Source organism: Phoxinus phoxinus (assembly GCF_949152265.1).
Source record: "Phoxinus phoxinus genome assembly, chromosome: 24".
Lineage (NCBI taxonomy): Eukaryota > Metazoa > Chordata > Actinopteri > Cypriniformes > Leuciscidae > Phoxinus > Phoxinus phoxinus.
The window spans coordinates 5,433,232-5,549,997 of NC_136899.1; the positions used below are offsets into that span (position 1 = coordinate 5,433,232).

Below are 116,766 nucleotides of genomic sequence, written 5' to 3' on the forward strand. Positions count from 1 at the left end.
TTTTTTTGGGGGGTGGGGGGGGGGGGGTGAACTGTTCCTAATTAAAGATCATTAAAGAATATATAAACTTGAGATTTCATATATCTTTACACCTCAAATCACATCAACATGATATTTTTCCTTGTGATTTATTAAAGGTGCACTTGCATTGCATTATCCAGAAGATGGCGATGTTGTGTTTCCAAATTTCCTGCAATTGTCTACATGTACATGCCATACAGATGTTTGATATAAGCAGATTTACAGAAAATGCATGAGTCTACATTACAATTTAGAGTGATCTGTTATCAGAGATGACCGTGTCCAACTCCAAGATAATGTCCATATATCAGAAATGTACAGTTCTAAGATAATGCAAATCATGCAGTTAGCTAACATCATGTATTCATTTTAGGCAGAAACAATGAGCTCATTATATATATATAAGCGCATTAATTGGTCATGTTTAAAGTAGGTCAGGATATGCAGATATTGCCAGCATTGTTCTGGTATCTTTCTCAGTCGGATCGTGAAAAGTACAGTTTCGATGCTATTTTGGTCAGAAACAACCCACACACTGATAGCCATGCACTCACTGACAGCTAACTGAATACATCACACATTATTAGAAGTGTAGGACTGTGCATTTTCTCTCTCCGTCTCCTTAACAACACAGTCCTTTGCAGCAGAAAACAGAACAATATGATCATAATCAAGATCGTGGTTCACAGAGATGAAAATTGTGGGGTGTTTTTTTAAGGAAAATCATGATTGCATCTCATTTGGTCCCAGCATCTAACCTGAGGGTTTTATGTAACTCTATGCAAATGTTTGGATCATATTAATAATCATGAATGTGAGGAGAGAGTGATGTCAGTTTGTAATGAAATTGGATGCTGGCAGCTTTTCTTTCTGTGGCATGCTGGCACATTTTGAATATTGTATCACACTTTTTAGTTTTTGGAGAAGAAGCTCGCATCTCACATGTGTAATGATGACGCAGTATGCTTATTTCTGACTCTATTTTTGTTGTTGTTGTTGTTGAAATGTAAAACATTACAAATTGTACTCATGAATATTAAATTAATTGATTTTTTTTTTTAAGTTCTTATGAAAGAAGTTGTAGAATATAGGGAATCCCAAAACTGAGAGATTCTGGGAAGTCTAACACATTTATAAATGAGGAAAAATGTAAAGAGATGTAAGTTAGATAATAATTAAGTCTATTCTTTTAAATTATTATTATTGTTTTGCATAAATAAAATGCCTACTTTATTGGCGTATAATAATATTTGTCATGTAGGACTGTTATTACTTTAGTTTATTAAATAGGTGCATACAATTATTACTGATCGGCGTTGAAAATTAATAAATGATGGTAACATGCGAGTTCATTGGATGATCTAGATCTGTTCAAGTTACAAATCCTACCATAGCGAAGGTTCATGAATATTAATGAGAACGTGCTTACGTTCCATAGTAACCTTCCAATGAGGAAGACTGGATCTTGAATATTAATCGCCAGTGTTGACGTCGCGTGCTTGCGTCCAATCCTAAATGACTGTATCATGGATATCATTAAACAAGCCTTCTTCACCGTTGTTGGAGCCGCCTCTTGTCTAGATATAAAGAGAGAAGCACCCCTTTCTAGACCACGGTAATGGTAGCGTCTGTTGGTTCGTTGCTCTCGTTTTCTTACCTTTAGAAAAAGCAGATCTGTTTTTGTTGGTTCAAAATCGCAGTTGAGGTCAGTCTAATCTTCCCGAGCGCGAGCAGGATTTTCAAGCCGTCAAACTGGAGCCGTTCAGAATGACCATGTTTAAAGGGAAACGTCGAAATCACCGGTGTGAGTTTACGACCATCAGCGTAACTTTGTTGTTTTGCATTCAGTGCATGTCTCTTTATTAGCATAAACTCGCAACTAGTCATGGAAAGCTTAATATTGGTAAACAACGGCATGTATATGTATTTCTTCCACGTAATTCTCACCTGTTCAGTTCAGTTGCATGTTGGTAAAATTTTAGTGCATGAATAATAGAGATGCGCATGTCACATCAGAAAGATAAGAAACATTCTCACAAACAATGCTCATGTTAGGTTCAGTTGAATCCATTGGTGCGTTCAATTCGACCGTAAGTGCACTGCGAAGTGGACTTCACAGGGTAGGCTACTCCGCCATCTTAAAGGGACAGTTCACCCAAAAATCATCGTTGTCATTGTTTAGTCATCCTCATGCTGTTCCAAACCTGTATGAGTTTCTTTCTTTTGTTGAACACAAAAGAAGACATTTTGAAGGATGTCGGTTACCAGACAGTTAATGGTAGCCATTGACTTCCATATTTCCATAATATAGTTTTCCTATTATGAAGTCAATGAGTGCCATTGACTGTTTGATTACCAACATTCTTTAAAATATTTTAGTTTGTGTTCAGCAGAAAAAATAAATTCATACAGGTTTGCAACAAATTGAGGTTGAGTAAATGATGACAATGTTAATTTTCTCCAACCTGAAGGGAGTGAACATGTTCAGTTCGAAGGGCTTTTTATTGAAAATAAATGCCTTTCTGAGAGAAAAGGAAGTTAAGCAAGTTAAGCAAAAGGCGAATTCGAACACTGGTTGATTTGCGTCAAAGCTTTCTGCCACTCGCCTTACCCCAACACCATTGCTTCTGTGGACAACATAGCTTCTTCGGTCATTTTGTCTGGCCCAACCAGACTTCAGTGGGCGGAGTTAGTGTAAACGGCCTCTGCCAACAAGACAGGCTATCTGCATTTATTTGACTTTATTTACCTCAGGAATGTTTACTATGCAGCTGTGCGTGGGAAAGAAAATACACAAGATGAGACCGCTACAATTATTAAGACCATTAATGAAGAACCCGTTTACACATAGTTAATCAAATACATTTATTTTCATAATGAATGACAATTACAGTACAGCTTGAAATCTGTTAATAGTGATTTAACAGCTGCAATAGTCAATTAAATATACAATAAACATGTTTAGGAGTAGGGAGCAATGAACACTGCGTACTAGTAGGGACCCTGTCTATCGGGATGTTTTAAGTGATTGCATATGTGATTGTGTTACCTATTGAAACCCTTGTCAACTGTATTGTATATTATTATTGAAGCATTATGGATGGTTGTGTTTTGGTATTTTTGGCCATTCGGGAGCTGAAACGATCCATCTTGAGTAAATGGACTGTCATTGTTCTCCTCTAATGTTACATTGAGCCAGGATCAATTGAGCAATTTAGTGTCATAAAAAAATCTCTTAATAATTCCTTTCATGACCATTCATTCATTGTCCTCCTCTTTCTCCTCCTCCTCCTCCTCATAATCACGTCATCACCATTATCGTCGTGACCGATCAATGCAGATCATCTATTATCAGTAACTAAACCTCTTCAGATTCATGTTAAACAGTGGCTTTGTGCACATAATAATGTGTGTTATGAGGATAGTCTGCTGATATTGTGGTTATTAAAAAAGTGCTAATTACTTTTCTGTTCATTTTAGGTTAGATGGTTATGCAGTCATTTGTATGCATGCTGATTTAATGAGCTCATCTTGATCTTGTGGTGATTACTCAAATTTTATAGAGCATTATTTATATATATTTGTATTATTTATAGTGCAGCATTTTTTTTTAAGTTGTCAGTTTGTTTATTAAATGTGGTGGTCACTCTTTAATACCTAAACACATCTTAAAACAGAGTCAACCATATATTCGGCTGCTGTGTGAACGCAACCGTGCATCATCATCTATGCAAATTGTTATATTAAACAGCAGCTATATCTGTATCTTTGACACACATAAGACTCCTAAAACTAGCACGTTCTATAAGTAGAGATTTCTATATTTATGAACAGCCCCACACTCCTTTGTATCCCTCCTGACATTCAGATGTGGATTAGGAGGCGACGGCTTATACAAATGATCTAAATAGAATGCTAGAGCTGTTTTTACTGCTCAGTTACTACTAATAAAGATATTTAATTGCACCATTTTTTAAATAAAAATAAATCTTTATGAAATCTCCCAGTTCATAATAGCTGTTCTCACTGGGCCTAGCTGTTCTCACTGCCGTGTGGTAACCCTGTCAGTGCGTTATATAGATCTCAGGGTCACAATGCACATCTGACGGATGGATTTGACCTGGTCATCCCGCTGGGCTGTGAGGCTGATGAGTGTGGACTCGCTCCCAACAGCCGTTTACATATAATAAATAAGTACGTATAGATGCATGACCTCTGGCCTCAAACAAAATGTATATTCATAGGCAGCCAAAATGGCTTTTCCATTGAGAGAATGCTAATATATAACGCTCATGTTTTTGTACTTGCGCAAGCTTTATTGATATTCATACTAGAGTATAGTTTGTTTAATCCTAAACTCCTGTTATTGAGATGTTCTTGTTAGTTAATTGATTTTATTTAATCTAAGCGCACAGCTCCATCATAAATATATTAGTCGCATTAGATCTGTCAACATCACTTAATTTAGTAATTAATTGCTTCCTGCGCTGATCACGTAAACTCACACAGGCCAGCTGTTGTACCTGTTGGTAGAGTTCAATTCCAGCTATAGGTCTTACTGGTGCTATATCAGACGGATTATTTCAGCAGTGACATGAGAACAAAGACACGGAACGAGTGGAAATGCTGTATGAGACATCCAGTCAAAAAATAAAGTGTCCTTGGGTTGTGAATGGGAAAAAGAATGAGCTTCCCCAAGACTAAAACGTGAGCTTTCTGTCACTGTGTGCGTCCCGTTCTTAATTTTTGTGGAAACCCCAGTCAAGCAGAATGCAGGCTAATTAAAGCAACAGGCCCAATGCAAGGGCACTTGATCGGTTTTCTGGTTCAAATACTTCAGTTTATGAACTAAATTCCTCCATTATAAAATGGTGTGCACTTCCACAAAATTCAGTTAAATTTAGAGTAAAAATTGGCGGCTGTGGTTGACAGAAATGGGCAATTGTGGCAATACCTTGTATTTCTGTACTTATTATAGGGTTAGGATAAAGGTTTGGTTTGGTGTTAGGGTTAGTTGTATGTAATTATGCATAATTGTGAGTGACCCTGGATCACAAAAATAGTCACAAGTTGCACGAGTTTATTTGTGGCAATAGCCAACAATGCATTGTATGGGTCAAAATTATTAATTTTTCTTTTATGCCAAAAATCATTAGGATATTAAGTGAAGATCATGTTCCATGAAGATATTTAGTAAATTTCCTACCGTAAATATATAAAACATTTATTTTTTTGAGTGAATGCAGCACAATCGTGAACATAAATGCACAACTTTAAAGGAGATTTTCTCAATGTTTCGATTTTTTTTGCACCCTCAGATTCTAGATTTTCAATAGTTGTATCTCGGCCAAATATTGTCATCATAACAAACCATACATCAGTGGAAAGCCTTTTTATTCAACTTTCAGATGATGTATAAATCTCAATTTCAAAAAATGTATCCATGTGACATTGGTTTTGTCGTCCAGGGTCACACTTTACACAATGACAATGTAACAATGACACATTTTTTTACGTAAAAGTACATGTATTGTCTCTAGCCTATATATATTATACATTTTATAGTAATATAATGAACAGTAAGGCTGTAAACGATTAATCGTGATTAATCAAATCCAAAATAAAAGTTTGTGTTTACATAATATATGTGTGTATTGTGTATAATTATTTTGTATATATATAAAAATACACACACATGCATGTATATAGTTGAGAAATATTAGCATTTATATACTGCATATATTTTTTTTATGATTTATATGATACATATAACTATTTTATAAATAAATAAAAATTCTTAAATATATATATGCATGTGTGTGTATTTATATATACAAAATAATTATACACAACACACACATATATTGTGTAAACACAAACTTTTATTTTGGATTCGATTAATCGCGATTACAGCCCTATAATGAATAGGTTTTTTTACTGTAACATTTGTTTTTCATTATTTTCTTTTTTCCCCTCCTTTATTTTACAGCATTGCTACTCATCAGATCACGATCCTAACTTCAAAATCTTTAAATCCTAGCTGGACGATGAATACTGTGGTTTCGTTGTAAAATCTCTCGCTGATCTGTGGTTCAAAAAGCATGGTAACAGGATTTTGTTAGGATGAGTACTTTGCTGTAACTGATTTAGTGCAAAGGAAAATTCCTCAGCCCGATTATCATCAAAAGGCATGATCGTTTCATACGGCTGGATTATCAGAGAATCCGCGCGGGAGATGTTTATGTGCTTTAGCTGCTCGCATCTCGCCGTATGCGTCTGATCACCGGCTATAAGCCCGTTAACACCCAAACCCTCAGGCGCCGGCTGTGCTTCATTATTTACTCATTTAAAGTTTGTGCAGCAGAGTTGTTACAGAGGTCCCTTCAGATTTAGGGCTGGATGACTTGGTCATACTGTATAGATGCAACTTCAACTTCAAGAAATAAAGCAGTCCTTGTTTGAGAGGTCTGTGCGGATGAGTGTTGCCAGACGTGGAACATTTAATTAGGTCAGTAAAGGAATTTTAAATGAATGCATAAGTAAGCCACGTTCAACTCTGCGGAAAATCTCTACGTAGACCCTTTCGTGGTCGCTACGTTTTCTTTTAAAGGAATCGTTCATCCAAAAAATTTATATTATCATGATTTACTCACTTTCATGTTGTTTCAAAACCATTCGACTTGCTTTCATCCGTAGAAGACAAAACAAGATGTTCGCAGCATGCTGCCTTTTTAATCAGGGGTTGTCAGTTTCTAAATGGCTCCTTAAAAGTAGACGAGATTAGATGCTGTGTTTTGCTTGACAGTGAGAAAGATTAACATAAACTACATTTTGAGACACAGTATCAAATGCATCAACTTAATTATAGGTATACCTCCTGGTGTGTGTGTGTGTGTGTGTGTGCGTCTGTGTGTGTGTGTGTGTGTGTGTGTGTGTGTGTTACTTTCACTGTGACTTTCAGATGTGACAGTGCTAAGTGGAAGAAAATGAAGGTTTGGCTGTAAGTGGCAGTCTGCTTGCTCTTCTCTTTAGCAAGCAGTAAAACAGATGGCAACTCAGGATAAATCAGCACCCAGCTGGGGGATAGATAGATAGATAGATAGATAGATAGATAGATAGATAGATAGATAGATAGATAGATAGATAGATAGATAGATAGATAGATAGATAGATAGATAGATAGATAGATAGAATAAAATGAAGATTAGAATTTTATTTTACTAGTGTATTACATTGCATTGTAAGTGGTATGATGCACAGTCATATTTTTCATATCTTCACGTGTTTTTGTCAGTTGTGTATTTCCTCCACTACATTCCAGTTTAGAACAGAATGCACAAGCGTCACTTTAAATTAAGTTTGATTCCATTCACTTCTCATTCATTCTGCACATATTTCAGTTTCACCAGTCACCCCTTCTCTCTCCTTTTCTAAGAAACCATTTAAAGTTCCCCAGTAGTCAAACATTTTATCCTTTAAAACTCAACTTTGATCACCAAAATGACATTTAAATGTTTTTTACTTGAAAATAAATTTCTTCATGCCTTAAAATAGCTTGAATGTAACTACACCCTTGCCTTAATTAGTATACCGGTACGCGGTTCTATGAATATGCATATGCCTCCACTCACACAGATTTGTTGTCGATCACAGGTTGACCTGATTGGTTACAAGGTAGTTTGTGACGTCAGTTTTGAGACTGTCTTTGGTTCACTGCAGTTTAAGGAGAAAATACTCAGCAGTGGTTGAATTATGAATTTGCACATGGTTTGTCTTAAAGCATATTAAAAACACCACATAGACATATAAACAACATTAAAAGCTTGATTTTCACCACAGGGGACTTTAATATTTTGATCTCAGAAATGCCTGCATCTTAATACAGTGGTTCTCAAATTGTTTTACAATGGACGTCAAGGGGTGACCATGAATTGCATATTATAGTGAACTGTTCATTCCCCCCAGTATGCAGAGTTACATGACATTGGCTGAATAGGAAAATTACCATTTTGTAAATACATAACCATGTATAGAAGTGTGATTTACTGAACACACACTGGGACAAAAATTGCAGTAGTATTAGAGTTTGATTAGATGCACAACTGAAGGTGTTTCTCCTATTTTTAAAAGCCTATATTGCTATCCAACTGTGTATTGGTATATATATATGGTTAGTTGCATAATTTTCAGTTTCCCTGATGTCCACGACCATACCAGAACAAACCTGTTAAAGTGCTGTTTTAAAGCTTCCTAATTTTGTTTTGGAGGTCTTCTATAGCTTTAGGTGCATCTGATGTCAAAAACACTTTAATTTTCTTATAATATACATTGCTCCTCTTTTCTCACAGTGTCTGAAATGGTTCGATAATTCGGTCTCTCTATGCCCCTCCTTTCTGAGAGCCTACTCCGCTCTGATTGGTCAGATGTCCAGTCTGTTGTGATTAATCTACCGCTTACAGTGTGTGTTGGAAACTTCTCATTCACAGCGATAAGAACATTTACTATGGTGTCGGTTTTATGGTAATATCCGAATATGGTGATATATGGAAAGGTAACATCCGGAAAAGCATGATGGGGCACTTTAATAAACCAGATATTCAGAGGAGACACTGACCTCATCATTTCCTCTCAGTGAAACCTCTGTATTTATTTTTTTGCACAGTATGCCACAGTAATTGCAAGATTTTTGTGCTTAATGGTTGTACACAGCTGTGTTTGTAAGGTCAAACTGAGAAGAGATCAGACGAGGTGGTGGAAGATGCAAGTTGTTCTTCATAGAGAAGGGAAAAAAGCATGATGATATACAGAGAGAACCAACACAACAAATTAAAAGCATCATCAAAAAGATTGGCTCCAAATGATTAAAAAAAATATCCTTTTTTAAAAATAATTTGGAGCCAATCTTTTTGTGAAATGCCTGAAAAGTGTGCTTGTGCTTTCTTGAAAATAAATACCGCTCAGTTTGCTCATTTTATCTAATGCAGTGACATTCATGTCATTCGTATTTTTTTATTGTACTTTTTTGAACCGCTCTAAACACTGCTTATGTTAAATAAAAAAAATGTTTGTGAATAAGACCTTGGTATCTCCATTGAAAATAGGGCTTGTTTCAGATGCTGCGGATGTCTCTTTGTGAGTGCCCGTCTCAATGGAAAGCTTTCATGATGCTTCGATCCTAACAGTGCGAGAGAGCCACTCCCCCCTCAGCCAGCCCAGGGTTCAGGACCACGGAGAGCTCCTCTCGGCTCGGCCTGTCTCCAGGCAACCATTACAAAGTCCAATGAGCGGATGCAGATGAATGAGAAATGTCCCTCGTGTCCACAGCTATGACCCTTTTGTGACTACCATCAATCAGCATAAAAATGAAAAATAGATGTCACTCTGCTGCATCTCTCTCCTTTATTGGACAGATACCCTTGCACAGGCGACGCATACATCTGAAGCAAGCAAACAGATGCTTTATTAAATGTAAATCGGATCCTGATTTCTGCTAAAAGCATGATGCTTATGCTGCTGTTTGGCTAGACCGCGCATGAGTCAGTCCGTGAGCCGGTGTGCTTGAGCATTTACAACAGATCAGCATATATAACAGGATTTCTGCAAGAAGATGCCTTCTGAAAAGGCTTCATGTTTTCTGTCATCTTTTATCCTCTCGTTTTGATCCTATAACACCAGTCGCAACAGGCTTTGTAAACATGGCAACAAATATATCCTTGTTTATATTCAATGAACTTGTTAATGTATTTTGCTGCTATCATTTTAAAATTGAAAAGCGAATGTGACTGGAATCTTAAAACGCCATACTACATTTCTATTTAAATTGTAGATAGTATGCATTAAGCAGTATGAGTGTTGTTTTGTTTTTTTACATTGCCATTGTGTTTATTATTATTATTATTATTAGACATGTATTTTATAAAATAAATAAGGTAACACTAAAGGTCTCATTTATTATCACTATTTAATGCATGAACTAACAATAACATAAGCAATATATTTGTACCACATATTGACCTTTGTTAATGCTAGTTAATAAAATAACTAATATCGATAGATTTTAATAATGTATTAGTAAATGTTGATTATCATTAACTAAGATTAATACATTTTGCAGAAGTATTGTTTGTTTTTAGGTTATGTTAAATTAATGTAATATAAATAACAAATGTTAACAAGTGAAACCTTATTGTAAAGTGTTACCGAAAATATTCATAATATTTAAATACAAATTTATTCACATGCTTGTTTTTCATATTATAGTAGTTATTTATTTTATTTGATCAATGTTTAAGGAACAGGAAATCTGCCTGCATAATGTTCACAGCTGAAAGTACTAGCACTATCAGTGTGATATTTCAGAGCTACACAAGATGTGAATGCAACCGTATCGCATTGATCTTAAAGCATTGCTATGGCAGTTTCCCCCTGAATCCCTGTGTATCGCGGCGCCGGTGTGTTTTTGTGCTGGAGGAGTGCTGGGTATGAGGGTCAGATGCTGGAGATAGTTCTCACAGATGTTCTGTGCTTTGTGCTGTCGTTTAAGGATGATGGTTTGATAAGGAATGCTTTATTGTACATATAGATGCACCAATGTCAAGTGCTTCATCATTCCTCCTCTTCCTATTCATCCGTTCGTTCTTTTACTGCAGAAGGGAAATGAAGTTGTTTTAGTATCTACAGCTCCTTTAGATGAGCTCTGTGGATTACATATTGCACAACATTGACTGAAATATGTTGGTGTCACACTTTACCCTGCAGATGTGAGCATGCACAACACAAAAAAATGTATGAATGTCATTGCATTAGTTAACAGAATACCAAACCATGCACTTATTTTAGAGATACAAGAAAGCCAAAGCATACTTTTCAAGCAGGATATTTTGAATTATGTAAAGGAATATGGTGTGAATGAACCACTGCTATTTGCATGAAATGCATATGCACAAAATGTTCCTTTATAAGAAAGTTCTGCTTGCCTGCTATATGTGAGTTGTATTACTAATGGATTGCATTTCTCATAGAAATCTCATTCAAGAGGTATATATATTGCACACAATTTTAGAGATTTATATATTGGGAAAACAAAGTTTTGCTGTATTTTTAGAATACAGGATATATATTTTCTTGTTTTACAATCCCATGGTACCAATTATTTACTAAACCTCAAACAGGCACCACATTGTTCTGCCCACCATGCTTGAGTCATTAAAGGCTGCATGGATTTATTTGCCGACAACCTTAACTTTAATCAGCTGGGGAAAAAATCGTTTTGAAAGCGGTTCCGACGGTGTCATTCCTCTTTGTCGTTATCATTATAGTTGTGGTGTAGACTCTGCTGTTCTTTTACATTTACAACTATCTTTATCGTTACAGTTAACGTCCTTTGTGTGAACCAGTTTTTTTTTTTTTTTTTTTTTTTTTTTTTTGGTTTAATATTTTGAATCGGCTTTTATTTATGCGTTTAGTTTTCATGCTAATTTTAGTTAAATTTGTAGAAATTTTTATGCCTTTTTGTTATTTTATTAGTTATTAGTTTGTTTATATATATATATATATATATATATATATATATATATATATATATATATATAAATATGCTATTTTATTTCAGTTTTAGATTATAGTTTCCAGTTAATAATTTTAGTGCTTCAACTGGTTACACTTTATTTGAATGTGTCCTTGTTAGTGTAATCATACATTTTTAAGTTCTGAATAATAATAATTAACAACAATACTTACCTTAGGGTTTGGTTTAGGCTTAGTAATACTCAAGTAAGTACATGTAACAAGGACACTGTAAAATAAAGTGCTACCCTTCAACATATTTCAGTTTATTACCGAGGCAACATTTCTAATTTTCATTTAGTTTAAGTTTTTCAACTAATATTTATATTTAATTTCTGTTTAAATTAACAAAAATGTTATTGGTAGCACTTTATTTTACAGTCCTGTTCCCCATGTATATACTATGTACTTTAAGTATTAACTGGGTACTAACCCTAAACCTAACCTTAACCCATGGATTGACCTGATATTAACCAGCACTTGGTACGTAGGCCTACTGTAAAATAAAGTGCAACCATGTCTAATTTTGGGTAACGGTTATAATCCTGGCGTGAACGGGCCTTAAGTATGCAAAGAGAACTCATTTCTACAGGTGTTTGACTTTTTGAATTCTTCTGTTTCTGCAGATATTAATATGGCCGGAGAGCCCAAACCCTACAGGCCTAAAGCGGGATCCAAACGACCCCTAACTGCTGTCTACAGGTGGGTGTTTTTTATATTAAAGTAGAGCAACATATGACTATACTTGTATAAAACTCCTTCTGACTGTGAATTTGACTTCAGATAACACTGCAGTGTAAATGAAATCCCTTCGCCGTTCTTGCATGCGCCCTTGTTAGGAGAGCTGAGGTAGACTGGATTAAAGTGAGCTTGGTGTGGCTGAATGAAGCGGTCAGCACATTTGTCATGTTATCAGGTTGAGATAACAGAACAACCCGTGGTCTTATCGGCACGTTCATTCAATTGCTGAAGTTGCAGTTGTGTCTCACAGGTTCGGTTAGCTTGTTGAACTCCTATAGGAAGCGAAAAGCTCCAGACACATCAGTGAAAACTAACCAAGCAGGAAATTAGTGAAAAATCAATGCTTGAAAAGGTATTAGGCATTTAGTCCTTTATTGGCAAGCTTTTATGGGGATTCAGAGCATTTTATTGCAAACAATAAATACTAATGCTAAATAAATAGTGACTGGACCATGAAACAATTACTGAATTAGCAATGTTTCTGTTTGCAGTCATGAATGTAATGGAAATGTTTTTTTTTTCTTTAATTTGCACATAAAATAATAGAATCATAGTAATGAAACCTTAATTAGTTTAGGAATCTTTGGCAATTCAGTTACTTATGAGCCCATAAGAGTGTCCTTTCATGGACTTTAGCTTATTTTGGTTCTCTTTTGTTACATTTTATTTTACTTTAGCTGATTCAGGGTTTTTAATTCTTTATTTCTTGCTCTCATTGTATTTTTAAAAATTCATTAAGCCTTGATTTGCATTTCAAATTGACTAATGCAACCCATCCATTATTTAATCAGAGGTATAGGCTTAATTAGGAGAGTACGACAGGAGCAAACCAACAAAGAATAGCTTTGAATGTTAATTAGTTTGGAATGAAATGGTCAAAAGAACGGAGAGATGCCAATAATGGAATATAATGAGGTTGCGTTTTGGAAATGGTCCCAAAATCATCCTTACTCCACTTTCTATAGTTGACAGGATATTCATAATATGCATGACATGTATTTAAATGCTCAATTGCATTAAGTTTGACCTTGTTCGCTTCCGTAATAGTTGTCCTGATGTTACGTGCACAAGTAATCATTAGATATGTTTCCACCCAGCAATTTTTACGTGCATTTTTGGGATCTTGCATTTAAAAGAACGCTGAATGGAACCGCAAAGATGCACATAAGTTGCGCATAAGAAAAGTATGCGCTCAATTGAGGTGGATAAGAAGACACATAAACTACGATGGAAACACATTTACCAAATAAATCCATTGATCAGCAAGTGATCAATCTCAACAGTGGATGTGATTGGATAACGGGACTAACCTGCGGAAGAGTGTCATCAACATGATCTCAAATGTTGGTTGGTTGTTGTCTTGCATTAGAATGATTTGGTTTAATTTGACACGTGATTTCATGGTTAATCACAGCTGCACAGACCCAAAAAACTGAACTTTTTCAGTTCCTCTACTACTCTCTAAGAGGTATTTAAATGTACATTTATGAATTTGGCAGACACTTTTTTCCCAAAGGAATGTGCACGCGTTGAAGGCGTATCAGTTCAAGAACGTTAATTACACTGGGAAACGAATGCATGATTTCGCCGTTACCAGCGCCATGCTCAACTGTTTGAGCTTCAGGAAAGCACACACAAATAAAACCAAATCAAAATTTTAAATGATTAAAAAAAAGTTACAATACTGTTTTAATATTATAAAATATTTCTTAAATACCTTTTTAAAAATAATTTTGTTCTCATGTTTATTGTTTTTGTTGTTGTATTGAATCCAGTTAGGGTAAATTTGACCCACAACATAAGTCAACCCAGAATTCGAATGTAATACAAGGGTTAAAAGGCCAATTTAAAGCACAAGATGCCTTTTTTAACATGCAGATTGCTTGATAACATGCTTGATTATCAGATTTTATTGACAGAGTACAGTACCAAGACATTCTGAAATTCATATTTAATTTCAGTTGAACTATTCACTCTAATTTTCATGCTGAAAGTTTGTTGAAAAATAATTCAAAATGGCGTTTTCATACTCTATTTCACTGCACTGTACATGAAATAAACACGACTGAAGAAGAATCCCTGTTGCTTGCCTTGTCAGTTGACATTATAAGTCTTCAGAAGAGAAGTGCTTCTACTCTAAAGGGTTCACACAAAGTTTACTGGATAAAATCCAAGTAGGGGTCACACACAACCTGGAGAATGTCTCTCGCTAACAGGAGATTTCTCACTAATTAATAAGCTAAGCCGCTTCGATTGCTGCCGTTTCTGAAGAGTTACTGTGTTCGGGAGCTCTGCATGATTTATGATGGCTGAAGATGTCTGTCAGCAAGATGTTTAAAGGACGCGTAGATGGATGGGGATTATTGGACTTCAACACATCTTTGATTAGTGTCTACACATTTAAATCTTGGGTATAAATTGATTCGCGTTCGAAGTGTAAAATCTTCCTGCGTCACACACATCTGTCAGTGTCAGTTTAGCTGTGAATACAAGTCTAAATCAAGGGGATAATTCCATCAGTTTCTTTAGGCCTAAACCATTTTTGTCATGTTCTTGTCATCGTGAATCACACTTTACATTGTGCCTTTGTTTTGTCTCTTTCAGTGGTTATGAATTTGATTATGATTACTACAGAGATGATTTCTACAATAGGTATGTATGCATTTATTTACAGTTGTTGAAACCCTTAATCTGATTGCACACAATTTGAAATATTTGAGGATATTTGTCGAGTATCCTCGTAAGCAGAGTCTTAAATGACCATAAAGTGTTGTGTCCATGGGATGTGTGTCAGATCTCCATCATGTGCTTCAGATCTTAAAGTGTCATTAATGTAAATCAAAGAACAAAAGACAAAGAGAAAATCACTCGCTGCTCTTGACTTAACAACTTTTGTAGATTTTAATAAGGATGAATCTATATTTCAAATGTATGCAGTGAAGACTGAAGTGTTTGATAACTTTATTAGATTTCTGTATATTCCCCGGTTAGATCAAACAAGATGCCTTTGTTGTGTCTACATTCATTTGGAGATTAACTGTAACATTTAAGACATTTTTATATTGTAATAATTTCAATGTTAGGTGCAATTAATTGCAATTACGTGGTTATGAATTTAATTATGATTAATCGAGATGATTTCTACAATAGATATGTATGCATTTATTTGCAGTTGTTGAAACCCTTAATCTGATTGCGCACGTTTTGAAACGCTCAAGTCTTTCAAACCTACAAAAAGATGCACGCACAAAAATTAAAGTGATTAAATATGACATTCACAGAAAATCAATAATCGTATTTATCGTAAACGCCTACAGTTTGTCCTTTTGAAAAGAATTAAGAGAAAAGAAATCCAGGAAATCCATTAGTGTTAAGTGTGGAGCTCCTCTTTAATTTCTAAAAAGCCCCGTTTTATTTGTTCGCTCGTTTCCTCCTTATGATCTCGTCTTTTATTAGCGGAGACATTTGCTAAATGTCAGCTGGGTGGAGAGCTGTGAATATCCAGGAGAGATTGATGGGCGAGCAAGGGCATGTGCCTTTGTTTGACATTTTCCTGTACCTCCTTTCTTTTCTGTGAATTCTTTTGAAAAATTCGACTGCCTTTATGACGAATTTCAAAAGTAGCTCTGCTAATTGCAGGGAAACCAGGAACCAGGAGTCAGAAATGTTCAGGGGTGAAAAACCTTTAAGATGCCATATAATTGTGAATCTAAAGGCTGGTTTTGAGTGGTAATGATGATGTTATGCCGTCTTTTGTAAACTCTGCACATCTTCTTTGGTTCTTGTAACCGGCTAGGCTCTTTGACTATCACGGACGGGTGGCTCCTCCTCCGAGGGCAGTGATCCCGCTGAAGCGGTCGCGAGTGGTACTTCCATCCACTCGACGCGGGAAGAGCTCCTTCCCTATTAAAACCTCCTCCGCTTCTTCCTCAAGACCTCCATCATCATCATCGTCCTTCTCCTCTGGCCTGAAATGTAAGCCATTGAAAAATCTCACACCATTGTCCAGAAAATGTATTAATTTATCAATGCATTTTTTTTTTTTTACAAAATAATGCAACCTGGGCTGTCCATATAATTAAATATTTAACTGCAATTTATTTAATTTAGTAAACACTAGAGGTGTGACGAGATCTCAAATATTTTTCCTAAATGCCACTTGACTTGGTATTTTGTTGTCTAATGCAATGACACTCATCCATTTTGATACTTCTACAGCAAAAAGACATTAGTAATACAGTGCATGATGCAGAAATCGCTCCCACAGATCCACAATGTGCTTTACACCATTAAATCACTGACCCCTGGCATTGGCAGTCTGTGGCACACTGTATGAAGTCCATGAGCTTTATTCTTCATTGCTGGTTTACAGTCTGGAACATGCTGGTCTGTAGCTCTCCCTTACAGGTTACACAAAGTGAAACAGAGACTTTTTCTTATTTCATGGGAGCAGAAATCAAGAACGTATTGATTTTTGTAACCAACGTGCGTTTGAGACTGGATCTGAAATACTGCTTTAATTCTGACTGGGATACGAGCCAAACGGCAAGACAGAAGATCATGCATTTGTGTTTGTAAATTAGAATTCATAACACTAATTCAGATTTTATCTCTAACCCACAAGTAGCAGCTTTCACAGCATCTGTCAGCGTCCCGCCTTCTCCTCGGAGCGCGCTGCTCAGAAGTCCAGATTAGCTGTGGTGCGTGACACTAATGCTCTTAGCTGTAGTGCTGCGGTCTCCGGGGGCTTTTCTTATATCAGTGCAATTCACGGCCAGAAATATCCATAGCATGCACACAAAAGTGCCACTGTTTACCTTAATCTGCATTTCACCGGAGCTCTCGCTTCTCTTCACAGCACAGACTGGAGATTAGCTGTATACGACACCAAAATAGCATTTCATTTGGCTCGAAAAGTTTACTTTGCTCAAAACAACTGCTGATGAAAATGCAGTCTTTAAGATCAGAATTGTGACTCTTTTTTCCCCCCTTTTTTTTCAAATTTTTTTTTCATTCTGTCACCAGAAAACACTTCTATATAGTAGAGGATCTGAAAATGCTGCAAACACAACTACTGCAATTTTCATCACCCATAACCTAGTGGCATGAATAGCAGAACCTGCTTCATCTGCCTGTCAAATAATTTTGGGAAATTTAACTTTAACTGTAACTATTTAATTTTAACTGTGACTTGCTGTACTCTAAATATTTTAAACAGGATTAACTAATTCTATTATGCATTAAGCTTTTGTGGCCTCCTATTAATACCACTAGCCTTTTTACTTTATAATTTGTCACTCTATAAGGACCATTTAAAATGAACTCATGGCAAAAAGGTGATTTAAAATAAATAAATTAAAAAAAAACTTGGTGACCAGTTACACAATCTAAGATATAGGGAAGATATTATAGGTCATGAAAAGTCCTTTCTGCTCATCAAAGCTGAGTTTATTTGATTAAAAATACAGTAAAGACAGTAATATTGTGAAATATTATTACAATTTGAAAATAAGTTTTCTATTTTAATACATTATCAAATGTAATCTTTTCCTGTGATGCAAAGCTGAATTTTCAGCAGCAATTAATCCAGTCTTCAGGGTCACATGATCCTTCAGAAATCTTTTTTCTTTTATTGTGTTCACTTATTTACCAGTAGCTATGGCATAGAACTTGTGACAACTAGCCCCGGTCTCCCTTTCCCTTACATTTATATACATTTTAATCTAGAATCTTGACGCATGTAATGTAGCCTACCGCACGCCACACATCCTCTAAAATATTCCAAAGTAAACCGCTTAAAACTTTTGCGATCTTAAAGGCAGTTTTTGGACATGTTGTATGTGGGGTTTTGAAACCGTTTAAATGGTTGCACGCAGACGCGTTCATTGAATTTCAGTAGATACGACGCTCCGTCAACTAAACACCTACACACGCAGAGCTTTCTGCCTCAGGCGGGGGATGGCAGGTGACACCATTTTGTGAGGTAGTGGAAAAGCTGGCAGCGGTGTGACAGCAGTGCTGGGTCACGCTGTTATCAGGGCTGAAGGCGGTGACGGCAAAGCGACAAGCTTCAGCTTTCTCAAGGAGAGGAACGGCTTGAAAAATACAGACTAATGAATTTTTCAACAAAGCATTTATATGTATCCTGGAGCTCCAATTATGATGAAGAAACAGGGTTTTCCGTGTCAAGAGGGGCCATTTAGCCCATGCTGCATTTTCTGGTGTCATTCAGTATATTAAAACAGTAACATATGTTTTAGAAACCAGATTGCAAGACACTTTTCATGAATGAAGCAACGTATTTGAACGGTTCCTTTGCATTGATTCATACTGACTCATACTTATTTAATTTTTTTCCGAATCATTCAGAGACTCACTCATTAAGACATTTCGTTTTTCCGTTCATTAATGAATCGGTGATTTTAACTAATCATATATTTTTCTGATCTTTCGGTCATGATTGAATTGGCGCTTTCAAACGAATCGCTTGAAAGATTCAATGACTCACTCATAAAAATGTTTCGTTTGTAAATGTAACTGGTTTAGTTCCTGAATGATTTACATTTTTGAATGAGTCACTTGATTGAATGATTCAAATGTAAGACATTCACTTTTAGTTCCTGAATTAATTGGGTTTTTTTTAACTAATCTGTTGGAATCATTATGGAAATGGTCCGGCTGCATCTGTGTTCTTGAATGTGCGTGTCGTCAGTAGATCACGCGCAGAACTTTCCTCTCCCATCGGTGCGTTCATTGCGCTCTCATTCTAATTTGCCCTGTTTAGTAAATCCGGCCCTCAGCATGTAAAACAGATCTACAGAAGGTGAGGTTTTGGGCTGATTTCTAACCGCATGAAAGCAGAACATTCCACCTAAATGTCTGAGGTTACACTAAGTAGCTTTGAAAGATGTCAAGAACCATTTCCATATTTTAAACTGATCCTCCATTGGATTCCATTTGCTCCCCTTTTTCTAGCCGATCTGGGCTTTCAGTTACCACCAAGTTCACTCTGGTTTGCTCAGAGCGGCCTGCTGATTTTAAATGTTTATTAGATTCCATGTGTGTTCAATGGTGTAGTCATCTGAGGGAGATTAATCTGACAGCTGCCAGATGAAAAAAAAAAAAAAAAGAGTACAGAAATTAACAGCATGAATTAAGCTAGCGGGCATTGAGCGGAGACTTTTCATCCCATATTAATTGTATAGAGAGTCTTTCAGGGTGACCAGGGGTTAATGTCTTTCTAGATTGTAAACTGTCTAGTTCATCTTTAGGACTGAACTACAACTTATGTGTTAGCAGACCAGATCTGCAGCCAGATGAAGACAAACATCCTTTTAGAATACTGCACTTTTGCAATATGTATATTTATGTATGCATGGAATGCCCTGGTGTTCTGTGTAATTATAGCCATTTAACCTCATTCTCAGTCTCATTAACACTTTTTTTTACACCATGTATGTAATGTATGAACATTACATACATGGAATGGAGTAACTATCACTTTAAGTAAATAAGCATAAAAAATGTAACGTAAAAGCGGGTGCAGCCATTTTTTTTATTGCCTTCCCCCCCCCCCCCATCACATATTTTAGTCATCATAAATTAAGTATCATTCGAACGCTTAAACGCTCCAAATTCATCCTACTAAACTCTTTTGAAACTGAACATTGCATTACCAGGGAAATGGTGTTTTAAAACGCCATCCAGTTTTGCGATACCAACTTCAAATTTGGAAAACAACTTGGATAGACACATGGCTTTGATTTTCTAGACATTTTAGAGTCCAAATTATTTTGTAAAATATCCATTTTGAATAAAATAACCTTGAATTTACTACATTTGCTTTACAGTAAACCTAAACGTCTATACATTTTCAAGCTGATAATCTACTGAGTGTCTTCAAAAATAGACCTGTGTTTTAAAGCATTCATGAATTACAACCATTCATGTTCAGATCTCAAAAGGGGATGACGGTTAACGGGTTTAAAGAAGCGAATATGCTATAAACCGCACGAGTTACTTTGCAATGCAATATTATCATGCTGAGTCAGCTAACAGAAGAAACAAGCATCACACTTGATTATTTGTATTTGCTTCAGGCTGCAAACAGTTCTTATGTTGTATTGACTGATAAAAGCAGTATCTATGAAAACACATGGAGAAACATGATCTTTCTTGTATTGGCCGATATTAACCAGCGTGTCTGAATGAGATAAGAGCTAAAGAGCTAAATTAAAGCCAGCAAGACAGGGAAATCTTTAAACTCTTAGTTTAGAACCAGCAGGCCTGAACAAGTTTTCTGACATTATCTGTAGTGATAAAAGCATGAACATGGTTGCACTGTTATCTCCTTAAATCATGTGTTTATTGCATTTCTCTTCTCCAGCAGTGAAAACTGACCAACTCCAGACCATCAAACGTGAGCTGACTCAGATCAAGACGAAGATCGACTCTCTTCTGGGCCGCCTGGAGAAGATCGAGAAGCAGCAGAGATCTGAGTGCGGTGAGTCAGAGCTGTAGGAGAGCAGAAATCAAACCCAGTCCTGCAGGACACGCTGGCAAACATCGGCTGTGCAGGGAGAAATATTGGGAGGGCATATACGCTATCTATCTCTGTGACAGGCGAGGAGACGGCAGCCGATTTGTCATAACTGTTATAAAGCCAATCTCGCACTGTTTTACTACAGCAAATCCCATTTCACCATGCTCACCAGTAGATGAGAGCGCTGTTTTCCACTGAGGAACGGCAGTCTCGCATTCAAGAGTCAGACTTTAGGTCTATTCCATGGGCTTGATTTAAGATTAAAGACACAATTCAACCAAAAATGACTATTCATTCATCATTTATTCACACTCATGTCATTTCAAACCCGTATCTCTGGCTTTCTTCTGTTTCTTCTACCATTATAAACCCTAAGGCCTCTAAATTATCACCGGAAAGAAAAAGGTATTTTAGGATAATTCATCCCTCTTCAGATTGTGGTAAATGTTGTTTTACTGTGAAATCTTTAATGGTTTTTATTAAAAAAATAACCTAAATTTGTTAGTAATATTTCAAGATGATCACTTACTGGACTGAAGCAACTTAAGTTGACTTGATTTGTCTAAAAATGAGGTATGGATAATCAAGTTAAAATGTATCAAATATTACGTTTAATGAAAGTTCATTTAAACTGCAGAGCTTTGATCATACAACTAAGCATTTAAATATCATCTTAAGACATATTATTGGAGAGATATAACTGAGATTTATATAAAATTGCCTTTTGTGCAAGTTGTCTGCTAAACTGCTATAAAGATCTAATTTACATTACAAGTTATCAGAATTTCATCGTACTTTTTAGCCATATAAATATTAACGATTTCACCAAATTGCATATGTTTGTGTATCTGAATAACTAGGGAGAAACTGGGGTGTTTTTTCTTCTTCCTCGAGTGTGCGTGCCATATTCTCTTATATCATATCTATATCTATATAGGCCATAAAAGCCTGATGTATCAAAAATATGAAACTCAACAAACATTTTTTTTTATATTTTGCCTAAAGGTTCAGTAAACTGTTCTATTTAAAATATATATATACCTGTATATATAAATAGTCAAATATTATATATATATATATAAAAAGCTTTACAGGGTTATTAATGCATCATATTTGCATGTAAATCAAACTAAGTCAAATGGGTTTAGAATGACATGAGGGTGGAAATTATTTATGTTTTTGCTCACAATATGACTGATATTTGTGATATAAATCATAATCGTCACAAATATCCGTGTCTTTTCTTCAGAGCCTCATAGGAAATACGAGGAGAACTGTGACTCTTTGCATGAGGAGTCGATATCGGAGACGGCGGATAACTCCGGAGAGGAGGGAGGAGAGGGAGCGCTGGATGCGGAGGCGGGAGAGATGACAGATGGTGGCGAGGATGACTACGATGAAGAAGGCAGCACTGATCTGGTACGTTCGCCCCCGCGGGCCTCGCTGGCAGCCGTGGCTCTGAAAAGCCCCGTTGAAGCTAATTCTGCAGATTTATTCATCGCTGCGGACATGAGAGACGCGGGGTTGGGAGAGCGGGAGCTGACAGGGTTCCGCTGGGCTGCTTCGAGCTCTCGTGACCCTCACCTGTCACGCTCCGTAATTAAAACAGAGTCAGAACCTCCGGAGACACTACGGTCCAGCAGCACCGCCACCAACAGCAAAGTCAATTTAAGACTTTGTGCTTCCCACTGAGGAGACAGGCAGACTGTATTTTAATGAGCTCTTCCATTTTCTTAAACTGTGGAAATGAGAGGGAAACCTCAAGGCGAACTCCGGCTGGAAAGATTCCCAACGGCATGTCGCTGAACCTCCAACGCCGCTGGATTTCGTAGATACCCAAACAATACAGATATAAATTCGCTAGACTTTTAAAAGAAGATCTAGAAATGTGATTTGGGGCCGTGGAGATTTTTCTGCAAAAGGGAACTTGAGGTCATAGGATTGTTTGAACGTTATGATGAATGCAAGTATTGAGCAAGTAAATCTCAAGGTCTTTTGAGAGCCGGAGCTGCTCTTTCTCAGTAGATCTGCTCTTCTGATACCAGGCAGCTTTTATTGATCTTCATTTGTGCGTCTGAAAAAGTATGGGATGATGTGAATGAGTTCGATATACTATCTAACAAAGAATAATTAGTGTTATACTTTTTAAAAGACTATAAAAGTGCATTTCTAATTTGAGAGTTGAGATTTTGCCGAGCTAATCGGTATTCCTGAACTGATTTTCTTTTTTATTCGTGTTTCAGATGGAGAATCACGTGTCTGATATTGACAATTGAAGGTAAGTTGATTGTGTCCTCTGTATTTTATTTCATAGATGTATGTAAATGCTTTTATACAGTAGATATTCCTAGTTTCATCAATGCATTTATTCATTTTCATGGTGATTGAATGAATCATATTGATCTCAGAATGCAGTGCAAATACTCTTGTTTTTAGAGTTCTGCATCCAGAGAGGAAATCAACTCCGCGTTGAGCAGAAGACATGAAACTCTGTGAAGACGGACGTCTCTTCTCTAGGAGGCCATGAAGACACTCGATTGGCTGATTAGACGCAGGGCACATATTTGGACAAGTTTAGCATCTGCTAGTCACAACTGCTGTTTTTCATTTAATAATGTTGGCACATTCAATCATATTTGACTTTTACAGGATATGTGCAAATCAAATCCGTTCATTTAAGTTCATCTTGCAAACTAGTTGAATTTTTTCTTTTTTTCTTTTCTTTTTCAAGGATACATTTCCTTGAGCAAAGATTTTTACAGTCTGTGTGTGGAAAATGAGCCTTAATGTCCGAAAAATGTAACATGGCATTTTTGAAACCTTCAGTTTTAACAGAGAATTTAATTAATTCTAGAATTTAAAAAATCTGGCAATTAACATGTTGCATTAGAACACCAGCCAAAACTTTTTTGTGTCTGCTTGATTTTATTTATTTATTTTACAACTTTATTTTATCTTTTATATATATTTTTTGTTTTGCATCTGCATTCCCACATTTTCTCTCACACACACTCATTCATACTTATTTCCTAGCCAATTTATGCTTTCTGAAAATGTTTTCTGTGTAAAATTTGATTGTGTAATTCTTCTCCATGGATCAAAATATATTTTTGATTCCCAGACCGAATCCACTAAAAGTCAAGTATTTGGTTTAATGAAAGTTTTAGCTCCGTACTGCCACATTAGTTTCATCAGACTCAAACTTATACACATCAGTGTGACTGAAATATTGTCAGAAACTCGAAAAAATGAATTATGTCTTAATGTGTCATAATTTGTAATGATACTGTAAAGATGATATTGTGTGTACATTGTCACTGTATTTTGTTTTTATCATGCCGTGTGTAATTCAGAGCAACATGTAGTAAGTCACACTGTTTCCGTTCTCTATGATGTCATTCGGTATGGAGTGTGTCATAATGAACTCTATTTTTGTATGGCAGATTTACAGAAAAAGCTTCAGAATATTCATATTTGTTCTGCTGACATTTGCATTCTGCTACTGTACATAATTTATTATTAAGAGTGTGGAACTGTATGTGTATAGCTTAAAAAAAAGAAAAAGATTGATGGAAAATGGATCCAATCCACTGGAAAAATGTGATGATTTTTTTCTATATTTTGAAATTGGTGTCATGTTTGGGAGAAAAACTATTCTATACCGGTCTAGGTCACTGATGACATCTCAGAGGCCTAGAAATATAATTGAATTAATTCATATTGTATAGAAATGTAAACTATTTGTAAAGATATTTTTATGATTGGCATGTTAATGTATTTTCAGTTCATTGTCTGGCTATAGGCTTTGTGGTATAGGAACAGACTGCCATTACAATCACTATATAAAAATTGCGAAAAATAATTTTCTTTCTATATTTGTTGTGGAGCAGAACTGAATGCAACATTTCAGCTATAAGGTCAGCCTAAAATGCACTGGTTTTAAGAATAAAAGAAAAACATTTATTGGCATTCTAAGGCTAATTCTAATTCATGTGACAATTAATTTGGCTGTGATTTTGTAGTCATAACAGACACTAAAATATTTATTAAAAAAGGATTGCTTACAGACTTGAACTTGAATTGCCACATTTGAGTAACATTAAAGGTGAAGTGTAAAGTTTCTGTGGCACCTAGTGGAATTATAAAAAATAAAGCATATTTTTCAAACGCCCCTTTCGCACATCGCACCTCCACCAAGGTCCAACATATTAGATCATAAGCTGATTACATCAGCATCAATCATGTTCTCACTGTTTTAATGGTGCCTGGGAAGCTCAATGTTCACACTTTTGGGGGAGAAAAACATATTTCTAGTATGGCATACTAATAGCATTCAATAAATTTGGTTAAGAGAATGTATTTTAACTAGTGCTGTCCAATTGATTAATCAAATTCAAGATAAAAAAAATGTTTTTTACTATGTGTGTAATATATATATATTTCCAAATGAATCGCTACTTTTTCAAAATGAATCGCTACTTTTTCAAAAAAGAATCGCTACTTTTTAAAAAGAATCAATACTTTAAAAAAAAGAATCGCTACTTTTTTCAAAAAGAATCGCTACTTTTCCAAAAAAGAATCGCTACTTTTTTCAAAAAGAATCGCTACTTTTTCAAAAAGAATCGCTACTTTTAAAAAATGAATCGCTACTTTTTTAAAAATGAATCGCTACTTTTCAAAAATGAATCGCTACTTTTCAAAAATGAATCGCTACTTTTTCAAAAAGAATCGCTACTTTCAAAAAAATTAATCGCTACTTTAAAAAAAAAGAATCGCTACTTTTAAAAAATGAATAAAAAGAATCGCTACTTTGCCAAAAAAAATCGCTACTTATCTAAAAATAGAACGTATAAAAAATAGTATTATTCTACATTTTTATACTATTATACATTCTAAAATGTATAATAACATTGTAATAAATGTATGATAACATTGTAATAAATGCTACTTTTAAAATGTATAATAACATTGTAATAAATATATGATAACATTGTAATAAATGTATTATAAAACTGAAACAAAAGTTTTATAACATTGTACATTGTTACATTGTAACAAACATATAATAAAAAGAATCGCTACTTTTCAAAAAAAGAATCGCTACTTTTCAAAAAAGAATCGCTACTTTTCAAAAAAAGAATCGCTACTTTTCAAAAAAAGAATCGCTACTTTTCAAAAAAGAATCGCTACTTTTAAAAAAGAATCGCTACTTTTTTCAAAAAGAATCGCTACTTTTAAAAAAGAATCGCTACTTTTTTCAAAAATGAATCGCTACTTTTAAAAAATGAATAAAAAGAATCGCTACTTTGCCAAAAAAAATCGCTACTTATCTAAAAATAGAAAGTATAAAAAATAGTATTATTCTACATTTTTATACTATTATACATTCTAAAATGTATAATAACATTGTAATAAATGTATTATAACACTGAAACAAATGTTTTATAACATTGTACATTGTTACATTGTAACAAACATATAATAAAAAGAATCGCTACTTTTCAAAAAAAGAATCGCTACTTTTAAAAAAAGAATCGCTACTTTTCAAAAATGAATCGCTACTTTTTCAAAAAGAATCGCTACTTTTTTCAAAAAGAATCGCTACTTTTTCAAAAAGAATCGCTACTTTTCAAAAATGAATCGCTACTTTTTTAAAAATGAATCGCTACTTTTTAAAAAATGAATCGCTACTTTTAAAAAATGAATAAAAAGAATCGCTACTTTGCCAAAAAAATCGCTACTTATCTAAAAATAGAAAGTATAAAAAATAGTATTATTCTACATTTTATACTATTATACATTCTAAAATGTATAATAACATTGTAATAAATATATGATAACATTGTAATAAATGTATTATAAAACTGAAACAAAAGTTTTATAACATTGTACATTGTTACATTGTAACAAACATATAATAAAAAGAATCGCTGCTTTTTCAAAAAGAATCGCTACTTTTCAAAAAAGAATCGCTACTTTTCCAAAAAGAATCGCTACTTTTCCAAAAAGAATCGCTACTTTTCAAAAAAAGAATCGCTACTTTTCCAAAAAAGAATCGCTACTTTTTCAAAAAGAATCGCTACTTTTCCAAAAAAGAATCGCTACTTTTCAAAAAAAGAATCGCTACTTTTCAAAAAAAGAATCGCTACTTTTTCAAAAAGAATCGCTATTTTTCCAAAAAAGAATCGCTACTTTTCAAAAAAAGAATCGCTACTTGAAAAAAAAGAATCGCTACTTGAAAAAAAACATTGTAATAAACATATATAATTATATTGTAATAAATGTATAATAACATTGTAACAAATGTTTTGTTACATTGTAATAAACGTATAATAACATTGTAATAAATGTATAATAACATTGTAATAAATGTATAATAACACTGTAATAATTGTATAATAATACTGTAACAAATGTATTATAACACTGTAACAAAAGTTTTTTGCTACTTTAAAAAAAAACAATCGCTACTTTTTCAAAAAGAATCGCTACTTTAAAAAAAAAGAATCGCTACTTTAAAAAAAAGAATCGCTACTTTTTTCAAAAAGAATCGCTACTTTTTCAAAAAGAATCGCTACTTTTCAAAAATGAATCGCTACTTTTTCAAAAAGAATCGCTACTTTTTTCAAAAAGAATCGCTACTTTTTCAAAAAGAATCGCTACTTTTCAAAAATGAATCGCTACTTTTTTTAAAATGAATCGCTACTTTTTAAAAAATGAATCGCTACTTTTAAAAAATGAATAAAAAGAATCGCTACTTTGCCAAAAAAAATCGCTACTTATCTAAAAATAGAAAGTATAAAAATAGTATTATTCTACATTTTATACTATTATACATTCTAAAATGTATAATAACATTGTAATAAATATATGATAACATTGTAATAAATGTATTATAAAACTGAAACAAAAGTTTTATAACATTGTACATTGTTACATTGTAACAAACATATAATAAAAAGAATCGCTACTTTTTGGAAAAGTAGCGATTCTTTTTGGAAAAGTAGCGATTCTTTTTTTGAAAAGTAGCGATTCTTTTCAAAAAAGAATCGCTACTTTTCAAAAAAAGAATCGCTACTTTTCCAAAAAAGAATCGCTACTTTTCAAAAAAAGAATCGCTACTTTTCCAAAAAGAATCGCTACTTTTCCAAAAAAGAATCGCTACTTTTCCAAAAAAGAATCGCTACTTTTCCAAAAAGAATCGCTACTTTTCCAAAAAGAATCGCTACTTTTCAAAAAAAGAATCGCTACTTGAAAAAAAAGAATCGCTACTTGAAAAAAAACATTGTAATAAACATATATAATTATATTGTAATAAATGTATAATAACATTGTAACAAATGTTTTGTTACATTGTAATAAACGTATAATAACATTGTAATAAATGTATAATAACATTGTAATAAATGTATAATAACACTGTAATAATTGTATAATAATACTGTAACAAATGTATTATAACACTGTAACAAAAGTTTTTTGCTACTTTAAAAAAAAAACAATCGCTACTTTTTCAAAAAGAATCGCTACTTTCAAAAAAAAGAATCGCTACTTTAAAAAAAAGAATCGCTACTTTTCAAAAAAAGAATCGCTACTTTTCCAAAAAAGAATCGCTACTTTTTTCAAAAAGAATCGCTACTTTTTTCAAAAAGAATCGCTACTTTTTTCAAAAAGAATCGCTACTTTTTCCAAAAAAGAATCGCTACTTTTCCAAAAAGAATCGCTACTTTTTCAAAAAGAATCGCTACTTGAAAAAAAACATTGTAATAAACATATATAATTATATTGTAATAAATGTATAATAACATTGTAACAAATGTTTTGTTACATTGTAATAAACGTATAATAACATTGTAATAAATGTATAATAACATTGTAATAAATGTATAATAACATTGTAATAAATGTATAATAACACTGTAACAAATGTATTATAACACTGCTACTTTGCTACTTTTAAAAAAAAGAATCGCTACTTTTTAAAAATGAATCGCTATTTTTTCAAAAAGAATCGCTACTTTAAAAAAAAGAATCGCTACTTTAAAAAAAATGAATCGCCACTTTAAAAAAAAGAATCGCTACTTTTAAAAAATGAATCGCTACTTTTTCAAAAAGAATCGCTACTTTCAAAAAAAAGAATCGCTACTTTAAAAAAAAGAATCACTACTTTTAAAAAATGAATCGCTACTTTAAAAAAAAGAATCGCTACTTTTTCAAAAAGAATCGCTACTTTCAAAAAAATGAATCGCTACTTTAAAAAAAACAATCGCTACTTTTAAAAAATGAATCGATACTTTTAAAAAAGAATCGCTACTTTAAAAAAAGAATCACTACTTTTCAAAAAATTAATCGATACTTTTTAAAAAAGAATCGCTACTTTAAAAAATTAATCGATACTTTTAAAAAATTAATCGCTACTTTTTCAAAATGAATCGCTACTTTTAAAAAAAGAATCGATACTTTCTTATCCATGTATATATTTAAGAATTTAAGAATATATTTTTATTTATATATCATATAAATTATATATATATATATATATATATGTGTGTGTGTGTGTGTGTGTGTATAATATAGCTATATATATATATATATACATACACATACATACACACACACACATACTGTTTACATATTATGTCAGATTCAATTAATCGATTTGACAGCACTTTTTAAAAAATGAATCACTACTTTTTAAAAAAAGAATCGCTACTTTTTAAAAAAGAATCGCTACTTTAAAAAAAAAGAATTGCTACTTTTTCAAAAATGAATCGCTGCTTTTTCAAAATTAATCACTACTTTTTAAAAAATTAATCACTACTTTTTAAAAAAAGAATCGCTACTTTTTAAAATTGAAACGCTACTTTTTAAAAAAGAATCGCTACTTTTAAAAAAAGAATCACTACTTTTAAAAAAAGAATCGCTACTTTTTCAAAAAAGAATCGCTACTTTTTCAAAAAGAATCGCTACTTTTTCAAAAAAGAATCGCTACTTTTTCAAAAAGAATTGCTACTTTTTCAAAAAGAATCGCTACTTTTTCAAAAATGAATCGCTACTTTTTCAAAATTAATCACTACTTTTTAAAAAATGAATCGCTACTTTTTCAAAATGAATCGCTACTTTTTAAAAATGAATCACTACTTTTTCAAAAAGAATCGCTATTTTAACTTTAATTTCTGCAACTGAATCGATACTTTTCTTATGCATGTATATGTTTAAGAAAAATGTGTTACAAATTTTTTATATTTATATATAATATAAATTATATATATATGTTTGTGTATAATATAGCTATAGATATGTGTATATATATATATATATATATATATACACATACAAACACACATACTGTTTACATATTATGTTAGATTTGATTAATCAATTTGACAGCACTAATTTTAACAAATAAAATCTTCACCTTTAAGCCAATAGAATATTTTTAAATGCAAAAAAAAGAGAGGACGCTGGCACTGTTATTGTATGTATGTGAGGTTGGTTCAGGGAGGAATCACAGCACCTGTCGTTGTTTTGGATGCACCTGAGTGCAGCTGTAGCAGATGGCAAATCAAATACTCTCAATTTATCAACATCAAAACCAAATGTCTGGGTTAATTAGGGCCACTGGGCACTTCACATGGAATCAGTTCATTGTATTAACTTCTTCCCCATTCCCATTTCACCATATTCATGAGACAATTACCACTAAAATGAAAGAAGCTGTTTAGAAATAACTAAATTAATATAAATGCAAAAAATAACCATTATGTCTTCATACTGACTTATGTGTATTTGACATCCATATTTGCATTTATTTTCAGTCAAGCCTAAAAAAATGGATAGCAACATTTGTATATGCAATGGCATGAAAATCAGTCACATGACATTTGTTGTTTACAAAATTATTTTCAAAATCCAATTATCATGATTTTATACATGGATGCATTATGAATGAGGGAAAACATTTGCATTTGGATGGACTCCAACTGCATTACCATTCCCAAATAAGACAGAAAACAATTATACAGGTTTCAAATTTCATATCAGCTTAAACTGATTGGAATTCACCAAATAGTCACATTTTTTCATTACTCATTCTTGGCCTAATTTATTTTACAGTCAGCTGTGTTACTATATCCTGCAAAGAAGGGAAAGACGGAATCCAATATCCAATTTCATATCCAAAATTAAAGTGGTTTTGCAGCATTATAAATACTCATCTCCTAGCTCACTGCACAAATCTTCATTAACATTTATATTATATTAGCTCAGGGCTGGATATGCACTTTTTTTTCCATGGCCATATTTGAAAAATATTCAAATGAAGTTGGTTGTTATGACAATAATCCGTGCAAAGTTTTCTAATGACTCACACTGCCATAAAAAAAATAGAAAGAGTTCTGATAGGTCATCTAGAGGTGACTACGAAACTTACTAAATGTAATCTTAGTTATGAGCAATAATAGCACTTGTTAAATTGTCTTTGAACCCTTGATAGAGGGTCAGGCGGGATATCATGATAACAGAATAGCAAAACAATCTCCTGATGTGAAGCAAACTGGATTCAAATATATATTGTCTGAAGAAAGACTGCATGAGTAAAAAAAAAAAAAAAAAATTCTGAAATCATATTACACTTTATGCAAGTCCCAATAGTTAACGTTAGTTAATGCTCATTGTTAAAAAAATAAGTATTTTATTAAAGTATAGGCCTATCAGTAAACGTCAATGTTAACATTTGACCCAAGCGTTTGACCGTTTTGCAGAAGAACATTGTTTTGGTTGTGCTTCGGCTCTGCGTGACGGTGCGGATGAATATGACCTTTCACAATAGATTAACTCTGTTATGGCAATTTATCTCTTCAATAAAATACCTTACTCACCTGTTTAGTAATAAAAACAGCCTCAGTTCTCACCATCTCCAAGCCAATGTTGATTCTGGTTTCATTACGAGCTCTGTCGTGTTTTCTTTTCTTGTCGCTTCTCTTTTTGCCAGCAGACAAAATATTACGATATGATATGTTGATATGTCCCATCCTTCCTACGAGACACGCACGGGCGAGTGACGCATGGACACAATTTCCCATGAAAACCATCCCAACAGGTCTACAATATAAATGCTTACCATAGTGAATCAGGGTAAGACAAAAACACGCTTTGGAAGAAGGATTGATGATTATAAATAATGACTCATTTTTTAAAAAGGTTAGGCTACTTAGTGTATCTTTAACTAGGATTAGTACATGCTTAAAAGCATTTTATAATGAACTGCTTGATTTTAGGACCAAAGCATTAGCACTTTTTATAAACCACACAACTCTTTCATTTTTAGGTCTTGCCAATTACCAGCTAAACCTCCATTTATTTAGATGTATTAATGCAACTCTTAAGTCATTAGTCTAAGTCTTCAGTCTGAGTAGTTTAACGGCTATCCTCTCTGGAACAAAAGCTGTTGACCAACTTGTTTCGGAAGCTCAGGTGGAAGGAATGGAAAATGGATTTTCTTCTTCTTCCAGCATCCAGTGCAGATCAGGGAGAAAATTGCATATTGATTTCCTTCAACATTGTTGAAGTGGGAAAGGCTTCCATGTCCTCATCAGCCCCTGTGATGTCTGGGGTTCGTATATCTCTCTGTAGACCGATGTTCCTTGAGTTTTGATTGAACAGACCGAACTGCTTCTGATGGGCAATGATTTGAAGAGGTCACGGGCCAGCGGTCGAAAATTATTATCTGGGATGATTTGCTTTCAAGACTTCAGATTTATGAGTTTCAGACAGATTTGTGCTTATTGATGAGTTTTGGGGGGAAAGATTATAAATTATATATATATATATATATATATATATATATATATATATATATATATATATATATATATTTGTATTCATTTAAAAATAATTTTTGAATAAAATTGGTTAAATTAAATTGGCCATTGCCATTTTGTATATATTAAAAATGTGATTTTTCTTCTAAAAGCTCACTTGTAATTGAATCAATTACTTCACATTTATATTTCTTTAATAATAAATACACCATTTTAAATTCACTAATTATAATAAATGATACTAATTTAAAATTAATTGTACTGCAAATTTCTTATGTCAATAGGCCCTATATTAAAAACTGACTAAGGGTATACGTGTACATTAAAACGATGTACTAAAAACTGAAAAGTTTTTCCTTCGTGATTTTCACATAGACGACAATGTTGTCAAAATGATCCCATTCACACGGATCCGCGAAAACGATTAAAAATGCTGTATTACATGCGAGGCCAGTAGTTGGCGATGTTACTTAAAGAAACACTACGCATCTATAGACTGAACACTTAATACACATGTGCATGACATCACAGTTTTCCCAAATTTGTGTTTTTGTACTTTACATGGAGACAATAACGGGATTGTTTTCAAAAATACGTTTTCAAACGTTTTCAGGCCCCTAAAACGCTGTTGAAGCGTAAATGAATGGCCAAAATGCATAAACAGTTTTCTGTTTTTAGTTGAAAGCGGTGTTGCGTAAAATGGCCTCTAAGAAGTCAAAAGAAAGGGATGGATGAAATAAATTAGCTACATTTTTCTTGATAATTAAAACCGAATTTATTACACATTTATTACACAAGAGTTTTCTTAACATAAAATGACCATGTAGACTCAAACACCTTGTGTAGTGGAAAACTAACAGAATTGAGCAACTCAATTGACAGCAATTCAATAGTCCATTAACATGCTACAACTTTTTTGTACTTCAATGTTTACACTTTTGGGGGAGAAAACCATATTTCTAGTATGGCATACTAATAGCATTCAATAAATTTGGTTAAGAGAATGTATTTTAACTAGTGCGTTCAATTGATTAATCAAATCCAAAATAATTTTTTTTAATGCATTGTGGGGTGGTAAAATGCCATTTTCACAAGATGTAAAATAAATCTCTGATGTCCCCAGAGTGTGTGTGTGTGAGTGTGTGTTAGCAGCTGGGATTAGCTCATGCAGACACACTAAAATGACAGAAACTGTTCTGCCTTGAATGTTAAAACGGAGTCAGACAAAGATGGAGAGACTCAAGAAGAAGTGACAACATGTAGAATGCAACAGGACGTCTCTGAATGGTTAGTTGATGAATTGATGTTGCTGATGTGGAGTTAACTATCTTCAATTAGCATATTCTGTCTCGATAATCTATATATCGCTCATATAGGAACTGATGCACACAGAGTGACTTTCTATTGCATGTGAAAAGATGGATGCTAAAGTTTGAGCCGACTCACAAATGTACTCTTGTACAACAACTCTTCCTCTTCTCAACATGGACTGGTGTTCCCGGGGGCGGGGTTTATGTAAATTTTAGGCTTGCTGACACCCCAGAGGAATGTCGTGTAGTCCCTACTAGCCGTTTGTTGTAGTCCTTTTCTTTAAAAGCAAATATCTTCCTTTGCTTTGAAATTTGAGCGTTGTAACTTTGCAGATGTTGTTTACGCTCAAACAGCAACACTACACACTAACTAAAGTTAGAAAAGTAAAATCATACTTTACCACCCCTTTAATGCAATGCTTGAAACAAGCAAGAGACAAGGTAGTACACAAGAGACTAGTGTACAGTAACTCATTACAACAACAGAACCTTCTTCAAACTAAGGACAAGCACCACTCTTCTTAACAACTCTCCCCAAAAACTTATAACAGAAACTCAATGGAATAAATCTTGAATAGTAATTCCTATTAAAAACAAGGTCGACACACTAGATAATAACCACAGTGAAGGGCAGGCTACAGCAGTGAGAGGAATCTCAGTGTCAGTCTCGTCCCTGAGCAGATACAGGATCAAACTTTCCTCTGGCTGTCTTCAGGCCATGAACCCAGACTTATCAAGGGTCTTTATGTAATCAATACTGCCGGAGGAAAGCGGCCTGAGGGAAGTAGCTGGTGAAGAGGAAGAAAACGCTGGAATAATGCGGCAGCACAACTCTCCTTGATTATTCTCAACAAGACTTGTACGAAAGCACAAAACTGAGATCTTCTATGATTACTCTGATTCCTGGTCAAATCAGCATCGACGTGCCTCAGTCCTTTCCTTCACAAATCCACATCAGCCTTTGACAGAAATGTCAATTTTCTGTCAAGCTGTGCAAAAGCAGAGAAAAGAGCTGTTCTCTCCAGACTAAGCTTGCATCGGTCATGCAAAAACTTTATAAAAATACGGGCTGTCAAATCAATCAAAAAAAAAATTTCACAGGAAACACGTTCAATTCCTTTGATCAAGAAAGTCAAGTAACTACATAATATAATTTTACAAAATATAACAATATGCAGTTTATTCGTGTATATTTCAGTGCAAGTTTTTTTTACCCTGAAGAAAAATACATATTTCTTTTTCTTTGTCACCATGACAACATCACGCTCATTAGTCAAATTTGCATTTGCACCCTAATTGATAATGGTCATAAAATCTCAAATCCTTAAAAGTCCAAAAACACTGTGCACAGTACAGGTTGTAATTCAGCTTCAGAAAGCGTCGGAGAACATGTAGTTCTCACTCACTGAAGGTCAGCCTTGGTCTAGATTAATGAGGCTTTTCTTTACGAGCTCTGGAGCAGCTAAATCAATTTGAGTCTTAATGTGAACAACAGGCAGCACCTTCTTCATCTTGGTGGCATTCAGGGCATAACGAGACTTGATGTGAGGACGTAGGGTTAATCATTAGATTGTCTATAATTATGAATGTCCGCGGTGAGCAGTGAGTCATTCGTGTGTGAAACGAGATCCGCTCAGACCTTTAAGAGCTTAAAACACACACACAGAGAGAGAGAGAGAGAGAGAGAGAGAGATCTGACTTTTCAAACAATCTTTAATTGGCCGGTTAAGATTAGTTTTGGAAACGTCTGTAGGCCTAGGTAAAGCATCGTAAAGCTCGAGGAAATCCTGTGTCTGTATTTTTGAGAACAGAGACTGAAATTGAAGAAACCTCACTTATTTTTTTTTTGGTAGTATAATTTTCAGACCCCAGATTGACCCGACATAAACTGCACGTATAACAAACGGTGGCTGGTCGCTTTACATAGCCTACGAGTCAGATGGTCGATTCCAAGAAAAAAACATGGGGTCTGAGCCAAAATAAACTGCAAAATGAAGCATATTTATGTCAATAATGCGACATACTAACCAGAAAAATCATGCTTATGCAAGTCATAATTAGGCTATGACATCGAAATCATGACATCGCTATAACCAAGACTACTTAAGACATAACTATGCATAGAAAGTCATTATTTAGATTTTTTTTATGACTAAAGTCAAAACTATGACTAGTATGTAATAATTTCGATTTTATTGCATACCAAGTAAGCTTAAATAGTCATAACTAAAGTCATCATTTCGATCAGCAGGAGCATCATTCATCATTTTTTCCTCATAATTATGACTTGGTATAACGCAAATCAAAACTACGACTAGTATGTCATAATTCTCATAAATATGGATATTCACCAATAGCCTGTCACAACCACTCATAGCACTGCAAAGCTTTGCTTCTTTCAAATGCGCCTTATGTATTTTATTGTTTAGCCTCTTAAAAATAAAGGTTAAATAAAGGATCCATTTTGTGTTTTCCAGCGATACCACAGAAGACACATTTCGTGTTTCTTTTTTTTTTAAACTTCTTTTAAGGGGCGGTTCACACAGAGGCGCTCAAGTTAAAAGTAGTTCAATGTTTAAATACATTCTGAATGTCCCACAGTATAATTGCTGTATCTTAGCCAATAACCAGCTGGATCACAACTGACCCGAGATAAATACGAGCATTTATTCTGCACACCAGAACGGAACATATAATTGCCAATCCAAAGCACAGCAAAGCACTGCTGAGGAATTAACATTGATTCGACTCTTTATCCAGCTCTGGTTTCCAGGGGACGGCGTCAATACCAGCTCAACCTCACAGTTTGTGGCTGATCTGACCTGTTTTGAAGAACTCTAGGAGGTTTTGCAGACGGCAACAGCAGCAGTGTGTGTGGAATTCTAAGTGCTTCCATCAGACAGTATCAGTAATGCTGAAATTACCAGAGAGACCCTGATAATACAGAGCTTCACCACACTAATGCAGTGCCAAATTGCTGACAGCTCCCTTCGGTTAGGGAAGTCTGTTGTAAAGATCCATTTATGCGAGCAGAAAAATCCCTTTCCCACATAAACAGGCGACTGGAAGGAGAAGTGATATCTGTGGGTTTGTGACAAATGAATGCGAGACAGAGCCAAAGAACAGTCCAAGATGGCATCGGCTGGCACATTAGTTCTGTGGAGAGTGTGTGCGTGTTCGAGTGTGTTAGACTCGAGTTTTATGCCGTGCACAGCTCAGAATCTCACCGCAAAGAAACATCAGGGAGATCAGAAGAAGAATGCTTGACAGCTGTAGAGAAAACGCTTATGTGTGGATTTTTTTTTCACCATCTCACACACAAACACACACACACCTAAATCCTGTCATAAACCTCGGAGCAAATTTCCATTTCCTGTTTGAGGAAGATTTGGACACCTAGTGCTCAACAACTGTTTGTTATAGTGCTTAGAAGGCACTCATGTTTCCTGCAGAACCGTAGTGAAGAGATGAGACTTACCAGATGAATTATATATTTATGCTTTTCACCGCCTTATGAAAGACCTCCAGCTGCTCTAAAAAAAAAAAACACAGTTTCACAAAAAAACAAGCACAGAATATGGATTCACATTATGAATATGAATAGCACTTTAAGGGCAAAAATAAATAAATGTATCAATGTCACAACGTTCTCAATTTTTTCATGTGAACATATTGCATTGGAATATCGACAGGTAAATTTGCACAAATCTCATATTGCTCGCACTTATTCATGAAAACTATGAAAATAGCATTTTTTTTTATAGGGGGTGGGGGGAACATACCATGTTTTCTATTGTTATATTAAACACTATCTGTCAATATTAAGCTAATTTATGGCTTAAATTTAAGTATTTCTCTACAGTGGATAATTATGAGAAAGATTATTTCATCCTTCCTAAAGATTTGCTGTATTCATGGGTCCGAGTTTTCAATGACGTAATGAATGAATTTCAACACCCAAATGTTCTGCTAAAAAAACAAACAGATATTATACACACCAGTAAACAGACAGATAAGTGTAAAGCTATCATGTTTGTGTCTCTTGAACACTGCATGCTTTATAATGTGTCCACTAGAGATGCACATTTCAGTTCAAAACACTTCCAGATTCAAATCCCTGTTTATTAATAAGTAATTATATGCTTGTTCAAACATAATTTAGTTATATTTTAAGTAAATGGGAGAAAAACAAGCAGCCGATCTGCAGTCTTGCGGTTAATGTAGTGCTTTTATAATAAATGTGTGGCCTCTAGTGGTCTGGAGCTGGTATCACACCACATTAGGAAATGAGTCTCTCTCACACACAAAAACTTAAAATAAAACACACTAATGTTCAAATATTTGGGGTCAAGTTTTTTTGTAATTTTTGAAAAAAGTATTTTATGCTCACCAAGGCCGCATTTTTTTTTTTATAAAATACAGTAAAAAGGGCAATATCATGAAATATTATTACAATTCAAAATAGCTGTTTTCTATTTAATATATATTTTACAATTTATTCCTATGCTCAAAGCTGAATGCATCCTCCAGTCTTCAGTGTCACATTATCCTTCAGAAATCATTACAATATGCTGATTTGCTGCTCAAGAAACACTTCTTATTATTATCTATGTTGAGAACAGTTGTGCTGCTTAATATTTTTTGTGGAAACCGTGATACATTTTTGTAAGGATTCTTTCAAGACTAGAGAGTTCAAAAGAACAGCACTTATTTGAAATAGAAATCTTTTGTAACATTGGAAATGTCTTTACTGTCGCTTCTTACTGACGCCAAACCACAGAATTGTAGTGTACATAAAATACACATACACAAGCACATGTGTCACTCATTGGTTTAATTAGTTCTCAAACTCATGTTCTTTTTTCTGTGATCATAAGCCAGCGCAATAAATAAAAGGAAATTAAAGGAAAAGTTCCCACAAAAAATAATTCACCTCCATTTTATGTGAAACCGTACCTTCTGCTAAACTTATCCTTTTGTGTTTGATGGAAGAAATAGGCTAACGGGTTTGAAATATCACGAGGCAGAGGAAAGATGACAGAATTGACATTTGTTGCTGATCTGGCTGACTAGTAAGCCAATTCACAATGAATCTCCGAAATATCTGGAAACTGAGGTTGCAACAAAAAAAAAATCGAAATATTGAGAAAAACACCTTTAAAGTTGTCCATTTATGTTCGTGATTTTGCTGCATACATTTTATGTATAATTAAGGTAGGAAATGTACAAAATATCTTCATGGAACATGATCTTTATTGCATTAAGCGTGGCTGTGCGATTCACATACAGAATAAGACTGCAAGTATAATCATTTAATAAATTAAATTACATTGATGACCTACAGGCGTTTTTGTTATATGACTTTTATGGTATAAAGTTTCTCGGATTAGTCCAGAGTCCATTTTCTATATGTAAAAAAATGTTTTTCTAGAGTTGAGAGAAAAGCTGTGCAGCGCCATCCACATTGACAGCTTCCCGTGGAGCTTCTCTGACCACCTGAAATATACAGTTTACATGAGATCTTATATAATCTACACACAGCATACTGACACATAACATAAGGCATGTCATTAAATGAGATAAAACAAACAAGTGGCATTTAGAAACACAACACCAGCACAGGTCACAAAAAGTGTATAGAAACATTACAGATGAAAAAAAAAAAAATTTACCTTCTGTCCTTTTTTGGATTCATTAGTTGTGGGTTTTGATACGTTTCTCACATCTTGCTGTACTTCTGTGAACATTTGATTTAAGCTCTCCACTTTTTCATTCCTCACAGTGTTTATCTAGGGGGAGAATGTCAACATATTCAACGCAAAAATCTCAAAACTGTCCAGTCCATAAGACACATTAATAATGTAAACAATACATGAACTTACATGTTTCAGGGAGGTCTTGACAGGTTTCGCTTTGGTTTTGGGTTTTGACTGTTTGTTCGCAACCTGAAATACATTCTGCTGTTTTTTGACTCTCTGTTTATTTTTGCCCATGTTTATCTTGAAGCCTGTAGACTTTCTGATGAATCCTCAACTCAATGAAGCCGCAACCTGGACGTCTAAATCCAGTTAACGTTAAATGAGAGGTCCAAATATGAACAGCAGACGGATACTGGTATATGGCTAGATTTGTAAGTAAAAGTGTCTAAAGAAACAAATTCAACTACCTATAAAAACGTCGCCTCTACTCCATAAACAGGAATACGCAGTTTCGACTATCAACAGCTCGCTCCTACATCCACGTGTGTGTGTGTGTGTGTGTGTGTGTTCTGTGGCTTCTCTGCTTTCCCGGCAGTGTAAATGTGCATTAGCGCCATCTAGTGATGTGGAGAGGACGCGAAAACTAAAGTGAAGGTCATCAATAATTGAAATGAAAGTAGAACAAAGTATTGCGGAATTACACTTTATTTGTCAGTTCAGCTTTTCAAATCTGCATTCGTGAATTCACACATACATTTGTTTGTTCATGGGTTAGAAAACTCTCAGGCAGGATCAGCCATAAGACTGCAAAAATAAGTTGTAGATTCAGATAGATCAGATAAAAGCTTACAAATTCTAAAATATCTATAAAATATTATGCATTTATTGTTTATTGTTCATGAAAATGTACACATAGGCCTATATGTAGCATATAATCTAGGCCTGTAAAAATACGTAAACATAAATTTGGTTTAGACATTTAGCCAACTTAATTTAAAAAAAAAGTGTAGGCTATATTAAACATTTTGAGGTCGAGAGTAGTTTCGACTCTCGACCACGAGATGGCAATCAAATCCAAAACATAGTAACTTCATCTATGCACATAACAACATTTACAAATGGTATTTAAAAACATCTAGACTAAAATAATATCGGTTTTACTTTTTACAGAAATTGCAAGCTATTTTCCAGTAATTTACCCTACAATCATAATAATAATTTAAAATCAACGAATTAAAAATTAAATTGTAAAAATGTTTACTTAATTTTTGTATGCCCTTTACTAGAGCCTATAATAATAGCCTAATAATAATAAATACACAAATTACTGACTAGTACCTGTTGGTGTTTGTGTTACATTTGTGACACTATAGCCTAAATACAATATGTTATAGCCTACGCTAGTCTATATGTTCATAATTTCATTAGGCTACACACACTGACTGTAGTGTAGCACATTTAAAAAATAATTTCTGTTTTCACTCATAAGGTCTTTTTCTTTGTAAAGCGTCAAATATTAGCCGTAGTAGAGTGTTGCGTAAACCCGCCATTCATTCTCTCCGCTGGCGGATCTGATGGAGGGATGATTCGTTTACTGCACTCATTGACATTACTATCACACTGTCACTCTACGTCACCAGAACCTGGCGTGCCACAAGTATCTACGCAATCACAGAATGCTAAGAATGTCTGTCGAATGGATCCGTAGATCAAAGCAAAATGACTTCGATATTCCCAGCGATGCGAGCGCGCATTCCGAAAGAGCGAGCGAGCGCGCGCAATATCGATCTCTGTAGCTCCTCCTGCTGATCACACACTTAATATACGGTCATGTGAACAAACCGCGTCCAGAAATGCGCTATATAAACCTACAGCTCATCTGTCTGAGGACACTGCCACTGCTTTAGGACACTTGAAGACACTTGAGAGGACCACGGCACAGCTGTCATAATGTCTCACGGATGGGGATACGCAGACCATAACGGTAGGCTAACATCTCACACGTGATTATGATTTTTCAGATTCATATATGATTTCATAGGTTAATTAAATATAACATGTAAAATTAATCAGATTATTCCCCATTAACTGCATTTGCCCTCTTTGAAACTAAGACATTTTCACCTTGTCCCTGCACAGTCAGCACTATATTTGACAAGTACAGAATGTACAGATTTCACATATACTATATGCATAAATAAATGCATATAAATCGGTATTTTGTATCGAATATAAAACTTTATATTTTTTCTTCACATAAATGCAGATTTTTTTTATTTCATCCCAAATGCAGATAGTAGCCTACTTTGGACATTGCAATTCAAATGCACGTGTTTGCCCTTAAATATGTTTATTCAAATGCCTATTTTCACATTTATTTATTTATTTATTTTTCTTTCATGATATAAAGGCTTTTTAATTCCCTCCAGCAAAGATGTAAAAGATATTAAGCAACTGTTGTGATTTAAAAAGCAGCCACTGAAAAATGCACGATGGATAGATGCTGCTCAATTATTTGTTTTATGAATATAATTTCATGTACTGTAAATGTATGTTTGTGTCCCCGATGTATAAATAGCACTGTTTAACCTCTGTGTCACCTTCCACTGCAGGACCTCAGAAATGGTGTGAAACCTTCCCCATTGCTAATGGACCTCGCCAGTCTCCAATAGACATTCAAACCACTGGAGCGTCTTACGATGCTAAACTGAAGCCGCTGAAGCTGACGTATGACCCCGCCACTTCACTGGACATCCTGAATAATGGACACTCTTTCCAAGTGACCTTCGCCGATGATGACGACAGCTCAAGTTCGTGACCTCTTTGTTCATTCTTAGAATGAATTGCCAGCCTATTCTTGTATTAATCATTAGCTTAACTTAGTCAGAGTGTTCCTGAAACGACTGCAGTGTTAACCTAGATACTTTTTACAAGGAAAAGTTATGTAATAATGAGGTTGCATCTGACACTAATGTAATCCCAGAGTATTATTGCTGAATATTCACTGTAAAACAATGATATGGTCAATAATATGTTATGACAACACATGTTTTTACATTGCTTTAACTCGTCAAAGTAAGTTAAGCAATTTTCAACTTTTTTTTAATGTTATAAAATATCTAACCCATGTTTTAAGTCAGTTTAATGTAATTTAAGTTAAAATGACTGAAACATCCAAGTGGATTGTACTTAAAAAAAATGTAAAGCAACTTTTTCTGCACACTATTGAACATGTGCTCTTTCTGAAGGGCAAATCATTGGAAAGCATTTTGAAAGTTGGCTTTTGCTCATACATAGTTAAATATTAATTTACAACAGCATTCTGTAATGTTTTATCTTTGCAAACACAATTTTATAGTTATGGTTATTTATAGGTTATAGTCTATTGCATGTCTAAGCAAGTGTAAAGCCTAAAATTAAACTGATGTGTAAAAACACCTCAGCTATCTCACTCCCCAGTGACAGATTCTTTTGAGTTGTGAGAAATCACACATGTACACACAAGATTGCATTCAAGCTGCTAAGCAGTGAATGGTTTGTTTAGAGTATCATTCACATGAACTTTGACAGAAAAAAAGGGAGATGGAACCTGTGTAGCAAGTTGAACCATTTAACCTACACATTATTTAACGGACTTTGACGTTTGTTTGCTCTAGTCCTGACAGAAGGCCCGATCTCAGGTAAATACAGACTCAAACAGTTCCACTTCCACTGGGGTGCCAGTGACGACAAAGGCTCCGAGCACACAGTCGATGAGAAATGCTACCCAGCCGAGGTATGAATCCCTGAGCATACGGGCAAATGCAATGGTCATGGAGACGTTAGATGTTTCATTTTATATGTATAATTCAATATTAATGTCCCTAATAAATTAATCTTTAGCTCCATCTGGTCCACTGGAACACAAAATATCCCAGCTTTGGGGACGCAGCCGATAAGCCTGATGGTCTTGCTGTGGTCGGAGTTTTTCTGCAGGTTTGTGTGCAGTCTTACATTTTGGTCACACTTTAGATTAGGGTCCAATTCTCACTATTAACTATAACTTTTGCCTCAATAATCTCCTAATTACTGCTTATTAATAGTTAGTAAGGTAGTTGTTAAGTTTAGGTGGATTAGGGATGTAGAATATAATCATGCAGAATAAGGCATTATTATGTGCTTTATATAAACAGCAAATATCATTATGATATTTTTGCACGAAAATAAAATGTAATAATAAAACAAAAAAGAATTAAAACAATATATTATGCCTTAGTCACATTCTTTCCACAAATCTTTTCACAAATTTCTATTTCTACTTTCCATTCATCAGATCAGTTTGCATGAAAATATTTTGCAGCACAACTGTTTTCAACATTTATAATAATCAGAAATGTTTGTTTAGCAGCAAAAATTACAATGATTTCTGAAAGATCATGTGACACTGAAGACTGGCAGAATGATGCTGACAATTCAATTACATTTCAAAATATATTCAAATAGAAATGAATTCTTTTAAATTAATTATATTTTTATTTAAAGTAATAATTTTTCTCTATATTACTGTTTACTGTATTTTAATCAAATAAAGCTTTGATGAGCATAAAAGACTCAAAATAAAAGAATAATTAATATAAATAATATGCCTTAGTGTTACATTCTTCCCACAAAATTAGGCTTAAAAACTTTTTCTTTTTTTTCATCAGATCGGTGAAGACAATCCTAAGCTTCAGAAGATTCTGGATGCTATGGATGCTATCAAGTCCAAGGCATGTCTACCAATTCAATTACATTTTGTTGTCATTTTTATTTCTTGCTAAATATTGAAATCAGTTCCGCTTCATTCATGGTCAATTGTGTGTGTGTGTTATCTTGCAGGGAAAGCAGACCTCATTCACAAACTTTGACCCAACCTGCCTGCTCCCCAAATCTCTGGAGTACTGGTCGTACCCAGGGTCTCTGACCACCCCCCCTCTGCACGAGAGCGTCACATGGATCGTCTGCAAGCAGCCAATCAGCGTTAGCTCTGCGCAGGTGAGACATCTATGAAACATAAATGTACAGAAATTCTGAAAATTCTTAATTGACATTACTGGAATAAATTACCTTTTTTTAAACATACTCAAACTGAAAATCAATTAATAATATTACATTTAAATTTATGATAATAAAATTTCACAATATTACTGATGAGCATAAAAGACTTCTTTCAAAATATAAAATCTTACTGACCCTAAACATTTGAAGAGTAGTGAATTGTCCTATAAATTCAATATATATATATTTTTAAAGTACATTGCATGTTATTATGAATCAGTGTAAATATATCAATATAAAAACTATGTATTATATAATTTGTTTTAAATTAAATATTGCACTGTAGTCACTACTTCACTAAAATCATGTGAGCTACCCAAATGTATGCAATCCAATGAGAGACCATGCAATTATGATTGATAATGTTTTTAGTCTTTAGGCCTTCCATTTTAAAAACCGGCAAGATATTTTCCCTCATCTGAGACATTCAGACGAGACAAACTAGACAAAACCGCCGTCTAGTCATAGTCAGTTGTATTTTCTTCTCCATTCAACCTCTCCGGCATCTTTTGTGAAACTCAACACAATGTTTACACCACGACTTTGTTTCAAGGCTGTTTGCACATAACCTCAGGTCGCCATGCCTCATTTCCTAAGCCTCTATGAATATGAAATTAACTTGACTAACCTGAAATTCTCTTCAAAATGGGAGAACGAATGAAAATGAGTTTGTTTAGGACAGTTAATGTTTAACCAGTTGGCAGAACTATAAGCATTCCCCCAATACGTAAATAGTAACAGATGATGAAAACTCACAGCATTTCTCATTTTCTCTTCCTGTACAGATGAAAAGATTCCGATCTCTGCTTTTTACCGAGGAGAAAGAGGCGGCCTGCTGCATGGTGAATAACTATCGCCCCCCTCAACCTCTTAAAGATCGCAAAGTCTGTGCCTCTTTCAAGTGAAGGATCCCTCCAGACCCCGCCACCCCTTCCTCCCCTTCCTTAGTAGGATATGCAAGCGGCGGGGCCCGGGGCTAAGGGCCTCAAAGCACCTTCACCCTCCATGCAGTGATGCTGGGCGACCTGCCAGCTGTCCAGCAGAACAGATGCGCTGTTTGGAGAGTAAAGAGGCTATGCAGGGAATCGTGCGTTTGTACTGCCCCTCTATCTTTCTTTCTGCTTCATTCTCTGGTTTACTTCATTAGTGCAAAGCAAATGCTTGAATTATTTGGAATTAGAATGTGTGCCAACTTTGTTTGATGCTCTGATTTACATATGTGATGCATAGACAAACAAAACAAAACAAGAGAAGCAATATACACACTGGATATTTAATACATAAATGGAGTATTTACGTATATTTGTGTTGGTCTATAGAGATTAGGCCGGCGTCTGAGATTAAACGCATTGCGGCCGATACCTGAACACATGCCATCTGTGCCTGCTGTCCTTCCCTGCCAGGCTGTAATCTCTGGCAGTCTCAGCAGCGCCGAAGCTTAATGAAACCCAGTGGACTTTTTCCGTCAGGCTGCAAGATCTAGAAAATCCCCATTGCAAAATGAACGCACGTGGCAAAATGTCCATGTGGGCACGCCGGGAAATCACGCACAAAATCTATCGCATACTGTACAATCAGAGCAGCTTTGGTTTGGTGTATTTGTGCCTCAGATCATTGTAATTGCATATTCGTTTTGTGTGTTTCTGAAAGATGTCATTTATAGCAAGATTTCAGCTTAAAAGAAGTAGCAATAATTGCATGAAACCCCCGATATAATTCCTTAATGTGCTGTCCTTGTTGAGTTTTGCTAAATGCCATGCTTTAGTCTTGGACTGTGAGTGAAATTCGTCTTTTCAGCTGTATTGAACAGCAATGCACAAGCCGTGACAAGCTACAACAGTGAGTCTAAAAAGCCAACATGCCAATCGATAAAGTGAAGCAAGGAGGTCACCATCCGCTCCTCTGAAGCACTGGGACCACTGGATTCATGTTATGCATTTGTAAAGACAACGGGTTTGAAATCTATTGTGTAACATGTTACTGAATGTACTTTACTTGAATTCGAGGGCTATGTTAAGCAATATTGTTCAGCCATACTCCGATCCACTATTTCCGAGAGGTTATTTTAATTAAAGATAATTAAAGATATTTTATGCTTATTTTATGTGTGTCATGTGTTTGTGATGCAACATACACAGTTATTTACAATATAAAAGTATATAGGCCTACAGTATAAACAGCTATATTTACTAATCCCTTAGTAAATGGTAAATGTTTTAGATGGGAACATGTCATTTCAGCAATTAAAGGTGATAGGCAGTGATTTTATATGCGTTTTCTCCCACCAGTCTCTCCCAACAGTCTATGCCAGTCCCCCCCCCCAGCAAACGGATTGTCGTAATTTAATTCCTGTCAAGTCAAAGCACATTTATCTATGTAGATCTTTATACAATACATATTGTTTCAAAGCAGCTGCACAATCATAAACAGGAAAATAACAATGTCATTAATGCAAAGTTCATCAATTAAGTAACAACATTCAGCTCTACAGAAGAGAATAGTGACATTGTTCAGCTCAATTCAGTGTTGACACTGTTGCGAAGTTAATTAATTATGAAACAACTGCAATTCCAGCTATAAAGCAAGTCTACAGCTCAATCCAGTTCATGTTTTTGTGTTCTCATCTTATAGTGTTAGTAGGCCCAGTTAAAGGTGCTCTAAGCGATCACATACCGCAAACATCTCCTCACTATCCGCTAGCTGCCTGTCCCCTTAACACACTGTAAAAAAACGCGGTCTCTGCAGAGAGCCCAAGCTCCACAAACAGCAGCAAAAACAAACTGAGCAATAAACAGAGCGACCCGACCACGAAACATAACAAACTGTTCCAGCCAATAACCGACAAGAATGATGTGGGGTGGGGTTTGGGGGGTTATTGCGTGGATGAGGAGGAGGGAGGGTCTAGCCTCCAATTGTTTGATAATAATTTAAACATCAACAAGAGGTTACGCCAACCGAGATCGCTTAGAGCTAGCCTGGGAAAACCCAGACCACTTCCGGCAAATTTAGATTTGCTCTGCAAGTGGGTCTGGCAAAGAGCCCATTGAAACCATAGACAGTATATAAACTGGACACAGCGACCCCATAGGTTTCAACGGAGAGAAGTGAAGTCAATTAGAAGCACTCACTTCCTGATCGCAAGGCGAACTGCGCAGGCTCAAACTGAGCTTGACGATGTAGATGTGACGTGAGCAACCTGTAGGTCTTCCAGTAGCTGTGCCGAGAGAAATCTGAATCATTCCCTTCCGAATCTCGCAGAGACGGAGAGCGTGGGTATTTGCTGTCCATGAGCTAGCAACGGGAGCAACTTTATCACTCTCTATGGGCTTCTCCCTTGACTTTATGCCTCCACGTCCTCCCGATTGCTTGCGAGCTTCTCTGCCTGTCCATACGGTAATTTTTCGACTTGTGCGACAGAGTCGCGCGGGTATGACGCAATCGTTAGCCTATTTTTACAAAAACTGCTTCTACGGGGCCATAACGTAAGATACAAGGTAATGGAGCCTTTTATACATTTTCGTGTTTCTTTAGAAATAAACAATGGACAAACGGTGTCTTTAAACGCCTCAGATGTAAAGTTATTCGCTGTCAAAGTGACGCCAAAATGAATGGGAGTCAATGGAATGCTAACAGCAGGTGGGGGTCCGCTAGCCAATGGCGGCGCCCAGGTCGGCTTCAATGTCTTTCGGAACACTGCCCCCCTGGTTGAAACCAATTTCCAATCCGTCGAAATCGCGGCACCAATCAGAAACGTTGGGGCGGGCTTTACACGATGACGACAGAGCAGCGACGGTGACGCAGATTTTGTACATTACAAAGATGGATGCCGCCGTGGAACATCACTCGTTCGAATCAGCTATCGCGTCTGTTTCAAGCGATTTAAAATGGTCATTTACAAAAACGGCAAAAGTCGTCAGAAGCCATTGCTACATCTTCCTGAAAAACACAAACAGAGAATTGCTGAGAGTCTCAGATGTTTCTCCGTCGCTCTGATTGGTTTTTAGATATATCCAATTGCGCCCAGAGCCATTTGAGCGACGTCCGTTGGTGACGCCCCTGTGGAAATGAATTGTCTATGGAGCTTTGCCAGACCCTAACTCAGTTACAACTGAGAGTGGTCTGGGTTTTCCCAGGCTAGCTTAGAGCACCTTTAAACCGATAATATTTTATGAATATTAATTATTTTCACATTGAATCTCTGATTAGCCTAAAGTTTTTATAATCTGTGTGCTAAGAAAATGAAAATAGCTACACTTTTAGGAATGGAGTTTTGGTAGTGACAACTTAAATATAAAAAACAACAAAAAACGGGATAACCTGGCATCTCTTGAGACTCCCCTGCTAGTTCGCTGTTAATAGGCTAGTTTGAGATGCGCCTCGCCTCGCCTGAAATGTAGTCGAGACTCGAGAGAGTGAAAAAAGTGAAGGCAAGATGGACAGATCTCTCTTCTCGCAGTGATCAAAGACGGATATCGCGGGATTCACGCTCGTGCACGGTTTTGCTAATAAACTGGATGTAATTAAAGTTCTGTTGCTTTTATATAAAAATAAATATAATGAACAAGACACCCAAATTACTTATTTAATTCCATTCAAAATAAAGTGTTAATCAATCATTTTTACTTTAATACAGACATATGTTTATATATATGTTTTAATAAAATTACATCACATAACCCATATAGAGTTCACACTGTCAGAAAGTTTGGGAATATTCGCTCATAATTTATACACATAAAAACATGATATCAGAGTTTTAAAATCAAACATTTTAAAAGAAAACAATAGGCCCACAGAACGGCCCAGATCCGGCCCTCTAAAAACTGCTGGGTTGTTTCAACCCAATTTTGGGTCAAATATGGACAAACCCAGCCGTTGGGTTAAATTTTTACATTACATTTTTAACCCAACGGCTGGGTTTGTCCATATTTGACCCAAAATTGGGTTGAAACAACCCAGCATGTACGAGATGTAGGCCGGATCTGGGCCGACACTGTTGCTTTCTGGGTAGCAAAACATAATATACATTCCCCTTCTCCACTCTTTTAATCCACCATAAAGGACATATATTAGCACAGTCAGGACTGTTTTGTCAGCTGTGTCCAGCTAAAACCAGCTGACTCTTCACCTCACGAGCAGTATGACATCATAATTCAATCCCATTTAAATAAACATTGATTTACCTGCCGGTCGCACATTGACATCAAAGTTCACAGTGAGATCTGAGGGAACAGGATTATGCTAATGAGGTCAGCACGACACATACCGCCTTCATGACACCGGCGACAGACCCAACCTCCCAGAAATCGATGTATTACATAAGAACGCGGTCTGGTGATATAAATCAGAGGGAATAACAGTATAAATCTCACTCACATGGATACACACACGCCAACAAGCAGCTAATCTGTAGCGCAGTAAATCCGAAAGAGCATCCTGGCATGAACACAGCAGTGCGGCAAGAAACATGACCTACAGCCAAGGACGTACTACACACACACACAGTTCCAGACAGGGACAGCCATGTCCGCAGGCTTGCTAATACGATGCAGAGAAAGCAGGCGTATCGTCGCACATTAAGACAGACAGAAAGATGTATAAAGACGTACGTGAAAACTCACACACACGTTTCATGACGTTGCTGTCACGATTAATGGATTCTCTGTAGTTAATGTGTCCTCTGATGCTTATCGTAAATCCTCTTAATAGAGCTAGAGACCTTCTGTATGCGCATACGCTGCTTTTATGGCTCTCTATACTGTAAATTACTCAATAAAGCTGTTGTGGAGAGCTTGGGAACATTGCTCTCTGGGGTTCACATGGCCCTAGGCCACGAGGTCCGAGGGCACCGTGAAGGCCAAACTTTAGACACTAACTATAATAAGTAGCTTAACTTTGCAGCTACATAATTCTCATTAATTTGCAACTACATGTCAACTAACTCTCATTAGAATACTAGTAGACAGACGGTTAGGTTAGGGTTCGGGTTAGAATAAGATGACATGTTGCAAAGTTATAGTCAGTAGAATGTCTGTTCATCAAAAATAAAGTGTTAGCAGATATTAAGCAGACAGTCTACTAATACTATAATGACTGCTAGTTGACATGTAGTTGCAAAGTTACTTATAGTTAGTAGAATGTCTAAAGTGAACTATTGAAATAAATTATTACCATATTATTTTGTGCAGATAAGTATATTGTGTCTTTGAGCTGCTGTTGTAAATATCTTGTCAAGCACAGTGTACAATAATTTACACACAGGCATGAAAATGTCTGTTCAATAAATCAATATACTACTGCATCTGAATGCATTTAGGCTTTAAAAAAAGAGCAGCACGGAGGCAAGGGGATTTCTCATTGAAGGTGTTATCTGATGGAAATGTTTTTCTCAATAACTTGCGGTTCAGGATGTAACAGCACATTTGATTATCAGATAACTGCAACATTTTACCTCTCGCTGCATCTTCTGAAAATGCCACAAAGAACATTCCTTTATCTATAAATAGGCTTCTGACTAAAGTCTACTTTGATCTGCCCACTTTGAGGTCAAATAAACAACCACACACACAAATAATAAATGTAAAAAATCTTAATTTTTCAAAGATTTTAAAATGCATTAGTATTTTTTTTTCATGATGGATGTTTGTGTCTTTAAGAATAATGATGCAATTAACAGGATGTGTGTGTCTGAAAATGAGGACAATTCAGGACTTTATGCATGACTAACCTACATAAGTGTATATATATGTTTTCCTTTCCAAGAGACACGTTTTCCACCTCACACCTTATGTGGTTTCAGTTGTGTTGACATATATGTGTTATTCATAAAAACCCAAACAGTACAAATATTTCCCTTAATTATTATTCCAATAGGCTAATTAAAGAATCTATCAAAGTGGGATCAATTCCTGGGAATAATAACATGTGAGCAAAAGCAGACTTGCATGGAATATGTGCTTGCTAAACAAAGATTGAAACATCTAAACATCCCCTGAATGTTCATTTAAATATTCTGATAATTCGATACTGCTTTCAGAGAATAAAGATAAAACAACCCAGACACCCGGACAACCCATCTTTCCTGGTTTCTGTTGATTACTTGGGATTCAGAAGACACTCTCTCCATCCATCCATTCCTGGCGAGAGCACAGAGGTATTAGTGTGACAGGAGGAAAGTGTGTCACCTGAGACATACTGTTGTTCACTTTGCAAATAGGTCACATGGTAACTGCTCACTTTCCCCGAATAGATGAATGGGCAGCTCTTGACTACAGGATGCGACAAACACGGGGACAAAGATACATTAGTTAAATGAATACATTTCATTTACTCGCCCTCATGTTGTTCCAAACCTGTATGACGTTCTTTCTTCTGTGGAACATAGAGGATTCATGTTGATGGGATATTTTCAAACAAGGTCTGGCACTGTCAAGCTCCAAAATGACAAAATGAAAAAAAGCAGCATAGAAATTTCATAACAGTGGCCTATATGACTGCATACATTACGAGTCTTCAGAAGCTGTTTGAGGAACACATTGAAAAGTCACACAAAGCTGTCAAACGGCTACAAAAGACTTGACATATTCTACAAGTTCATAGGTACCCCTTTTATTATTAGTTTTTCGGAGTTTTCATGTTTTTAATGAAAATATAAGAAAGTGTGTCATGCATGTTTGAAATGAAACAAGGGTGAGTAAATTATGACAGAAAGTTTATTTTTGGGTGAATTATCCCTTTAATTAGCAAGAAATTATGCATTCAGTGCTCCCTTTCTCAGTCTTTCATCTGCTCTCTGCCCATCTCCTCTTCAGTGCAGAGCGTCTGTACTCAGATATGCCCAAGATATGCACATCTAGAGTTTCTTTATGAGTTATCGTGGGTTCAAGTTCCTCACATTACCACCTGTTTGCAGCCGTCTGACCTGCACCTCAAAGGGCAGGGGGGAGAGTATCAATTCATATCGTGTAAGACAGTAGAATCCCCACTACATTTTTGTGTCCCTCCACCTCCAAAATGCCAATGAAACCATGTCTAAACATACCAGAAAACAGAAACAGAAAACATACCAGACGACATATGCTGCATACAACACGCATGTGGAGAAACCGAAATGAAGGCATTCTTAAAACATAACAATCCATTTTCATTCAAGGATTATTTACAAAATAGCCCAAATCGTCATTCCTGGAATGGATTAAAATGGGACAGATTAAGTCATAACAGAAAACAAGGTAAGATAATATACAGACACTCCCCAAAAAAAGAAAGAAAATCTCTTGAAATGGGGACAGATATCAATGATATTTATTACTGAGAAAATGTATAAGAATATATAATACTTAAGTTCACTCAGAAATGTAAGGTTTATCTCATTTACCCTACAAACAATCATGATTTTCTTTCTTCTGTGGAACACAAATGAAGATTTTGGAAGAACTGTTCTTTTTAATACAAAAAAAAAAAAGTATAGTGATGCGCCAAAAAAAAGTTGAAAAAGCACAAAAAAAAAATAAGTTATTCAGACTCATGTGCTATATTCCTTGTCTTCTTAAGCTATGCTAGCTTTGTGTGATGAACAATCTCTTTTGCATGAGCGCATATTTAGACTCTTCAAAGTGTGAGAGCTGGGTTGGAGGACAGGATTTTCCTTTCACTTTGGTTATCACACGTCATCAATTATTAAGGTGGCAAAAAACATTAGGAGTCAGTTGTAACTTTCATTATAATTGTCATTTACAACCTGGTGAATCCAGAGTAAACAGATCCTTCGATTTCTTGACCTAAACTGCACTTGACCTGAATAGACATGATTGTGTTACGTCTAAAATTGTCTAAACAAGTTTCTAGAGACACTGGTGCAGCTCGATCTGTGGTCATGAGTGGTGTGTTAGGGCCCTTTCACACCTACCTTGTTTGGTCGGGATTTTCCGGCTTTTCAGTTTGATCCGTATCAAAATTACAGGTGTGAAACCTCCCCCGGACCACGGAGTTTGGTCCGATGAAAAGAGGTAGTCTGAGTCCGGATCAAATTGAACAAAGGTTTGGTTCGTTTCTAATGTGAAATTTCCAACTCCCGTAGTAGAGCACAAGCTTTTGTTGTTGTTCATATAATATTTTTGTTTAAATAAAATTACTTTTTCTTTGAATACGAGTATAAAATTAGTAAAGAAGAATACTGTGGGAGTTGTTCATTTGTCAGCCTGAGTCATAAGGTAACTTGACCCTGTTGCTAAAGTTCCTGGAAACTAAGATACTATTCCAAACTCAGTAACAGCGACAAAGCTGATGCATCAGTCATGAGGGCTTTTATGTGGGCGGGTTAAATCAAATAAAATGTGTACACAGAGTACACTAGCAGTAAAAAAAAATTTAAATGATGATAATAATAATAATATTAACACTGATTGGCGGTGTTTAAACAGAGATGAAAGGGGCCCTAACACGTGCACCTGCTGAACTCCTGGTGATACGTGGGATCTGGAGAATGCATTTACATTGAAGCTCCATAAATGGGCTGTCCAGGATAGAGACAAACACAATGACTCCTTAAATAGCTAAAACATAACAAACTGAGGAAACAGCAGCTTACTGTTGTAATGTTCCCAGGAGAGTCTGCGGTCAGAGAGCTGTCTGATGTGGAACTGTATGAGAGGAAGTATTACAGAGATTCATATTCTTGCATATGTGCAGAGGGTAATGAAACGTCACGTGTAGCTCAAACATCACTAAATGGTTGCAGTATATGGTTGCAAAAATATTTTCATGATTTGTTATCACAACTATTTATCTTTTGTCAAATCAACTTCGATAACTAATGTGGTAAAGAAGATAACATACTATTTTGAGTTTCTGTATATTAAACCATTCTTCTTCATTGTATTAACTAAAAAATGTAATTACAACGAACTAAAAATTTTATGTGCAAAAAACATACTAACTAAACACTTATAATCCAGTTTAACCAGAAAACTGCGCAGAAATATCGATGTGCCATGAGAAAATATATATTTTCACACTCATAAATCAGTGCTATTTGTCAAGAGGACCGTTAGGGTTAATGTTGCACAATTACCACCAACTGAAGCCTGATATATTTTCACATGATGACTGACTGTTTGAGAAGAGCTGATTCCTCTAAATGATCGCAGCTCCTTGATGGTTCCATTAATGATTCTTTTTTTAAGACACAAATATCATGCTAATTATCTTCCATTGCTAAATGATGAGATAATTTCAATTATAAATACATTTAATTCTTACAAAAGGTAAGAAAAAAAAAAGTGGTGACAAGCTATTTAATTCACTTATTTTTCATTAAAATACTACAGCGAAATAATGTAATTCATTCAGGAATCTAACTGAACTGGGTGATGCTTTATGTTTTCGATTCACTAAAAAGAAATGACTCAGAGTCATTCGTTAAGGAATCATTCTGTCACATTGTATGGTTTTGATTCACTAAAACATTCATTTAGGAATCATGGAAACTAAGATTCTATTAAAAAACTCAGTAACAGCGACAAATCCAATTTATCAGTCATAAGTGTGATTTAAATAAAATGTACAAAGTACACTAGCTGTAAAAATAAATGAATCATTAGAATAATTTGTCCAGGAATTGAACCATATTGGCCGTGCTGTGTATTTTTGAATCACTAAAAAGAACTGGCTCATAAGTCATTCATTCCTGAATCGGACTACACTGGTTGCACTACTGTATGTTTTGCACTGTAGATTCATTAGAGGTGTTGCTGTGTACAATATTCCTGTGAAAGAATGGACAGTGAGCAGAACAGTTGCTCCTGCTAGTTTCAATAAAGTCTCAAAATGAATGTGCACAGTATAACCACAATAACCCCTTCTCATTTCCCTTTTCATGACTTTACCAAGTCATTCAGTTTAGTACAAAAAACTCCCTGTTTGGTGATATTTATTGTTATACCTCATACACTCGTAAAGTGACCTGCAATAGCTTGATGTGGCTAAAGATAAGAGCTAATCCGTCTAAAACATACTACCATGAGCTGAGACAGTGATAACATTTAAGGATCCACATGAAGGATGCAAGCAACTGCCATTGTATTAAAGTCATCATGAAACGGAAGTTGTGATTGTTTTTTCCCTATTGAGATGTATATGTGAGGCGGGACTTGATTTTGTTCGTCGGGAATTGATTGGATGGTTGTGGTTTATGAAGGTACTGTAAAAGAGTAGCAAAACTTGAGAGCACGTAGATGTGAATTTGAGAACTTGTACAATAAATATTCTGGCTTGTACGCTAAAATGTACACTCACAATGTGAAAACCTTTCAAATAAAAATCTGAAGTTGAATATTGGCATTTGCACTCGCAGACAATAGTCACAAACCTGTATTTTGAATTTGAAGCTGCAGACAAGTAGTCACAAATGTGTAAATGCCAATCACAAAAATACAATGACAGACACAACTTTGTAGTAGGCTACATAGTTGCACTTATTATTTCATTCACATTCGCAGTACAACCTCAATTAGGCACTTGCAACTTCTCAAATCTGTCACTGCAATTTCAAATTTCAGGAAACAGGCCCATACAAGATGAAGGCAAAGTTATTTTGATTAAAGATATAAAAAATATATTTGAATAATATATTTATAAATTTATAATAATATATTTATACATTTATAATAATTACTGCAACATTCCTTAAAAAACAAGGATTGGTAAGCCTTTTTTTTTTTTTTTTTGCCAAATCCAACTTGAATTTATAAAAACGTGGGCTACTCGAGAATTAAAGTGAATATAAAAGCCTTTAAGGAACCTTTAGGAAATTAAAAACAGTTTACAAATAACCGCACACCGACGCTTTGCGGCTAATGCCATCTTGAATTGGTTTCGTTTTTTGTAGTGTGAGCAGCAGGAAAAATAAAAAATGTAATCTGATCCAAAACCGACCCAGTCATGTTTACAAACTCATGATCCTATATCAATCCTGTCTGCTGGAATTGTTCTAGATCCATGTACATCATTTTATTTACATCAAATATCTTTTGCATTTGGGAGACGCAATTACCAAAATGACATTGCATTCAATATGTACATATTTTACTAAAGAAAAATTCTAATTCTAAAATGAATTTTTTGACTGCTAATGCACGCAACATATTTCATTTTGGTCCCTGCAGCTGTTACTATACCAGCTGGACAGAACGTTGCTTTCCCAGAACATATATTGCGCATGAAGACCTACAGAAGACCTTTGACTATCTTGACTCACTTTAAAAAGTTCTCAGGGTGGTATCATAAGAAAGCCTAATACATGTCCTTATCGCATGAACACACAAACCACACTGCTACTGATGCATGCTGATTATAATCATTTTCATGGTATGCTTTTGACAGATCCAGGAATGCATTTATCATCTTGCTTTATGTCAGATTAACTGATATGAGAATAACAAGACCAGCACTATGGGAATCTAGGTGTTGCAAATCCAAACACAAATACACAAGAATTCAAAAAAGGCATTTAAACACCCTGATTGTGATCAAACTTCCTCCCTGATGATGAGGCATGTCTTCGAACATGAGTCTCAAACAATCGTTCTGCAATCAGCCTGCATACACCAGGCAGCCTGGAGCCTGTTCACAACTGTGAGACAGTAAACAAGTGGTTTGAGATAGCGGCGATGGCTGAACGACGTCCTGGTGGTGTGATGTTTCCAAAGACAAAGTCACTGTCTTTATTTTCGCAAACAAGTAGCCCGGATGGAATTTTTCTGAAGATTCATATCTTTTCTTTGACCGGTCACTGACACTTGGCTTCCACAAGTACAAAAATATTTACACAGAATATAAACGACTTCAGCTCAGCTAAAGTCAAGAATCATACGCATATATACCAAGTAACTGCACATGATAAATGAAGCATGCTCAAAATAATTATGTTTTCAAATATTATCTTAAGCAATATTATAATTAAGTCCTTGTCTAATGTGTTGATAAATATAAGTGGGATTATGCACTGGATTTTACATCACCCTAAAATCCAATAATATATTAATTATGTAAAATATATATTGATCCAATTAAAACCCCTTTTGAACCACTATGTATGTATATGGCTACTTACTTTTATTAGACAGTTGCATGGACAAAAACATCATAGAGGAAATGACAGACTGGCGATGAAAGAGTTCATCAACCACCAAACAATCAGTCAGCATTTCCTTTTTGCATTCAAAACACTTTATAGCCCCAAAAGAAGCTTATTGAGTAACAAAGCCTTGCATTATTATTCATTTGGCTATTGGTGTAATGGCTCTAATTCACTTTGCACATTGAACTCAGCTGTTTTTCAGATAAATGAAAATAGAAACAGCCAAAAATCCACAAGTACAACTCTTTTAAACCCTAATTATAAAACAATATGACTCATTGTGAAAATGCTACCAAATTATGGCTCTCGTTCATATGTGCAATTTCATCCACGCAGATCTCATTATCTTTATATAGAACATGGAGCAATAAGCATCTTAGCTAAATCCACATCATTACGGCATATGGAGGCTGTTCCAGCCCTTCACAACTGCGTCTGTGGTGTTAACTGAACATCTTGACACAGTTAACAGGATTGCATTACCTAATGAACACAGCGGCCCGGCTACCGAAGCACAGATAACCATGATATTAGTTATTTATTGTACATCGTACATTTAAACTAGATATTTCATATTTTTAAATGTGAGCGATGCTTGCCTCATGATTTCCAATCATCTCCATGTTATTATTTAAAACACCAATGTACCACAATATTTTTTTTAAAAAAATATTGTTTTAAATATTTAGTCAATTTACACTGGCCAACTGGAAGGGAAAAAAAATAGTTGTTAGCATTTAAATAGGCAAATGCTTAAAAGTCTATTGTATCATTATTCCAGTGATTATTATGTTTCTAGCATGTTTTATGTTTAGCAACAGTTCTTCTAACCCTAACTGATGGAGTGTGTAGCTTTTTATTTCTTAAACATCCATGTATGAGACACATCATGGCCATATTCCAGGATGACAATGTCAAGATACATCAGGCTCAGATTGTGAAAGAATGGTTGGGAGGATCATGAATAATCATTTTTACACATGAATTGAACCTCTGAGTCCAGACTTTAAAATCAGTGAAAGTCTTTGGGATGTGCTGGAGGAGACTTCACAGAGAACTGTCAATACAAGATCTTGACCAAAAATTGGATGCACCTCTTGATGGAAATAACATAACATTTATTTCCATCAATTTTTCATACATGGTTGTTTAAGAAATTAAAAACTACACACTCCCATCAATTATGGTTAGAAGAACTGTTGCCAAAAATATATAATTCTAGAAACATAATAATCACTGCAATAATGACCAGTCATAGACTCTTAAATCCAACTCTCTCTTTTTTTGGCCAGGTGGTGTAATGGTAATCATTTAATGAAGAAATTATAATGATTGAATACATCAAAGTGCCATTTTTTGTAAGGGAAGTGTTGTGCGTTTCTGTAAATCATTGTTCATGCTAAAACAAAAAATAAATACATAAAGCACCTACCATGGTCTGAAAAAAAAAAAAAAGCTCAAGAGAAAGAGTGCTCTGTTAAAACTCCTACTCAAGCCACAGGGGGTGAGATCTGAGGATAGGCGTTTGCTTCTCTCTCGGTTAGACTGTGCAGCTCAGAAGGGATGCTGATCTCTGTTTCCTTCCTGGATAAAAAAAGAGAGATCTGGGGAGTCATTTGTACTGTATATATACAGCCACCCATAGTCCACAGCATGTGCCAGACGCAGCATGATTCGCTAAAGGATCTACCTTGTGCATGTGGGCTTAGAAACTGCAGCCGAATGTTTCCTTCTCTGATACCAAAATTACTCTGAAATTAAGTAGTCATGACTGATGAAGTGTTGTTCTGGAAGTATCCATGACAACATGCTAATGTGCTTATTATGGGTTGGTAAAAAGCCAGATGTTTGGCAGGGACACTAGTGCAGAACTCATTATGTCAATGTAATTTGCACAGCGAGGCAAATCAAGTGCAGTATTATAAGGATACAGATACTCATGGCACTTTCATTAAATGCACTTAATAAATACTGCATTGTGTTTACATGTTCTCCAATGATATTTCGAAAAATATCATCTTTGTATTCTCAGTTTTTAAAAAAACATACCACGGTATGGAATGGTATCAGATGGCAACATTATGATAATTTGATACATTACTAAAATAACATGCTCTTTTGGACATGTACAGTACCATGGTTTCTAGACATGTCGTATTCTTTAAAGTACCATGTAAATACTATAGTGCATAAATTAATAATGCCACTATCTGATACTGTGGTATCTTGGATACCAAACTACATTTTCCACTCAGAAATAGTAAAGTGTTCAAAATATTTTTTCCACCCATTTATGTTTCTAGACCCTGAAGGGATTTTGACGGGTACAGGACCAACATGCCGATTTTAACATAGTACATTTAGCCTGCTTTGAGTCCATAACATTAAGTTTGCATCATTATGAACTTTTGAAAACAATTATGAGCATCGGATTCAAAACTCATGTTCTAAAGGGGACAATTGATCTGGTCTGCTCTCTAACTACCGTCTGAACCAATAATTCACCACATTAAGCAATTGATTTGCTACAAAAAAGACAAACAGAGGTCAAGGCAGTGATGGGGTGATCATTTCTAGCAGAACAAATGTGACCTGAATTGCACACATAATGACCTCCAATAGAGATCAATATTGGATAGTCAGAGTTTCCTTTCTAAAGGGAAAATGTTAGAGATACAAGCTCATAGGGAAGCCTTTACAAAAACCAAAAATATTCGGAGTAACTAATGTAATTTATTACATCCATGTTGTGGTACACCGAAATATTGAATATTTGAAATACCATATGGAAGCTTGTTTCCAAATATATATATAAATATTTAATATAAAAGGTAATTGTGACTTTTTTTCGTTTAATTGGGAGTTTATATCTCACAGAAAAAAAGGCAGGATTCTATGGCGGCAGCAAAAGAATAAACAGAAAAAAATAAGCTCCAAAATTACAAACACAAAGACAAACCTCTATCTTCCTATATTCTAGAACCCTTTAAAGGAATAGCACATCTGGAAAAATAAAAATAAAATAAAGTATGTACCAGTAAATAAATATGGAGTCTACCCAAACTAGCGTGCCAGTGATGTTCTGCCTCAGGCTTTGACTTAAAAGTAATTAATAAGCTATACTGCACAAAAACAAAAGCACTCCAAAAATAAAAACTAGAAAAGGGCAATGACAATGACAGGACAAACACGTGAAGGACCGTCTTATCATTTTTCCCTGTGAGAACACATGATGGTTTCTGATCTTTTCTGAGGGATCCGGGAGAACATAGATAAGAGGTGGTTTATTTGTTCTGACTGAGACAGGAAAAGCTGTGCATTTCCTTTCTATTAGCCCAGAGTCTTCACACACACACACACACACACACACACACACACACACACACACACACACACACACACACACACACACACACTCTCTCTCTCTAACATCCCCCACTGACGCCAGTGTCATGCGCTGAGGGAAATAATCTCACCTTTCTAACCTCAACCCTGACTCTGAACTTCTAATAACCTCAACCCTGACTCCTTTAAATAATGTCAGTTCTTAAAATAATAATGAATGTCATTTTACAGTATACACAGCATTTGACAGTAGACAGTGCAAGGGAATAAATGCAGAAGAAGCTTTTCTAAAATGTTGCTTAGCAGGGTGACTTCACCAAGTAGGACATTCCAGTCAGCCAATCAGATTTGAGGGAGTTTAAGTTAATCACCTTTAGGCTTACAACAAGGATTAGGGGCTTTTACACCATTCTTATTCAGCTATCATTTCCCTCTGATTTTAGAGATAAGTTATGGGTAGGTAGGGATAGGGTTATGTTTTTGGACAAGAATGTTGTTCCAGGATCAACAAAAGATGTTGATCCAGGAACGTGTCTGACTTGGCAAAATCATGGTGACCTTAAAGTGCCATCTTATAAAAAATAAAAAGCACTGTGAAAGCTCTGCAAAAACAGAAAGATACATTACGTGTCACGAGGGGCTACAACTCAGGAAATAGAAGGCAGGATTAAAATTCTGCAGTATTTTATCTTTCATTCAACAAAAAAATTAAAATAGACTTCAGATAAACGGGAAATCAAACAAGGGTAGCAGAACAACACCAATATAATGACGAGAAAGACTTACTAAAACTGAGGTGTTCACTTCAGTCGAGGCATGGCACGTAGTGTTTCTGTACAAAGTGGCACCAACTACTGGCCTGGCAGCATGCAGCGTTTTTAATCGTTTCCGCGGATCCGTGTGAACGTGTATCATTTTGAAAATTGTGTCGTGCTGTCGTCGCCTGTATGCGAAAAACGCGAAGGAAAGACATTCTCCGTTTTTAGTTGGCCTACATCGTTGTCGTATAAACATACACTCAGACATACCCCTTACATTGGGCTACGACAGTCTGTTTACATACAGCAACAATTAAAACGAATGTGTCCAAATGGACTCAAAATCACAGATATTTAAGGGTGAATATAAAAGACGAGGACTGAAAAAAGTCTAATAAAAAAAAAGGTTCTAAAAGCTGATAATGCCATAGAAAAAATAAACTTTTCAATCGCAGTTCTTTAATAAACTTTTGTGCAACCATAGATAGAACCTAGTGTAAAATTTAGAATGCCATGCAACATATTTTGCCATGTTTGTGTATTTTTCAGGTAAAGATGATATAAATACAGCAACTTTGTGACCAGTGGGTACATAGCCTATGTACTTTTTTATTTGTATTTTTTATTTTGTGTAAATTATTTATTACGTTGTACAGCACCGTGGTCAACTGTTTTAATACGTGCTCTATAAATAAATTGGAATAGTAAATTAATTGTCATACAACCTCACTCAATGCAAAGATTAAAGTCCGCGTGAACCGGAAGTTGCAAACGACTTTTCTCAAGTGTTGTGACGCATTTCCGAGTGAAACGGAATATTGAACAGAGGGCAGGGTTTTACTTTAGCGCTCCTCCTCTCCATCTCTCTCACCCATAGCAGAGTAACGGTTTGAGGGGAGTGGTTAAGCGTTTAAGCAACCCAAGCCGTCAAGCCTATGTCATCAGAAAAAGAACCATTCCAGACCCGGAAGTAACTTTTCAAACTTTGATTAAAGATAACTTCGGCAAACAAATTTTTTCCATGTATTAACTTGCACGGATTAATTGTTCACCACAAGACTAGTAATATCCGCTAACAAAGTAAATAGGGTCAATTTTGATTTCATGCCGACTTTAAGGGGGTTTGCCTGGTCACTAAAACTGCACACAATAAACTATATTAGAGTAAAGTATTATAAATTATTAGAAGCCACTGTGTATAATAATTTTGCATAGCACCTCAGAGCGTGCAGATTAAACGCGATACAGTTAGGCCTATCTTGCTTTGGCAGTCGTGTAAGACAGTTCTGGGAGGTAATTATACTGAGCTACTTTGACAACAGACTTTCAGGCATTTCAGAACAACCAAACCAGCATTTCAGATGCCGTGCAACGATGAGTTGCAGTTGTTTGTGATGCGCATCAATTAATTTATTCAGTTAATGTGTTTCCATAGTTTATGAGCATGCTTTCTTATCGGATAAAAAGTTTATCTCACTCAATTGAGTGCATACGTTTTTTTATGCACATTTTGGTATTTCCATCCAGCGTTTTATTTTATTTTATGCGAATGATAAAAATGCACAAAAAAATTAGGTGAGAAATGAGAATGAGAAACACATGTGATGGTTTGAGGTTTATTCAATGTTCTCTACTTGCTTAGTTCTTCAACCATAGTCACCCAAAATTGTCTATAAGGATGCAATGAGAGAGGTAGAGTCCTTGGACAAGACGTTAACCTACTTAAGCGGCAACATGAACACACTTGTTAAATGAGTTAACATCTTGTGACGTTGGTGAGAAAAAAGAATCAGATATCCAACTTGAGTTATGAAGGTGCCGACGACTAACGGTTTGAACTTTGCGATGAGATCTAGAGAGATGGATCTTACTCTCCATCACACTGAACACTTGATCTGTCTAAGCACGCTGGTTGCTGCGATACCCACGTATCAGTTAAGGGTGCAAGACATGCCAGGACATCGACAAGGTTTTAAATGTCAAATGTGTTTGACCAATCATTTAAATTTATTAGACTAATACCCACCCAAACATCTCAATTACATCCAAATTAATTTCAGTGCCAAACTAGCACAAAAATACCCATGGCTGTGGGTGTGCCAGTTGAGATGAGTTATACTGTAGCTCATGGCTGCTGACCTATGAAATCACTGCAGTCCAGGACAGTTTTCACATAACCCACATTTATATCCAGAATGCTGGAGCTTCACAGAGACTTAAAACTCTCATTGATGCAGAAAGCCAAAGCCATACAGTCATTAGGTTAAGGCGGTGACCTGTTCTACATCCACAGGTGAGATCAACAGGAATTAGTGCAGGTAATTTAATCTCAGGAGAACAGGGATAAGTTGGGAGTTGCATCTGGGACATTTCTATATGACACTTAAAAACACTGAAACTCGTTTGAAGAAAACTTCATTGTATTATCTTCTGTTTGATGAGCTTATAGACTCATGTAGACTCATAGGAAAGAATAATTGTATTATCTCAATTGCTTCTCATATCGATGAGATTAGTTTCCGGGTTTTTATGCTGAGAAATGGAGCTCAGTGTAACTGTACTCAGATTTTCTGCAAATAAAATATATCAACACTATAGCGTCCAAAAGTTTGGGGTCACTTTGATTAAAAAAAAAAAAAAAAAAAAAAAAATGACTACATTTATTCAGCCAGGATGCATTACATTAATTAAAAGTAAAGACATTTATATTGATACAAAACAATCCTGAAACAAATGTATCACGGTACAGAAATCAGCATTTTAATGATTTCTGAAGGATCATGTGACACTCAAGACTGGAGTAATGATGCTGAAAATTCAACTTTGCCCTTTGTGTGTGTGTGTGTGTGTGTGTGTGTGTGTGTGTGTGTGTGTGTGTGTGTGTGTGTGTGTGTGTGTGTGTGTGTGTGTGTGTAGGGAGTGATTCATTTCTATGGAATTAAGGATATGAAAAAAGGAATGATTCCAAAGACAATTATGATGACAGAGTGATCAACCCAGTTTTGTCACACACACGCAAACAAAAAACGCCAGAAAATGGCAACACAAGTGTACCTTGACTCAAAGAGGGTGAATAATTCATCACAATCATCAGTGAGAAACTTACACAAGTGACATCATGCAGAAACACATTAACGTCTGAGACAGTTTCTTTTGAGCTTTTGTTCACGCCAGCTAGCCGTGAAAGAACCTGAGAAGATAAAGACAAAAGGAGATATTCGAAGGAAAACTGACATCTATCCATCACAGAGTAGGCTATCCCAGAATGCACTGCTACAACATGGCAGATGAGAGATAATCTTGACTATAAAGAAGTATACTTCTATTTCAATCAATACTGAAATAACGAATGTTCAGAGTAATTGATTATTCAACTCATTTTTGCATGTGCTGTCTAGTTTGTGCTTAATAGAGTATTGAGTCATGCTAACATCGGACTCTATTGAAAGTAAAGTTTTTGCCTGCAAAGCGCTAGGCCTTTATGTGTGTGCTGTTGCTATTGGGTTCTAAATCAGTCACTCACATGGTTACTTGGTAGGCAGCTGCCTATGTAGACAATAAGCATTTATCTTTATATCAACATATTCATATCCATTTTTGTATTTCATGAGCACAATAGCATACCATATCTACTCTAAGTTGGCTATACTGTGCACATGGATGTCCAATTAAATATGCCAAAGTGTGCAGGCATACAAATCACCTCAACCATTCATTCCCAATGTGACAAATAAGCCAGATATAATATATCATTATAAAGGTGAAAATAGTTGAAAAGGAAAATAGTATGTATTCATATAAACTGTGAAGTACACAGTAAACAACATTTCGTTGAAAACAATGTTTTCACTTTGGTCCTGTAATTCTACAGCAGCCACATTTTTTCTTATTATTATCTAACACAAATCATGTTGACAGACCAAGCAAAAGAAAGAAGGGCATCTCTCTCTCTCTCTCTCTCTCTCTCTCTCTCTCTCTCTCTCTCTCTCTCTCTCTCTCTCTCTCTCTCTCTCTCTCTCTCTCTCTCTCTCTCTCTCTCTCTCTCTCTCAACCTGGAAAATCGAGTAGGCCCAGTGAAACCGTGGGACGGGAGGCGACAGACTTACTACCTTAACTATGAATCACTGAAGGCATCAGTTTTTTCTCAATTCATATAATAATGAGGGGCCAAGTAAATCTTTCAGGTAGTTAGTTTAGAGACTTCTTTTTAATGAGACTAGTTAGTCATTCAAGATCAGTTACACTCAATTAAACTGGTTAAGCAAGTCATTACATAGCATTCTCAGAAGTGAAGGTGTGGGAAAGGCTTCTTTTGCCAATAATGTCCGATTTGAGTGTTTTCTAATATCTAGCTTGTAGACATCACTTGTAAATCAAAAAACGAGAAGTGCTGCAGAATGTATTGCACTTCAGGTTTGTTTGTTGGACTAACCCTTCAATGTGTCATCCGTGAAATGACTGTTAATCAGAGGTGATTTAAAAATAGCTCTCTATGTGGCTCTCCTGTTTTTTAACGGGTGAAGGAAATGTTTACGTACACACTATCATCTGATGGCTGACAACGCACTTCCTGTTTCATGCCTGTGCTTTGCCATGTGGTTTAAAGGTGTTGAGGAGTGTTTAAATATATAGGTGTCATAAACATTCATAGTGCACAAGCACAAAATTGAGCTGTAGCCTATATGTGTGCCTGATCATGCCTCTTAACTACTGAATAGTAATTCACTAATAAATCTCGCCATGAAGATCAATAAACACAGAAAATGAAAAAAATGGTAACACTGCCCTCTGGTGCAATGTGTGTGTGTGTGTGTGTGTGTGTGTGTGTGTGTGTGTGTGTGTGTGTGTGTGTGTGTGTGTGTGTGTGTGTGTGTGTGTGTGTGTGTGTGTGTGTGTGTGTGTGTGTGTGTGTGTGTGTGTGTTAAATGCATATGGCATTTCTCTGCATACACAGATGCTGAATTACTAATAAGGGCATCCCTGCAATCTGAGAAACTTTGCTTTAGTCCTGACATAATATTATTTTCATCCAATGTGTCTGAGAGCAGCACAGTCAGTGTGTTCGATAACACTGCTGCAGTTTCTGAGAAACATCACAGAGAAAGAGTGACAGATAGCGGGTGGGCTGGAGGATGGCAATAACCTTCTGACAGTTCCAGCGAAGTTATGAATTACTGAAATAAACTGGGGCATGTCAAGGCATTTTTTTTGTGACTTTCACCAGAAGCAAACTGAAGCTGCTTTGAGCTTTCTGAAGATGCATTTGTCACAGCACATGACTATTTAGGTGATAAAAAAAAAAGGTTATTAAAAATGGTGAAAATGGAATGGAGATCAAGAGAACATGATATTGCTGATAAGTATAATATATAATAGGCTATACATGTTTTTTTATTAAATTAGAAATATGCAAAATATCACAATTTTAGTCCATTGTATACAAAGTAAATATTTAGACACCTGCTGCTTATTTCTTTACCATACCTCTACTGACATCTCCTGGTTAAACTAAGAATCACGTCGTCTAGTCATTTTAAAATTTTAAATATGCCCGTTCTCTCCGTTTTCCATATACTACTGGTATTTAAGTCGACATATAATAAATATAAAAGTCAAGAATATTTTTACTTCAAGAATTAATGTTTAGATAGAATAAAAATACGTAGTAAAGGGCGGGGTTTACTGTCTCTGACCAATCCCAAACTCCACGATTCTTCCTTGTACGTCATCTGACTCCTCCCACTAGCGACATTGCGAACGTTTTGATCAGTTAATTTCTGCGTTATCGCACTAACTTGTTTTTATAAACTTTATTTTTTGTTTCTGGATACAAATCATCGTAAAATGCAAGGACTAAGGTATGAACTAGGACTGTATCATATTATATTTCGTAGCTATTTTATAGTATTAACGTTAGATATTGACAGTGAAATGTTGCACAATACAATACATTGTGTCGAGGAAGTGAAGCAAATGGATTTTCATTCATATGATGACATATTTCTGATGGTTTGAATACAGGACTGACCAGACCTGACTGGGCAAAAACGAAGGATTATGAAAACATGTTTTATTACTTTTGAATTGAGCACGCGAAACTAGTTCTATGATTTCCAATCAACGCCCATAGAGACCATGTTGAGTAATATGAAATATAATTACCTTATCCTTTCCTTTCCCCTTCAGAAATATGTTTCGTTCGTGGTCATCTGATGCCAGACTTGACGGTAAAACTGTTATAATAACTGGAGCTAATACTGGGATTGGCAAAGAGACAGCCATTGACCTGGCAAAGAGAGGTAGGCAACCCTATTTCTATAAAGTTTCGTATTAATATATTGTCATGTGGACATTTTTTGTAATTTTGCTGTCATGTCTTTAGGAGCACGGATCATTATGGCATGCCGAGATCCGGAGAAAGCAGATGCAGCCCTGAAGGAAGTTAAGGATGCTTCAGGAAACCAGGATGTTGTTACCAACAGACTTGACCTGGCAGATTCAAAATCAATCAGAGAATTTGCAGAAAAAATCAATAAAGGTAAGTTATAAAATTCCTCTATAAATGTCTTCCTCATATAGCACTACACTGATGTACCTGGAATTGTCTTTCAGAGGAGAAACAAGTCAATATCTTAATCAATAACGCTGGTGTGATGGTGTGTCCTTACGGAAAGACAGCAGATGGTTTCGAAATGCAAATAGGGGTGAACCACATGGGTAAGCGTATCTAATTTGTCCAAATCTGTCACCTTTTTTAACCTTAAAAGAAATTAAGGGAGACATCAGAGCTGTCCTTCTTCCTGTAGGTCACTTCCTGTTGACATACCTGTTATTGGATTTAATTAAAAGATCAACGCCAGCAAGGATTATTAATATCTCATCCATGGCACACCAATGGGGGACCATCAACCTGGAGGACATCAACAGTGAGAAGAACTACGATAAAAACAAAGCCTACAGCCAGAGCAAGCTGGCAAACATTCTGTTCACTCGCTCATTGGCCAAAAGACTAGAAGGTCGGTCTCATAAAAAAAAAAAAAAGTCCTTTACATTGCATGTTTTTTTGGGGGGGGGACCCAGGAATAGACTTTTGCCCACTGTAGTGGACATTATATTTTAGTACATTTCTCTGACACCATACATGTCACATGTCACGACGTGGGTGTCCTGTAAAGAGCACATTCAGGGCTTTTTTTAGAGATACCAAATGTTTGGAGGTTTCACCATGAAAACAACTTCTCCTTGGTCTTTAAAAATGTCTGACATTAATTAAATTTAGTGATCAAATGTAGCACTCTTATGAAAATATGATAATACATTGTAATTATAATTTAAATCGGACTACTTTTCAAATTGTATTTAATAAACCAACATCTCAGGAAAATGGGGTTTCAAATAAAAAAATGACTTTCTGTTACAGAACAGGGCATTGATTTCATACATGTCCACTGAAGAGGACATCAGGACTTAAATCATGTTTATCAGGCATTTTTGGAGACACAACAAGTGAATATGGGAATAATTTATACATCAATATTCCTATGAAATATTATTATTAAAATGTTGCTAATTATTACTCCAATTATTACACTTCTTTTTTCATTAAATGTTGCTCCAAGAACACATTAATGTGCAAATTACCGTAAATACAGTGTATAGATACATTACATTGAATGGGAATATTAATTTATGGCCATTTTACCCACATATTGCATAAAGTAAAATGGTATATCAATGCAATGCCTAAACCAGCTTCATAGAACTAAAATGGCTAAATAACTAAAATAGATTATAAATCATTTTAAATAATATAATATATTAAATAATTTCTGACCCTGTTATGGGTTGTGCATTTGTACTTTACATGATTCTAGTCCAATAATATGATGTTTGATGCTTTCTCGTCTGGTCTTGTGTGGCGTCTCAGGTACTGGATTAACAGCGTATGCTCTCCATCCTGGTGTGGTTCAGACTGATCTGTGGAGGCACTTGAATAAAGCTCAGCAAGCCGCCATGTGGTTGGCAAAGCCCTTCACCAAAACATCCGTGCAGGGAGCTCAGACCACCATCTACTGTGCCGTGGCCCCTGAACTGGAGACAGAGAGCGGCAAATATTACAGGTCAGTGGATTCTCATCTCAATCTCAGACTTTTGCCTCAGAAAAGAGTAAGTTTTACCGAAAGTGCAGTAGAGCTTGCCATTTATCTTCATCTACCCATAGTACAGCTGTAGCGTGAATACACAAAAGTCCAATAGGTCATGTTATGTTATCTTTCAGTTCAATATCATTATCATACAGAATTCAGTTACTGCTGATAATTTTTTAACTATGATGTCATGATGTTTCATAAAATTAACAGCTACAGTTCAGTCATGTTTTAAAGGGTAACTGTCGCCAAAATTGAACCTAGGCTCTTTTTGTTCATCTACCCGAGTCAAACATTCGTGTAAAAGCACAATTAGAATGGAAACGCCACTTTTAAGATTGACCGTATGTTCGTTTTCGGTCAAAATGCCTTTTGAATGGGAGTGCATGGGGCACTTATGATAGCATCAAAATCTATATTTTTGTAGGCTCGACACAACATATAACTTGTGCTCGAAGTATCACCAGGGGCTCTACACACGAACTCCAGCATTGACTACATTGTTTGTGTACACAAAGTTTACTAAAAAAGAAAGGTTTTGTACGACTCACACTTTATCAGTTAGTGTTTCCGGTGGCTGGAATCTGGTGTCAGTCAAAAGTAGTCGATCTCCGAATGCAACGTAACATGAGGAGAGTAAAGACGGAACGCTCCTAAAGCTTGTTTCCATATAAATTCTAGGTGTCTAAGTTATCATGCTTTTCATTGGAATTACAAGTTCATGACATTTTCCTCATATGGAGTCAGTTCATTGCGTTGCATTCGGAGATCGACTACTTTTGACTGACAAAGTTCCAGCCATCGGAAACACTAACTCCCATTCAAAAGGCATTTTGAGCTAAAACGAAAATACGGTCAATCTTAAAAGTGCCGTTTCCATTCTAATTATGCTTTTACACGAATGTTTGAATCGGGTAAATTAACAAAACAGAGCCTAGGTTCAATTTTGGCGACAGTTACCCTTTAAATAGTCGATTAGACAGTGCTTAATTTGAGCTGGATCCTTTTCTGGAAAACGTCAGATTTTGGATTTGGTTTTAAACGATCCGGCATTAACAAGTGCATAACATGGTGACGGTGCATGCGTGTGAGAGTGACAGTGAGACGGCAAGCGCCGGTTTATGCAGATACATATTCAACATATTTTTGACCAATCAGTTTTCTTTTGTTCAAAATCACTCTCATTGGTCGGTGCTTATTGTTTTACGCGCAGTGAGTAGCAGAATGTTTAGAGAGAGTGTTGAATTATGATGAATTATCCCCCAAAAATTAGTTACTATTGCCAAAATGTAAAAAAGAAAGAAGCATGGACTAAAAAGCATATTTAAATTTTATATCCGCGAGTAAAGCTGATGGTGTTTTTGATCAAAAGTGATCCCGAGAAGATGAAACTGCACACCTGGATAGCGGGAGACACAAGCAACAAGAGTTAGATCAGTCAGAGATCGATATAATGGAAGAGGCAAGAGAGAATATCACTGATCAACTGAATGATATTTGGTCTCAACGTAGCTATGTACATAACATAATACACAAGGCTGTAGTTAGGGCCGTGCAGAAACGTGTGAATGATGCTTTTATCGTGCCATCACCGTTTAGTCATTGTATCCGGGAAAACTGAAGTTGTATGGTCAGTGTGTCGGTCATAGGGCCTTTTAATTGCTGTTTTTTACAAATTTACAAATGAAGCACTGCTGTTAGCCAATGGTAGCACATTCTCACCTGTTTTCTGCTCTCCACGCAGTGACTGTGCACCTGCTAAATGCTCCCGGGCTGCCATGGATGATGAGATGGCCCAGCGCCTCTGGGAACTCAGCTGTAAGATCCTCAGCATCACATGGGAATGAAAACTCAACTCTCTTCCCAGTGACTTCAAGTTTTATTGCAGTCTGCCTGAGATTGGCCCATCTATTAAAATCAGAAATACTACTAGTTTACATTAACATAATATCAAAATGAGAACTGGCTTGAAAGACTACCAAATATAATCAAATATGATGGGCTTTACATGATGTGAAATTTGAAACATATTTTGTAGTTTTTGGTCTCAGGTTGCTTATATATAGTAATTAAGGTACATATTTATGCACTACTAAATGATGCCAGATTCAGGTTGTTGAAAATGCACTAAGAGTATATGTGAATATATTTAAAACATTTGAATTTTTGTATCCTAGTATTTCCAATAAAAGGCTATGGATATTTGTACATATATGTGTTTAATATGTCTCATATGTTATAGTGGATATTGTACATTTTACATATTTTTTCTTTAGACAAACGCCATGTCAAAACACTTTTCAAACATTATATACATGATACTATAAAAAGATGCCAGTGCAGCAACTCTTGCAGCTCTGCTCTGTTCCTGACTCGGTATCCATGGCGATCTCTCATCTTTATTTTCACCCTGACCCAGTCACCATGACAACCTTTAATCAGCTCTGCCTTCCCCTCACCCAGTCTCCATGACGACCAGCTTTTCTCTCCTTGTGACCCGTCACCATAACAACAACTCATTGCCCTATAGTGATGCAGGGGAATATGAAAAATGATCACTAGCACCACCTAATGGTCAACAAAAATGTACATGGCCTGTCGTATCTTATTTCTCAGAAACAAAATAAAACTGCAACATTTAAAAAAAAATTATGAAATTATTTTAACCAAACATATGTGTTTGAACATGTTCCAAGTATGGTACTCTTTGATACAGTAAAATAAGAGCTGTACCCTGTACAAACAAAAGAGTGTGATAATAATTTGAGGCCCCTACTGGCAAATCACAAGCGCTATGAGAATGGAAGCCACTTTTGTTGGGCCAATTAACCACTGGGATAATTGAAAGGCATGAATGGAGCTCTGTGTTCAGTAATGAACTTGCATGTCATTCTCTCCTCACATCACTCTGTCCTGATGGAGCATAAGGAGCAGAAACCGCGACGTAAGTCCTGTTTTCGACTTAAATCAACTGGTCTACATTTCTAACATATAGCTTTTGAGCTGAAATAGTTTATTATATGTAGATATGTTAGCTTATTATTCATTCACTCCAAAGGTTTATCAATCAGAACCAAAAAGCTTTTACAGTCTGGTTTGATAACCATAATACACACACTTTTTATTCTCTAGTTGTTTAGAAAACCATCTTAAAGACCCCAGAAATATACTAACCTGAAGAACCAATAATGTGACAGCAAGAATGTATTTAAAGGCGCCTAGTTATGGAACGATTTTGAACTGTAAAAAGCCTTCACGTGCTTGTAGAACTTGTAATTACAATGTGTCATTTTCTGAGAGCTACAACTTGTACCATGCAGCCGCTGTAACACGTGACCACTGCAAAAGGTGTGTTCGACTTGAAGCGCCGCTGTGCATCGGTGTATGATATGAAATTAGAGAGCAGATGGAGCTTTATTGACGATAATTACTACATGGTGTGAATGCAGCATAATCTCCAAAGAACCATAATGCCAACTCAGCCCTTTACAGCTATATGTTTTTGAAGAGGATTCTTTGTTGAATCTGATGCAGTCCAATAAAGAACCTTAATTCATTGGAGTTTTTAGCAACTTTTTTTAAATATATAGGCCTATTAATTATATGGGATATAGCTGTGTTCATGCCATGTCGTAATATCGTAACTATTCTGACTTGTAAAAAGCAGACAGCAACATGTCGGCCCAGATCTGGTATAGGCCTACGCGTGGAATCCACAAGACCCAGATGTGGCCCGGATCTGGGCCAACACTAGCCTATGTTGCTGTCTGGATCGTAATTACAATTTAAGACTCCTAATTTTTTGAGAGCTACGACTTTGTACCACATGACCACTGCAGATTTATTTTGAGCAAAATAAACATTTTGCGAATCGGAGGACATGAACAGCTCACGTGTTGTCATCTTACACTAAAGTATTTATGACTATTTTCGACATGGTTTGAGCCCAGCATATATAAACCTTAATTTAATCAGCAAGAAATTGAACTTTTTATGAAATAGGCCTACAGATCAGATGAATGAATGAATGAGGCATTTTTGTGACTGATCATGACAGATTCATTAATGTGGGAACACAGTTAGGCTACAATAACTTCAACACATAATTTAATGAATAATTATAATTGACCTCACTACTAGGCCTACTAATGGTGCCCTGCCTTTTTATGTAGCCTATAGCTAATAATGCTGCAACATTCAAAACTATTTTAATAAATTAATGCAAAATAACTTATTTTATAGTGCATTATTTAATAACTAATGCATCAAGCTTAATTAAAGCACACTTCTATAAAAACAGTTTTTTTTTTTTTTTGCGTTTGTGGTTATATTGTCAGTCTAAATATAATTTTCTGCATGTGCCCGTCAGTGGTCGCTCTCGGCTTATAGATTTTCACGCAAAAATGCGTCAGGATATTCAAATACTCCGCATGCATTATTCTCTTTCTATATCAACTTTTAACTAGTTTATAACTAGCTATAACTTGTCATGCTTCAACCACAATACTGATATAGAGAAACTGAGCTTTACGTTAATTTAATCCATTTAGCTCCCCCTTAACTTTTCCCTTTTAATCCTTCAAAATGCCGGTGAACATGGCTGGATGCACCACAGACTGCGTGGAGAAGCCGATCTCCATCTGCTTCCAGAAGTTCGGCCGCTTTGTGGGAACTTACCCGTGGTGGTTCTTCCTCTCTCCTCTGGTGATCTCTGCGGTGCTGGGCAGTGGGTTTTATTTCTTAGAAGAACGTGAGGCCAATGACATTGAGGATCAGTTCACACCTGTGAACGGTCCTGCCAAGCTGGAGAGGCAGTTTGTGCAGGAAAACTTTCCGCAGAACGACTCGGTGTTCTCCAACCAAAGACTCTACACGGATGGAGTTTACGCGTCCTTCATAGCGGTATCAAGATCCTCCAACATCCTCACAGATGCTGCCTTTCAGGAGATAGTCACTTTAGACAGGAAGGTCAAGGAGCTGAATGCGGCTATGGGTCACGAGGTGCTCACTTTTGAGGGACTTTGCGCAAGACGGTACAAGAAATGCATACCTAACAAGATACTGGATATTTACAAATATTATGGTAACAATTTAGAAAAGACCGAGCTCACCTTCCCGTTCTTTCGCTTCGGATTCTCGTACATTTTCCTGGGCTATTCGGTTGGTGGAGTGAAAATAAACTCTACTGTTATTAAAAGTGCAAAGTCAGTGCGCCTGTTATATTTCCTGAAGGAGGATAATCGTACCAGAACAGACTTATGGCTGAACGAATTCCTTAAGGTTTTTCCTTCTAATTTATCACTAAACTTCATTAAGGTAGGTCATGTTTTATTTATGTTCTGTTTTAGGACTTTATTGAAAGTAGTTGTCAGTAGGCTGTTGTTTAAAATGCTTTTAGGTTTGTTAAAATGCTCTCCTGATGTAACTATTCTTTAAATCTGAAATGATGATGTGTCAGTATAATGGTAATGTATGTTAGTATGATCATTTTCCTCAGGTGACCCATTCCACATCTCTGTCAAGGCAGGTGGAATTTGAGGCAAACACAAGGGATGTGATTCCACTCTTCTCTATCACATACGTCATTGCCATTGCATTCTCAATTCTTTCTTGTTTGAGGTAGGCTATGTTAACCTGAATAGTTAGGCTATTTTTATTGACCGGTCTAGTTAGGGTGATTTTAATGCACACCTGATTTGTTCAACTTCCTACTGTATTCAAAATGAATGTAGGAATCTTTTATGAAGATGATGATTCAAAATAAGATTAGTTCTAAGCATGTTGTATTTAACCATGAGAAATTCTTTCAAATATATTTTGTCTGTTTTTCCAGGTTTGACTGTGTCAGAAATAAAGTATGGGTTGCCACATTTGGGGTGCTCTCCGCTGGACTGGCTGTTCTGTCGGCTTTTGGGATGATGTTACACATTGGTGTCCCATTTGTCATGACAGTTGCTAATTCTCCGTTCCTGATATTAGGTAATAACTTCATATATACGTAAAACCAGTGCTGTACTATGTTAAAGGATTAGTTCACCCAACAATTTAATTCTATCATGAGATCTTCATGTCGTTTCAAACCTGTAAGACTTTTGTTCATTTTCGGGAACACAAATTAAGACATTTGAATGAAATCTGAGAGCTTCTGTCCCTCCATTGACAGCTACGCAACTACCATTTTGACACTTTAAAAAGTTCATAAAGAGATTGTAAAAGTAATCCATATGAATCGAGCGGTTTAGTCCACATTTTCTGAAGAGACATGATCGCTTTATTTGATGAACAGTTTTAATTTAGGCTTTTATTCACATTTAAATATTGATCAGTGAACATTAAAAAAGCTCAACCGAACATGCTTGAACTTCCGTTTCCACAACTGATGTTTGAGTTGATGAATGTTTATAAGTGAATAAAAGCCTAAATTAAATCTGTTCATCATAAAAAGCGATCAAGTCTCTTCAGAAATTTTGTCTTCATATGGATTCGTTTTATGATTTCTATATGAACTTTTTGAAGCGTCAAAGTAGTAGTTGCGTAGCTATCACTAGCCGTGTTTCCATTACCCTTCAAATTGAAATTGAAAATTGAAAATACGCTCAATGGAAACACGTAATTTTCGCAAAAATTCCCATTTATCGCAAAAAAGTTTTTACGCTCGCATGAGGTGTTTTTTCAGGCAATTCGAAAAATAAATATTTCGCAAAACTGCAATGGAAACAGTTTTTGCGCATTTACAGTCACCTGACGTAGATGACGCGGTGTGTTTGGACAGAATACGAATTATTAAATTCATAAAAGACAAAAGAATTACAGGAATACTGGATTCTAAACCTCAAACAAAATGCCACAATCAAGACCTCGACGCAGAAATGAGTGAGAAACACAGAAACTCCTCATATGAGCCGCTCACAGTAGGGCACATTAAAGCTTGGATAACACGCTTATATCCTTTGATGAATAATAATGGCTAGTGTGGCGGCTGCAATATATAAACCTACCAACATTCGTTGCCATGATTTTTGGAATGATTATCGCGAGAGGAAAAAGTTTTAGTCGCATAACATCGGTTAATGGAAACGCCGCCATTTCGCAATAGTTTTTTATCGACATTTAGAAAATATCGCAAAAGTTTTGCGCAAATCTGTAATGGAAACGCGCCTACTGGCGAGCTCTCAGATTTCATTAAAAAGATCTTAATTTGTGTTCCAAAGATGAACGAAAGTCTTACAGGTTTGGAACAACGTGAGGGTGAGTAATTAATGACAGAATTGACATTTTTGGGTGAACTCTCCCTTTAATGTATAATATCAGATTAAACAAGGATTTCCTGATGTGTTTTAAATAGGGATCGGAGTGGACGACATGTTCATCCTCATTTCCTGCTGGCAGCAGACGAATGTTCATGATCAAGTTGAGACTCGACTGTCTAAAACGTACAAAGAGGCGGCCATTTCGATCACCATCACAACACTCACGGACGTGCTCGCTTTCTACATCGGCCTCATGACGCCCTTCCGGTCCGTCCGCTCCTTCTGCTTGTACACCAGCACCTCCATCCTCTTCTGCTACATCTACAGCATCACGTTTTTCGGAGCGTTCCTCGTTCTTAACGGACGGCGAGAGAACAGCAACAAGCACTGGCTGACCTGCAAGGAAGTACCAGAGGAGTGCCCTATAGGTCAGTCGAAGTGGTATGAATTATGTTGCGTGGGAGGCGCTTACGACCCTCATACTGGCAAGGAGGAGGTACAGCCCATGAATCACTTCTTTAAAAAATACTACGGCCCTTTTTTGACAAAATCAGGGACAAAGGTCTTTGTGATTGTGCTTTATTGCATCTATTTGATTATCAGCATTTATGGCTGCTTCCAAATTCAAGAAGGAATCGATCTTCGTAATTTGGCAGCGGATGATTCTTATGTGGTAAAATACTACGACAACGAGAAGGCATATTTCTCTGAATATGGCCCAAACATCATGGTTGTCATCCGACGGGAATTTCCGTACTGGGATGAAAAGTACATGTCAGATCTTGAAACTTGCATTGAAGATTTCAAAAACTTATCTTTCATTGAAAAGGATATATTCACCTCCTGGATCAAATCATACAAGTACTACGGATATCACTCAAAACTCAATCTGAGTGCTGAAGATGTCTTCAAAGATAATTTGGGATCATTTCTGCGATTTTATTCCGATTTCAAACAGGACGTCAATTTCACCAACAACTCCATTCACGCGTCTCGCTTTTTCATCCAGACCGTAAATATCTCAACTGCTCTGGATGAGATGAATATGTTGAATAAGTTAAGAGAGACAGCACAAAAGTGCCCTGTTCCTTTACTGGTTTACCACCCTGCCTTCATCTACCACGACCAGTATGCAGTAATAGTCACCAACACCATCCAGAATATTGCGGTTACGACGGCCGTAATGTTGCTCATCTCCCTTCTCCTCATCCCAAACCCTCTGTGCTCTCTCTGGGTGACTTTTTCTATCGCATCGGTCATTGTGGGGGTCACTGGTTTCATGGCATTATGGGATGTTAATTTAGACACCATCTCCATGATCATTCTTGTTGTCTGCATTGGTTTTTCTGTAGACTTCTCTGCTCATATATCTTACGCCTTTGTCTCCAACAAAAAGCCCAGTGCGAATGAAAAGGCAGTGGAGGCCTTGTTTCATTTAGGTTACCCTATTTTGCAGGGGGCTGTGTCTACTATTCTTGGGGTGGTAGTGTTGTCTGCTTCGAAGAACTACATCTTCAGAACTTTCTTTAAAATTATGTTCTTGGTAATATTCTTTGGTCTCTTCCATGGCTTAACTTTTATCCCAGTTTTTCTGACCTTTTTTGACATGTGTAGTGGCACACCAGCCAAGAAGAAATCAGGCCCAGAAGAGCAGGCCATGAAGAACAGCCATGTGAATAATGTTCAAGCAATGGCAAGGGATGGTGAGGTGAAAGAGCGGGAAATTTACGACAACCGCAATTTTCAACCCGACAACAACCGAACATGTCAGTCTCAGCCGTGCTCTGCCATATGGATGATAACCGGCAATAATCATCATGTCCAAGAGAATCACATGTGTGTGGCGAGCACCATCCCAATGTTCAGAGTGGACAGTCAGACCTATGAGGTTCACATGTATGCACCCTCTGATGATACCAGGTTAAGAGTCAACTGTCAATCAAAAGGTCAAAACTCTGAAGGTCAAAATTGTGTTTTAGGAAATAGCAACCACATTCAAGATTCAAATGTTCCCACTCTTAACTGTTCTGATTTGGCCATTTTGTAAAATCCTCATACTTCCTTTTCTTCTGAATATATCCTGTTTGTTTGTGTACTACATTTATATGTTTCAAATTACTAATTTAATGTGACTAATGCAATAGAAATCAACAAGACAACAACATGGCATTTTTTCTACAAAAATATACATGGGCCAATGGTTTTTTAGGACTTTTTGGGGGTTTCAGGAATTAGTGGCCCCGATTAAACTGTAAAAAAAAAATATTTTAAAAAGCCAAAAACAACTTTAAAAAATATTTTTACAAAATGCATCACTGATGTACAGTAGGCAAAGTACAGCTAAATGAAACAACAACTACTTGTTTAGGAAACACAAGGATAACAAATTTGAGTAAATCGTTCATAAAACCTTAATAAATTGGCAAATTCAATTGAATGCAACAATTTACGTAAAAATGGGTTTAAATGGATTTAAACAGAAATGTATTGTTTTATGAACGAGCCCCAGTCTCTCAGAAAATATTTAAATGTCTTATTTTTGCTGGATATGCAAATATTTCTATTTAATTATATATGAAAAGTAAAATTTTGTAGTTTTTCTTAATTTTTGTGAAATAAACTAACTGAATGCAGAAATGTAACCATATTTTGCTTTGTATTTATGAGAGGTTTACAATGTTTTCTTATGGATTGTTCAATGTGTAAAAGCTCATTAAAGACATAACTAAATACACAGATGTTAAGTATTTTTATTGGCTTATTTAAATAGCCACAAAATGATTCCTACCTATCAATGTGTTTTAAAATATATATTTTCCCTTTGCTTCTGTACTGCACGTGCTTTCTTTGAGAAAAGAGGATTGCCCGAGTAAAGATTATAATAAGAACTGTGAATATTTTCATCTTTTACACCAGTTTTGTTTTTATATTTATGAATGGCTGAGGATTATCATTTTAGGGAGAATATACATTTCTATTAAAAACTATTATATTTAGTTCACTCAATGTTTACAGTGTTACATAATATGTTTGCATAAATACATCAGTGGATTTATGCATTTGGCAGTAAAATGATGAGGCATGCCTGACCTTTGATCTCTGATTCCTTGGTAATGTTAGGTCTGGGAAGGTATAAAATAACCAAAATTGAAATTTCAAATCAAGATTTTAATGTTTGACATCCAATGTTTGTCACACATAACAATATTGTGGTTAAGATTGCAACAATTTAGCAATGCAGCATTTTCTAAAGTGGTTTAGCTAAACAAAACATAAGCACACAAAAAAAAATCACATAAAATTTTTATGCATTTCAGTCTTATGGACAAATTACATAACTTTGCATTACAGGTGCACAGAAATCTCACAGTCTTCATCTGAACTCTGTTTTATCAATTCAGCCAATGAGGATAGTGAACTGCTTGGATCAAGCAAAGCAACAAGAGGAATATTCACACCCATCTCTTGAAACAAGCGATTTTGCAACGTCATTGCCAACATTGAGTCAATTCCTAGTGCAGTGAGCGCAGTTTCATCACTAAGATCATCAGTATCAACACTGCAAATTTCAGTCATAATACCTTTAACACAGTCATCCACTGATGACTGAACATTTATCCTGGAGTACTCAACAACTGTGGTGTTTTTCAGTTCTTCCTCCACTAAAGCAGACAGGCGAAACTTCAGAGAGACATTCTGAGAAAGGACATGGTTCTTCAGGTTCCTGAAATTGAATTTGCAGACCACCTGCTGGGGATTGTTATTTAACAGACAGTGTTCTAGTGCTTCATGGATCTCTGTCACATCCATGATCATCAGCCCTTTTGTTTCCAGGAACTTTTGAAAATTGTCTTTGTTCATTAGCAGGCCCAGTTTAAGGGGTCCCCAATTGATTGACTGGCCTGCAAGTCCAATATTGTGTCGGTAGTGACAAAACGTGTCCAGAAAAGAATTAGCTGCTGCGTAGTTTGCTTGTGCAGCATTTCCAATGAACGAGGATATCGAGGAATAGCACACAAAGTAATCAAGTGTCTGGCTGTGCAGAGTGGCAAGGTGAAGATTAAGAGCACCACAGACTTTAGGTTGCAGGACTTTTTGAAAAAGAGATCTATCAAGGGTTTCCAGTAATCCATCATGTAGCACAGCAGCACTGTGAAACACCCCTCTGATTGGACATGAAAAATGTTTTGCAATCACAGTAATGGCTTCCATCACCTCTTCTGACACAGAGACATCACACTGAAGAGTGAGAATTCTTACCCCATATCTCTTCTGGAGACTGCTCATTTCCTCTTGTACCTTCTCAGATGGTGCACTCCTTGAGAGAGTGGCAATGCATCCCCCACCCCTGTGGGCAATAAACTTAACAGTTTCAAATCCCAAACCAGAGAGACCACCTGTAACTATGTACACACCTTTCTTTAAGAACAGCTGCTTTGTTCTTGGAAGCAAAGGGATGGCAGACATCTTGCTCCTAGTGTCATCACTGGCCAGAGCTATCACGTCCAGAGTGCTTGCACTGAAATAAGACCCAGACTGTTCAAACGACTGAGGAGGAATACCTTGAGGGGGAGCCATCTGAAAAGTACTGCTTTGTATTGATGGCCATGCTTTGTGTAAGTGCATTCCCTTTAGCCATTTCTGTAGAAGAGCTCCGTGTGCCTTAAGTCCTGATTTCTGGAAGATTTTGGACATCTCAAGTGTCTGGAAGCATGTTCTTTCACTAACCCTCTGAATTCCATTTATTGTAGAGTTGCATGGCTCACGGATGTCACATACTGCAATGATGTGATTTGCATTGACAACTCTTACAATGTCTGTCAGAAGCAAGGAATCATATGGAGGAAGAATCACAAAAAGAAGACACTGCTTTGTATTTTGGACTAATCCACTTACTTCAGTCTCTGTAAAAACTCTCCAGCCTGATTTACTTGCTATGAGTGTCAATAACTTGATCAGGACTGAGTCACGATCAGTAGAGAAGATCCCCAAACTTTGCTGATGTTTGGACTTGGGTAACACACACTGCAAAATCTTCCAGATAAGGACAAAGTATGAAACACATGGTGCATCTTTTAGGAATGGAAGCCTTTTCATTTTGAAACACACATCTTCTGGGAGGATGACTTTGGAAGTTGCTTTTACAGGATAACAACAGACAACATGGTCTCCCACTTTAAGTTTGCTGACATCCTTTCCCACAGCTGTAATGATCCCGCTGAAGTCAAGTGCCAGAAGACTGTGGTTCTGTGTTGTGTGCTTGTTCCAATACATCGTCTGACTAAAGTTTAAGTCTGAAGTACTAACTGGAAAATAATCGGAAGAGTGCACACATACCTTACTCAGCTGAACCTCAATGTTTTTACTCTCAATAGTGTGGAGTGAACTCTCTGAAGGAAAAGCTGATAAGCCGGTCATCCTGTATGGACTGGTTGTCTGCAAAGTGAAGTCCTGTGACTGTAGGGTTTTTGATTCAGTCTTTGCTTCCCTAATTGTGGTGACAGAAGTATGAGTTATTACAGCAGAGTAAACTTTCCCTTTGTTGATGAAGACTTCTGGACACTCTTGAGCTTTGTATGAGTTAAGTACATGAGCCAGTGCTTCTATATCCTCAGTTGACACTGTGGAAAGGTCAATGAGCTGGAAAGAAGTGCCTGACAACTCTGCAGCACATGCCCTTGTCATGCCAGATAACACAAATCCAGAACTTATACTTTCAACTGTTTCTTCTGCTGACTTGTACGTAATGACACGGATGGAACGAACAGGACTGCAGCTTCTTAAAGACAAAACAACCTGACGGTAAAGTTCACAGCTGTCTACCAAGGACTCTAGAATGGCATCAGATTTGAGGTGACTAATATTCTGAGCACCCCAGATAAACAGGATCTCATCCATGTCTGCAGCACTGCATGGATACCTCAACAGTAATTCTTGGACCTGCAAGGCTGAGTTTTTTGTTAAATTTAGTGGGGGAACAAATACAGATTTTGGGTGTAAATATGGCTCCAAACCTTTAGCGATACCCAAGGTGTCCTCAAAGACCAAAGCCTTCATTCTACTGGGGAAACTGCTCTCAGCATGAATGTCAACCTTCTGGTTATAAAAGAAACATGATTCCCTAATCTGTGGATGTCTTCCTAGAAAATTAATTCTGACATTTCTTAGCTCAATCAACACATGTCCATCTTTGTCAGTGAAACAACCACAAACCTCAAAGTAGTCTGGCATTTCTTTGGTCAGTCTCATATACATGAACATCGTTTCACGGGGAGGTGCAGATATAACCATACTACCAATTGCAGAGGGAAATCCAGGCCTGATGGTGCTAGAGACTACTGCTAAAACTGAGGACATTTGCAAGAAGTAATCTAGGACCACTGGGTGCAAGCAATACTCATATAGATGATTGAGTACTCCCTCTGCAATCCTGACACTGGTCACTGCTTCCTTGAATTCTTGTCCATAATGAATGTCACCAAGTTGTTTGAAGTTGGGCCCGTACTCAAACCCTACATCATTAAGAGCGCTGTACACATCCTTTGCTTCAATGACTGATGGACATCTCTCCAAAACAGCATTGAGGTGAATGGTTTGCTGTTCTATCATAGCTGGTCCCCCTTCATGGCTAATGGTGCCGGATGCATGCACAGTACTAGAGGACTGAACCTGAAATGTGGTTGCGTCCTTTGATGTGTCAACTGTGATTTTCAGAGTAGGGCAGTTTTTAGTTAAAACAAACAAACTTTGAAAGTTGATTGTTAGCTGAAATGAATTAAGAGGCCTCTTTGGAATTGCAGTTTCCATTACAGATGCAAAGGCCAATTCAACGTACAATGCCCCTGGGGCAATTGAGATGCCATTGTTCTTGTGTTCCCACAGGTAGGAGGTAGTATCTGTTGACAGGTTGCACTTGATCACTTTGCCATCACGTTTACTTGGACTTATCAGTGGATGTGGACTGCGAGAGATTGTGTCATTTCCCCGTCTTACGTCCTCAAAGTATACCTCATTTTTTTGACATTCAAATTGATACTTTGGGAAAGCAATAAGCTTTGTTTCAAACCCTTTGTAGAACTCGTCCCACTTCACATTGACCCCCAGCTCAAACAGTTTTGATACAGTGGTGAACATGGTCTCGTGGTCTTTATCTGGATGCACTGAAGTTAGCACTGTGGTGTCATTTCCCAGGATCTCCATGATGTTCCTCTGCAGAGCCCGTCTTGGACCAATTTCCACAAAGACTGTGTTCCTTGTGTGGTTGGAAACTAATTTAATAGCTTGTTCAAATGCAACAGGTTTTCGGATGTTTCTTGCCCAATATTCACCTGTTACAAAGTCCCCATGATTACACACCTCTCCTGTTACGGTGGAAAATAGTTCACACTCCATTTCATTCAGAGTTAAATGTCCAATGCTGTCTTTGATTTGGCCCAGTATAGGATCCATCATATGACTATGGTAGGCAGCAGGAACATCTAAGACATGAAGGAACAGGTTCTTGTTCTTAAAAGACTGAAGCTTTTGGTGCACGTTATCAATAGCTTCTTTATCACCTGACAGCACACATGACATAGGACTGTTCACAGCAGCTACACAGATCTTTCCTGTGTATGCAGGGAGGATTTCCAGAATATTTGGGACAGCAATGTTACCAATGACCAGCATCCTCCCACCCGTAACTTTGGTCTGTAGATCGCTGCGATGGTAGACAACCTTTACTGCATCCTCAAGAGACAGCAGACCAGAGCAATGAGCTGCAGCAACCTCTCCCACCGAGTGTCCAAGAACAATATCTGGTCTGATGCCCCAGTGTTTCAAAAGGTGAACAATTGCAACCTGGATTGCAAAAAGAAGTGGCTGGACAACATTTGGTTTAGAAAAATCTTCATTGTCATAGCTGCGTGCGATCTTTTGCAAAATACTGGTGGATCTGAACTTCTGGAAATAGTTTTCCACCTCTTTGACCTTTTCCCTAAAAACTGGTTCCTCTTTTAGTAGCTGCTTACACATTCCCCTGTAAGTAACGCCATTTCCACAAAATACAAAAACTAACTTTAGGTCCTGCTTTATTGGGGCTAATTTCTTGTTCATACTAGCTTCGAGTAGTGATTTTAACTCTGATACAGATGATGCAGTGAAGACTTTCCTAAATTTGTGTTTCATGTGGCTTCTTCTGCAGGCAGCTGTATAAGCAAGAGCTTGTAGATCAACTGTTTCATCTACCAAAATCCTCTGATACGTGTCAGCTATGCACAACTGAAGAGACTGATCCGTGGCTGCAGACAATGGAAGCAGTTTTAGAGGTTCAAGATTGTGGCTGTCGGGGGCTGTAGCATAAACATACTCGCTGATTAAGGCATGGGCATTGGTGCCACCAAACCCAAAGCTGTTTAATCCAGCCATCCTTTTCCTGGATCCAGAGTACAGCCATTTCTCAGCTCTAGTGGGGATTTTAAGATTGAGAGCTTTAGCATCTATGCTGGAATTTTGTGCTGAGTAGAACACAGAGGGGACAATGATTTCGTGCTTCATCATTAACAGAATCTTTATGAGTCCTGCCACACCGGCTGCAGATTCTGTATGTCCAATGTTACTCTTAACCGAGCCAATAAACAGAGGCCCTGAGCTTGAAGGTCTTTCTTTGGCGATGATTTTTGAGATACTTCCTGCCTCAACTGGATCTCCTACTGGTGTTCCAGTCCCATGAGCTTCTACATACTGGACATTTACAAAAGAATTATTCGAGGAGTAGATCATGTGAAGAAGAGCCTCCTGTTGGGACATGGAAGGTTTGGTGATTGGAGTGACGGTGCGGCCGTCTTGGTTTACAGCAGTCTTGTTCACAATGCCCCAAATATGATCAAGGTCCTCAAGAGCCTAAAAAGAGAATCACCAGCTTACTTCCACAAATAATTAACAGATTTTTTAAACATTTTTTATAAACCATAACTGAATGGTATATCAATATTATAAAACCGATTTCTTTTTAACAATGTAAAATATCTACCTTTTTCAAAGGCTTCAGTAAGACTATACCACATCCCTCCCCTCTGCCATAGCCATCTGCAGTACGGCAGAATGGTTTGCTTGTGCCCTCAGGTGAGATCATCTTTGCCTTGCTGAGGGCCACAAAGACTCGAGGCTCAAGTATGCAGCTGACCCCTCCACAGAGAGCCATTTCACAGTCCCCTAGAGATAAAGTAAACAAGGATGATTAACCATGTAAATGTCAAGCAATGAACAGACTTAAACATTGAAATAGTATCATTACCTTGTCTGATGGCCTGGCACGCAGAGTGAAGGGCGACTAGGGATGAAGAACATGCGCTGTCAATGGCAAAAGATGGTCCAGTCAGGTTAAAGATATAGGAAATTCTGTTGGCAGCTATACTCATAGCTGTTCCTGTGCCATTATAGTGAGTTATTGTGCTGGGACTGTTGTTCAAAAGTGTTTCATAGTCCCTGTTCATAAGACCTGAAATCAAACACAATATATGGTTTCAATATCCTAAAAACACCCAAACGTTAAAAATGTGAATTGCTTTTATTAGATGCATTACCTATGTAAACTCCTGTTTGGGTTCCGCTCACTTTTTCCAAGGGTATCCCAGCATCCTCTAGAGCTCGATATGCACACTGCAGCAACAGTTTCTGCTGAGGGTCCATGAAATCAGCTTCAGCCTCACTGATGCCAAAGAACTTGTGATCAAACTCATTGAATCTGAAATAAGACATATATTTTATTACTTTATCATTTCACTTTTTAGTTAACTATAAACCTCGAATGTATCATCATGAACTGATTATTCCTACCCTTCAATGAGAGCAGCTTTGGTCGTCTGTGTTTTTCCTGGTTTACTCTCATCAGGATGAAACCACTCTGATGTATCAAATCTTTCATCTTGAATCTGTACCACACAGTTCCTGCCCTCCACAAGTACTTTCCAGAAATTATCAACACCCTCACCTGTGAAGGTAGTAGAGATTGAGAACTCATACAAATGCACACAGCATTCTCACAAATGGTATAAGAGTTCATAAATAACATATTTACCTCCTGGGAAGTTGCATCCAATTCCAATGATCGCAATATCCTCGTCCATTTAGCCGGTTTTCTTTTTTTTTTTTTTTAAATTATCATTTTATTTTGCAGTCTCTACAGAAAAAACAAAAACCTTAAGAATCTCTGAGCTCAGCTCAGCTGGTCTCCTCATGGTTGTGACCAGTATTCATCAGTTCCCTTCAACGTCTAAGCATTTTTATAAAGCTGAATAACAATGGGAAAACTCATTTCTTTCAACAAAGGGTCTTTAAATGTGCAATCCTTCCTCTTGTAACAAAACTCTGTAATTACAGACTTGGGTAGAGATGTAAAACACTGATTGCAGTTTCCCTCACTGGAAACAACAAAGCTATTGTCTCAAAGCTATTGGGATGAAACCCTAATTCATGATTGGCTTTAATTGGCTTCCATGACGAAACATATAGCGAATGATGAGAAGGCAGGACCTAAATGTGTGTAGACCACAATTTGAAATAAGATGACCAATAACTATCTCAGCACACATAACCTGATACCTGCGATTATCAGACTGAATGGTTTACTGCCTGTCTTTTATTTTGGACCTTTGAAAAGGATCCAAGACCTTATACCCAATTAATTTTTAGCCTTCATTTCAAACTCATTAAAAATCCCAGCTTTATATTCTTATTCTCAGGAAATGATAAGGTAATAGCCTTTATTTATAGTCAAATCCATGTTCATTTCTGATTGAGAGAAATGGAAATAAACATGTTATTCATTTCAAAAGCAAGCACACTAATACTTTTTCAAAAACAAACATATATACAGTGCAGTCACCTGAGCTGTTTAAACACACACACATGCAGGAAATCCAAATGTGACAGAGAGGATAGCAGCAGGAGGCTTTTAGCTACCGTACCCCTGGAGTATATTCAAATAAATAACGTAATGAATAAGATCAGGAGCTAATAAGTTCGAAAGGTCCAGCGGAAACATTCTACAGTACTCTAAGTTAATTGCTCAGATTTACATTGACAGATATATTTATTCTACATCTGTGGATGCAAAAATAATACTTACTACATTCATAACTTAACAATCTGTACTACTGTGATTACTGAAAATGAGACATCCTGAGTTAGGCAGAAGCCCACTGGCATTGATTTCAAGCAAAATAATGCACCATTTATAAGTCAGAAGTTTCTTTGCTTTCCGGTTTTCTGCATTTCTTAAAACAACAAGGGCTTAAATTTGATGACTGAGCAACAAAGAATAGGATGAATAAAGCAAGTTATGAACATCATCCTTTACCCTGCTATATACTTAGCTTCTAAAAACAAAGGAAAACTTTTACAGTTGAATTGATTAGTAGCCATTTTCATTGGTTCGCTGCTTAGGCATACTGTATGTACTTTAGGGATCAATTTACCATCTCGACTTAAAAGAATGTCTGGATTTCTATTTGCGTAGTGTCTGTTTAAAAGCCAACATGTTGCCTGAAAAATGAAACATATTAAGAGGGAAGGCTAGAAAGTCTTGCTTATTACAGATGTTTATATTTACAGGTAAGATTGTAAGATTGTAGCTTGAAATGTCTCTGTTAATCCAGGAATTAATCATCTGAGTTGCAGTGACTTTCCCTCCAGGATCATCTGAATTTCCTTTGCATCCAGAGTCTCATAAGTCAACAGGGCATCGGCCAGCAGCTTGTGTTCTTTGCTGTAGGTCTTAAGCAACTTCTTTGTCCTTTCATACGAGCTCTGAAAGAGAAAATTAGGAAGCTGAATTTCCACAATCATCAGATCAAATATCACAGACAAACAAACACTAAAGGCCTACCTGCAACAACACCCTGATTTCCTGTTCTACAGCAGCCCGGGTCTCTGGGCTATGGTTTGTCAGGTCATTGTAGGTCATGACCCCCAGCTGGTCAAAGCAAAGAAAGGTGAGTGAACTGCAGTTACAGGCACAACAGTAATTCAACAAAGGCCTCACACAAGTTTCTGATTACAACAGGATCCTGACGTTAGAGATGGGTGAATGTGTGTGAAATGTAGACCCTGCATGTGCGCTGCTCATTTCTAGAAATTAAGCGTGAATTGAGTGCTGGAGAAGGGATTAGGATGAAACACAGATTTAAGTCTGGAATGTGAGCGCTCACACAACACTAATGGCTTTTGAACACGTGGAAGGACTCAAATGGCTTCTCCAAATCGCTATTTACTTCCTTTATTTTCAAATATATATGAATATAAGAAATGTGATGTGACTCAATGTGATCTGATGTAGATTGGGAGTTTTATTTTTCCCGATTAAAAAATAAAATAAAAAAATCCTGGAATCATCACCATTAATTCTGATATTAGAATATAAATAAGTTGGAAACTACACAATTTTGATAAAATGTAAAAGTTGTATAAAATGATAAACCTCACATTTCAGCCTAATAAATGATAATGAATTAAATATATATATATTTTTTTACATTTACAAAAAAGAAATAAAGAAATAAAACTCAGATTTGCCCAAAGTACATGAATGGCTAAAATATTTAATATTTGTAGTGAGTGTTTTATTTAGATTTTAGAATGAATACATACAATTTTTCATTTTTCCTTTATTTGTTTTTCATCGACTCACGAACCCCAGTTTGGGAAACTGTGGCCTAAATTATGATGAAATCTTTACTAACAACATAGGCTACTGTACGACAGGCAAAAAAATAAAAAATAAAAAACATTTTTAAGTCACATAAGGAGTTTTCACCTTGTCACTCATTCCAAACCGTGTCACCATCATCTGTGCTATTTTAGTGGCTCCATCAAAATCACTGGATGCTCCTGCAAAAGAAACAAATAAACCGTGATGTTGATATTTCCAAGAATTCAAAGTAATAGCAAGGATCAGTTAGGAACACCTCTCACCGGTGGTGATGTAATCATTTCCAAACACCAGTTCCTCAGCGACCCTGCCGCCCATGCTGATGTCCATCTGAGCTAGCAGCTGGGCCCGTGTCTCACTCCAGCGATCGTTCTCTGGCAGCAAGGATACCTGAGAGAGACCAGAGAAACAGCACAATGGGGTTTTAACGTATAATCCTGTCATTCAAAATCTAGCAAAACACAAAACTGTTTAACAATGATATTGGTTTCTGTAGAAGACATAAGTCAGGGAGATCATTTATCCGGCTTTCCATGTTTTCACTGATATATGGTAGGGGGCGCTATTACGTATCTTCTGAAAGTACAGAATCTCCGGATCAAAACACAGGCAAAAAAGGAGCACAAGCAATTTTCTGATAAATGACTGAGATTAAAATTATATATTATTTTGTTTAAACAAATTACAAATAAATAAAAACAATCTCACATTTTTTAATAATTCATTTCAAGAATATAACTTTTATATAAACATTTAATATAACAACATTATAAATGTACAGTAATCAAATACTATAATATACAGTAAACATGGATATTCATTTAGAGATTTGATAAAGATTACATTACATTAGAAGTACTGTTGTACTATGTAATGTACAACAAATTATTATTATTTGAATGTTAGACAATGGCAACCATAAGTAAATAGAAAAATATCTGAAATGAACATTTATAATATCGGCTAATTAACTACCGTATATGGTGACAATATTTCATGCATCCAGATTTAGAAATCTTTATTAGTTAATCTGAAAAATGAAAATGAAAAATAACATTAACGTTATAATGGAACAGTGAGACCAATTACTCACATGTCCCAGCGAAGGGCCACGTGGCATGATGGTAGCTTTGTTGATGGGCATGGCGTCTTTGGTGTAATAAGCAACTATAGCGTGTCCTGACTCATGATAGGCTGTGATCATCTTATTTCTCTTGTCTATCTCCACACTCCTGCGCTCTGGGCCTGGACAGACAGAGAAGAAGTTGTCAGAAAAGAATCTCTTTGTTCAAAGCATTAATCCCCATCACATGCTGCAGAGACTAAGCTGTACGGCACTACTGTCCTCCTCACCCATCAGGATCTTATCCTTCGCAAACTCAAGCTCCTTCATGGTCACCAGGTTTTTCCCATCGGCTGCTGCTTTCAGTGCCGCCTGGTTCACCAGGTTCTCCAGTTCGGCCCCAGAGAAACCTACTGTTCCCCTGGCAATGATCTCTGCATCAACAGCTACAAAACACACAAAAACAGATTATTTTATTCGGATTGTCCTATTGAGAATCTTTGGAAACATATTTGCTTTCTCTTAATAATTCTTACCAGAATCCACTTTAATTTTTTTCAAATACCACTGCAGGATTTCAGTGCGTCCCTTTACATCCGGTATTGGGACAGTGACCAGCATGTCAAACCGGCCTGGTCTCACCAGAGCACTGAAACACACATTAACAAGACGATGTATATTTAGGCTAATCACAAAGATTGCAGTTTTACTGAAATCATAATAGTGTCCTATTAGAGAAATGTATGTCAAGTGATTTTTGTCAAGTGAAACCTACTTGTCCAAAGCTTCAGCAAAGTTTGTAGCTCCAATCACAATGACCCCTTCATTGGATTTAAACCTGAAATCATCAATTAAAAAACTAAAATGAGACCCATGTCTAACGTCTTTCAAAAAGAGTAACTGTAATAAAAAGCCGTGTACTCACCCGTCCATCTCAGCGAGCAGTTGGTTGATGGTCTGTCGCGAGTACGGGTGCATGGGAGACTCGATCCTCTTGCCTCCTACACTGTCCAGCTCGTCAATAAATATTACACACGGCGCACTAGCTTTAGCCTCCTCTGTGAGAAAAAACAGCAAAAACATTTGTTAAAGGGGTCATGAATTGAGAAATAAAATTTTCCTTGATCGTTTGACATATAAGATGTCATTGTACTAGAAAAAAATATCCTGTAAGTTTCTAAACTTCCTCGTTAGTCCAAAAACAGCTTTTAAAACAAAAAACAAGCTCAGAAAACGGCTCTTTCGGATCTTGTCACATTATTACGCCATAGTGCTCGGCAGATCACAGTCTACTTCTACATCATTGCCTCTTAAGCCCCGCCCACCGATTTGCACATGTCAGTAGTAGTAAATACGAGACTGATGCAAACACAGGATTACTCCAGCAACAAGTGCAAAGTTGTGGAAAAACAGTCTTTGCATTGCCATTCTTGTGATCCTAACATTAAGAAAGCATGGATGAACTTTATTTTTAACGAACTTCAAGTAACGAACTGGCGTCAGTAAGACACGGTTCATTTGTTCACTTCATTTTTCTGCAAATTAGTTTTTAAACAAGACGATGCAGTTGCCAACTTTGGAATGTAATGGAGTAATGTCGCAACACACAAGTGTGAGTAACAGTGTTTTTACAATGTCTCATTATTGCTTTATCTGTTAGAGATTGTTTACTGAGTGAGTATTTATACTGTAGCGCAGCAGTCAAACTGAATAGTGAATGTTGTGATTTGCTGTTCTTTCCATTTCTTCAGCATTTATGGGGTTAATCCGTTGGATTATCAGATACAGAAGAAAGCACGTAGAAAACATTTTAAACATTTTAAACATTTAAAGCACGACCCTAACTTTATCGAATAGGATGAACTATGAATAGCCTATAAGAACGACAGTGTGACAAACAATGGTACATTCATTTATAATTCTGATTACACAACAAAACACTATAAGACATTCTTTGTCAATTATAACAGTTGTAACTCCAAGAACTCAAACTTTAGTTACAACTTTTGCCACAAACAAGACTTATAAAGATCACATTGTTGGCAAATTGTTTTAACTATGTAACAAGATATTTTTTAACATCGGAAGTTTTCAAAACAATTTCACACGTGTAATAGCGGGGACTTAATTATTTTAATATACAAAACTGTTACCCAATCATAGCAGTGGGCGTTTACTTCCAAGTCTTGAATGCGGCACGCCCATCAAAACGAGTGATCGAAAGAGAGGGTCAAAAACATGATAGAAAATAGCGGATTACTTCTAAATTAGGATGTATTTTTATGTAAAAATAATCTTGATAACATTATAAGTGGACCTCAGAGAACATTATAATTTAGTTTAGGGATCATGAACTGCATTTTTTTTAGTTAAGTAAGTAGTTAAAGTAGTGATTTTATTAACATCATAAGCATTATGAGCATTCTAAGATTAAATTTGTTCCTCAAAAAACTCACTGAAAAGGTTTCTGATGCGACTCGCTCCGACTCCCACAAACATTTCGTCGAACTCTGACCCGGAGGCGTAGTAAAAGGGCACGTCTGCTTCACCCGCAACAGCTCTGGCCAACAGGGTTTTTCCTGTTCCTGGAGGCCCCACAAGCAGGATACCTGAAATACACATCCAGATTAGACATTTCTACAAAAATAAAGACAAAGAAACCTACGACCATAAATAAAAGAAGAGTTGAATTTCACCTTTGGGAAGTTTACCGCCAAGCACAGTGAATTTCTGGGGGTTTCGCAAAAATTCGACAACATCCTGAAGTTCGTTCTTGGCCTCCTCAACACCTTTCACATGTTCAAAGGTGACATCTTTCATTTGAACAGGGTCCAAGGCTGAATCCAGACCAGAGGTGGTGCGAAAACTAACTACAAGTAAACAGATCAAATAAAACATACTGGATTCTAATGATTTTATCAGAGCTCAAAAAGACAAGAAACGACCAATCATTTTACAGCACAAAACCTTTCAGGCACTACATTGATACTTTATAATAAAAGCTGCAGAAAAAAGTCAGCTACAGTCAACTATCAGTTCAATATTAGGCAAGCAAATATAAGGAATTCATAAAATGGGAAACAAACCAGCGTCGGAAAATGACCCTTTACCCGAGAAGAGAGGGCTTCTGGACACACCATACAGGCCCACCAGCAGGAGGGCAAAAATAATCAGACGTGTCCTCTTTACAGAGTCTGTTAGAAACAGAAGAAGTAAGAACAAACTCTTTCATAAGAACACATTTTTTTTTACTATTAAGCAGATATGCGTGTAAGATATGACCTTGATTTCTCTGTGTCAATGCCTGAGCCTTCATGAAGCCCTCTGTGAAGCCAGTCTTAAAAGCATCCTGGTGTGATTCTGACAAGTTATTCTGTTTCAATAACTGTTCAAAACTCCCCGTGTCTTGTTTTTCCTTCATGAGGAGGCCCTGCAGAGGACAGAGAATAAGGAAAAATCAGAACCAGATTAATCACAAAGATAAAACCTGTTGTTTCTCTAAAGAGCATGAACTAATATTTTGTCAGTGTCATGCAGCTCACTAACCTTCATAAAGGCTGGCGTATAATTCTCTGCTTCTACTGGAGCTTCAGGACCAGACTGCAGACGTCCGGTCTTGGACCTCATTGTCTTGAAACCTCTGTTTTGGATCCATACTATGCATGAAAACAAACAAGACATACATGCATCAAAATAAACCCAGAACTCAATCCATATAATAGCTATAATGTAACCAAGACATTCACACCAAGAACAATACATATTACTATATTAGCATCCACACCAACAGATGATAACGTTTATTATAAGCACAGACTGCAGTTGTGTCATTTGCCACTTTAAATGCTCAGGCTCTATAAGGTCGGGTGGATCCTTATTGGTTGTTAATGTTTTTATCGTTTACCAGCTGTAAAATATAGCTTTGAAAGTGATTCCAATGGTATTGTTCCAGCTGTGGTGTGGAGTTCCCTATTCTCGTAGAATTAGAACAATTCATAGAACATTATAGTTATAGTTCTTAGTGTGAACGGGCGTGAATTCTATATATTTTGGTTGTTAAAGATTACATTGCAGATGGTGCAGATCTACGCAGGCTGTCTGGAGGGGGCTGGAGGTTTGCCTGGGAAACACCCGAGAGCCAAAGAGTCCCGTGTGTTTGTGAGAGAACCCTGTGGTAAGATATACAATTTACATTACACAACAAAGTCAAGAATAAATCACTTTTCAGACATCAAAATGGGCCTTTAGTCTGAAACAGTTCGATAAAGGATTTGGTCTCTCTAAACCTCTTCTATCTGAGAGTCTACTCTGCTCTGATTGGTCAGATGGCCCAGTCTGTTGTGATTGGTCTACAGCTTAGCACGTGTCAGAGACGAAACGCCTATTAGCATATCTGAATTTCAGCTCCGGATCTTCCTCCTTAGTAACCGATACACAGTGTTACGAACACAAAATATAACACACTACATGAAAGGTAATATCCGGAAAAGCATAATGGGGCAATTTAAGAATGGAAAGTTTTTGGAAATCAGAAAACTTGTTGGTGCAACAAAATGTCAACATCCAAATAAATAAGTTATTTAGTTATCTACTTGAAGTTGTGACCTAGCTTGCACAAAGTATTAAAGTACAGCAAATTAGAAATGATACAAAAATTGCAGTGTCATTTCCTGTGAAGCTGGAACAACTTATTTTTTTAACAGATGTGGTTTATTGAAAAGAAGTGGCCGCATTGAAAATTTCTGTATGAGAATAAACCTAATTATTGAGCTACCAGAAAATCAGAGAGACAAATATACTTCAAAACATGATAGCATCACTTTATGTTGTGGTTAACCTTACCATTTTTGTTTTGGAAGAAGGAGGGGGCAGACATGTGAGATGTTCTCCATGCTGTCGAGTTTCGAGCAGCGCTGGAGATGGATTTCTCCTCTGGATCTATAGAAGGCAGCAGGCGTTCCAGAACATCACGTACATGACTGAACCTCAGCTCTGACAGACCCAGCTCCTTCAAGTTAACTTTCGGCTGTGAAAACAAGACAGTTAGAACCATGAAGCGCAGTGGAAACCAGTGTTATTTTAGTATCACTGAGATAATATTATAGTTTTTATTAAACATTTTCATTTTAGTGATATTTTAGTAATTCGTTGTGTTCTTTTTTTCATTTTTATTACCTCTTTTTTAATGTCAATATCATTTTTTTTATCATTTTTATTTCAGTTTTAGTTGTTCTACTACAAGTTAAACTAAACGAAAATGACAACTTGTGCCTTTGTTCGCAACTAGCTGAAATATAATAAGTTTAAAGGGATAGTTCACCCAAAAATGAAAATTCAGTCATTATTTACACAGCCTTAAGTTGTTCCTAACCTGTGTGAATTTCTTTCTTCTGCTGAAGTCAAAAATATATATTTTGAAGAATGTCTGTAACCAAAGAGTTTCTGTTCCCCATAGTGTTTTTCCCCCCATACTTTGGAAGGTATTATCTTCTTTTGTGTTCAGCAGAAGAAAGAAATTGAATACAGGTTCAGAACAACTTGAGGGAGAATACATGATGACAGAATTAAATTTTTTGGGTGAACTATCCTTTTAATTATATTTTATTTCAGTTAACGTAAATTTAATTTTTAAGCAACACAATTAGTTTGAGTGAACTACAATAAAAGCCTTGGTGTAAACAACATGAACATGCACTACTTTGAAACATCGTGAGTGCGGTATCCGTGACTGTCATACCTCATTGAGGAGTGGGTCATGTTCAGGTGAAAGGTCTCTCTGTAGACTCTGCACCGATGTGGTTACGGCTGAGTTGGCTGAACTCTTCAGGTACTGGACCACATTGATTAGATGGGTGAAAGGCACTGTTCCCTAAAAAAAGTACCAAAAAAGTAAATTTTGGTCACATTGCATAACTTGGTGTGGAGAATATGGTTAGCAAATAAAATAATAAAATTGTATTAAGTTACCAGTCACAGAGACACATAAGCTCTCCGTGTATGACTGATACTACAGTGTTGATCTGTAGGTCAGTTATATCACTACTGACATACTATTGAAACACCCTTCAGACACCTTCACACACTCATTCTCTCTATTAAACACACTTTCACAGCTGTTGTTGAACAACCAGAATGAATGCAATAATACATAACCATGTCATCAATTACACTATTATTGATTAAAATAATTTAATATATAATACATGTATACAGAATATCTGTATAATTGTGTTTTCAAACAACAGTGAAGAATAAATAACAAATTAATTCGCAACAGATGATTTTATGAAATAAAGTCAATAAGATGATGTAATCTGTTTGATGGTCCATCTAAATAGCGTCAGAACGTGGCAGAAATAGGCTGTCATTAACATAAACTTTCAATAGCAGACAATATTATTGTTTTAAATAAAAAAATTCATCAGACTTAAATGAACAAGATCAAAGTTTGTTATGAAAATCCTCATTCACACACTGGTTTCTCGTTCACGTTCGTTAATACTCTCAGTCACTTATTTGTTTACAAAACGGGCTTTGACGACCACTTCTTAAAACAATGAAATACCTTCATACCTGCGACTGAAAGGCAGAGGGCAGAGAAAACATATTTTGCTTATATTTTCGCTGAGATATTCTTGTGCTCCTGTCAGATCCGCTTCTGTTATGTTCTTAGGTTATGACAACAGGCGTTGTTTATCTCACCGATGACTTCACCATAATCTTTACTATACGAAAAGACAGCGTTGTTAAATTAAGCGAATTAATCGGCGTTACGTGAGCTTCACTTCTTCGGTGGTAGTCTAAACGAGCAACCGTTCTATTTAGTGTCGCCTGCTGGACAATAACGGTAAGGCGCAAAATATGTATTTTACAAAACAATTTTTAAATTAACAATTGTACACAATCATTTCATCACATAACAAGAAAATGGAATTATATGACGATAAAGAAAACATAAAAAAAAAAAAATGCCCACTTAGCTTTGTTCCATTTCCTGTTCAAACCAAAATAAAATAAACCGAACACAAACCCAAGCAAGCAGTAAGCAAGGATAATATTTTGGGAAATTATTTATTAAATGTTTGAATTCGATATCGTGCTTTTTAAAATCACAGTAATGTAAGCCAATATTCATTTATTGTATGTTCAGTTTCTATTGCTTTAAATGTTTTGTTAATTATTATTCAATCTTTTTTTTCAGTAGACTATCACTTACGGTATGTACTTTACTGCCTTGCTTTACCTTGAGTTTCTTATCCTATTTTTTGTGAGATACATGTATCCCCTGTGTTCTTTGTTTAAAAAAAAAAAAAGTAAAGTAAAATAAACCAAACAATTTCTCTTTAGGGCCATCTAGTGTCCGTAAGTAGAATGGGCCCATGCAGCGCAAATCCCCGGATGTAGTGGCTAGGTCTTTGCCTGTAAAAGCATAGTATTATGATATTTGCTATTTATAGAATAATTCACCACTTTGGAAGAGACACATATTTTGATGATAATATAAACTTACACTATAACCAAAATGACGTTTTGGAAAAGTCTGAAAACGTTAATTTAAGAGCTAAGCGATTGTTTAGCTTTCCTTCCGGGTTGTTTAAAGACCTCAAATTAAAACCAACTTGTCAAATATCACTGTCAGTAAAGCATCCAAAATAATTATAATAAAATAATTAGACATTGAACATTACAATAGTACTATACTCCTGCCACTAACTAACTAACTATATATATATATAGTTATATATATATATATATATATATATATATATATATATATATATATATATATATATATATATATATATATATATTATCGTGACATATTTATTGAGATAATCTTGAGATCATATCGGCATTATATATCTGTTTAGTGAAAGATCCTAAATTAAATACAGCTGGCAATGTAGGCTACTTAAAGCCTTTTGTCACCGCTCTCTGCAGCGCAGTAAAGCACTTCCGCTGCCTGTGTCCCACGCGATAGTTGCATCAGGCAGATTAAAGCAGCAGCTCTGTGTTTTCGTCGACGATTTACAAAATAACTACAAATCTAAGCAAGCATCTCCAAACGGCATTGATCGCCGACATCTTTCATCTGTTAAAGTTATCGCAGTAATATCGCATGTCCAATATACAGAACCTCCAGTCCTTTGGTAAGTTGCACGAGTTTACAAAAGGACCGCATCTTGAGCATTGTGTTGTTTGGTGTCTGTGCACAAATCCATCCATACGAACATGTTATTTAATTAGTCGATGCAAACAGTAAGTTAAACGTTTTTATTTTTCCTTCGAAATTTAAAAAATGCGAATTCCTATGCCTGTGAAAGTTCGTAGGGAAAACAATGGCACCTTTATAATATAACGTATACGTTATAAATTTGTAATCTATAAAACATGTTTTTGTGAAACTGCTGATAGCGGAATATCTGTAACGTTAACGTTAAGATTTCTTTTTTTGAAAGGCCTCTTAAAAATTGAGGTTCTGTATTAGCATCTGTGGTTCGACGAAGATCCGTTAAAATCCACTTTTCCACCTCACGAAAGGTTGTTTGTGGGGGGAAGGTTCATTGGATTTTTAAAATGTTCTTCACACTAAGAAAAATATGATTTTAAGAATTGTTCTTGCGGTTTTTTTTTGGAATCTAAAATGGTGGCTCTTCTATGACATCACCGCGAAAACCCCCCTTTGGAATCTTTAATCAGTTCCTTGTTTATTCATCGTTTCAAACGTGTGGCAAACCATTAAAGGGGTAGTTGGCCAAAAAATTTAAAAAATCATTTTACTCAGTAGTTTTATACCAGTATACATTTCTTTTTTGAACACAATATATTTGAATGCATGTTGGTAACCAAACAGTTGGTGGCCCATTGTCTTCCATAGCATTTCTTTCTCACACTATGGAAGTCAATGGTGACTAACAACCATTTGGTTACCAACATTCTTCAAAATCCTCTTGTGTTCAGCGAACAAAGAAGCTCATACAGGTTTAGAACAACTTGAGGGCGTGTAAATGATGACGGAATTGTCTTGGTTGAACTGTCTCTTTAAAAGAGCTGTCTATAAAACGTCTAGGTATGCATATATCGGCTATTATTATTTTTATCTCCATCTTGATTCATTCCAATTGTGCAACTTGAGCTCATTGTAGTAGTACAGGAAAAATCTCAGCCCCAGGTTTTCTTCTAACAGACTTAAGTGTTTCATTGTTTCTCCGTAGATCCCTTTGCTGATGCAACTAAGGGTGACGACTTGCTCCCGGCTGGGACGGAGGATAAAATCCACATAAGGATTCAGCAAAGGAACGGCCGCAAAACACTGACCACAGTTCAAGGCATCGCTGATGATTATGATAAAAAGAAGCTTGTAAAAGCCTTCAAGAAGGTACTTTTTGACCCCTAGTTATTCGGAAGCCTTTCTCCCAAAGTCTTACTAGGTGTTGAGTAATCTTGTGCTGTTTTATTTAATAGAAATTTGCCTGCAATGGTACAGTGATCGAGCATCCGGAGTATGGAGAGGTGATCCAGTTACAGGGTGACCAGAGGAAGAACATCTGTCAGTTTCTGATGGAGGTGAAGTATACTTTTGTCTTAAACATGTTTGATTTTTGTTTTGGACTTCAAATCAGTTTAAGCATTTCCGTTTTGCTATTTTCCAGATCAACATCGTAAAGGAGGAGCAGTTGAAGGTTCACGGGTTTTAAAATGTCGGCCCCTCCAGGGCTTTCTAAAGGACTGCACCAGCATGTAGCAATCCTAGTATACTCATGGCAGGGTTCTTGTGACCATATGCTAACAACACTGACAGCAGGGTAAATCTGTTTGTTTTCATGCTCGAATCTTCATAATGACCTCAACCGGACCACTAATTCCAGGCTGGTCCGAATTAGATACTGAATCTTTGTTGCTGATGCTTGTGAACGTTTTATGATAGATGCACTCAATTGCACAATATCTTTTTATCAAGGACAATAAAGTTATGTGACTTTGAACATTTGTGACTTGTCTTCTCTTCCCTCGTAACGCTGGTTTGAATGCTACGGATTAAACATTTTATTTAGCTAAGAATTTGAGCTATCCGAATACATATTGCTAGTTTAAATCTAGATGGCACAAAAATTTAAACTGTGCTCATTACACATAGTTGGCATGAAATTGAAAGAAGCCTTAAATCAGAAATGATGTGGGTTTCTGTATTTCAATGGAAATTTAGTAGTAAAGCGATGCTTTTTATCATGTTTAATATGAACCTGGACATTCTCTTGTATGGAAAAAGCATGTGGTGTTCTAGGTCGTTTATAACATTAACAATGCTTTTTGTTGGTAAACCACTTTTGTTTAGTCTCTTGTAGATTGGCTCATTGTCAGGGCTGGAAATCCTCTCAGCTGTGGCCTAAGCCTGCAGTGTCCTGGCTGTCCCGTCAGGCTCAAACATGAGCGTAATCCGCTTTAAAGGGCATGGAGTAGTTTATGACGAAGGGACGCCAATCTCTCGCTGCTAAGGCTGCATGGGCATTTCAAACACTTTTTACCAGAGCAAAGACAGTTTGAAGGTAACTGTCTGAATAGTAATTCTATTTTCATATGTTCTGCTTGTATTCTGGGAAGTCACAAGGCCCTTTTATTAACCCAATCTCAAAAAATACAAGTGTAAGGTTGCTAATCCATAACTTGTACCCCTGGTTTCACAGACAATGTTTAAATCTAGTCCTGGACTAAAATGCATTACTATTTTAACAAAGTAACTTGCACTGACATATCTTAAATTATGCAAATGCTAATGTAGCAATGTTTTTCTTCTAATGCATTCATAAAAGCTACTTAAATGTCTTAATTGAACTCAGGCCTAATCCTGGCTTAATCTAAGCCCTGTCTGTGAAACCAGGCTGCAGTGTTGGACATTTTGATTCATCCAAGTGATTTTAATCTTGAGCACTTTCACCAAAAAAGATAAATTCACTGACCAGTGTGTTATGAGTCAATGCATCATTAACCATAGCATTTTGTCAACTACAGGGATGTTTTTTTAATCAAGCTATAAAACAGCTAAAATAGGACTAAATTAAGCTCTGCAGATGATGTGGCCAAAAACACACATATATTGTGGCCACGAATAAGAATTCGTTCCCTTGTTTTGATTGAACTAAAAAGAGTGACCTAATTATTACAACTTGGGTCTACGATTTTAGTAAAACTAGGTATTAATTCTTAATTTGTGACCGTGATACATATATATCCCCATGTCATGTGCAGGGTCTCTGTACTAAATAAATAAACATCCACCAAAAATGTTTTAATAATATCATTGCGTCAGTTTAATTGGGTATGATCATCAGTCACTTTTACATAACTCTTAAACCCCATATCTTCTTGTTGTGAATGAGATGTTCATCAAGTTTCATCATTGATAGTGATTCGGTTTGTTAATGAATGAGATGTCTCGATACTGTCAGTCTTTCGAGGAACTCACTTCACATTTCTTTGTGAACCGGTTCGAATGATTCATTGAAAAGATTAGACTCAAAGAACAATTTGTTCTCTACTTAAATTAATCTGTCAATAGATTTGCTAAAACTTTACAATATTGTCACTTTAATTAATGCATTAATCAACATTAAATTATAAGCAATACATTTGTTACAGTATTTATTGAACTTTGTTAATGTTAATTAATCAACTATTAATTTTAAGGTCATGCTAGTTCAGGTTCATTAAAGGGATGGTTCACCCAAAAATGAAAATCCTGTCATCATTTACTCATCCTCAAGTTGTTCCAAACCTGTATGCATTTCTTTCTTCTGCTGAACACTAATGAAGATATTTTGAAGAATATGGGTAATGACAGCTGGGTGTCATTTTTGGGTGAACTATCCCTTTAAATGCTGAAATGAACACAAGATTAAGATTTAGAATTATTTCTCATTGTTAGTACATAGTTACCTGATGAAACCTTATTGTAAAGTGTTACCATAGTTATTTTTTTCCCTCGAGTCCAGCTTGTAAAAAGCGAAGACACAGTTTGCGCACTAAGATGTGCTGGAGTGAGTGAGTTTTGGTCTGAATCCGATGGAAACAGACGGAGCACGTGCGGATGCCTGGGGCCGTCCACCGTCCTCTCCGCTCCACTCCATTACCTCCAGCAGAGTTAATGATGGATGTCTCCGACTCATCAGCACACTCTTCCTGCTCTTAATGCTTTATTGTTTTCTTTTCCCTCACCCATTTTAACAATCAGTCCATTCATATCTGAACAATTGATCACTTTTGATCAATTTTTTAAGAGCCATTTTACAGCTCACTGAGTTTTATTGCGTGTTTAAATATGAAAAAGAAAGGAATGGCTATGCATGCATATGTATTAATTCTACATGAGAGCTTGATATTGGACAAAACTGTTAAATGCCTGTCTGGCAGTCAGCAGATTCCATTATTTTTGTTAGTGTTTAGCCAGAGGCCAGCCAGCTGTTATTGTTTTTGTGTGGCATTGCATTCCCGAGCATTCGACCCTCTCACGTCTCTATAAGCAGTGATTCAGTTTCAGAAGCTGTTTCTCTGCAGTATGATATTGGCCATAAATAATCGTAGTGACACTGACCCCGACCTCCAGCTTTATTGGAGTGCCGCTGTCATTTCTCACCAACAGGCCGAAAAGTAGATTCATGCAACAGCTTCTCTATCCAGCTTGCATATAATGAAACGGAAAATTCATCACGCTGTTTGCAATGCAAAAAATTAATACCCTGAAAAAAAATCCAACTTAAACCAGTCCTAGATTGTCCAAACCCCTGTAAAACCTGCTCAAGGAGTCAGAGAGAATCTATAATTGTGGACTGGTTAAAGATATTTTTTAGGTTAGATGCACCAAAACGTGCTGGTATTAACTTTGAGATGTAGGAAATGAATTTATGAATTCTTACCATTCATTGATGCAGGTGAAGGTCAAATCTGTAATGAAAGTCAACAGGGAAAAATAATTACAACCAGCATCATGCTGACCAAACAAAACAAAAATACCTAAACCAAGTCTAAAAAAAGACCTGAAACAATTATGAAAGCAATTCATAAACAATTAATGAAAATGGTAAAGCACAGTGATTAAACCACAGATATTAGTAACAACTTGTATAAAAATAAATAAATAAAATGTTTGATCTCAATATTACCTCAATATTATTGTGCCAACCTGATATTTATGAGAAATACCCTTGTCTTGAGCAGGGTTCTTATACATAAAACTATTTGATAGCTGGAAAAAATATATAAATATTAGAGATCTAAAAAAAAAACTTAAAACTAAACAAAAATTTGAAATGTTGTCTTTGCAACTAACTGAAATAAGTTTCAGCAGAAGAAAAACTAAAAATGAACTAAAAATGAACTAAAAAAAAAAGAATTAAACCTAAATAGTCATATTTAAAAACTTGAAATGAAAGCAAAATAAAAAAAATTAGTTAACATCTAGCCTATACCTTCATTGCGTATTTATTCTTGCTTTAATTTGGTTTTATAGTGTTCACTTGTTCATCCAGCAACTGTTAGCCTACAAAATATGATATTACTGGATTTTTTGTTTGGATGACAGAATTTACAGAAAGTAGGCTAATCTAATATTTAAAAGTGTTTGTTGTTTGAAATGTATAAACTGAAACGTATAATGCAATTCAACTTTTTGAGTCTCTATAGTTACTGAGAACAAGCCCCATCTTCCCTATACTCAATTTAGCCAATTCCCTTAGTATACTGCAATCAGCGGACTCTTTCATTTCGATTCATCATTCTTTACTCCTTTGAGAAAGACAGAAATGCTCAGAGGAGAGAAGTTCCATTGTTTATCCGCTGATCTCCATCTGAGAATGCTGTCTGTACAAATTAATCTACATGTCAGTACTTCTGAAACCACCAGATGGCGATATATAATTGATATCGGTGTACACCTACCTTGCCAATTTATCACTTTTGATAGATTAAATATCAAATATTAAAACTGTTTTCCGCACACATCTTTAACCAGACACATCCTATACACAGATAAAATATTCCGTTGAAAGCAAAGCACTGTAGGCCTCTATAAAAGTGTAATGAATGCTGACATAACATATGGTGTCAGCCCCTTAGAGCCCAAACACCCCCACTCTTTTCACTCCACACACTCAACCTCAAAACAGCAGCTCCTCAACGTGATGGCATACATCCAGTTCTTCTGTTCTAGTCTTAGCTCAACCTTCATCAACAGAGCAGGTTGCCAAACACATCCACGCTTTCCTTTCAGAGACACCTGAGTTCTGAGACTGTACCTGGTTCAGTGACCACGACAGGGTGCATATCTGCATTCGTAATGTTTGGGGAAGGAGGTGTGCAGCTAATAGCACTAAAATATCCCAATTAAAAAAGGGAACAGGGGACTATGTGTTTTCATTGGCTTGTACTCACGGTGTCGGCAGCTGCCAGGGAAACGGACGGTCTGGCGTCTCTACAATATGTTTTTCCGAGTGATCCGTTTTTAGAGATGAGAAAGGAGTCGTTGAGAATGGCTGCATACCATATGCACGCAAAAAAAAAAAAAAAAGTTCACACTTACACTTTTTTTTTCATCATGCCCACATATACGGGGTTAATTGGTTAAACGCAACAAACTTGATCGTAATTACATATTTTGGATTTTTAATGCTGGTTCTTTGGGGGGGTTGTGGACACCTCGCGTGTTTTGTTCACTGAGATAAACTTCACAGAGTCAGCCAGAGAGTGTTAAACTGCTTTGACCGGAGATAGATAGAACTGGGGATGAAAGAAACGCTCTGGGCCTCATAAACAATAGCTCTGGTCCAATGCCTTGTGAGTTGAGTTGCATACCTAGACAGAATTTTTAGGCCTGTTCTCGACATGAAGGCTGTTTGAAATAGTTTAGGCAGAATACTAATCATGCCATCTAAGAGATACTAGTCAGATTTAAGACAGAATTGCATGTGTCCTTCCCCTTCGTGTTTAAGGCTGTCCCAGAACACAGCAAAGAGATCAAATAGAGATATATTTTCTTAATTTTTCTAAATATTCTAATCATTTTCTGTAACACTATACAGTGTCTTTGTTACACACGTTACATGTAGTTAGTAGTTATAGGGGTGTAACAATAGCTGGTCATGATGTATCGCAATACAAAAATGCGACAATAGTGGATAGTGACAATATGTATTGGGTATGTTTACCCAAAATAAAAATGACAGTGTGAGAAAAAATTCTAGTTTTCAGAGTTTTAGTGTCAGTATTAAACTACTATAATGTTGGATATAATGTATAATAATGCAATGGGGGAATATGTATGGGTCCTGATAATGCAATGTCTTGTTACCAGTAAAAAGTGGTCTACATTATTTAGTGAGGTTCAAGCATACCGGATTCGTCTATAATAATTCTGTATTTTCAGCTTCAGAATCATGAATATTTTTATTCTGGTGTCACCACTGTCCTGTGCATTGGGTTAACTTACCAGCACCAAGTCCAAGCCATATTAATTTACACCCAATGTAATATCAAATTTAGCATTTTGATCAACTACATTTTTTGTTAACCTGTTATCATGCCTTGGAGTATAGGCTATCACAATAATAAGGCATCGTGAGTTTAGTATCGTGATATGTATCGAATCGTGACATGAGGGTATTATTACTATATAGTAATTAGCCTACTATAAATTGTTCTTAATTACATGCAACTAACCTAAACCGAAACCCTAATACTAACCCTATAGTAGCCTAAGTACATGTAGTATTAGTCAGAACTTAAATGCAGACATAACTACACATAACAAGGACACCTTAAAATAAAGTGTAACCTCATTCTCTCAAATTTTCTTCATTACAGCAAAATAAATTAACATTTCACTCAATATTTGTTTATGCTATGTATTTTATGTTCTTTATAGACCTTATGAGCCAGAGAAACAAGTGCGCAGCCATCTTTAGAATTTTGTGTTTGAACTTTAGTTTTTGGCGGTAGCATATTTCTATGGCATTGCTGTCAAAGATTAGCCTAATTAGCTGGTGAAGTGGATTTACTTATTGTAGAGTTAGTGAAAGTTATCATGAGCATTTGAAGTGGATGTCATAATAACAGATGTCAACTGACCAGGAAGATTAAAAAAACAAGCAGTTAATTCATAAATCCGTCAAATCTAACCTTAATGCTGTTGAAATTCAAACCGGAAGAGAGAACGAAATGAGCGCGGGGCTGGAAAGGGGGCGGGGCTACATAAGACCTTTCAAAAGGTACACCTTTGTGCCAAAAGAGTGCAAAAAAAGTACGGTAGGCCTACCTCAAAGGTACATATTGGTACCAAAAGTATACTAGATGGTACATATTAAAACCTTTTTAAAGGGTACTTTCCCAGTGACAGCATTTGTACCTTTTTTTCCTCTGAGTGCATCACCCTGGTCTTAGACAAAAACCCTATAGGACTTTCTTTTTGATTGTCACAGAAAATAAACTCTTTGTCCAAAAAATTCTTACATGTTTTGTTCATCTTGATCTTCACAAATCAACACAACTTTTATGTATTTTGAAGCCTAAATACAACAGTCAGATATTAAAAGGTAAATATAGGCTATAAACAAACTAGGGCATACACCAGGATCACTAAGCTTCCAACAGCTTTCAATCTTTATTAAAACATTTCCCCTGAAAGTTTGAGTCAGAATTGTTTGCATGAGCTCAATTATAAACACTGCAAACTAAAACAAAGGAAATCATGATTTACTCAACCTTCATGTCGTTCCAAATATGTATATATGCCCTTCTGTTTTCTGCTGAAAACAAAAGGAGATGCAGTTCTTCATGCTGAGCTTTTCCACACAAAGGTCATAGTGACTATGTCTGTCTTAAACAAAAAAGACAAAATGGCAAAACTATTCCAACTTCCAAGTCATAAATGATACAATAGTTTTGTGTGAGAAACACATTTAGGATCTGATTGTAAGCAGCAAGAACCTCACTAGGTTTAGGAACAGCTAGCTATTTGGATAAAATAATTAAGGTTTAAAAACAAGTATGTTAAACCAAATTTAAGAACCTTACATCCCAAAATCTGTGTATCAACGTCAGGTTTTTATGTTATGCAACGAGTATCTGTGAGTTTTAACAATCTGTGCATCCTCGACATGCTCTATACATGAGGAATGTGCACGTGTCTCTTGGTGTTTTTGGCCAGTTGCTGCGGTACGTGTCGGGCCGGTCTGTTGCAGTTTTGAGGCAGGAGAAGATGACGACCCCCTACAGAGAAGCCTAGCTGCTCGCTGCATTTCTGAGAGATTTACAGTGATTTACAGCCTCCTCTCGCACACAGAACGACAACTTGACAGATACACACACACACATAGTCAGACAGGCACGTAACATGCAGACAGACACACAGGACTGAATACATCCTGCTGGATAGAAGACAAACATGCTTTTTGACTGAATTCTTTCGGAATAGAACTTCAATATCAGCCATGTTTGTGGCTAGGAAAGGATTTGTTGTTCTGTTTCATACCTGAAAACATTTAAAACATTTGTCCTTATAAAGATAACATTGCATTTTTAATATAGCCATTTGTTTTGTTTTTGCATTATACCTTAAAATGCTACACCAACACTTAATTCCAAATGATCTATATCCATCTCATTAAAATAGATTTGATCTATCAAATATTTGTTAATTGCTTGTGCAAGCTTCTGTGATGAACTGTATTAGTGGTAAACTATATAGATTATCATTTCTTAAACTGAGAAAACTCCTGAATTGTGGAAAATAATTTTCATCAAGGGTTTCTATAATCCCATTCATTAACGTCATATGCATTGAAAACAAAATCTTCAATAAAGATTATAATAAATAATCAAATATAATACATTTCCTAGATTTAAATCAACCCAATCAACTTGCAAGATGAACATTCAAACATTTGATTCAAAGTAAAAAAGAAGTATAAACTTGTATCTTGATGAATGCAAAAAAAGTTTGGGGTTATGAAAAGATTCATCTGTTCAAAATTTTTGGAAAAACCCTGGCATAGATAAGTTTACACAAAGCATTTAACACTGAAGTGAGTAACACTTACAGCTAATGAGAGGGGGCGGGACAGCAACATGGGCGTGGTTAAGGTGGAGTCATTATTGTTTGACAGGATTTTTAGCTGCCAAAAAGATTTGTAAAGGATTTTCCATTGTTCAGAAAAGAAGGCAATTGGCTAGATACAAGTACTACATTTATATTGCTTCATTTTCATAATTATGGCTTTGATCTCCCTTTTTTTTCCCCTACTTTTTTTGGAAAGGGTGGCAAAAACGTAATCATCCCCAAAAAAATAATCATCCATTACACTTGAAGAAAAGCCTGTAAAAATATAGATTGTTCACAGGTGTTTTACCTGTTTTTCACACAGGTAAAAAAAAATACATTATTGCGTTGTTTTAGGGTTAAAGGAAATGTCTGTACACTTTACAGATAAAACGTTTACTGGTATCTTTCCCATTTTTCTGCATGCAGTGCTTTTAATCAGATCTAAACAAAACTCACTTGTGTTTTCATGCAAATTCAATGATGAAGAGATTTCGGCAGAACACAGGCTACTGTAAATATCCTAATTGACTAAATAAACATTTGTCTTGATCAAACAGACTTAATGTAAATACATAATCCCACTTCCTAGATTCTAATGAGCCACACTCATTTCAAATAGCAATTGTATTAGAACTTAAAATATCATTAAGCAAAATGTAATGAATGCATTTTGTTTTGTTCGGCTTCTGAATGTATTTACCATGTATTAATTAAAATTCATAATCTTTGAATGTTTTGTCAAATCCAAATTTAATTTCTCAAACTTCAAATGTCTCAATATATTTAATCTACACACAAATGAATAAACATAACGAAATGTCTTATGTGTCTAAAATTAAAATTAAGATTTTGTTTTGACATTTACTTTCCCCCAAAAGACAGGATGTAATATACAAAATCCTTCCTTTTCCCCATTTTACTTTTCCATTGTCTTATTTTAATCTTCCATTCTCATTCCAACACTGTCAAACTTTTAAAAAGTGGACCAAAGTGCTTTTAAATAGCATGGAGCATGACTAATGAGAGAAACATGTTAAAATCATTGCAAAAAAAAAAGTCCTTGGAAGACAAATGAATTTTCAGCAGAATAATTAACTTAATTAACAAATTTGCATGCATATTCATCAAGCTATTGAAGTCTCTCCAGCCCGGCTTGATGAACGTTGCCGTAATAACCATCTCATTTACATTCTCCCATCTACAGCTATTTAGAGATGAAAATGAAGAATAAAAGAAATGGCAGATTTCTGAATGCATGCGCACGCGGGATCGTCTGGTATATGGTTTTGCAGAACCGCAGCCCACGTTTGCTCTATCGCGTTGAGATATCGCTGTAATGAGCTCCAGAGGAAGGCTGTGTGTGTGTGTGTGTGTCTCCTGCCCTCGGCCCCTTCCTCACTCTCTCCTGGGCATTGTGTTGGCAGGCGTCCCTGACTCGCAGTTCTCTGGGGCTGGCAGACTGTGTTACCCGCTGTCTCTGCAGGGCAATCTTAACAGGCAGCAAGGTGTAACAGCACAGACTGCCACACAAGGCCCGAGGACAGCATCACAACCCAGCTTTACTTTCATTCTAGCTGCATATTTCTGCATTATCCAAGCATCTTATTTTTGCTTTCGCCACTTTTATTTACAGTAGGCTATTGTAATAATGAATTTACATCCATGCATTTTCTCCAAAGCGATTTACATTATATCCAAAGTACGCATTATCAGTTCATGCATTCTCTGGGAATCGAACCCATGACTTTCGCATAGTTAGCGCTGTGCTGTTTGAGCTACAGGAATGAATATTTAGGGTTGCACGGTTTCTGATTTCTCCTAGTCAGTTACTTGTAAAAACAATACCCGAGTTAATCGCATACTCATGGTTTATGTTATTATTTATAATAAAACATTTAAATAATAGTTTGTGTCAACAAGTGTTTATTCATTGACAGCCCAATGTTTGCAACAGCTACATACATGTAGTGTAAAAACACAGGTTTCATTTTGTGTTCAACAGGAAAAAATAACACGTTGTAAATTCACACACACATCCGACGTCGAACAATAGGGTGAATTCAGGAAGATTGGAAAGTGACAAAAAAAGTGTTCCAATCAATCTGAATTCACCCCTGTGTGAATACATATATGAATTTCATTTTAACAGTTAGCCTAGGGGGTATTATACAACATTAGCCTCCTTATATAACATTTCCCAGGTCTTCAACCGTAAAAACAATAACGGATCAGTACCGTCCTCCTGCCACGTACTCTTTTTGATAAAGACCATAGACCAGGGTTCCTTAAATCCGGTCCTGGAGGGCCACTACCCTGCAGAGTTTAGCTCAAACCCTGATCAAACTCACCCACCTGTGATTTTCTAGTGAAGATCTTGATTAGCTTGCTCAGGTGTGTTTGATCAGGGTTGGAGCTAAACTCTGCAGGGCGAGATTTGAGGAACCCTGCCATAGACCGTTAAAAAAGATAGACGACGTGTCTCCAGTTTCGTTCCACTATAGAAAAATTAAGTCAAAATATCCCAGAATATCCCCATTACGTTCATGGGGGGTTCATGGTCATAAACCCTCATTTATGACCATGAGGGTTTATGACCTATACTGCAGCCAGAATAAAGCTTTGGCTTTACTTTTCAGGACACAGCACACTTGAGCTGTGTTCGAAATCTCCCCCTATACCCTCGTTCACTGTTCCCTACATTACTCCACCAATATAATTTGGAAAATGATGGATGGATGATTCAGCTCATTTGGTGCATGACTCTCACGGTGCATTATGGGTATTAGCCGTTGAGCATACAATGGTTTTCCACTCATTATTGTAGCACTCAATAATGTCCACTATAGTTTCGGGCACCGCTACAAATAGCTGTCCCCTCGAATAGTGTGCTATTTAAGAGTATAGGGGGCGATTTCAGACACAGCATTAGTCATGCCTCGCTGGTTTGCATTAAGAAAAACACGCACACCGACATGTCAAGTTACGGATTTCGAGCTCAATGGCTTCGACAGTGCTGACTGGTTGAAGTAGTAATGCAAACAGGAAAAAAAGGCAAACGAAAAGAAAATTGGGAACAGAATTTCAGCAACAGAAAATGTTGCAAGTCAGATTCAAACTTAGTGTCAGAACACATACACTAACCACAAGGCCACGGCTCCACTTGGAACACTTATCCTAATTAATAAAAGGAGAAGAAAACAGTAATATTATATTCAAGCTATTTTTTTCCAATTCATTCTCTGCAATAACCTCACGGCCGTGGCATTGTTAGCACCATGCTCTTCTGTTTGAGCTACAGGACAGCTTTTTATTTTTATGTGGAAACACAAAAAGAGTTAAAACCTAAAATATGTCTACACACGTTATATTTAAGTTGTATTATTTTTCGCTTTTATTTTTTTTTGTAATTTTCAGAGCTGCATCGTGTATCCGCAGAAGAAATAACAGCATATGGATACAATACAACATGAGGGTGATACAATTATGACAGAATTTTCTTTTCTTTTTTGGAAACTATTCCTTTAAGTGTGCATGTGTTGAGCATACAACAGTCTTGACTTGTGAATTTATGGGAGTTGACAGTTTTTATATCAAATTGCCGTGAAATGCTTCAAACAAATGTTATGATTGGAGAAAAATTAAGACGGGGAAGTTGCATTGGTTTATTTGATTATCTTTTTGTCATTTGAAATTTAAGAGAGTGTGTTTCTTTGCATATGGAACAATTAGGAAGTGACAGCAATTCACAGACATGTTTGAGAGGTTCATTAGAATCGTTCTGAAATAGAGAAATCACCCAAAGGCCTAACCTGATCACCGATCTTATGATGGTTTCAACTCAACGTAACATATGCTCAACATATTCTAGAGAGGGCTATGTTTCAAACAGCAGCATCTCCCAAAAGATTCATTCGTCAGATTTATAGAGTAGCGGATTGAAAACGGGAGACGAGTCTGTATTGTGTTAATGTCACTTTTAGCTGTCTGTGACATTTTTATTAAGTTTCATGGAAAGTGAGGAGATAGTCGAAGGGGGTTTTGTAAATGTGAATAGTTTGCGGACTAGAGATTTAAAAAAACTCTTGCTGGTTTGTACAAAAAACTCTTTTTGAATGAACAGTCGGAAAAGGATTTTTTGCTGCAGACATCAGCAATTTGTCAAATATGAAAGGCTAAACCTTTGAATAGAGGTTTCTGCTTATGCTGTATCTAAACATTGTTGTTTGAACAGTTTTGATGATAGATCTGTCTCGAGGGTGTCTCTCAAAGTTGATATTTCTATCTGTGCTTTTGCATGTTTTGGGGGGATATTCAAACATAAGTTGTGCTTAAGGTGTTTTACCCTCATTATCATGTCTGTGACTTGTCAAAAAGGTTGACACCTGAAGGCAATGACGGAACGAACATTTCAGGCAAAATTGTCTTTCAGAAGTTGACACCATGCTGATTCCTCCCTCCAGTAGAGCTGCACAGCTCAGGAAGTGTTTGATGGTGATATCGATGGAGAAAGTTCTGAAGAAAGTCCCAGATTCACAGAGGGATTTGATTACCTCTATCCATTATCCACACAGTGAGTGATGGAGTCGCTAACCATCTGTCATCTGATTCATTTGCATCATCAACACCTGCCTGCCTGTTTATGGCTCGCCATCTTTTTTTATAATCCTCTCTGTGTGTTTTTTTACCACTTTGATGGAATCTGCAAATGTTTTGTTAAAACAGAAATGAAAGCACCCTTGCTTAAAGCCATGCTTCACTTCATTACGCTGAGGCGAAGCCGTTTTCATTTCACTGGCTCGAAATGGCACAATAAGGCGAAGAGAAATGTGCACTTGATTCATGATGCTTTGGCAGTGGAACTCATGGAAATGTGTTAGAATCACTCATGCTTAAAAAAAAGTGCTTCTATTGTAACGACACTACATCATATTTTCAGTAGAAACTCTTGTTTAGCTGATCAAAGTGTCCTTTTGTATCGGTCATGCTGACTGAAGTACAGCTGTGAGCAACCCAAATGTTAAATATTTGTCATCCAACATGAGAAAAGTGAGTTAACACAACTGATGAATCTAAAAATCTGTATCTGACATTCAAGAATAATAAAAGACTAAATTAAATCTCCTCATCACACAAAGCGATCGTGTCTCTTCAGAAAATTTGGACTAAACCGCTCAATTCATATGGACTCTTTATGAACTTCTTGAAGCGTCAAAGTGGTAGTTGCATAGCTGTCAATGGAGGACAGAAAGCTCTCAGATTTCATCAAAAATATCTTAATTTGTCTTCCGATGATAAACGAAAGTCTTACGGGTTTGGAACGACATGAGGGTGAGTAATTAATGACAGAATTAAAATGTTTGGGTGAACTATCAATTTAAGTAGGCATATACGATATGATCACAGACCACTACGTTATGATTTAAATGTAACAACTCAAAAGCCTTTGACCATTCTAGAACTTTCATGAAATATTTTCAAAATTCTATTGCATGACTGAAATCCTGTGAGTATTTTGGGGGTTTAATTTGGTCAGTGTTTCAAGAAGTGGGTCTGAAAGAGAAAGGGAGAGATTTTCGCCTGAAATCTTCCTCACCATTAACTGAAGTGATAATTTATGGCACTGAATCTGGTGCCAAGAGACCATTTGGTCCTTGTGTCTGTGCCATTTTACAAAGACACACACAGTCACACATACAGCACACGCACACACATGCATTCTTTCTACATAATCACTCATATGTTGTGGATGTTGTTTACATTTAATAAAGGACATTTCGTCATGTTTTTTAATTTATTTGAATTTAAAATAAGATTACAATGTTGTAAATGGGCAAAACTGCAGTTCAGTGCAAACATATCTGTATTAATCATCACATTTAATGCGATACAAACAAACCAATAGTTTTAATAGCGTCTGTTTTCAGCCTTAAAAAAGATCAACAGCTTTTCTATTGTTGACACTGATCTAACATTGTCTTATCATTCTCTGAATAACTCGCATAACAAAATTTTGGAGAGATTCATAAGAGTTGCACAAGTCTGTGAAATAAACATCCGCTGAAATGGAGATGTTCAACCTGTAACTTGGGTCAGAACTGTGTGTCAAAAAACGACTAAAGCATACCGATCCATATAAAATGAGGTTCTTAATTGATTTTCGTGCTAAAATGTGCACTGAGCATCCAGGCAAAGGCATTTATCAGAAATAGTCATTAACTTTCCTTTAGTCTACATTTAACACCGAATACAAATGACTTCACTGTCCAACATTCGGGTTTTAATGGCTGCTAAATGTGCCTGTGATTAGCCAACATCTACTTCAGACAAACTTCATGTAATTTGTCCAAATGGGAATAGTTCATACATTTTTAATATTAGGTTTTGAAATTCGCATTAACGACCTACTAGATTGATGAGCTCTAGGGCCTCTTGATGTCACGCTCTCTGCCAACTAGCTGGAAATCAGCTTGAGATGGAATTGATGGTCAGGTTGAACGTTAAAGAGAATTGTATACCTGAAAAGTCCTGGCACAAAGCGAGTGAGAAAAAAATCCGTTCCAGATCTGCGAGTCTCTATCAGTTTAAGTTAAGCTCGTGGGTCAAATGTAAGGGCCGAATAATAACAGAGAGATCAAGTACACCGGAAACCTCATACTGAAAACACATTTGCGCTCCGTGCCAGGATACGCACACACTCCATGCCAAGTCTAGAAATAGGGGCGTTCATCTCAGCCAGGACGGGTGCCAAACTGACACCAATCTAATATGCAAATGAGTTGCTGGCTGATGATGTGGTTGCTTCTGTGGGGAGGATCACCTGCACCTCCTCTCACAGGACATGGTTTTCAAAGGGGTTTATCTCCTTAAACCCTCTAATTAAAATGAGAAATCCCTAAGCCACCGGCACTCATGCAAAAAAAAAAGAAAAGAAAGAAAGATTATTAGGAAAATTCTGTGTCCCACACCATCTGCGACCCAGGACTTGTGGAGTTTTTTTGGGAACGAGACGGAGAGAGCGAGCGGGAGTGGGACTAACGTATGACAACACCCTTTCTCCACCCGTTAGAGGGGCTTCACACAGATAAATCAACATCGCACCAGCTCAACATTGTTCATTCCTAATTACCGTTATTATTAACAAGCAATTCATTCCAGAAACTGTCTCTGAGGCTCTCAGGTGTGAGTTACCGAGAGCTATGAGTGAACCTTCATTAACAACTATAATCAAACAACCTCCCTCTGAAGCACGCCGGCAGAGATCCCGACATCTGTATTGCATGTTTAGCATGATCTCGGAAATGTGGGTTGCGTCCAAATTCCTGCACTTTAATAGTGTGTATTCAATTATGTGGGTATTATAAATACATTTACAGACATACCAAGAATATCATTATTACCTGGACAAATCTGTTATGCATTCCCATTCATAGCCTGGGAAGTAGCAATTTGAAATCTGCCATCTTTGCCTTCAATCATGACAAAGCTGATTGGGTGACCAAAAGAATAAGCATGA

General features: G+C 36.3%; 8 protein-coding genes across 13 annotated transcripts; 5 read left to right on the forward strand and 3 right to left on the reverse strand.

Annotated features, from left to right (window-relative positions):
- Positions 1–1,518: 1,518 nt before the first annotated feature.
- On the forward strand, positions 1,519–25,287 carry LOC306993060 (RALY RNA binding protein like). 2 transcript variants are annotated; one of them, XM_079602527.1, is made up of 8 exons: positions 1,519–1,636; positions 12,213–12,288; positions 14,932–14,979; positions 16,124–16,302; positions 20,714–20,830; positions 22,119–22,288; positions 23,113–23,147; positions 23,306–25,281. In XM_079602527.1, exons 2-7 carry the CDS (start codon positions 12,221–12,223, stop codon positions 23,143–23,145), a joined length of 615 nt encoding a protein of 204 aa, XP_079458653.1. In that variant the 5' UTR covers positions 1,519–1,636; positions 12,213–12,220; the 3' UTR covers positions 23,146–23,147; positions 23,306–25,281. The 2 variants fall into 2 exon arrangements, with proteins under 2 accessions (XP_079458653.1, XP_079458652.1); XM_079602526.1 differs by having other exon boundaries at positions 1,562–1,825; positions 23,306–25,287.
- A 13,951-nt stretch (positions 25,288–39,238) lies between these two features.
- Positions 39,239–40,276, reverse strand: rbis (ribosomal biogenesis factor). Of its 2 annotated transcripts, XM_079602153.1 has the most exons (4): positions 40,168–40,276; positions 39,884–40,059; positions 39,674–39,790; positions 39,239–39,497 (listed from the first exon to the last, which is right to left on the reverse strand). In XM_079602153.1, exons 2-4 carry the CDS (start codon positions 39,992–39,994, stop codon positions 39,429–39,431), a joined length of 297 nt encoding a protein of 98 aa, XP_079458279.1. In that variant the 5' UTR covers positions 39,995–40,059; positions 40,168–40,276; the 3' UTR covers positions 39,239–39,428. The 2 variants fall into 2 exon arrangements, with proteins under 2 accessions (XP_079458279.1, XP_079458278.1); XM_079602152.1 differs by having other exon boundaries at positions 39,884–40,268.
- A 979-nt stretch (positions 40,277–41,255) lies between these two features.
- On the forward strand, positions 41,256–46,875 carry ca2 (carbonic anhydrase II). Its single transcript, XM_079601016.1, has 7 exons — positions 41,256–41,684; positions 42,313–42,510; positions 43,357–43,475; positions 43,583–43,675; positions 44,386–44,448; positions 44,558–44,713; positions 45,562–46,875. Exons 1-7 carry the CDS (start codon positions 41,651–41,653, stop codon positions 45,679–45,681), a joined length of 783 nt encoding a protein of 260 aa, XP_079457142.1. The 5' UTR covers positions 41,256–41,650; the 3' UTR covers positions 45,682–46,875.
- Positions 46,876–52,838: 5,963 nt separating this feature from the next.
- rdh12l (retinol dehydrogenase 12, like) lies at positions 52,839–72,587 on the forward strand. Of its 2 annotated transcripts, none has more exons than XM_079601406.1 (7): positions 52,839–53,007; positions 68,204–68,316; positions 68,400–68,555; positions 68,630–68,734; positions 68,824–69,033; positions 69,945–70,137; positions 71,909–72,375. In XM_079601406.1, exons 2-7 carry the CDS (start codon positions 68,208–68,210, stop codon positions 72,009–72,011), a joined length of 876 nt encoding a protein of 291 aa, XP_079457532.1. In that variant the 5' UTR covers positions 52,839–53,007; positions 68,204–68,207; the 3' UTR covers positions 72,012–72,375. The 2 variants fall into 2 exon arrangements, with proteins under 2 accessions (XP_079457532.1, XP_079457531.1); XM_079601405.1 differs by lacking the exon at positions 52,839–53,007 and adding an exon at positions 67,712–67,875 and having other exon boundaries at positions 71,909–72,587.
- A 483-nt stretch (positions 72,588–73,070) lies between these two features.
- Positions 73,071–80,149, forward strand: ptchd3a (patched domain containing 3a). 2 transcript variants are annotated; one of them, XM_079602748.1, is made up of 5 exons: positions 73,071–73,108; positions 74,780–75,480; positions 75,662–75,783; positions 75,998–76,143; positions 77,510–80,149. In XM_079602748.1, the coding sequence occupies exons 1-5, from the start codon at positions 73,081–73,083 to the stop codon at positions 79,459–79,461; spliced, it is 2,949 nt and encodes a 982-aa protein (XP_079458874.1). In that variant the 5' UTR covers positions 73,071–73,080; the 3' UTR covers positions 79,462–80,149. The 2 variants fall into 2 exon arrangements, with proteins under 2 accessions (XP_079458874.1, XP_079458873.1); XM_079602747.1 differs by lacking the exon at positions 73,071–73,108 and having other exon boundaries at positions 74,551–75,480; positions 77,510–80,141.
- Positions 80,150–80,631: 482 nt separating this feature from the next.
- pks1 (polyketide synthase 1) lies at positions 80,632–87,520 on the reverse strand (the record flags this gene model as incomplete). The annotated part of the gene is made up of 6 exons (XM_079601807.1): positions 80,632–86,294; positions 86,425–86,606; positions 86,689–86,892; positions 86,978–87,138; positions 87,231–87,384; positions 87,472–87,520. The coding sequence occupies 6 exons, from the start codon at positions 87,518–87,520 to the stop codon at positions 80,760–80,762; spliced, it is 6,285 nt and encodes a 2,094-aa protein (XP_079457933.1). The 3' UTR covers positions 80,632–80,759.
- A 599-nt stretch (positions 87,521–88,119) lies between these two features.
- Positions 88,120–97,967, reverse strand: yme1l1a (YME1-like 1a). 2 transcript variants are annotated; one of them, XM_079602483.1, is made up of 18 exons: positions 97,739–97,967; positions 96,903–97,034; positions 96,008–96,191; positions 95,233–95,334; positions 94,712–94,821; positions 94,448–94,595; positions 94,252–94,359; positions 93,862–94,035; positions 93,622–93,774; positions 92,091–92,223; positions 91,941–92,003; positions 91,702–91,814; positions 91,456–91,611; positions 91,196–91,347; positions 90,366–90,492; positions 90,208–90,281; positions 89,281–89,367; positions 88,120–89,201 (listed from the first exon to the last, which is right to left on the reverse strand). In XM_079602483.1, exons 1-18 carry the CDS (start codon positions 97,769–97,771, stop codon positions 89,058–89,060), a joined length of 2,193 nt encoding a protein of 730 aa, XP_079458609.1. In that variant the 5' UTR covers positions 97,772–97,967; the 3' UTR covers positions 88,120–89,057. The 2 variants fall into 2 exon arrangements, with proteins under 2 accessions (XP_079458609.1, XP_079458610.1); XM_079602484.1 differs by having other exon boundaries at positions 94,276–94,359; positions 97,739–97,900.
- A 1,085-nt stretch (positions 97,968–99,052) lies between these two features.
- eif1b (eukaryotic translation initiation factor 1B) lies at positions 99,053–101,151 on the forward strand. The gene is made up of 4 exons (XM_079602528.1): positions 99,053–99,315; positions 100,381–100,544; positions 100,631–100,732; positions 100,819–101,151. The coding sequence occupies exons 1-4, from the start codon at positions 99,285–99,287 to the stop codon at positions 100,861–100,863; spliced, it is 342 nt and encodes a 113-aa protein (XP_079458654.1). The 5' UTR covers positions 99,053–99,284; the 3' UTR covers positions 100,864–101,151.
- Positions 101,152–116,766: the final 15,615 nt, after the last annotated feature.

Bases quoted from the DNA above. Each gene is read 5' to 3' on its own strand.
- LOC306993060 (XM_079602526.1), top strand. From the start codon at position 1,789: ATGACCATGTTTAAAGGGAAACGTCGAAATCACCGGT. The intron at 1,826-12,212 runs GTGAGTTTACGA...CTGTTTCTGCAG, and splicing joins GAAACGTCGAAATCACCGGT to ATATTAATATGGCCGGAGAG. The intron at 20,831-22,118 runs GTGAGTCAGAGC...TCTTTTCTTCAG, and splicing joins GCAGCAGAGATCTGAGTGCG to AGCCTCATAGGAAATACGAG.
- rbis (XM_079602153.1), bottom strand. From the start codon at position 39,994: ATGGGCAAAAATAAACAGAGAGTCAAAAAACAGCAGAATGTATTTCAG. The intron at 39,791-39,883 runs GTAAGTTCATGT...TTCTCCCCCTAG, and splicing joins TCAAGACCTCCCTGAAACAT to ATAAACACTGTGAGGAATGA. The intron at 39,498-39,673 runs GTAAATTTTTTT...TGTATATTTCAG, and splicing joins AATCCAAAAAAGGACAGAAG to GTGGTCAGAGAAGCTCCACG.
- ca2 (XM_079601016.1), top strand. From the start codon at position 41,651: ATGTCTCACGGATGGGGATACGCAGACCATAACG. The intron at 43,476-43,582 runs GTATGAATCCCT...ATTAATCTTTAG, and splicing joins AGAAATGCTACCCAGCCGAG to CTCCATCTGGTCCACTGGAA. The intron at 44,449-44,557 runs GCATGTCTACCA...GTTATCTTGCAG, and splicing joins TGGATGCTATCAAGTCCAAG to GGAAAGCAGACCTCATTCAC.
- rdh12l (XM_079601405.1), top strand. The intron at 68,317-68,399 runs GTAGGCAACCCT...TCATGTCTTTAG, and splicing joins CATTGACCTGGCAAAGAGAG to GAGCACGGATCATTATGGCA. The intron at 68,735-68,823 runs GTAAGCGTATCT...TTCTTCCTGTAG, and splicing joins AATAGGGGTGAACCACATGG to GTCACTTCCTGTTGACATAC.
- ptchd3a (XM_079602747.1), top strand. From the start codon at position 74,749: ATGCCGGTGAACATGGCTGGATGCACCACAGACTGCGTGGAGAAGCCG. The intron at 75,784-75,997 runs GTAGGCTATGTT...CTGTTTTTCCAG, and splicing joins TCAATTCTTTCTTGTTTGAG to GTTTGACTGTGTCAGAAATA. The intron at 76,144-77,509 runs GTAATAACTTCA...TGTTTTAAATAG, and splicing joins TTCTCCGTTCCTGATATTAG to GGATCGGAGTGGACGACATG.
- yme1l1a (XM_079602483.1), bottom strand. From the start codon at position 97,771: ATGTTTTCTCTGCCCTCTGCCTTTCAGTCGCAG. The intron at 95,335-96,007 runs GTAAGGTTAACC...ATCTTACCACAG, and splicing joins CTTCTTCCAAAACAAAAATG to GGTTCTCTCACAAACACACG. The intron at 90,493-91,195 runs GTGAGTAATTGG...GGTCTCTCTCAG, and splicing joins GTGGCCCTTCGCTGGGACAT to GTATCCTTGCTGCCAGAGAA.
- eif1b (XM_079602528.1), top strand. From the start codon at position 99,285: ATGTCCAATATACAGAACCTCCAGTCCTTTG. The intron at 99,316-100,380 runs GTAAGTTGCACG...GTTTCTCCGTAG, and splicing joins ACAGAACCTCCAGTCCTTTG to ATCCCTTTGCTGATGCAACT. The intron at 100,733-100,818 runs GTGAAGTATACT...GCTATTTTCCAG, and splicing joins TCTGTCAGTTTCTGATGGAG to ATCAACATCGTAAAGGAGGA.